The 144,179-nt window shown below is 46.0% G+C and overlaps 2 protein-coding genes across 3 annotated transcripts; both read left to right on the top strand.

Moving 5' to 3' along the window:
• Positions 1–2,954: 2,954 nt before the first annotated feature.
• On the top strand, positions 2,955–115,741 carry ets1 (v-ets avian erythroblastosis virus E26 oncogene homolog 1). Of its 2 annotated transcripts, XM_067971103.1 has the most exons (10): positions 2,955–3,137; positions 4,630–4,711; positions 8,196–8,337; positions 74,572–74,691; positions 77,264–77,464; positions 79,234–79,320; positions 80,642–80,884; positions 88,305–88,565; positions 108,844–108,962; positions 112,031–115,741. In XM_067971103.1, the coding sequence occupies exons 2-10, from the start codon at positions 4,643–4,645 to the stop codon at positions 112,244–112,246; spliced, it is 1,458 nt and encodes a 485-aa protein (XP_067827204.1). In that variant the 5' UTR covers positions 2,955–3,137; positions 4,630–4,642; the 3' UTR covers positions 112,247–115,741. The 2 variants fall into 2 exon arrangements, with proteins under 2 accessions (XP_067827204.1, XP_067827205.1); XM_067971104.1 differs by lacking the exons at positions 2,955–3,137; positions 4,630–4,711; positions 8,196–8,337 and adding an exon at positions 40,798–41,331.
• LOC137301355 (transcriptional activator protein Pur-alpha-like) lies at positions 94,525–95,249 on the top strand (the record flags this gene model as incomplete). Its single annotated transcript, XM_067970797.1, is given in 2 exon segments — positions 94,525–94,920; positions 94,923–95,249. Coding segments are annotated over 2 exon segments (723 nt in total), but the record flags the coding sequence as incomplete, so codon positions are not given.
• Positions 115,742–144,179: the final 28,438 nt, after the last annotated feature.

Genomic DNA, 144,179 nt, shown 5'->3' on the forward strand with positions numbered 1-144,179 from the left:
TGGACACTGTATCCCTGGTCACAGTAACCCTGGTCATTGTATCCCTGGATACTGTATCCCTGGACACTGTAACCCTGGTCATTGTATCCCTGGATACTGTATCCCTGGTCACAGTAACTCTGGTCATTGTAATCCTGGTCACTGTACCCCTGGACACTGTATCCCTGGTCACAGTAACCCTGGTCATTGTATTCCTGGACACAGTATTCCTGGTCACAGTAACCCTGGTTACTGTATCCCTGGTCACTGTACCCCTGGTCACAGTAACCCTGGTCATTGTATTCCTGGACACAGTATACCTGGTCACAGTAACCCTGGTCATTGTATCCCTGGATACTGTATCCCTGGACACTGTATCCCTGGTCACAGTAACTTTGGACACTGTATCCCTGGTCACTGTATCCCTGGGCACTGTATCCCTGGTTACAGTAACCCTGGTCACTGTATCCCTGGTCACAGCAACCCTGGTCATTGTATTCCTGGACACAGTATCCCTGGTCATAGTAACCCTGGTCATTGTAACCTTGGTTACTGTATCCCTGGACACTGTATCCCTGGTCTCTGTATCCCTGGACACTGCATCCCTGGTCACAGTAACCCTGGTCACTGTATCCCTGGACACAGTATCCCTGGACATTGTATCCCTGGTCACTGTATCCCTGGACACAGTATCCCTGGACATTGTATCCCTGGTCACTGTATCCCGGGTGTTTATATCACAGATGCTTCAGTCATGATCTTCCAAAACTCTCTTGATTCAGGAATTGTCCTCCTGGATTGGAAAATTGCCAACATCACTGCATTTGTTAAGAAGGGCGAGAGAGATAAATTCAGAAATTATAGGCCCATTAGTCTAACGTCTGTTGTGGGGAAGTTACTAGAATCTGTTATTAGGGACAGAGTGGCTGAGCACTTGGACAAATATGAACTGATCAGGGAGAGCCAGGATGGATTTTTAAAGGATAAGTCATGTCTATCGAACCTAGTTGAATTTTTGAAGGAGTGACTAATGTGGTAGATAAGGGAGTGTCTATGGATGTTATTTATATGGAGTTCCAGAAAACATTTGATAAGGTTCCACATAAGAGACTGTTAACCAAAATGAGAGCGCATAGAATTGGAAGCAACCTATTGACATGGGTAGGGAATTGATTAGGGGGTAGGAGGCAGAGAGTAGGGATAATGGATATGTACTTCAATTGGCAGGGTGTGACTAATGGTTTTTGTCAGGGATCTGTCCTGGGGCCTCAGCTTTTCACTCTATTTATAAATAACTTAAATGAAAGAATAGACTGTCATTTATCTAAGTTTGCTGAAGACACCAAGTTAGGTGGCACAGTAAATAGTGTAGATGGGAGCAGAAAGTTGCAAAGGGACATTGATAGATTATGTGCATGGGCAAAACTATGGCAAATGGAGTTTAATGAGGGAAAATGTAAGTTTATGTAAGAAAGATAGATCAGAGTATTTTGTAAATGGTGAGAATCTAAGAACTGTGGAGGAGCACAGAGAATTAAGAGTTCAAGTACAGAAATCACTAAAAGCTAGTGGACAGGTACAAAAAATAATTTATAAGACTAATGGAATGTTGGCCTTTATCTCAAGGGAGCTGGAATACAAGGGCTGGAAGTTATGTTACAGTTGTATTAAGCTCTGGCTAGACCCCATTTAGAGTACTGTGTCCAGTTCTGGGCACTGCACCTCAGGAAGGATATATTGGCCTTGGAGGGGGTGCAGCACAGATTCACCAGAATGAAGCCAGGGCTAATTGGGTTAAATTACGAGGACAGGTTGCAGAGACTAGGCCTGTGTTCCCTTGAGTAAAGAAGATTAAGGGGTGATCCAATTGAAGAGTTTAAGAAGATTAAAGGAATTGATAGCATAGATAGAAATTATTTCCTCTACTGGGGGAGTCCAAAACGTGGGGCCATAACCTTAAAATTAGAGCTAGGTTGTTCAGGGGTGATGTCAGGAAGCACTTCTTCACAGAAAGGGTAGTAGAAATCTGGAACTCTCTCCCCCAAAAAACTGTTGAGGCTGGGGGTCAATTGAAAATTTCAAAACTGAGATTGATAGATTTTTGTTAGATAAGCATATTAAGTTTTAAGGGACTAAGGTGGGTCGATGGACCAAAGGTACAGATCAGCCATGATCTAGTTGAATGGCAGAACAGGCTCAAGGGGCTGAATGGCATACACCTATTTTTAAGTATCCCTGGTCACCGCATCACTGGTGACTGTATCTCTGGTCAGCATATCCTTACTCACTGTATCACTGGTCACTGTAATCCTAGCCACTGTATCACTAGTCGTTGGATCACTGATCACTGTATCCCTGATCACTTTACCCAAGGTAACTGTATCATTGGTCAATGTATCAATGGTCGCTGTATCGCTGCTCACTGTATCCTTGGTCACTGTATCACTTGTCACTGTATCCATAGTCACCGTATTCCTGGCCACTGTATCCCTGGTCACTTTGTCAATGGTAACTGCATCACTGGTCATTGTATCAATGGTCACTGTATCCCTGCTCATTGAATACCTGGTCACTGTCTCGCTGGCCAGCAAATCCCTCCTCACTGCATACCTGCTCACTGTATCCCTGCTCATTTTATCCCTGGTCATTGTAACCCTGGTCACTGTATGCCTGGTCACTACACCCCTACCCTAAGTCGCAGTGACCCTGATGTACACAGGGCTGTTACTTGCCCTATCAGCCCAAACACCAAACTTCCCGACTGTCACAATGCGGGCTGATCGTTTTCCAGAGCAGTGATATTTTCAGTTGTGTGAGACTGAATCGCGATCCCCGATTTCACTGGAGCAATCCCGTGTCAGCATTCCCAATTCCTGTTTCAGGAAGGTCGGGATCCGGTAGGACGTGATGTAAATGACACCGGCTTGTTAAATAGGTGGAGTGCACACAGTGTGCCTGACACTCCAGCCCCGAGGAATTGAAGATTGGTGAGAAGTGAGGATAAGTGCCCGGTGTTAGTGAGTGATTGCTGGGCTGGGAGAGGGAGCCGGCTCCGGGAGCGCAGGGTATCCAGAGAGAAGTGGGGGGCACAGAGTCCTCTCCGAGCCCCTGAATCCAGCCGCTGAGGGATCCACTCACTCCTTGTACTGAGCCTCAAGGTACATCCTGTTTTCTTATTCTATTCAACATTTCTGGGGAGTTGTCGCAAATGTTGGGATAAAGTTGAAATTTCTCTCGTCCTAAAAGCCCTGGTGCTGTAGTTTGAAGGTTGCTGGGGGAATGGTCGCGGGTTTTTGTGCTGTCAATCAGTGAGAACTTGCCAATCTGAGCAAGGCATTTTCTGCCCCAGTTTCTATAAAGCAGCTTTGTTTTTTGGTGCAAAAATCAATTTTCCTCCCTGAGCCCACAGTCCAGAACAATCTGTACAACACGGGCAGCCAGGGCTGGTTTCAGGTGTAAAATGTGGGATTCCGAGGAAGCAAAAGTGCGCATTTTAGGATATATAATTCACCGTACACCAGTCACCGTGCACAGCAGTGTGTGTATCAGTCACTGGACAGCAATTTATATTGTTCAATGTGCACAACATTGTGTGCATCGATCATTGTGCACAAGTGCATCAGTTTCTGCACAATGATGTGTGCGTCAGTCACTGTACACAAGTATTTCAGTCACTGCCAACATTTCAGTCACTGAACAACGTGTGCATTAGTCACCGTGCACAAGTGCATACATTAGTTATTGTGCACAAGTGTATAAGTCACTGCAACAATGTGTGTAGCAATCACCGTGCACATCAATCACCGTGCACATCAATCACTGTGCACAAGAGTATCAAGTCATTGTGTGCAATTCTGTATATTAGTCACTGTGCACAGTATGTGTCAATCATTATGCACAACATGTGTACCAATGAATGTGCACAGCAGAATGCATGTGTACAGTAAAGTGTATTAATCACTGTGAACAGCAGTACTAATCTGTGCAAAATCATTGTGCACAACAAAGTATGTATCAATAATACTGTTTAACAATGTGTATCAATCAGTGTGAACAATGTGTATCATTTGAACACAAGAATGTGTATGGGTTATTGTGCATAGCAAAATGTATCAATTATTGTGCAAACATCAAATACTGGACAGTAGAATATATAAATCATTGTACACGACTGAGTGTGTTAATCACTGTGCACGACAGAGTGTATCAGCCATTGTGTGCAGCATTGTATATCAATCAGTATATCACAATGAAGTGTCCATCAGTAACTACGCACAACAGTGTATCACTGTGCTGTTTGCACCACTCTCCCTATTAACACCATTCATTTCACTTCGTATATCACGTGCCCACCTCATATAGACCCCTGAGTTTTATTACGGCAGTTATATTAATTACATATTAAACACAGGTTGTTAAACTGCATTTTGTATTATCATTAGTAAAGTGGGAAACCACTGCCAGAAAGCAAGTTGTAGATCACCTGTTGTCCTTTCAGTTTAATTTTAATATAAATGTATGCAAAAGATTGAAATACATTAAGAAAAAATAAAAATTGTGAAATGAGAGTAAATTAAGTTGATGCTTCCCTTCCCTGGGGACTGTCAGAGGATCTAATAGTAAAAAGGCTCTTGCTTCTTGTGGTTTCAGGCAGATCTTGAAGATGAATTATTACCCCGAGGCAATGGCTGGGAGCTGCAGTTCCTACCCTCCACCTTACATGGGCCCGTTGGTAAGTTGTACTGACAGCCAGGCACCCTGCTCCCTGAGCCTCGAGAGAGAGGCAGGAAATGGAAAAAACACACTGCCCAGGCAAAGGTGCAAGTAAAAGGAAACATTACTCCCCTGTCACAGCCCCAACATACTCCCTCTGTTAACTATCCTCGTAATAAGGAGGGGGGTTGAGGTGTAGGAGAGCTTACAATCTCCAAACTCAACAATCAGAATGTGCCGGCAGATCGCCAGGGTTGTGAAATAAACAGAAAAGAGACACGTTGAATGTTGAAACACAGTAGAGTAGGAAACTCAGTCTCCTTAGCTGTTATGATGTGGAGATGCCGGTGATGGACTGGGGTGGACAAATGTAAGGAGTCGCACAACACCAGGTTATAGTCCAACAGCTTTGTTTGAAATCACGAGCTTTCGGAGGCTTTCACTCACCTGACGAAGGAGTTAAGCTCCGAAAGCTTGTGATTTCAAATAAAGCTGTTGGACTATAACCTGGTGTTGTACGACTCCTTACATTTGTCCTTAGCTGTTAGGCTATGTTAAAGGACCAATCAAAATGTACCATAGTTGGCCGTGTCAGATATAGTCACTGAATTTGCATAACAAACATAGACCCAGCAACTGGATTGCACATCACCCATTTTACTGACCTAAAACGAGTGCATAAGCGTCCAATATGGTAGGCATTGTGCACGCGCTTATTTTGCACCAGAAGTGTACTACCTGCTATATTGGGAAAGGTGCCCCCATAAATGTCCAGGGTGCACGCCTGAATCAGGAGTTAGGACCTTTGTATATGTAAATAGGCGATCTAACGCCTATTTAAGGCCAGTTTATGAAATTTGTTTGCACATTACCATAGAATGCACCGTGCACGGTGCGGTCAGTTTCATCAGGAGCTTGGCAACCAAACCAGCCGTCCTTAAAGTGACCGCTAAAGCCTGCCACGGGAAAGGTAAACTTGAACTCTTTTAAATCCCCATGCCGTTGCCGGTCACCGGTCACCTCCCCTCCCCCAGTTGGCTACCCCCTCCTATGATCTTAGCCAGCGACTAAGCCGGCTATCGGTGAGTTGTATCTGGGGCCACGACTGGCGCCTGCAGCTCATAAGCAAATGAGGCCAGTGGACCAATTTGCCGTGCCTGCCGCTGGCCTCATTAGGAGCCACACATTAGGAGTAAGACCTTGATCTACTCCTCTGGCACCTCCTCCTCTTTTGAGCAACTTACCCTGTTACCTAGCTACAAGCATACGAACCTATCAAAATTGATGGCAGGAAAAGACTTAATTGTCCATCAGCCTGTCCCACACAGTGTTTCAGGATACAGACATTCCCACCCCAGCTGGAGCCTCTCCTGAGAGAGGCGAAAAGCCAGATGAAAACCCAGGCTAATTGGGGGGGGGGGGGGCGGACATCTGGAAAACTCCTCGCCAACCCCTTAGGTGACCAAATCTAGTCCAGGAGATCACCCAGGCCCTGATACCTACCTCATGTACGAGGTGATCTTCGTCCCAGCCAGAAACAGGTCCAGCTTTCACTTGAAGGAATCCAGCGAATCAGTGTTCACCGCACGAGCCGGCAGCCTGTTCCACAGGTCCACTATTCTCTGGGAAAGAAGAACAGACTCCTAATAACTGACCTAGTTCTGCCCTTGTAAGTGTGACCCCTGGTGCTTCCTAACCTGTCCAGTTGAAACAATTGGCCTATACAAACATAATCTAATCCTTTTATTATCTTATAGACCTCGTTTAAATCACCAATAAATCTGTGCTACCTTAAGGCATAGAGACCCAGCTCTTTGAGCCTATCTGGGATGCTTTAAACCAGGAATTAATCTTAATCTTGTGGTCCTACTCTGTACCCTGTCCAAAGCCTTAATATCACACATCACGTGAGACCAAAACTGGACACAGAATTCTAGCTGAGGCCTAACCAAGGTTCTGTACAAGGTCAAAATAGGACAGAATTGCACTCCAGCAATGGTTAGCCCTCCAGGGGATGAGGAGGGGGGAAGTAAAGGGGAGAGAAAGATTATAATTAAACATGATACCATTAAAGGAGATGTGGCGGCTGGGTATTTTCAGTGAGAGCTCATTAATGAAAAGGTCACGGTGGGTTTGCGTAATTGAGATGGTTTATTGATGTCGCTGGAGCAAAGATTTCTTCATTCATCTTCACTGTGGTTAGATCAGAGATTGGGCAATGCCAGAGGCAAATGGGAAAGATACAGCAGATCTCAGCCCCTCTGTCTGGCGATCAGCAATAAACTCTCTGCCTTGAGCCCTCACTCACTGCTCTTTGCATTGAGCAATTCAATACTGGCTTTCTGTCTTTTTCTGACATGGACTACTCTGAAGTTATTAGTACAAACTGAAGGAATAATAGGCTCCCTTTACTTGCTAACTGCAGATTGAGACAATGCAGTACATTGGTGTACTAATGTGCAGCACAGGGGGTCGTGACATGGTTGCAGCACAATTTCCACTCTGCTACTCCACATGACTGCAGGTTGTATCTCAGACACGTTGCTGCGGACAGGCATTGAGTGGAATATGTGCTTCCTGCTGGAATAGGCTGGTTGTTGGTCCAGTGCAGAGTTATCTGGATCTGAGTGGGAAGAACCTCAGTGCTAGTGACAGGTCTATCACTGCAGGATCCGTTTGTGAGCCCTGGAGCACTGTAGACCCAGTGGGATGGCTGTGTTGGTAAATGAAAAAAAAATGTCACACTAGCGCAATAGCTGTTCTAAGGTTGAGGTACAGAGTAGGAGTTTTAAATGGCACCTGACCTGTGCTGTACCTGTCCTGGGAGTGTTTGATGGGACAGTGTAGAGGGAGTTTTACTCTGTATCTAACCTGTGCTGTACCTGCCCTGGAGGTGTTTGATGGGACAGTGTAGAGGGAGTTTTACTCTGTATCTAACCTGTGCTGTACTTGCCCTGGGAGTGTTTGATGGGACAGTGTAGAGGGAGCTTTACTCTGTATCTAACCTGTGCTGTACTTGCCCTGGGAGTGTTTGATGGGACAGTGTAGAGGGAGCTTTACTCTGTATCTAACCTGTGCTGTACCTGCCCTGGGAGTGTTTGATGGGACAGTGTAGAGGGAGTTTTACTCTGTATCTAACCTGTGCTGTACTTGCCCTGGGAGTGTTTGATGGGACAGTGTAGAGGGAGTTTTACTCTGTATCTAACCTGTGCTGTACTTGCCCTGGGAGTGTTTGATGGGACAGTGTAGAGGGAGTTTTACTCTGTATCTAACCTGTGCTGTACCTGCCCTGGGAGTGTTTGATGGGACAGTGTAGAGGGGGTGGTACCCTGCATGTAATCTGTGCTGTACCTGATTCCCATCACTCCTTCCTGAGTGGGTCCATCAAACAAGACACTGGCTGGGATTGTGTCCCCTAATAAGAAGTTAGTAAGTAACAATGGGATAGGGTATGTATCTGAAGTGAGCCTCCATATAATGAAATGTTGCTTGCTGTGTTTCAGAGGCAGGACCCTGTTGACATGTGTGAGGACCCACCAATGGTTGGATTTCCTGATAACTGCTACCAACAAAGATTCTACTACCCACAGCAGGACGAGCTCGCAGCTCAGGAGGTACCCACTGGACTTGAGTATTTCAATCCAGGTAAGAGATATCAAGGGGCATGAGGCACCAATTGCCCCCCTCCCCCCATAAAAAAACTGTTCTTCGCAAATCCATTTCTGAATGTATCTGACTTTATTATGGAGGTGGCTTGGAGCAATGGGTTGGAAAACTAGCATTTCAACTTTCGAAATGGGTTCAAATCTAGACTGACCATAAGAAGGAGGGTTTCCTGCCTCTGCTGAAGGTCTTATCTTTGATGACACACGGATGAAGATTTTCTCTTTCAGATGCAGAACGTATATCTCCAGTGAGACTCTCCCTTTTTGATTAAGTTCTTCTGTCTTTGATGGTTATTTCCTCTCTCTGATCTCCTCTGTCTGATAATCTGCTCTCTCTGATGACGGCCTCCTTTCTGAGATGGAGGTCCCCTATCTTTTTGACAAAGGTTAGCTATCTGACCTCTAATGAGTATCTCCTCTCTCTGATGAAGGTCTCTTTCTAATGGCTATGAATAAAGTGAAAAGAAAAAGAACCTGAAATAATTCCAGAAAATGCTGGAAATACACAGCAATTCCATTGACATTTGAAAGAGAAAAAGCAGGTTGACACTTTGAATAGAAAACTTCATCAAAACTGCTGTGAATGACGTGAAGTTAGTTTGATCTCCTTTAATTCATTCATGGAGTGAAACCCACAAATGCTGCTTTAACTCTTATTCTTAGGGGTAGTTCAGAAAGGAATGAAAGGAACTGTAAATGTGCTGATGCTGCAGGAGTTTACCTTCTTGGGTTTAGCGATAGTTCAGTGGTAGGACCTGTCCATCAGTCTGACTGAACGGACTCACTCCTAACCATGCAGCGTTCACTGGATGGAAAGTGTGCCAGCATTTCCCACTCACCCCTTGGCTCTCCAGCCCAGATACCCACCCACTTCGCTCAGCACCACAGTAAACCAGGGTTTAAAGCACAGTCTCATGCTGCATTTCACATGTTGATTGAAAAACAAAATGCAGACTGAGGCCTGTAATCTGATCGTGACGTGAATGTTGGCAAGTGATGTGAGACAGTCTTGAGCAGGTAGTCTCACCTCACTTGGGCCTTGCAGTATAACCACATCCAATGCAAAAAAAAATCCATTTAAACTTTATTTGAATGTTTAAAAAGGCCCAGCAGATTTCTGATGTTAATAAAGTGCTAACAGTACAGTTGATTCCTTGTTTTACACTAAAAATGTCACTGGCATTCCTGACGCTGGTGAGGAGAGCGGTGCGGAGCAGATAGTATAACTCGGTGCTGCTGGTTGGCACCACTTAAAACAGCGGTGAGTGTCAAAGTGTTACTTTTAGCAAAAAAAAGTGGCAGAATTAATTCCAGAAAGAACAGTAGCGTACCACAAACCAACACAATAATAATGCCTTGTGATCAACCATGAACTACTAACAGGAAGGCTAGCTGTGCACCTGGTGCAGAGTTACCACATGTCTGATGTGACCCTTAACACAAACCACATTGAGTCATCAGCACTAAAACAGCAGATCTATCACAACCTTTCTTGTGACTCTCTATTTTAATTAAAATGGTTAGTGCTTCTTCCAAATTTCCTGTCTTGTTCCTTCTAAGTTCCAGGTAAGTCTTCCTCCACGCTCTTCTTTCTCCCTGTAATGAGACTTGAGTACATAATCTAGACTGACAATCCGGTGCAGTACTGAGGGAGCGCTGCGCAGTTGGAGGTGCCATCTTTCGGATGAAACTGAGGCCCTGTCTGCCCTCTCAGGTGTACGTAAAAGATGCCATGGCACTATTTGAAGAAGAGCAGGGGAATTCTCCCCAGTGCCCTGGCCAATATTATCCCTCAATCAACATCACTAAAACAGATTGTCTGGTCATTATCATATTGCTGTTCGTGGGACCTTTACGCATTTCCTACATTACAACAGTGACTACACTTCAAAAGCACTTCATTGTTTCCCCTGGCTGGAGAGTCGAGGACTAGGGGACATGGTCGCAGGATGAGGGGTCGGCTACTTAAGACTGAGATGAGGAGGAATTTCTTCACTCAGAGGGTTGTGAATCTTTGGAATTCTCTGCCCCAGAGGGCTTTGGACGCTCAGTCCTTGAATATATTCAAGGCTGAGATAGATAGATTTTTGGACTCTAGGGGAATCAAGGGATATGGGGATCGGGCAGGAAAGTGAAGTTGAGGTTGAAGATCAGCCATATGAACATACGAATTAAGAGCAGGAGTAGGCCATTCGGCCCCTCGAGCCTGCTCTGCCATTTGATATTTTAGAGTTGTGCCCTCTAGTTTATATTGCCTCTCCTCGTTCTTCCTACCGAAATGTATCACTTTGCATTTTTCTGGGTTAAATTTCATCTGACACTTGTCCACCCATGCCACCAGCCTGTCTATATCCTCTTGAACTCCATCACTATCCTCCTCACTGTTTACTACCCTTCCAAGTTTAGTGTCATCTGCAAATTTTGAAATTGTGCCCTGTACACCCAAATCCAAGTCATTAATATATATCAAGAAAAGCAGTGGTCCCAGCACTAAGCCCTGGGGAACACCACTGTATATCTTCCTCCAGCCCGAAAAACAATCATTCACCCCGACTCTCTGTTTCCTGTCCCTTAGCCGATTCTGTATCCATGTTGCTACTACCCCCTTTATTCCATGGGCTGCAATCTTGTTAATAAGCCTCCCATGCGGCATTTTATCAAACACCCTTTGAAAGTCCATATACACCACATCAACCACATTGCCCTCATCTACTCTCTCTGTTATCACATCAAAAAACTCTATCAGGTTAGTTAAACACAATTTGCCTTTAACAAATCCATGTTGGCTTTTCCTAACCAATCCATCCTCATCCAAGTGACTGTTAATTCTGTCCCGGATTATCGTTTCTAAAAGTTTCCTCACCACTGAGGTTAAACTGACGGGCCTGTAGTTGCTGGGTTTATCCTTACACCCTTTTTTTGAGCAAGGGTGTAACATTTGCAATTCTCCAGTCCTCTGGCACCACCCCCGTATCTACGGATATTTGGAAGATTATGGCCAGTATCTCCACAATTTCCACTCTTATTTCCCTCAGCAACCGAGGATGCATCCCATCCGGACCGGGTGACTTATCTACTGTAAGTATAGCTAGCCTTTCAAGTACCTCTTCTTTATCAATTTTTAGCCCATCCAGTATCTCAACTATATCTTCCTTTGCTGAGACCCTGGCAGCATCTTCTTCCTTGGTAAAGACAAATGCAAAGTACTCATTTAGTACCTCTGCCTCCATGAGTAGATCTCCTTTATGGTCCCTAATCGCCACCCCCCGCCCAACTCATACTCCCCATTTACTATTTATATGCCTGTCGAAGTCTTTTGGATTCCCTTTTATGTTGGCCACCAGTCTAGTCTCATACTCTCTCTTTGCTCCTCATTTCTTTTTTCACTTCCCCTCTCAACTTTCTATATTCTGCCTGGTTCTCTCTTGTGATGTCAACCTGACATCTGTCATTCGCCCCTTTTTTCTGTTTTATCTTACTCACTATCTCTATTTCTTATGTTCTTACGTTCTTATTGGCTGTAAAGCGACTTGGGACAGCCTGAGGTCATGCAAGGTGCTATATAAATGCAAGCTTTTCTTTTCTATATCTTTAATTTGACCATGTTGAAATGAAGACTCATCGTTCCGTGTCTTGCTCGAACTCATTCTTTCCCAGACTCTCGAAACTATGGAATTCATCATGACCGGCAGTCTTCCCTTTCTGGAAAATCCCCAATTTTGATGTCGCCTAATCACTATACTTGACTCACCTTTACTTTCCTCCTACTCATTTTCATCATAGGTGGTGTCCTGCAATCATAGAATCATAGAAAGTTACGGCACAGAAGGAGGCCATTTGGCCCATCGTGTCCATGCCGGCTGAAAAAGAGCTATCCAGCTTAATCCCACTTTCCAGCACTTGGTCCGTAGCACTGTAGGTTATGGCACTTCAAATGCACATCCAAGTACTTTTTAAATGAGTTGAGGGTTTCTGCCTCTACCACCCTTTCAGGCAGTGAGTTCCAGACCCCACCACCCTCTGGATGAAAAATTTCTCCTCAGCTCCCATCTAATCTTTAAATCTATGCCACCTGGTCACTGACCCCTCTGCTAAGGGAAATAGGTCCTCCTTATCCACCCTATCTAGTCCCATCATAATTTTATACACCTCAATTAAATCTCCTCTTAGCCTCCTTTGTTCCAAAGAAAACAACCCCAGCCTATCCAATCTTTTCTCACAGCTAAAATTCTCCAGCCCTGGCAACATCTCGTAAATCTCCTCTGCACCCTCTCTAGTGCAATTGCATCTTTCCTTTTATGGTGGTGACCAGAACTGTGCGCAGTACTCAAGCTGTGGCCTAACCAATGTTTTATACAGTTCTAGCATAACCTCCCTGCTCTTATATTCTATTCGTTGGCTGATAAAGGAAAGTATCCTGTTTGCGTTTTTAAGCACCTTATCTACCTGTCCTGCTACCTTCAGGGATCTGTGGACATGCACTCCAAGGTCCCTTTGTTACTCTACACCTCTCAGTATCCTCCCATTTATTGTGTATCCCATTGACTTGTTTGCCATCACAAAATGCATTACCTCACACTTTTCTGGATTGAATTTCAGTTTTTTTATTCGTTCATGGGATGTGGGCGTCGCTGGCGAGGCCGGCATTTATTGCCCATCCCTAATTGCCCTTGAGAAGGTGGTGGTGAGCCGCCATCTTGAACCGCTGCAGTCTGTGTGGTGAAGGTTCTCCTACGGTGCTGTTACGTGGGGAGTTCCAGGATTTTGATCCAGCGACGATGAAGGAACGGCGATATATTTCCAAGTCAGGATGGTGTGTGACTTGGACTGGAGCATGCAGGTGGTCTTGTTCCTATGTGCCTGCTGCCCTTGTCCTTCTAGGTGGTAGAGGTCGCGTGTTTGGGAGTTGCTGTCGAAGAAGCCTTAGCGAGTTGCTGCAGTGCATCCTGAGGGTGATACACACTGCAGCCATGGTTTGCCGGTGGTGAAGGGAGTGAATCTTTAGGGTGGTGAATGGGTTGCCAATCAAGCGGGCAGCTTTGTCCTGGATAGTGTCGAGCTTCTTGAGTGCTGTTGGAGCTGCACTCATCCAAGCAAGTGGAGAGTATTGCATCACATTCCTGACTTATGCCTTGTAGATGGTGGAAAGGCTTTGGGGAGTCAGGAGGTGAGTCACTCGCCACAGAATACCCAGCCTCTGACCTGCTCTTGTAGCCACAGTATTTATGTGGCTGGTCCAGTTAAGTTTCTGGTCAATGGTGACCCCAAGGATATTGATGGTGGGGGATTCGGCGATGGTAATGCGTTGAATGTCAAGAGGAGGTGGTTAGACTCTCTCTTGTTGGAGATGGTCATTGCCTGGCATTTGTGTGGCGCAAATATTACTTGCCACTTATCAGCCCAAGCCTGGATGTTGTCCAGGTCTTGCTGCATGCGGGCACGGACTGCTTCATTATCTGAGGGGTTGCGAATGGAACTGAATACTGTGCAATCATCAGCGAACAGCCCCACTTCTGACCTTATGATGGAGGGAAGGTCATTGATAAAGCAGCTGATGATGGTTGGGCCTAGGACACTGCCCTGAGGAACTCCTGCAGCAATGTCCTGGGGCTGAGATGATTGGCCTCCAACAACCACTACCATCTTCCATTGTGCTAGGTATGACTCCAGCCACTGGAGAGTTTTCCCTCTGATTCCCATTGACTTCAATTTTACTAGGGCTCCTTGGTGCCACACTCGGTCAAATGCTACTTTGATGCCAATGGCAGTCACTCTCACCTCACCTCTGGAATTCGGCTCTTTTGTTCTTGTTTGGACCAAGGCTGTAATGAGGACTGGAGCCGAGTGGTCCTGGCGGAACCCAAACTGAGCATCGGTGAGCAGGTTATTGGTGAGTAAGTGCCGCTTGATAGCACTGTCGACGCCACCTTCCATCACTTTGCTGATGATTGAGGGTAGACTGATTGTATTTGTCCTGCTTTTTGTGGACAGGACATACCTGGGCAGTTTTCCACATTGTCGGGTAGATGCCAGTGTTGTAGCTGTACTGGAACAGTTTGGCTACAGGCGCGGTTATTTCTGGAGCACAAGTCTTCAGCACTGCAGCCGGGATGTTGTCAGGGCCCATAACCTTTTTTGTATCCAGTCCACTCAACTGTTTCTTGATATCTCGTGGAGTGAGTCGAATTGGCTGAAGACTGGCTTCTGTGATGGTGGGGATATCGGGAGGAGGCCGAGATGGATCATCCACTCGGCACTTTTGGCTGAAGATGATTGCTAATGCTTCAGCCTTGTCTTTTGCACTCACGTGCTGGACTTTGCCATCATTGAGTATGGGGATGTTTACAGAGCCTCCTCCTCCTGTTAGTTGCTTAATTGTTCTCTTTTCTGCCCACCTGACCAGTCCATTGATATCTTCCTGCAGTCTACAGCTGTCCTTTGTCGCTTTGGCCCTTTACTTTGGCATCTCAGTAAGAAAAACTCCAAATTCCTGTAACACACAGCTAACGGAAAGTCCCTCCATCAGTAAGTTAAAGTAAACTGATGCATTTCCTTAATCAAACCTAAAGTAGCACAATATTCTTAGATTTTTTTTCAGCAAAAAAAGGTTTCTAAATGGATGTTGAATTCTTTAAGACCCCCGAACTCAATATCATGCGTTGCTTCCTGCCCCCCCATGACACCCCCTGATACTCCATGCCAGTTGTGCCACTTTTTGCCATCCCTAGCAAACCTCTTTTAATGCTACTTTGTCGCAAATATTGTGATGTACGTAGCAGAAGCCTTGTATGTCTCACCTATGGATTGTTTTGTTGTTCTGGGAAGCACCAGGCATTTGCTCTCTGGTTCCTCCAATGGCAAAGGGGGGGCTCAGGATCTCAGGCTATGGGGAAATGTGGTTATGTATTCAGCCCTACCATTCCATTGCACGGCCTGTCTCACCATTCTCGCTTTGAGAGCCACGGTGGTGCATGGCAGTATCACTGTCACCAACATTGGAGGCTAGAGTCAACTAATGAAATGATTCAGTAACCTACCTGGTGCTGCCACTTAATCTACCAACCAATCTCCATATTTTTTATTCATTGTTTGCCCAAGTGCTCAGTTCTGCTCCAATCCAATGTTTGAAACCTTGGATGATGTTCTTCAAGATTCCATGGACAGTTTTCTCTTCGGTCTCTTTCTTTACTCTTTTCCTCAAGGCACCAACCTTCATTTCCTTTTCTCATTTGCTTTATTTCTTTCTGCCTCTGACCCTCCACTTCGATTCTCCCTCTCTCTTTCTTCGACCTGAAACGTTAACTCTGTTTCTTTCTGCACAGATGCTGCCTGACTTGCTGAGTTGCTCCAGCATTTTCTGTTTTTATTTCAGGTTTCCAGCATCCGCAGTATTTTGCTTTTGATTAAGTACTTTTGAAGTGTAGTCACTGTTGTGATGTAGGCAAACTCATCAGCCAATTTGCACTCCTTCAGTGCTGCACTGAAGTTTCAGCCTCGGTTATGTGCTCAACTCTTGAGTGGGGCTTGAAGCCACAGCCTTCTCATTTAGAAGCAAAATGCTACTGATTGAGCCAAAGCTCACACCTAGGCTCAAATTATCTCCATATTACGCTGAAACAAGACTGAGATGGCTCCATGTTGCAATGACTGGAGTTGCTCTGTAATTACATGCCAACAGAGCAATGTGGTGACAAATTTTTAAAAATTGCTACAAGTTTTTGAAAATAGTTCAACGCATACACGGTCAGGCTCAAAATCAGCTCTTGGCGATAAAGCTTCCCAGGTCTCATTTACAAATATTCCATCCAAACCGGAATACACTCTGTTATACTTGGCATGTAAACCATTCCTTAACACTGTGGAAATACAGATCACAAGGTGACACCACCACACTTACCATGTAGCTGCCAATGTGCTTTCTGCCTCAATATTTGTATTTCTTCCTCTACCCTCCATTTACTCCATTGATCTGTATACTTAGACTTTTATGGGATGGGGACGTTCTCGTCTGTAATGAGGCATTGGTGTAGTGCCAATTTAAGATCTCAAATACCTCAGTAAGATCACCTCTAAGCCATTTGACCGGGAATTTCCTTGGAGCTGCTACCGCTACCGTAACTTTGCCAGAAGCTTGGCGGAAACCTCCTTTATGTGCGTAAATGAGGTTTCCGATGCACTTACGGCGAAGTTACTGAGGAAATTCTCGGCCTTAGTCCTTTCTCATACTCAGGTGCCAAGTGCCATCCATCAACTTAGTTTTGTTTCTTTTAACTTGGTTGCTCTTCTTTCTCATCCCCCCAAGGCTGAGATGCCCCCAACCAGAACACTACACAACACTCAAGATGGGGGATGGACCAGTGCTTCATGTAAACTAATGGTTGCTTCTCAGGACTTGTGCTCTCTCTCTCTTGACATAATCCTAAGATACTGTTTGCCATTTTCACCACCGTTGTGCATTGTGTTTGAGGGGGTTTCCACAAGTCTCGCCTGTAGACTGTCCTCATTTGCATGAAGCCAAGCCCTCTGTCAGTGCAGTTGATCTAAAAGGTCATGCACAAAGTACAGATTTGTTTTTTCAATTTATTGGAAGAAGGCAGTTTTGCAGAATAATATATTTTTTTGATTAACTGTGTTAGGCACACACTGATCTGGGATTACCAGTGAGGGTGAACACACAGTGCAGAACAGATCTAGTTCTGCACCACTTAGCAATCTCACTCAGAGAAACCACAGAATGGCTGGTATGGGAAATGGAAAAATGTCACGTTAGTGCAGTAAGGAGATAGCTTTCTGAGGCTAGAGCTGAACACATTGCTGAGACAAAGTAAAGGGAGCATTACTCTGCTTCTGAGTAAAGCCTGTATGTTGAGGATGGGTTGGATGGTTTGATCATATTCATTAATTTGGCAAAAGTTTCAATTTAAAGAGGAGTATTTGCCAATTCTGGTACTGCTCTCATGTCTTAGATCAAGGCTGATCTATGACTTCCTATTGCAACACTGCCACTTGTTGCTTTAGTGCTGCATATATTATTGCTAAACTCACGTTAGAAACTAAAAGAAAACTTTGTAAAATGTATTGTTGGCTGATACGAGACTCCAAGCTCTGAAAGATTCATACCTGTTGATTGCAACTTGGTCATGAAATATGCAAAACTGTGACTTTATAAAGAGTGTGCACATATTCATAACTGTGTTAGTTTGTTATCACTGGTTAGCAGCAAGAGTCGAATCGTTCATTTACTGAATCTGCATCATATCATGTGTGGTTAAATGCTGGGTCTGTTTTGTACTTCCCAAAAACACAGAACACAAATGAAATAGGCTCTCCTGTATCCTGGATATTGAGATACTGATTGGACTGGGTATTATTGGTGGACCTGATGTAAGCTCTACTTGGATAATGGTTTGCTTGGTATCAGTGACATTTCCAAATTCAGTTTAGCTCTTGCTTTGCATTCCTCTGTATTAGGTGTGTTATGGTACATTAATAAAGATCGTTAACAACATCTATTGAAATTGCTGATTTGATATTTATGGGATTTCTCGCTGATACCTGTAAATTCAATTCAATATATTGAATCTGGGTTTAAGTCTATCTACAGATAATAAACATTTAATTCCTTTGCAAAACCATGAGCAGATCCAGGTATGTTGCAGTCTAAAGGTAGGTGCTATATTAAATCACCAGCTGCTGTTTTGGGTCTAAACTTTCATATTTCATATTTTCATTGCCATCATATTAAGAGTTGTGGGATGTAGGACTACTTTCTTGTTAGTCTGTTGGTCCTGATACCTTTCATCAATATCACAGTCCTCCATCCCAGTGAGATGGCTGAATATTGTCATTTAAGATTGACTTTTGCAATGTCGTAGAGCTTGTTCATATTTCTTGATGTGTTACTTGCTTTCTCTGTAAATATTTGTAAATATCTGGTAAAGATTAAGGATTACAAGACAGTGATACTAAAAAGGGCTGACACTGGGATGCTTTCGTACTTTACAACCTCCATCAAATAGGGTGTAAAGGTGGATGTGACTTGAGCATTTTGTAAACTCTGGCATCATAAACCCTGGCATCATACACCCTGGCACCATACACCCTGGGATCATAAACCCTGGCACCATACACCCTGGCACCATACACCCTGGCACCATACACCCTGGCACCATACACCCTGGGATCATAAACCCTGGCACCATACACCCTGGGATCATAAACCCTGGCACCATACACCCTGGGATCATAAACCCTGGCACCATACACCCTGGCACCATACACCCTGGCACCATACACCCTGGCACCATAAACCCTGGCATCATAAACCCTGGCACCATACACCCTGGCATCATAAACCCTGGCATCATAAACCCTGGCACCATATACCCTGGCATCATAAACCCTGGCATCATTAAACCCTGGCATCACATACCCTGGCATCATTAAACCCTGGCACATACACCCTGGCATCATAAACCCTGGCATCATACACCCTGGCATCACATACCCTGGCATCATTAAACCCTGGCATCATACACCCTGGCATCATACACCCTGGCATCATACACCCTGGCATCATACACCCTGGCATCATACACCCTGGCATCAATTCCACTAGGTCATAAACCTCCTTGAAAAAAACCATCATAAGGTCTGTAACTGTGCTGTGTCAGACCGGGTAGTACTTGATGCCGACACTGAATGCCTGATATAGGAAATGTTCCATTCTCCAGTGTTAACATTTCCTACCTGAGCACAAAAAAGGGAAATAAGCACTTCTCATGCCATTTTCTTTTTTAAACATACATTGCCTTGCCCCTCAGGTCTGCTGGAATGGGCAGCTGGATCCAGGAGCTCTGCTAAAGCAAACCTGGCATCATCAGAACCCCATAATCATAAAAACAATCCCAACTTCCAGCAGTGAGGTGGTGTGACCCTGGATGAAAGCCCATTGGTCCCAGCTCAATTCTACACTATCTGTCGCACGAACCTGGCTCCATTGGGAGGCAGCTAAAAGAACAGGACACCATGTAATAAAATAAAATAAAATGTAACACAAACTCTTTCTTTAACCTGAACACATTTTTGATTATACGGGATTATATATTTGGCAGCTAGTCACACATCGGAACATGGTCATGTGATCAACATCAACTGTTTAATTCACACCTTATGTCATGCAACATCATTACCCAATCAAAACAAGGCATTGGTGTCACATGCCTTTCAAATACAGAATAACAGCCAGGTCATGTGATGTGATTGGTTAAGTGTCTGTTGTGTGTACTAATTACACCCTCAGAATTTGTAAGAACATTAGAAACCAACAGCGTCACAATCATTAGGGGGAAGGGGCTATCAGGGGTAGGAGAGAGAAGCGGACATGACCCATATAAAAACATTCGGGAGGGGGCATCCCCCTCATCTCCCCACCCCCATTGGTTGCACCTATAGAACACGTGAACATAGAGAGAATGCCATTCAATCCATCATGTGGGAAGCTGGAATTTGGATACATATGGCAAACCCAGAAGGTTCCAGGAGGCAAAGAGGGAGGCAGAAAGTGAAGTGATGTTAAAGAATAAAGAAAGAACCCACACTTATATAGCACCTTTCATGACCCCAGGATGTCCCAAAGTGAGATATATATATAACCGTGTTTGGAGCTTTGTTTGGAAGAAGTAGAAGAACCTTTTATCTGGTGCTCACACGTGTCTTCACAATATACAATCAGCCCTATCATAGACTGTACACCACCCATTTAAACTCCTGAGGAAAAGCTCTGCATAAATATTCCCTGATAGTTAAAAGAAATCAAGCAAAACTCCATAATATTTATCTATCTGTCCCATCTCCACTACTCAGTCATGGTCTGCTGCCCTCCACAGATAACATTCCCTATTTCACCCTGGCCTCACCCCTAGGGCACAGGAACCATTGTGGTCCATCCATAGTTAGAGCCTAAACCCAGCCCTAGAACTTCCCATTGTAATCTGAACCAGATGTATATTCAGGCCATTTTTGAAGGAGTTAATTAACGTGGAATCAACTGTTATTTTGCAGTTTGTACTGTATGTACAGCACTGGACCTTGCAGGAGAGAGTGTGTGATTGTTATCAGAGAACAGGAAGTTGCTCAGTTTTATCATTTTTATTCTACATACCTCCTCAAGGGAAAGACGGAAACGAATTAACCTGCATTTACATAGTACCCTATCACATCCTCAGAATGTTCACAGCCAATGAATTACTTTTGAAGTGCAGTCACTAATATGTAGACAAAAACAACAACCAATCAGCACACAGTAAGATTCTACTAAAAGCGATGGAATGATCGATCAGTTGGTGCCGTTGGTTTAGGGATGAATGTTGTCCAGGAAGTCGGGAAAATTGTTTGCTCCTCTTTGAATAGTGCCATGGGATCTTTGACATCAGCCTGAACAGGCAGATGAAGCCTTCTGAAAGGCAGCATCTCTGACAATGCTGCACTCTCTCAGTACAGCATCCTATCCCTGTTCCCCACTGCCCCCTCTCCTTTGGCCAGGACAATAGGTAAGCGGGACAGTGAGTATCTCCGGCCAGCTGATATTTCTGTGGCCACCATCAGCACCACCTTTGATTGGAGAGTTACAACACAGAACAGACCTCGACAATTTCCCATTGTTCTTTTAGTTTCCAATCCCCAATTCCACCAAAATGGTGCGAAACCTATCATCGACTGAGTGAACCGAGAGCAATTCATGCAGTTAATGCAAACAGGTTCATAGGGTATTGTCCTTGATAATAGATAGACCTTAGGTTACTTCTTCTGTTACCTCACTCTCATTCATACCCTACTCAATTTCCCACTATTTCCACAGTGCAAATGTAGTAATCACATTTGACCTCAACAGTTACCTTCAGAGGGATATGGGTTTTCAACTCCTCCAACTCCACCAGTCACCACCCTTAAACCTTCATTAATATTAATTTCACTGACGTGCTCTCCCAATAACAAGGTTCTACCATTTTGTGGCTGGGTCATACAGACCAGGATTGTTGCAGGCTTCAAGCCCAGGCCTGAGTTAGCTAATCTCTTCTGGGGTGATAGACTAGGTTTTATAGTTGGCCTCAAGTCAGGCCGGAGGAAATTATCTAATATTCCTGCCCCTTAATGCAGTCCTGTTGATGCTTGTGGTTGGTTGAGAACAGGATTGGATTAAGTCGTGATGCCCTCCATAGTTAATGCCCATGGACACTCAATGTCTGAGCTTAATGAATAATGGCCAATGGAGTGAGGTATCAGAGGGCAACTGGCATGCAGGCAAACGTAACCCACCAAAGAATCATGTCACCAAGAGGGGTGGGAGTGAAATGGAGAAAATTGTCAAGTAAGCAAAATATCACTAGTGTATTGATGAGGCACAGGAAATTGCTATTTCACTCCCTTCCCCCCACAACCCCACACACCCACTCATGCAATGATGATCAGGACACCAAGAATCCATCCGCACCCGTGAGGAGACAAAATGTGTCAAAACATACTGGGGGATTGGAGATAGAGGGATTGACACACTGGGGGATTAGAGATTGAGGGATAGACACACTGGGGGATTGGAGATAGAGGGATAGACACACTGGGGGATTGGAGATAGAGGGATAGACACACGGAGAGATTGGAGATAGAGGGATAGACACACTGGGGGATTGAAGATAGAAAGATAGACACACAGAGAGATTGGAGATAGAGGGATAAACACATTGGGAGATTGGAGAGTGAGGTTAGATGCACGGAGAATGAAGAGGGAGCGATAGATACACTGGAGAATTAGAGGTGGAATGAGATAGGCTGATGTAACTTTGAAGTTGGTGAGTTGCTTTTCTTTTACAGGTTCACCAGACCTGTAGGTAATTGCAGCTTGCATGGTGGATGAAAAGAATTTTTCAGCTCTGACTCAAGGCCAATTGCATTGCTGAAGGGACAGTGTTTGATTGTTTCTGTCTAAGGAATATTTTAAAATCCAGAGTGTCTGAAAATCAGTTGGAGCATTGGTGTCTGTAGTTTGTTTCTGGAATGATTATGCTGTTCATTGGCAGGGATGAGCTGGACTGTTTTAAGGGTGGAGGCTGCTTGTAATTAGACAGCGTTCACTGGGCGTCCTTACGGTAATGCGATCTTATAACATTCTTTGGAAACTGGGCATTTATTGAAACTTGAAATCCATCCCTAACAGTGCTAAGCTGTAACACTGTTAGTTTGCTTCAAAAACATAACTGTTCAGAAACCCACCCTCTCAGCCTTTTTGCAATGAACTCTTTCACATGGGGTGAATGAGAATGGAATATTCAGATGATTGTCACCTATGGGTGGGTATTACCTGTGTGCGGGCATTACCTGCAGGTTGGTGCCACCTAAGGGTGGTTGTCATCAGCTTGTGCTGTTACCTGTGCATGAATGGGTGTGACCCCATATATGGGTGTTACCAGTATGCAGGTATTGCCTGTGTGCAGGTGTTACCTGCAGCAGTTGTGTCCCCCTGTGACCAGGTGTTACCTGTGTGGGAGTAGGTATCACCTGTGCACGATGTGTAGCTACCTGTTGGTGGGAGTTACATAAGAACATAAGAGATAGGAGCAAGAGTAGGTCATTTGGCCTTAGAGCCTGCTCCGCCATTCAGTGAGATCATGGCCGATCTGATTTTTACCTCAACTCCACTTTCCCGCCCTTTCCCCATATTCTTTGACTCCCTCGCTGATCAAAAATTTGTCTAACTCAACCTTGAATATATTCAATGACTCAGCCTCCACTGCTCTTTGGGACAAAGAATTTCAAAGGTTCACAACCCTCTGAGAGAAGAAATTTCTTCTCATCTCCATCTTAAAAGGGCGACCCCTTATTCTGAGATTATGCCCCCTAGTTCTAGATTCCCCTATGAGGGGAAACGTGGTCTCAGCGTTAACCCTGTCAAGCCCCCTCAGAATCTTATATGTTTCAATAAGATCTCCTCTCATTCTTCTAAACTCCAGTGAGTATAGGCCCAACCTGCTCAATCTTTCCTCATAAGAAAACCCTTCCATACCCAGAATCAACCAAGTGAACCTTCTCTGAACCGCCTCCAATGCAAGAATATCCTTCCTTAAATAAGGGGACCAAAACTGTACACAGTACTCTAGGTGTGGTCTCAGGGTAGTCGGGTACGGTAGCATAGTGCTTATGTTACTGGACTAGTAATCCAGTAGGCCTAGACTAATAATCGGGACTTATATAAGTTCAAATCCTGCCACGACAGCTGGGGAATTTAAATTCAATTAATTAAATAAAATCTGGTCTAATAAAAAAAAAACTAGTAGTAGTAATGGTGGTCATGAAACTACCGGATTGTCGTAAAAACCCATCTGGTTCAATAATATCCTTTAAGGAAGGAAACCTGCCGTCCTTACCCGGTCTGGCCTATATGTGACTCCAGACCCACAGCAATGTGGTTGATTCTTAATTGCCCTCTGATATGGCCTAGCATAATCTCGCAATAAAAAGTCAAAAGAATCAAGGCAAACCAAGCCCAGTCGACCCTGCAAAGTCCTCCTCACTAACATCTGGGAAAGTGTGCCAAAATTGAGAGAGCTGTCCCACAGACTAGTCAAGCAACAGCCTCACATAGCCATACTCACGGAATCATACCTTTCAGCCAACGTCCCAGACTCTTCCATCACCATCCCTGACTATGTACTGACCTACCAGCAGGACAGACCCACCAGAGGTGGTGGTATAGTGATATACAGTCAGGAGGGAGTGGACCTGGGAGTCCTCAATACTGACTCTGGACCCCACGAAATCCCATGGCATCAGGTCAAACATGGGCAAAGAAACCTTCTGCTGATTACCACCTACTGTCCTCCCTCAGCTGATGAATCATTCGGGACTTGCAATGTCCATCACTAAGAGTGGCTCGTTAGCACCACTGCTGGCCGAGTCCTGCCAGACTGGGCCTGCGGCAGGTGGTGAGTGAACCAACATGAGGGAAAAACCTATTTAACCTAGTCCTCACCAATCCACCTGTCGCAGATGCCTCTGTCCATAACAGTATTGGTAGGAGTGACCACCGCACAGTCCTCGCGGAGACAAAGTCCCATCTTCACACGAAGGACACCATCCAAAGTGTTGTGTGGCACTACCACCGTGCTAAATGGGATAGATTCAAAACAGAACTAGCAGCCCGAAACTGGGCATTCATGAGGCGCAGTGGGCCATCAGCAGCAGCAGAAATGTATTCCTGCACAATCTGTAACCTCATGGCCTGGCATATTCCTCACTCTACCATTACCAACAAGCCAGGGGATCAACCCTGGTTCAATCAGGAGTGTAGAAGAGCAAGCCAGGAGCAGCACCAGGCGTACCTAAAAATGAGGTGCCAACCTGGTGAAGCTACAACACAGGACTACACGCATGCTAAACAGCAGAAGCAACATGCTATAGACAGAGCTAAGCGAATCCACAACCAACGAATCAGATCAAAGCTCTGCAGTCCTGCCACATCCAGTCGTGAATGGTGGTGGACAATTAAACAACTAACGGGAGGAGGAGGCTCTGTGAACATCTCATCCTCGATGATGACAGAGTCCAGCACGTGACTGCAAAAGACAAGGCTGAAGCGTTTGCAACCATCTTCAGCCAGACGTGCCGAGTGGATGATCCATCTTGGCCTCCTCCTGATATCCCCACCATCACAGAAGCCAGTCTTCAGCCAATTTGATTCACTCCATGTGATATCAAGAAACGGCTGAGTGCATTGGATACAACAAAGCCTATGGGCCCCGACAACATCCCAGCTGTAGTGCTAAAGACTTGTGCTCCACAACTATCTGCGCCTGTAGCCAAACTATTCCAATACAGCTACAATACTGGCATCTACCCGACAATGTGTAAAATTGCCCAAGTATGCCCTGTCCACAAAAAGCAGGACAAATCCAATCTGGCCAATTACCACCCCATCAGTCTACTCTCAATCATCAGCAAAGTGATGGAAGGTGTCATCGACAGTGCTATCAAGCGGCATTCACTCACCGATAACCTGCTCACTGATGCTCAGTTTGGGTTCTGCCAGGACCACTCGGCTCCAGACCTCATTACATTCTTAGTCCAAACATGGACAAAAGAGCTGAATTCCAGGGTGAGGTGAGAACAGTGGCAAATGGAATTTAACCCGGAAAAGTGCGAGGTGATGCACTTTGGAGGGACTAACAAGGCAAGGGAATACACAATGAATGGGAGGACCCTAGGCAAGACAGAGGGTCAGAGGGATCTTGGTGTGCAAGTTCACAGATCCCTGAAGGCGGCGGAACAGGTAGATAAGGTGGTAAAGAAGGCATATGGGATACTAGCCTTTATTAGCCGAGGCATAGAATATAAGAGCAAGGAGGTTATGATGGAGCTGTATAAAACACTGGTTAGGCCACAGCTGGAGTACTGTGTGCAGTTCTGGTCGCCACACTACAGGAAGGATGTGATCGCTTTGGAGAGGGTGCAGAGGAGATTCACCAGGATGTTACCAGGGCTGGAGCGCTTCAGCTATGAAGTGAGACTGGGAAGATTGGGTTTGTTTTCCTTGGAGCAGAGGAAGCTGAGGGGGGACATGATTGAGGTGTACAAAATTATGAGGGGCACAGATAGGATGGATACTAAGGAGCTTTTTCCCTTCGTTGAGGGTTCTATAACAAGGGGACATAGATTCAAGGTTAAAGGCGGGAGGTTTAGAGGGGATTTGAGAAAGAACTTTTTCACCCAGAGGGTGGTTGGAGTCTGGAACTCACTGCCTGAAAGGGTTGTGGAGGTAGGAACCCTCACAACATTCAAGAAGCATTTGGATGAGCACTTGAAATGCCATAGCATACAAGGCTACAGACCAAATGCTGGAATATGGGATTAGAGTAGACAGGGCTTGATGGCCGGCGCGGACACAATGGGCCGAAGGGCCTCTATCCGTGCTGTATAACTCTATGACTCTATGACTGAGAGTGACTGCCCTTGACATCAAGGCAGCATTTGACCGAGTGTGCCACCAAGGAGCCCTAGTAAAATTGAAGTCAATGGGAATCAGGGGGAAAACTTTCCAGTGGCTGGAGTCATACCTAGCACAAAGGAAGATGATAGTGGTTGTTGGAGGCCAATCATCTCAGCCCCAGGACATTGCTGCAGGAGTTCCTCAGGGCAGTGTCCTTGGCCCAACCATCTTCAGCTGCTTCATCAATGACCTTCCCTCCATCATACGGTCAGAAATGGGAATGTTCGCTGATGATTGCACCGTCTTCAGTTCCATTCACAACCCCTCAGATAATGAAGCAGTCCGTGCCTGCATATAGCAAGACCTGGACAACATCCAGGCTTGGGCTGATAAGTGCCAAGTAGCATTCGCGCCAGACAAGTGCCAGGCAATGACCACCTCCAACAAGAGAGAGTCTAACCACCTCCCCTTGACATTTAACGGCAATACCATCGCCAAAGCCCCCACCATCAACATCCTGGGGGTCACCATTGACCAGAAACTTAACTGGACCAGCCACATAAATACTGTGGCTACAAGAGCAGGTCAGAGGCTGGGTATTCTGCGGCAAGTGATTCACCTCCTGACTCCCCAAAGCCTTTCCACCATCGACAAGGCACAAGTCAGGAGTGTGATGGAGTAATGTCCACTTGCCTGGATGAGTGCAGCTCCAACAACACTCAGGAAGCTTAACACCATCCAGAACAAAGCAGCCTGCTTGATTGGCACCCCATCCACCACCCTAAACATTAACTCCCTTCACTACTGGCGCACCTTGGCTGCAGTGTGTACCATCTACAGGATGCACTGCAGCAACTCGCCAAGGCTTCTTCGACAGCACCTCCCAAACCCGCGACCTCTACCACCTAGAAGAACCAGGGCAGCAGGCACATGGGAACAACACCACCTGCACGTTCCTCTCCAAGTCACACACCATCCCGACTTGGAAATACATCGCTGTTCCTTCATCGTCGCTGGGTCAAAATCCTGGAACTCCCTACCTATTAGCACTGTGGGAGAACCTTCACCACACGGACTGCAGTGGTTGAAGAAGGCAGCTCACCACCACCTTCTCAAGGGCAATTAGGGATGGGCAATAAATGCTGGCCTTGCCAGCGACGCCCACATACTATTAACGAATAAAAAAAATATAGCACCCTGTACAGTTGTCACAAGACCTCCCTGCCTTTATATTCCATCATCCTTGAAATAAAGGTCAATATTCCATTTGCCTTCCCAATTACCTGCTGCAACTGTATACTAACTTTCTATGTTTCATGTATGGGGACACCCAGATCCCTCTGTACTGCAGCATTGTGTAGTCTTTCTCCATTTATGTAATATTTTGCTTTTTTATTCTTCCTACCAAAGTGGATGACTTCACATTTTCCCACATTGTACTCCATCTGCCAAATTTTTGCCCACTCACTTAACCTGTCTATATCCCTTTGGAGACACTTTGTGTCCTCCTCACAACTTACTTTTCCACCTATCTTTGTATCATCAGCAAATTTGGCCACAGAACTCTCGCTTCCTTCATCCAAGTCATTGATATATTTTTTGTAAATAGTTGAGGCCCCAGCACTGATCCCTGCGGCACCCCACTAGTTACAGATTGCCATCCTGAAAATGACCCTTTTATCCCGACTCTTTGTTTTCTGTTCGTTAGCCAATCCTCTATCCATGCTAATATATTACCCCCAACACCATGAGCTCTTACCTTATGCACTAACCTTTTATGTGGCACCTTATTGAATGCCTTTTGGAAATCCAAGTACACTACATCCACTGGATCCCCTTTATCTACCCTCCTCGTTACTTCCTCTAAGAATTCTAATAAATTTGTCAAACGCGATCCCTTTCATAAAACCACGTTGACTCTCCTTGATTTTATTTTGAGTCTGTAAATGTCCTGCTACTACTTCCTTAATAATCAATTCTAGCATTTTCCCAATGACAGATGTTAGGCTAATTGGCCTATAGTTACCTGCATACGTTGTTACCTGTGTGCAGGTGTTACCTGCGAAGAGGGTTATTAATATTTGCACAACAGATGGTGATTGGCATACTTGCCGATATTTATCCATTTCTTTTCCAATTTTCTCTCCTTTCAAGAAGATGGTGACTTATGCATGTGAGCCTAGATAGTTGTCAGATTATTCAACCATAGGCCGTGGAGGTTGAGCTAGATCCTGCACCCCACCCGATGCCCCCACTCATGCACTGTCCAGCAGGGGTTATTGGATATTCATTCGAATTTTTTCCCTCCCTAGCTCAGGGGTGCTGAGGCCAATTCTAGCATTCCCACTGCCATTCCAGCTGACATCGGCTCATTCAGCACAGGCTAGAGATTGAATTTTGAACATTACCGGTCTGCATGACTCAGCCATCGCAGCCAAGACAGCGAAGGCTTGTGTCCAAGAGGTGAAACACGTGGACTTAAACACACTCAAGCAGCCTGCTCGCTGGCCTCCCTCCACCAGTGTGAATTTTAATGATGGCAAATTGCTGTCAGGGTTGACAGCCCTAGGAAATGGAAATCCCACACTGGTGCAGTAGGGGCCACTCTTCTCAGGTTGTTGGGAATGTGTTCAAAGTGGAATGAGTGGAGGGAGCTTCACTCTACATTTAACTTATGCTCTTGGGATGTTTTTCCTAACATTAGGGAGGAAAAGTGGAGAAATATTCCACAGTCCAATGCTGACCACACTCACTTTGATGAGCATAATCCTGAGCAGCCTCTGTCCCCATTAAAAAAATACAGTGAAAAACACAGAAGGAGGCCATTCGGCCCATAATTCCTGTGCCAGCTCTTTGAAAGAGCTATCCAATTAGTCCCAATCCCCTAATATTTCCCCATAGCCCTGCAAATTTTGCCTTTGCAAGCAGGTTGAGAAAGCGGTTAATAAAGGGATTTCTTGGGCTTTATAAACAGAAGCATAGAGTACAAAAGCAAGGAAGTTATGTTGAATCTTTATAAAACACTGGGTTGGCCACAACTTGAGTATTGTGTCCAATTCTGGGCACTGCACTTTAGGAAGGATGTGAAGGCCTTAGAGAGGGTGCAGAAAAGAATGGTTTCAGGGATGAGGGACTTCAGTTACTTGGATAGACTGGAGAAGCTGGGGTCGTTCTCCTTAGAGCAGAGAAGGTTAAAAGGAGATTTGATAGCAGTGTTCAAAATCATGAAGCGTTTAGATAAAGGAAATAAAGAGAAACTGTTCCCATTGGTGGAGGGGTCGAGAATCAGAGGGCACAGATTTAAGGTGATTGGCAAAAGAACCAAAGGCGACGTGAGGAAAAACATTTTTACGCAGCGAATAATTATGATCTGGAATGTGCTGCCTGAAAGGGTGGTGGAAACACAGTCAGTCGTGGCTTTCAAAAAGGAATTGGATAAATACTTGAAGGGAAAAAATTTGCAGGGCTACGGGGAAAGAGCGGGGGAATGGGACTAACTGGCACAGGCTCGATGGTCTGAATGGCCTCCTTCTGTGCTGTAACCATTCTATGATTCTATCATTCTATTTATCCAATTCCCTTTTGAAAGATATTTTCGAATCTGCTTCCATTACCCTTTCAGGCAGTGCATTCCAGATTATAACAACTTGGTGCATAAAAAAAATTCTCCTCATCGCCCTTCTGGTTCTTTTGCCAATTACCTTAAATCTGTGTCCTCTGGTTACTGACCCTCCTGCCAGTGGAAACAGCTTCTCCCTATGTACTCTATCAAAACCCCTCAAAATTTTGAACATCCCTATTAAATCCCCCCTTAACCTTCTCTGCTGTAAGGAGAACAACCCCAGCTTCTGTCATGTCTCCACATAACTGAAGTCCCTCATCCCTGGTGCCATTCCAGTAAATCTCCTCTGCACCCTCTCCAAGGCTTTGACATCCTTCCTAAAGGGTGGTGCCCAGAATTGGACACAATACTCCAGCTGAGGTCTAATCTGTAATTTATAGAAGTTCAGCATAACTAGTTAGTAGACTTCCCACTTCTGATTGAGCAGGTTGAGTCCAGCCCCCCTCCAGGACTTCAATACATAATCGAGACAAACCCTCCCGTGCAGTACTGAGGGACTGCTGTGTTCTCAGGGCAGCTGTTGTTTGGATGACATTGGAGTCGATTTTCAACTAGCTGCCCGGGCATAAAACTGACCTTGCAGATCGGATCACCATTATTGAAACTTTCTGATTTTCATTTCCATTGAATCAATAGAAATGTAAATCGGGTGGTTTCTAAAATGGCAGCCCATCCACAACGCCAACTTTACCCTCAGGTGGCAAGCTGAAAATCTACCCTATTAATTTGTGGCCCTGTCTGCCCTCTCAGGTGGATGTAGAAGATCCCACTGCACTATTCAAAGAAGAGCAGGGATTTCTCCCGGTGTGCTAGCCAACATTCTTTCCTCAACCAACATCACCAAAAATGGATTCATCTCATTTGTGGTTGTGTGGCTTATTTGCCTACATAACAACAGTGACTGCACTTCAAAAGTTATTTATTGACTGTGAAGCGCCTTGGGATGTTCTGGGGATGAGAACAGATTGTATATATACCCAAGTTTCTTCTTTCTTTCTGATAAAGTAGAATAAAAATGATTAAAAATGAGCTACTCCTTATTCCTTGACAAAAATCATGTATTCTGTCTTTTCTTCTTAAATATTTTGAATTGTTTGCTTGAGATGCAGTTCCTGATGCACCGGAAGTGTCAGCTATTGAGTTCAGTGAATACACTTTCAAGCTCAGTACTTTCCCATGTTATTTACTGATTTTCTCCACTCTTTTCTTGAAGGGGTTCAGACTTCCTATTCTCTTAAGAATTCAGTATGCCAATTATTCACATTTAGGACAACTGATTTGCCATGTCAGTTGATTCCAAAAGTCACCGATGTATCCTGAGGCCAGGTTTTATTGGCAGATGCCAACTGTCAGCATGTCAAGTTGACAGTCACTGTATCACCATATGCTATCAAAAATCAGCAGGGACCAGGGTCCCTCACCTCTCAATCCCATTATTACACAAGCCCTGCTCTGATACACTGGGTCTGGGCCTTTCTCTCCTGAAGGTCTCTCCTGGTGTTAATAGAAGAGATTCTGGCCGCTGCATACTGTTGGTGAGACTTCCTATTCTCTTAAGAATTCAGTATGCAGGGGCCAGAATCACCTTCATTAGGAGTGATGTTGAGGAAAGAGCAGCCTAATCTGGTCAGTAGCAGCCAGATTCAGGAAGGATTAGGACTGGGGGGGGGGAGGGCAATGGAAGGCAAAGATGAAAAGAGGGAATGGGCAGAGATTGGGAGTGTCAACTTGGGTGGGGGAGTAATAACGGGAATGATTGGGAATGGGAGAAAGAGGACCACATGAACTGGGATGGAGGGGGAGAAGAGTGTCAAATTGAATTGAGGAAGGAGAAGATGAAGAGTGCCACTTTGAAATGGGAAGGTTGGAATTGGTTAGAGTTGAAAGGGTGAAGAGTTGGATAGGGTAGTGTGTCTCTGTGAATTGGGTTTGGAGGAGTAGAGTGTCTCTGTGAACAGGGGCATGGAAAAAGAAAGTTGGTTGTTGGAAAATGATTGCTGAGGTAATGTTTGGGTGAGTGACAGTCTGGTTGGTGGTTGAAATCCAAATATCACTTTGTTTTTCCTTTCAAAAATTAAAAAACCTATTAACTATAAAATGAACCAGAATGCATTATTTTAATATAACAATTCAAAATTATCCAAGAATCACTGGACGTGTATGACTAATTTTGTGCCATCAATATTTGGAATTCCCCTTCATGCCTTCATGTAGCTATGCCTTTTTGTCTCCAATAACAGTGATGGAATGTTGTATATAGCAGCAGTTTCAGTTACAAGGCCTGTGTCACGACTTGTTCTCACATGAAAGACTTATGATCAGGGACATTCTGGAGGTGTCACCATCTTGGGTGCTTTTTTGAAGCTATCGGTCAGCTTCTGCTAGCTTTGTGGTTTGCGCTGTATGTAGTGTTTCGATACTGCCCTCCTTCTGCGCTCTCCACATTGACTTTCTACCTTGTTGTTGTTCCATCTACCTGGTGAGGCCCTGTATGCTGAGAGTGCTAGCGTTGCACTCACTCCTTCTCCCCCAGACCCGCAGCATCATCGTTGCCACTTGTGCTTTTGAGATGCTATTATTCCCTTACACATCTTGAATTTCCCTTCTCGAGAGTATGGGTTGAATAGTTCCAATGACTCCACAGAAAGAAAGAACTTGCATTTATGGTGGCCATGAAACTACCGGATTGACATAAAAACCCATCTGGTTCACTAATATCCTTTAGGGAAGGAAACCTGCCGTCCTTACCCGGTCTGGCCTATATGTGACTCCAGACCCACAGCAATGTGGTTGATTCTTAATCGCCCTCTGAAATGGCCTAGCAAGCCACTCAGTTGTACAATCTCGCTACAAAAAGTCATAATAAGAATAAAACCGGATGGACCACCCGGCATCGGACCACTAGGCACCGGACACGACAAAGGCAAACCAAGCCCAGTCGAGTCTGCAAAGTCCTCCTCACTAACATCTGGGGACTTGTGCCAAAATTGGGAGAGCTGTCCCACAGACTAGTCAAGCAACAGCCTGACATAGCCATACTACAGAATCATACCTTTCAGCCAAAGTCCCAGACTTTTCCAACACCGTCCCTGGCTATGTCCTGTCCCCCCGGCAGGACAGACCGATCAGAGGTGGCGGTACAGTGATACACAGCCAGGAGGGAGTGGCCTGGGGAGTCCTCAACATTGACTCTGGACCCCATGAAATCTCATGGCATCAGGTCAAACATGGGCAAGGAAACCTCCTGCTGATTACCACCTACAGCCCTCCCTCAGCTGATGAATCAGTCCTCCTCCATGTTGAACACCACTTGGAGGAAGCACTGAGTGTAGCAAGGGCACAGAATGTTCTCTGGGTGGGGGACTTCAATGTCCATCACCAAGAGTAGCTCGGTAGCACCACTACGTACCAAGCTGGCCGAGTCCTGAAGGAAATAGCTGCCAGACTGGGCCTCCGGCAGGTGGTGAGCGAACCAACACGAGGGAAAAACTTACCTGACCTCGTCCTCACCAACCTACCTGTCGCAAATGCATCTGTCCACAACAGTATTGGTAGGAGTGACCACCGCATAGTCCTCATGGAGACGAAGTCCCGTCTTTGCACTGAGGACACCATCCAACGTGTTGTGTGGCACTATCACGGTGCTCAAAACTGGGCATCCATGAGGTGCTGTGGGCCATCAGCAACAGCAGAATTGTATTCCAGCACAATCTGTAACCTCATGGCCCGGCATATTCCTCACTCTACCATTACCAACAAGCCAGGGGATCAACCCTGGTTCAATGCAGCACCAGGCGTACCTAAAAATGAGGTGCCAACTTGGTGAAGCTACAACTCAGGTCTACATGCATGCTAAACAGCAGAAGCAACATGCTATAGACAGAGCTAAGCGATTCCACAACCAACGGATCAGATCAAAGCTCTGCAGTCCTGCCAAATCCAGTCGTGAATGGTGGTGGACAATTAAACAACTAACGGGAGGAGGAGGCTCTGTAAACATCCCCATCCTCAATGATGGCGGAGTCCAGCACATGAGTGCAAAAGACAAGGCTGAAGCGTTTGCAACCATCTTCAGCCAGAAGTGCCGAGTGGATGATCCATCTCGACCTCCTCCCGATATCCCCACCATCACAGAAGCCAGTCTTCAGCCAATTCGATTCACTCCACGTGATATCAAGAAACGGCTGAGTGCACTGGATACAACAAAGCCTATGGGCTCCGACAACTTCCCGGCTGTAGTGCTGAAGACTTATGCACCAGAGCTAGCTGTGCCCCCAGCCAAGCTGTTCCAGTACAGCTACAACACTGGCATCCACCCGACAATGTGGAAAATTGCCCAGGTATATCCTGTCCACAAAAAGCAGGACAAATTCAATCCGGCCAATTACCGTCCCATCAGTCTACTCTCAATCATCAGCAAAGTGATGGAAGGTGTCATCGACAGTGCTATCAAGCGGCACTTACTCACCGATAACCTGCTCACTGATGCTCAGTTTGGTTTCTGCCAGGACCCCTCGGCTCCAGACCTCATTACAGCCTTGATCCAAACATGGACAAAAGAGCCGAATTCCAGAGGTGAGGTGAGAGTGACTGCCCTTGACATCAAGGCAGTATTTGACCGAGTGTGGCACCAAGGAGCCCTCGTAAAACTGAAGTCAATGGGAATCAGGGGGAAAACTCTCCAGTGGCTGGAGTCATACCTTGCACAAAGGAAGATGGTAGTGGTTGTTGGAGGCCAATCATCTCAGCCCCAGGACATTGCTGCAGGAGTTTCTCAGGGCAGTGTCCTAGGCCCAACCATCTTCAGCTGCTTCATCAATGACCTTCCCTCCATCATAAGGTGAGAAATGGGGATGTTCGCTGATGATTGCACAGTGTTCATTTCCTTTTGCAACTCCTCAGATAATGAAGCAGTCCGTGCCCGCATGCAGCAAGACCTGGACAACATCCAGGCTTGGGCTGATAAGTGGCAAATAACATTCGCGCCAGACAAGTGCCAGGCAATGACCATCTCCAACAAGAGAGAGTCTAACCACCTCCCCTTGACATTCAATGGCATTACCATCGCCGAATCCCCCACCAACAACATCCTGGGGGTCACCATTGATCAGAAACTTAACTGGACCAGCCATATAAATACTGTGGCTACAAGAGCAGGTCAGAGGCTGGGTATTCTGCGGCGAGTGAATCATCTCCTGACTCCACAAAGCCTTTCCACCATCTACAAGGCACAAGTCAGGAGTGTGATGGAATACTCTCCACTTGCCTGGATGAGTGCAGCTCCAACAACACTTAAGAAGTTCGACACCATCCAGGACAAAGCAGCCTGCTTGACTGGCACGCCATCCACCACCCTAAACATTCACTCCCTTCACCACCGGCGCACTGTGGCTGCAGTGTGTACCATCCACAGGATGCACTGCAGCAACTCACAAAGGCTTCTTCGACAGCACCTCCCAAACCCGTGACCTCTACCACCGAGAAGGACAAGAGCAGCAGGCACATGGGAACAACACCACCTGCACGTTCCCCTCCAAGTCACACACCATCCCGACTTGGAAATATATCGCCGTTCCTTCATCGTCGCTGGATCAAAATCCTGAAATTCCCTTGCTAACAGCACTGTAGGAGAACCTTCACCACACGAACTGCAGTGGTTCAAGAAGGCAGCTCACCACCACCTTCTCAAAGGCAATTAGGGATGGGCAATAAACGCTGGCTTTGCCAGCGATGTCCAGATCTCATGAACGAATAAAAAAACAATTTATATAGCACCTTTCATGACATCCCAAAGCACTTAACAGACAACAAAGTACTTTTGAAATACAGTTGCTGTTGTAATGTAGGAAACACGGCAGCCAATTTTCACACAGCAAAATCCCACAAACAGCAATGTGATAAATGACCAGATAACCTGCTTTTTAGTGGTGTTGATTGAGGATAAAAATTGGGCAGTGCACCATGGAGAATTCCCCTGCTCTTCTTCAAATAGTTCCATGGGATATTTTACATCCACCTACGAGGTTGAACAGGGCCTCATCCAAAAGACGTGCCTCCAACAGGTCAGCCAAGGCTGACATCTAAACAATCTGATTTTGGATAAACAGCACAGGACAAGTAGTTTTGAACTTTATTAGCATAATTTCCCAATATAGTACTGTACAAACAGGATAAGGTATCATTAGCCCCGGTTATATACTGAATCATAGATTCATAGAATTATAGATGATGCAGCACAGAAGGAGGCCAGTCGGCCCATCATACCTATGCCAACTCTTTGAACGAGCTATCCGATTAGTCCCATCACCTTGCTCTTTCCCTACAGCCCTGCAAATTTTCCCTCTTCAGGTATTTATCCAATTCCCTTTTGAAGTTATTATTGAATCTGCTTCCACCGCCCTTTCAGGCAGTGCATTCCAGATCATAACAACTCGCTGCATTAAATAATTTCTCCTCATCTCACCTCCAGTTCTTTTGCCAGTTACCTTAAACCTGTGTCCTTTGATTACCATCGAGACTGGAAGTTTCCAGGTTTGAGTACAATACTCAGTACTGACCTGGACTGAATTAGCTGATCTCATTCCAGGCAGTAGCTAAGTCACCCCCGGGCTAAGGATGGGAAAATCACCCAAGGTCCCCTCTCCGGATTGTTGTCCAGTGACCTCTGCAGGTAAGTACTCGTGATTTGGGCCGATTTCCCGAGTACACATTCCCAGTGGGAGAGGCACCCCGCAGCGCACAAGTGGAAAATCTGCCCTAATAAGCTAAGGTCAGCTAACTCCATATCGACCAGGGATCAGACCTAGGACCTCCTGCTCTGCATCACACAGTCCCACAAGTAACATGCCCTTACCAACTGAGATACAACTATGACTAGCTTTTTTTTCCATTTTCTAAGTAATCCCAGGTGCTGTCTCCGCCAGTCAGTAGGTTAGACTGTTGGATAGACTCACACACTGTGGTTAGTTCACAAACAGCAACTGTAACGAGCATGTTCTTCATTAATCCAGGGCCTTAGATGGACTGGCGGTTGATGCTGGGTTGCAGACTTGTTAAGTTCCTGGCTCGGGCGGCAGACTGACGGGGCCTATATAGATGAGGCCTGAACCAATGAACAAATAACATCATAAGGAAAAGAGGAAGAAAGAAAGCCAGGCATTTCTTGAAGGGTTTTCAGAGCCTGATAACCTGGGGACAGGACTGATAAACAGCTGCCAATCTAGAGACAAACTAGGCTTAGCAACAAGATTGTAATTGACCTCAGAATGTGCCTGTATGCAGCAATTAGACTTTGTGGCCTTAAAGGGAAAAGGCTATTTAAACACAGATCCCTCTCAGCAGCAAACAGCTTTCCTCAAGGCAGTCCCTTTATGTCTATTAGCAAAGAGCTAGCAAGACATAAACACTCCCCTTATTAATATGTAATATCATGTGTGTTCCATTGTATTACACTCATGCCATTATAAAACAGTGTATTGTCTGACCTATCATGAGCTATGCCTTGGACAGTTCATTGGTTATGTGTAAAGGTCTTGCATCTAGTGCACGTTCACTGTATAAAGACGTCACACATCAAATGTCACACACCAGACATCATAGTCCAGCTCTTATTGTACATTACAAATAGAAAACAGGCTTTAAAATAAGAAACAACAACAATTTGCATTTATATAACACCTTTTATGTATGAAAATGTCCCAAGGCATGTCACAAGAGTGTTATCAGACTAAATTTGACACTGAACCAAAGAAGGAGACATTAGGACAGGTGACCAAAAGCTTGGTCAAAGAGATAGGTTCTAAGGACCATCTTCTTAAACCCCTATCCCCTGTCCCTTCCACCCTCACCTCCAACGAAAAGTGCGAGGAGCTCATGGACTTCTTTGTCACTAAGATTGAGACCATCCGTTCAGCTGCCTCTGCCACTTCCCTCCCTTCCTCAAGCCGAATTTCCTCTATGGTTCCTGCCCTAGTCCTCAACTTGCACCTTTCTCTAATTTCTCTCCTATCTCCCTTCATGCACTCTCCGAGCTCATCTTGACCATGAGACACATCTCCTGCTCCCTCGACCCTATTCCCACTAAACTGCTGACCACCCAACTTCCCTTCCTGGCCCCCATGTTAGCTGATATTGTTAACGGTTTCCTTTCCTCAGGTACTGTCCCCCTCCCCTTCAAATCTGCCGTCATCACACCCCTCCCCAAAAAAAACACCCTTGACCCCTCTGTCCTTGCAAGCTATCGCCACATCACCAACCTCCCTTTCCTCTCCAAAGTCCTTGAACGTATTGTTGTCTCCCAAATCGGTGCCCATCTTTCCTGCAACTCCATGTTTGAATCCCTCCAATCAGTTTCCGCCCCTGCCACAGTACTGAAATGGCCCTTATCAAAGTCAAAAATGACTGTGACCACGGTAAACTATCCCTCCTCATCCGTCTGCAGCCTTCGACATGGTTGACCACGCCTTCCTCCTCCAACTCCTCTCCTCTGTTGCCCAGCTGGGTGGGACTGCGCTCACCTGGTTCCATTCTTATCTATCCAGTCGTGGCCAGAGAATCACCAGCAATGGCTTCTCTTCCCGCTCCCGCAACGTTACCTCTGGAGTCCTCCAAGGATCTATCCTTGGCCTCGGCGACATCATCCGAAAACATGACGTTGGATTCCACATGTATGCTGACGACACCCAGCTCTACCTCACAACCACACCCCTCGACACTTCCACTGTCTCTGATGCAAAAGTGGGTGCTCCTCAGTGGTTGGTGTAAGGCCCATTGTTAAAGCTGAGTGTAGAGGGGGGGCTTCACTTTGCATCTGACCTTCCTGTACCTGACCTGGAAGTGTTTGGTGCTGACACTGGTGGGTGCCTGTAATTGGAACCTTCCCATCCCTAACACTGTCATCCCTCACTGTGAAGAGCACAACATTCACAAATAGAAAGTGAAAAATCACTTGTGATTTGCAGTGCTCCCAAGAAGGGAACCAAGAAAGCCCTTGAATACAGCGCCATCAAAGTGTGGCAAGAAGTGGAGAAAGTCAAGAAAGGAGAGTTACTCCATTTACATCTACAAAGTGATGAAGCGATGAAGCCCCTCCCTATCTCTGTAACCTCCTCCACCCCTACAACCCTCCGAGATCTCTGCGCTCCTCCAATTCTGGCCTCTTGTGCATCCCCGATTTTAATCGCTCCATCATTGGCAGCTGTGCCTTCAGCAGCCTAGGCTCTGGAATTCCCTCCCTAAACCTCTCCACCTCTCTCTCCTCCTATAAGACACTCCTTAAAACCTAACTCTTTGACCAAGCTTTTGGTCACCTGTCCCAATACCTCATGTGGCTTGGTATCAACTTTTGTTTGATATTGCTCCTGTGAAGTGCCTTGGGATGTTTTACTCCGTTAAAGGCGCTATATAAATGCAAGTTGTTGTTGTTTTTGTTGTTGTCTTACTTAAAGGAGGAGAGAGAGGTGATGAAGGTTTAGGGAGGGAATTCCAGAGCTTAGGGCCTAGGCAGCTGAAAGCACAGCCGCCAATTTTGGAGCGAATGAAGTCAGGGATGCACAAGAGGCCAGAGTTGGAGGAGGGCAGAGATATCGGAGTGTTGTAGGGCTGGAGTAGGTTACAGAGATAGGGAGGGGCGAGGCCATGGAGGGATTTGAACATGAGGATGAGAATTTTAAAATCGAGGCATTCGGGGACCGGAAGCCAATGTAGGTCAGCGAGCTCAGGGAAAGCCAGTCATTGACCTGGACCCTGAAATTTACTAGTAGTTACAACTGCCCCTTGACCTCAGCGGTCCATAAGCAGCTCCAATTACCTGGGTTTTCCTATTAAAGCAGTTGCCTTAACGACAGAGGCCAGATTAGAAACTGAACATCAGTACCATACTCCAGACATGAGACTACCCACGAGCAACGCACTGGAGGTAAATTAGTAGTTTAAAAATAGTGTTTCTAGCTCCCTTGATGACTCAGTTATTAAGTCAGTGTGTCAGAGCTGTCCTAGATCAGAAGGTCCCAGGTTCAAACCCTGGGCCATTGCTGAGCTAGCTGGCCTCAGTTGGGCACTATAATTGACCTCAGTGCCCTTAGGCCTGCGAGAGCAGAATGAGCCTGGGCTTCCATTCCTGATCGCAATCCGTTGACCCCTGTTGGAAAGTTCACGTGTGGGTGTTGAATGAAGACAGAATTAGGACTGGCTGTGATGCCTCCTCCAGTCAAATAGTGACACCCACTGTTTGGGTTCACATGGGAAGCACAGCCTTCTAGGCAAATTAAAGAAGGGCGCTCAATCTTCGTGGAACATAGTGAGGGGGTCAACACCTCCAAGAAGAAAGGAGGAGAAAGATTGGATGCTGGGAGGAGGGGTCACTTCAAGTAACAATACCATCTTCACCCAACTCCCTACACCCTTATATTCCCCTACTCCTGGACTGATGAGGAGATAAAGCTGGGAACTGATGTCAGATTCAGGGGAAAAAAAACTTTCAGCAACTCGAAGACTGGCAAAGTTGGGTTCTTGTTGAGAAAACAGAGTAGACAATAAAATAATCTTCAAGAAGTGTGAGAATCGTTAGATTTTCAAAATAGAAGTTGAAGCGGGAGTAGTGTGACTTTACAGGAGTGAATATATCTGTAGATGTGTGCTGTTTATAGGATGGTGATAGTGGGACGGTGAGCTTTCTGTTTAATTTTGTTCTCTCTCTGAGCTGCAGCCAGCCAGCTGTGGGCTTGCAGCTGGGGAGAGGTCCCAGATTGCAGGCATTTTTTAAAATATATTTCAGTGTAAACACATGAGCCGCAAGGTCTGGGAGGTTATGGGAAGAGAGGAAACAGCGATTGTAATCTGTTAAAACGCACACACTTCCCCAGAAGAGAGACACAGAGAGAAAAGAGACAGAAAAAAAAACTGAAATAAACCTGGCGTCACATCCGCCTGATCCAGTGCAGAAAGGGGGAGATTTAATTATCAGACTGGTGGGGAAAGGAGTCCTCACTGAGATTTTGACAGTAAAAAGCTGAGTGTTTGGGAGATCGAGCCCTGCTTTGAGTTGCTGGAGGAGCCTGTGAGCTGATCTGATCTGGAGTTCGATGCGTGTCAAACCCACCCAACTAACATACACACACACACACACACACCGAGAGACGCCCTGAATCAGTGAGCCTCGATCAGTGAGATCTCATCTACACACATAGATATTGGAGAGAGAGAGAGAGAGAGAAAGCAGAGCACCATCCAACTCCTAAACCAGCAACACTCTCAAAAAGTTTTTCTTCAATTTTGTTAAGTTTTGTTAATTCTCCACTCCTGGTCTGACCCGAGGACGATGAAGGCAGCTGTAGACCAGCCGACTCTGACTATCATTAAGACCGAGAAGCCTGATGGTGAGTTTCAATGCGGATTTATCCTCTCTCTCTCCCCCGTGTGTGTATTTGTGAATGGGACAGACTGTGAGCTGTCACTCGGTGCTGGGAATCTGTGATCGAGTCGTTGGCTGTAATGTCGGTTTGTGTTTGGTGTTTTAAGTTTGTGGTCGGGTACCCAGTGGGGCCGGGCTTGTCATTTCATTCTTGCATCGTGTTGCTTTTTCTGTTTGCAATTGTTCTTTTTTTACAAAAAAAAAGAAATTAGCTGATTCTGCTGCAACTTTTATAGGGCTAGATTTTTTTTGTGTGTTTGTTAAGTTGGTGCTGGGCTGGAGAACTGTCACTGCCCTCAGATCTTAACTCCTACCTGTTGGACCAGGAACCAGCAAGTCTTTCCTTTATTAAAGTGACAGTCTCCTCTCCCTTGAAGCTGAAAGGAGTGAGAGGACGCTTATACCCTGATCTGAATTCATATGTCTCTCCCGTTTCAAGCAGTTTCAATTAGCTTTATTCTAACCCCAGTGTGCGCTTTCACTGATCTCTGGCTTAGCTCCAAACTCTGCATTGCATGTTTATCGGACTGTAGCTCTTAAAGACACTGATCCAATGGATGCAGCTCTGGGCTACATTACACTTACAGCCTTCGCTTCACAGAGAGCTGTTATACATTCACCTCTCCCAGGCCCTCTCTGATTTAATCCTGTGTGTGGGGGGAGGGGGTTGGTTTATATTATAATGATTACTGGGAAGGGAGGGGGGGTCCCAATGTCCCTGATGTAGGTGTGTCTCATATTGGCAGCTGTTTGAGATGGGCAATGATGGGGTCAATCTTCAAGATTAAACCCTTGGGATTTGATGGTAAAATTGCAAGCTGCGATAAAGTGTACAAATCCACAAGGTGCAAGGGGCTACACTAACGGAACTGGCTTGTGCCAAAGTGTCAGTCTGGTCTTGGTTTGGGTGGGGATTGATTCTGCTAGTTCAAAGGTAGCATTACAGAGCAGAAATGATTCATGTTGGGTGATAATGGCTTTCTCAGTCAGGATTTAAATGGATGTCGGAAATAGTGAGGACTTGCATTTAGATATCGCCTAAAGCACACCATCAAAATGTCTCTCCAGGCTAGTCCTTTTTTGAGAGCAGTAACTGTTGTTACGGTGCAGGCTTCCGAAGAGAAATCCAGCCAACATTTCCCCAGCAGATAGAAGCACTGAAGTGCAGAGAGGAGTGAAATGCAGCGATGGAAGGGTTGTGGTTACTGTCTCAGGGCTCATTTTACTTTAGATTTATATCCAGATCGGCGCAGCTGTGGTTTATCACTTTTGAAATTCCTTTAAAAAAAGACCCTGTCCCTTTAACAAGATCTGCAGGAACCCCCCTCCCCACTCTTGCTCTGTTTTATAGTCTGCCCCACCACTGTGTGGGAGTTAACGTGCCTGGCCTATTGTTCGACAACATGCACAGAGTCTCCTTTATCTGACGTGTGCTGTTTTATAGAGCAACAGTCCCCAGTTCACAGAGTAATTAGATCGAGCGGCCCGATTCCAGTGTGTTTTCAGACTTTCTGGGGAGGATGCAGGGAGGCAGAGAGAGAGCGAGAAATTAATTTTGACTCCAATGACAGCTGCAGACTTGCTCAAAAATGAATAGCGAGTTAACTTAACATGCAGGGTTTTAGTACCTTTACGCATTGCAAAGTGCTATGTGTTAGTGTCTCTGTCCGCTGGGCTGAAGTGAGACAGCTGTGTCACCGAGCGGCTTCAGAGCTGAACAAGGCCACGGAATCTGACTTCTTAGTAACATTTCTGGCTGCCTTATTGCTGACATCACATCCGAGTGTTGGCTTTAATACTCAGCCCAAAATAGGCTCAAGCTCGGGCTCATTAGCATACAATAGCATTGGCTCCAGCGTCCCAAACTGACTGTACCCTCAGGGGAAAGCACAAAGGGGCGAATAACAGGCAAATAACTGCAGCCGGGATAACGGGTGTTTGTCCATCTGAACCACGCTGCTGCTTGCGGCAGTCCCAGGATAAATCTCACCGCACAGATATTTTTTTGTTTGGTGCTTGTAGCATGTTCACAATTTAGCAAACCTCAAATGCGAGGGTCTGGTCGATGAGGGGTGGGCAGACACGGGATCGGACTGTCCTGTTGGTGTGTTGGGCTGGCACCAGCTGGCTGGTCTGAGCAGTGTCATGTCACATGCCCGTGGGCATCTGGGTCTCGCTGTGTTAAGTGGGTGCAGGCACTGTAAAGCTGAGAGCTGGACTGGACTGCACCAGAGCAGCCGGGAACATCAGTGAAGAGGGTTATCGCACTTAAAACTCCACATGTTGACTCACAAATGGCTGTGTACTGAAAGTGAAGACGTACATTAGAGTCTCTTGCTTTTCCTTACCTATTGACACTGACTCTTGCTGGGAGCTGGGACACTGACCCACAGGAGCCAGCAGTTCACCACTACCCCAGATAAGTGGCCATTCTGCTTCAGCCCAGAAGGTGCGATTTAACCATGGGGGAACATCTTAGTTGAGCCTCACCCTGTCCTCATCTAACATTCACACACGCAGGATAGGGATCAAGGGTCACTGGATAAGAATCAGGTATGGGAACCCGGCTGAGTTCCCGGTTCCCCCTCCCTAGCGCATGGACACGGGGGGGGGGGGGCGGGGAGGGGCAATTGTGGCAGCCTTACAGCCATCGTAGCGAGGACCAGCTAACTTAGGACAGATCAGGGATCAATCTTGGGTCGTTCCTTGCCTTCCATTTATATAACGATCTTATTGAATGGTGGAGCAGGCTCGAGGGGCCATGAGGCCTACTCCTGCTCCTATTTCTTATATTCTTATGTTTTGATATAGCACTTCATCAAATCCCTCAGAAATTTCACAAACGCCTTCATATCAATCAACTGCTCTGATGTTCAGTGACTCTCGTGTAGGTTTGCACACAGCAAGATCCCAGAACTAGAAATGACTTGAATGACCAGTTTCTCACGATGTTGATTGCTGCACGGCTCAGTACCCCGCCGAGCAAACCCTCTGAGCTATTTGTGTGTTCCTGATTTCATGTGCATGTGAGTGTGTGAAATAAGGTTGGTGCCAGAACATATATTGTGGTGCATGGAGTGTGAAGTGTTTAATATATGAAACCCAATCACTTCCTCCCCCTCTCTTGTGTTTTAATTCCTTTCACAGTCTCCAGGGTCTCTGTACCTTTGCCTGTAATGGGTGAGGATGCAGACTCTTGCTTATCCCTCTGCCTCTGCCTGCAGCCAATCAGTTGGGCGGGAGGAGGGGTCATAGGTGCGACACTGAGACTCATTTTTCATCCTGATAACTGTTGCCTTTGGTCGGGGCAGCACCTGTAAACCAGCTGGAAACTCCTCACTCAAAATACCAATAAAACAACTAGAATGTACTCCCTGTTCCTGACCCAACCTCTAACCCCACCTCTTGCCCTCCCTCCGAACCCCAGCCCTCACCGTCCCTCTGACCCAACCCCTCACCCTCCACCTGACCCCACCCCTCAACACCCACTGACCCCTACCCCTCATCTTCCCTCTGACCTCACCTCCCCACCCTCCCTCTGAACCCACCCCTCCCCTTCCCTGTGACCCCACCTTCACCCTCACTCTGACCCCACCCCTCGCCCCTTCTGACCCCACCTCTCACCTACCCTCTGACCCCACCCCACACATCCATCTGAGACTCCCACTCACCCTCCCTCTGACCTCACCCCTCACCTTCCCTCTGACCTCACCCCTCACCCTCACTCTGACCCCGCCCAGTCACCCTCCCTCTGACCCTTTCCCCTCAGCTTCCCTCTGACCCCACCCACTCACCCTCCCTCTGACCCCACCCCTCATCCTTTCTCTGACCCAACACCTCACCCCCCCGTGACCTGACCCCTCATTCTCACTCTGACCTCACCCCTCACCCTTCGACTGACCTCACCCCTCACACTCCCTTTGACCCCATCTCTCACCCTCCCTCTGACCCCACCCCTCACTTCCTTCTGGTTCCACCTCTCACCTTCCCTCTGACCCCCCACTCACCCTTCCCGCTGACCTCACCCTCACCCTTCCCTCTGACCTCACCCGTCAGCCTCCCTCTGACCCCGCCCACTCACCCTCCCTCTGACTCCACCCCTCATCCTTTCTCTGACCCAACACCTCACCCCCCCGTGACCTGACCCCTCATTCTCACTCTGACCTCACCCCTCACCCTCCCTCTGACCCCCACCTCTCACCCTCCCTCTGACCCCATCTGTCACTCTCCCTCTGACCCCAGCCCTCATCCTCCCTCTGACCCTTCACCCTCACCCTCCCTCTGACCCTCAGCTCTCACTCTCCCTCTGCTCCCAAAATCTTTATTTTGTGGGTTTTTATCTTCATGAAAACCACCAATAAAACAACAAATTTGGAGCCAACGCACAATTGCTGAAAATAAGCAGTAATATTTTTTTGTGCATGGCAAAGTGAGGGATGATAATCCTGGCTTGGCTTCCACCTCATGACCACAGCATCCAGTCAACAGTTCTCCTGGATGCATCTGTATCTGATGCTGTCCAAATATGTACACTGTGAGCTGGACTTAGACTGAGCGAGCAAAGATTAATTAACCACAAACCTTTGAAACCTTAACAGAAATTTTTTAAAAATTCTTTGATATTTTGCCTTGGGTTAGATACAGAGTAAAGCTCTCTCTGCACTCCCCCATCAAACACTCCCAGGGCAGGTACAGCACTGGGTTAGATACAGAGTAAAGCTCCCTCTACACTGTCCCATTAAATGCTTCCAGGGCAGGTACAGCACTGGGTTAGATACAGAGTAAAGCTCCCTCTACACTGTCCCATCAAACACTCCCAGGGCAGGTACAGCAGAAGTTAGATACAGAGTAAAGCTCCAAGTTCTGGGGTTTGAGTTTCCTATCTGTTGCTCATAATACTCTGGCAGCAAAGCAATGGGACATAAGCTTTCCTCTGGTGTAAAATTGGCCTGCCAGAGCTCTTGAATCTCATGGTGTGATGGTGACTGTTTGGGTTAGACCCCATATTTTGATTTGGCTGGTCCCAGTTTTCTGGAGTTGATATTGAGTAAGTTGACATCGCTTGAGAGGTCAGTAAAAGCGTATATTGAGCAGTACCCAGTACTCCAGTACACCAGCACAAGTACACCAGCACCCAGTACACCAGTACACCAGCACCCAGTACACCAGTACACCAGCACCCAGTATACCAGTGCACCAGCACCCAGTACACCAGTACCCAGTACACCAGTTCCCAGTACACCAATACCCAGTACACCAGTACACCAGTACCCAATACCCAGTACACCAGTACCCAATACCCAGTACACCAGTTCCCAGTACACCAGTACTCAGTACACCAGTACCCAATACCCAGTACACCAGTTCCCAGTACACCAGTACTCAGTACTCATACACCAGTACCCAATACCCAGTGCACCAGTTCCCAGTACACCAGTACTCAGTACACCAGTACCGAATACCCAGTGCACCAGTTCCCAGTACACCAGTACACCAGTTCCCAGTACACCAGTACTCAGTACTCATACACCAGTACCCAATACCCAGTGCACCAGTTCCCAGTACCCAGTACACCAGTTCCCAGTACACTAGTCCTCAGTACTCATATACCAGTACTCAATACCCAGTGCACCAGTTCCCAGTACACCAGTATTCAGTACACCAGTAGACCAGCTCCCAGTACATCAGCATCCAGTGCACTCCGTACCCAGTACACCAGTACCCAGTGCATCAGTACCCAGTGCACCCCGTATCCAGTACACCAGTACCCAGTGCATCAGTACCCAGTGTACCCCATACCCAGTACACCAGTACTCAGTACTCCAGTACACCAGTATACCAGAACCCAGTGCTGGGAGGGGGAGGGAGATTATTTAGATGAATTTCCAGCTGATTGTTCCAGGTTCTTCTTTTGTCCTCAAAAATAATGGTGTAGTGTTTTATTGCAATGACATTACTTTCTAACTGTGATCTCTCAATTCATTGGCGTAAATTTAATAAAGTTCCACGTAGTGAATGAGACCCATGTGCTGCTGATTAATTGACATAATTCTGCTGGAATGTCACTGTCCATGCAGTCTGCCCAGGCAGATTCCATGAAACCACAATTGAGAAAAATAGAGCAGTTAGTCATTTCATTCTCCTGTTCATTAAAAGAAAAAAAAGTGAAATATTTGCATTCATTGTATGTGGGGGAGGTTTTCTGTGTTCACTGTAGGAGGGATTGAGGTCTGGAGTCTGGAATGTGCTTTTTAGTGAATGGAGAAGAGGGATGGGCTGTTCGCTGGGGGTTGAGGGGTCACCATCTTCATGAGGAAAAGTCGTGCAGATTTGGAGAGGAAGAGAAGAGGAATCGTGTATTATTTTCACATGAATGGTGTACTCAACTGATCACAAGTTTTTGCACTGAGGGAGTGCTGCACTGTCGGAGGTGCCGTCTTTCGAATAAGACATTAAGCCGAGGCCCCATCTGCTCTTTCAGGTGGATGTAAAAGATCTCTCTTTCTCCTTCACTCTCGTTCATGACCTGATATGTGCCTCCTCTAAAACTGCAGGCAGGGACTTACTACTTTTATAAGGAGACACAGTCCCAATCTCGAGGCTGATACTTTGTTTTCTCCTCTTCCTTCACCCCGCTCCAGGTTGGGGAGGAAGTCTGAGAGTAGTCACACCTTGATCACTCTTCAACCCCCGGCCTCTCAGACTCTGAAGGAGCCAGTGGGTTATGAGTGGGTCTAGTAGGACAGATGTAAATTCTTCAGTATTTCTATCCTATCTCACAGAGGTGCAGAAGGTTATTTCTTGTTGATTCCTGAGCCTGTTCTAAGGCCGCAGCGACCTCGAAAATTCAAAGGATGAAAATTTCTAAGTGAGTAGAAATTGTGCTGTAATCCCGAGTGGATAAAGTGGGGAAACTAGTCATTGATTTCATAGGAAACTAATGGATTTCAGGTAGCATGACAGTGAATGATGCGCTGTTTGTTATGGACAGGGGTGCCATACCATGTAATATACAATGTATTATTGTACTACCAAGGTGGAGAAATGTCCTTTTATGGCCACAATGTCTAATTGATGTTAACACAGTTTCATTTCAATCAATGTTTAATTGTTGTTTGGTGAGGGAACTGCTGATTGGAAAATGTAGTTTCAAGCTCCAGGTCAGAAGCATCCAGCATTAAATGACTGGTTTTCTTTACTTAAACAATATTTAAATATTGTTTTGCATCTGTAACAAAGTATGACATGTTGAGTGTGGTGAATAAAACATGGTCGACACAAAAGTCTTTACATACAGATCCGATCTGCCCATGTCCAATCCTCTTGTGGATTTTATGCCCAAGGTGAGCATGTTTGTCCTGCGGATTGGGAAACTTTTCTATTTCAAGCATCCAGTGTTAGCATCAAACACTCCCAGGGCAGGTACAGCACAGGTTAGATACAGAGTAAAGCTCCCTCTACACTGTCCCATCAAACACTCCCAGGGCAGGTACAGCACAGGTTAGATACAGAGTAAAGCTCCCTCTACACTGTCCCATCAAACACTCCCAGGGCAGGTACAGCACAGGTTAGATATAGAGTAAAGCTCCCTCCATACTGTCCCATCAAACACTCCCAGGGCAGGTACAACACGGGTTAGATACAAAGTAAAGCTCCTTCTACACTGTCCCATCAAACACTCCCAGGCCAGGTACAACACGGGTTAGATACAAAGTAAAGCTCCCTCTACACTGTCCCATCAAACACTCCCAGGCCAGGTACAACACGGGTTAGATACAGAGTAAAGCTCCCTCTACACTGTCCCATCAAACACTCCCAGGGCAGGTACAGTACGGGTTAGATACAGAGTAAAGCTCCATCTGCACTGTCCCATCAAACACTCCCAGGGCAGGTACAGCACGGGTTAGATACAGAGTAAAGCTCCCTCTACACTGTCCCATCAAACACTCCCAGGACAGGTACAGCACGGGTTAGATACAGAGTAAAGCTCCCTCCACACTGTCCCATCAAACACTCCCAGGGCAGGTACAACACAGGTTAGATACAAAGTAAAGCTCCCTCTACGCTGTCCCATTAAAAACTCCCAGGGCAGGTACAGCACGGGTTAGATACAGAGTAGAGTTCCCTCTACACTGGTCCCATCAAACACTCCCAGGGCAGGTACAACACGGGTTAGATACAGAGTAAAGCTCCCTCTACGCTGGTCCCACAGGGCAGATGCAACTTGTTCGATTCAAAGTAAAGCTCTCTGTACACAATGTCAAGAAAAACATGTCCAACTGCACCAGTGTGATATTTTCCATTTCGCAGACCAAGAATGCTCTGGCCTGTCGGAGTTGCAGAGATGGATGAGGTTGGGACTAAAGCTTATTGTCCAGTGTAAAGGGAGCTTTACTCTGAGCCTAACTAGCATATCTGACCAGGGATTGTTTGATGATGACAATGGGAGCTGAAAGTAAGAACATGTTCTATTTCTTATTGGCAATATCCCTCACCTTGCACACAAAACCCGCTGATTGTGGGGTGAAGGGTGGAACGTTTGCAAACTACAGCAGTGGCATTTAGCTGGTATCCATGGTGAAGTCCCCCAGTGTTAATACTTCAGGGGTGAGACTGCCTGTGATGTGTTTTCACAGTTTGTTATGTCGTATGAACTCTGCCAATCGATGGGAGCCTTGCAGTCACTCCCAGATATCCGTTAAACGGATTTGCTGCAGATCAGATTCTTCTCCTCACCTCACTGAACATATGTTGAAGGTGTAGGGCTTGGTTTCTGGAGTTGCACTGTGCTTTCTAACTGAAAGACTACACTACTGAGGCTTCTGGTGACCAGCAGGACCATGATAACCAGTCAGTGTGTCTCTGCGCAGAAGCTATTTCCATGGTTACAGACCATAGTACGTGGACAGAAAGGGCATCTTCGTTGTGATTCATTTTCTCTACCCCTCCCACCCTCCTTGCTCGGTGTGCAAACAGGAACATAGGTACAGGGGGAGGCCATTCAGCCCCTCGAGCCTGCTCCACCATTCAGTTAGATCATGGCTGATCTGCACCTCAACTCCATTTACCTGCCTTAGCTCCATGCCTCTTGATACACTTACCCAACAAAAACCTATCGATCAAATGCATCATCTGGTGAATTACCGGGCCATATAGGCCAGATAGCATCCATGTTTACTGTGGGGACTGTTCTGTGTTAATGGACCGTAGTTAGGGGGTTGCTGCTTTGGGCCTTTGCATCGGCCCTCATTCTTGCTTCCGATCGACCCCTGCTGGAAAGTGTATGTGGGTGCCGGGTGTGAACAGGATCAGACTTGGCTCCGCAGCCGCTGACAAATGATTGTACCATCGATGCTTATTGCCCAGGGTCCCGGGTGAAATTTGGCCACTTGGGGGGTGGGGGGAGAGTGGAGGCTTACTCCAGATTGAGGCATCATCCACAGGAGGGAAAGGATAAATTGGGAGGGTAAATGAGGAAAAAGAGATAGGTTGGGTACAAATGTGGAGTAGACATATCTAAAAAGAGAAGCTGCCGTGGGTTTAAAGAGGATACTGTGTGCAAAGTTTGAGGACTGCAGTGTTTCACACACGATGCAGTCTGTTAGCACAGTCTGCAGAAGGGTTTATAGGGATTGACGTAAAGTAAACAGTTTCTTGTGTGGGTGTGCGAGTGGGTCCCATTCCAAACGGTTCACAAGTTCATCAAAACTCAACATAATCAGTTCCAAATAAAGCAACAGAGTTGGGTTTCGTTCTGTAGCCAGTGAGAGACGAGGGTTTTCTGTAACCCTTTGCAATGCCTAATCTTTTTAGAGTTCAAGATTAACTTTTTTTAATTTGAGTTCAGTAACATTCTTTGACTGAATTTCTCCATCTGTTTATGTTGAAACACGAAACCAATTTTCAGTGCTGTGTCCAGAGATGTACGTCCCATTACACAAAGTCTGACAGCCACCCAGTCCTGAAACTCATTTTCACGTTGATTGTTGAACAGAAGTGAAGAAGCTCGTCGGGGCTGTGAAGTGTCTCAGTTTGCTGTTAGCTGATTCAAACCCGGCTGCATGATCACTCTGCTTTGAGCATCGGGTGCGAATGATTCAATTATTGGAGGTCGTTGATGCTACTACCTGGCGAGGGGTGTGGAACAGACTCCTGGGGGGTGATTTTAAACCCCAAGAATGGGTGGGTTGGGGGCGGGCGGGAGTTGAAAATTGTTGTTTTTTTGGGTGGCAACCACAAAATTTACGGACTTTTCATTCCCAGTGGGAAGCCTGTACTTTTCCGCGTCGACATTAAACCCGGAAATAAAGCCAGGTTGCGGTCGCGACCCAAAAAACAACAATTTTCAAATCCCACCCTCCCCCAACCCACCCGTTCTTGGGGTTTAAAATCACCCTCCTGGTTAGCATATCCTGGAAGTCTTCGTACAGAGTGCATTTAGAGGATGAGTTTCACGGACTTCTATATGATCATTAAAAAATCTTGTGCAGGGCATACACTTGCTGTCCCCAAACCTCACTTCATGTAGGCACAATTTTTTGTCACTATTTTCTGTCAACATTTACTGTTGTAAATTTCTGTGTCGATTTTTCCAAATCAGCTGTCCAGATGTAGTTATGGGCTCTGGCCAGTGGGTGGCTCCGTGGAGCAGGTTTCTCTCCCAACTCTACCACCATCTTGTACATATCAAAACTTCTACCCATCAACTGACTGCACACAACTCCACAGACAATTTAGTAACAGTATCCTGTCCTGTGGTGGACTTTGATGAGCAGATCAGCTGAAAAACAAAATGACTGATGGAATCTTGGACCCAGAGTGCAGTGGCTGGACAGTTAACCTCAGCGGTTTAAGCCGAGACAGATACAATAGCATTGTAGTCCCAAATGGACATACGAGAAAGATGTACTGGCCCATCCAGCCTGTTCCATACAGTTGTGATGCCTTGCGGAGCACAATACAGACACTCTCCACCCCACCTGGAGTCATGCGATCTCCTGGGAGAGGCAAAAAAACCCAAATAAAAACATAGGCCAATTAGGGGGGAAAATCTGGACAATTCCTCTCCGACTCCCTTAGGCAATCAAAATGAGTCCAGGATTGGCCCTGATTAACATTACAGGGTATCTACCTCTTGTATGAGGTAATCTGTGCCCCAGCCAGAAACAGGTCCAGCTCTCGCTTGAAGGAATTCAGCAAACGGGTGTCCACCGTACGAGCCGGCAGCCTGTTCCACTGGTTCACTATTCTCTGGGAAAAGAACCACGTCCTGACATTTAAACTAGTTCTCCCCTTACATAACTTGTAAGAGTGACCCCTGATTCTCCCTGGCCTATTCAGTTGAAACAATTGGTCTACACAAACACAATCCAGTTGCTTCATCATCTAATGCACCACGATCAAATCACCCCGAAGTCCACGCTGCCCTGAAATTTAGAGCCCCAAGCTCTTTGAGTTATCCAGGTAACTAAGATGCTTTAAATTATGATTCGGAGCTAAACGTACAGGGTGTGAGGCTCAGTTCTGGAGTTGCAGTGTACTTTTCAGTCAAAGGTTGATGGTAGAGAAGCCATTTTATGGAAGTGTGGTGTGCGTGCCAATTTATTGAGTGAGAAATTCAAGGTTGTAATAGGGCTGAATAAAACAGGGAAGCACTCCCTTTCCTGTAGAAAGAGATGGTCACATCCTGGCCCATCATGAGAGATTTCAGGTTCTATTTTCCTTTCCCTCCCCTGCCCCTCTCCGTGTACGATGACACGAGCAGTAAGGAAGTAAGTTGGAGCCTTATTGAGAATGATTGACAGCAGGTAAGAATACAAGAGAGGCTGAGGTGCGAATGACGTTCAGTTGCATTGCAGAGATGGGATTTGTGCAACTGTTTTCAGGTCAGGGAATTCACACTTGGGCCACATGAAAGCTTTGGTTAGCTGTAATGTCATGTTTATTCAGTGCTGCAGGAAGCCATGGTTTCAGAGAGCTGCCTTGTCTTTAACTGGGTTAAATGCTCACGGCACATTGTCATTTGTTCAGGGAGATCAAGGTCTGTGTAAAGAGTTGTACAATACAGGAAAGACCTCTGATTTTCTCCCCCCACGCACCCCCCCCATCCTCAGACTTTGTATCCCCCTCCTCCCCATCCTCAGACTTTGTATCCCCCTCCTCCCCATCCTCAGACTTTGTATCCCCCTCCTCCCCATCCTCAGACTTTGTATCTCCCTCCTCCCCATCCTCAGACTTTGTATCTCCTTCCTCCCCATCCTCAGATTTTGTATCCCCCTCCTCCCCATCCTCAGACTTTGTATCCCCCTCCTTCCCATCCTCAGACTTTGTATCCCCCTCCTCCCCATCCTCAGACTTTGTATCCCCCTCCTCCCCATCCTCAGACTTTGTATCCCCCTCCTCCCCATCCTCAGACTTTGTATCTCCCTCCTCCCCATCCTCAGACTTTGTATCTCCTTCCTCCCCATCCTCAGATTTTGTATCCCCCTCCTCCCCATCCTCAGACTTTGTATCCCCCTCCTTCCCATCCTCAGATTTTGTATCCCCCTCCTCCCCATCCTCAGACTTTGTATCCCCCTCCTCCCCATCCTCAGACTTTGTATCCCCCTCCTCCCCATCCTCAGACTTTGTATCTCCCTCCTCCCCATCCTCAGACTTTGTATCTCCTTCCTCCCCATCCTCAGACTTTGTATCCCCCTCCTCCCCATCCTCAGACTTTGTATCCCCCTCCTCCCCATCCTCCGATTTTGTATCCCCCTCCTCCCCATCCTCAGATTTTGTATCCCCCTCCTCCTCATCGTCAGATTCATAGAATAGAATCATAGAAGTTTACAACATGGAAACAGGCCCTTCGGCCCAACATGGTCCCAATTGCCTGCACTTGGCCCATATCCCTCTATACCCATCTTACCCATGTAACTGTCCAAATGCTTTTTAAAAGACAAAATTGTACCCGCCTCTACTACTGCCTCTGGCAGCTCATTCCAGACACTCACCACCCTTTGAGTGAAAAAATTGCCCCTCTGGACCCTTTTGTATCTCTCCCCTCTCACCTTGATGCAGATTAACACTTCATTTCCACTTCAGGTTCTGCTCCTGTTTAAATCATGGCCTTGTTTTCCTGGTTCTTTGCAGCTTTGAAAGATCCTCACTTCCCCTCCCCATAGGGAGCTGGTCTGTTGGTGGGGAGCTCTCTGTTGTTGCTGAGATGGTATGGAGTCTGATTGATTGACACTCTGCTGTGTGATGGAGCATCTCATTCAATTCATACTGACGAGGGTAATTCAGCCTATAATCAGAGCATTGTATCGTTAAATGCACTGAACCGCGTTTGGTGTTAAAGAACTCTGGGCGATTTGGCTCTTTTGCCTGGATTGATGATTTGGGGGTGGGGGTGGGGAGGGCCCTTGTGAATACTGTATGTTTCTGTGCGATGAGCAGAGACAGTTGGGGTCAGTTGCATACTGTAGATACTGCTGTTGAGCCTTAACGCTCACCGTGACATGTTGCTGATCGACCCTGGGAACTGTTATTCCTGGGATTTCAGTGAAGCTCAATGTTTGGTGTGTGAAGTTCTGATACTTTTTTCTCTTGAAATGTGAAAAACACCCTTCGAAATGTGAGTTGTGACTGTGGACAGTGTTTGAGCATTAGGTGGTTCAGGTCTATCACTGGTGGGTAGTGATGGGACCAATTTGTTTTATCTAGAATTACATAGAATCTCCATCACAGAAGCAGGCCATTCAGCCCAACTGGTCTATGCTGGTATTTATGCTCCACACACTCGAATTACCTCTTGCCAATCTACCCGCCCCCCCATCCCTTATTTCCCTCTCCCATTTAAGGTGTAAGGAATCTTACAACACCAGGTTACAGTCCAACAGTTTTATTTGAAAATCACACGCTTTCGGAGCTTACCTACCTTCGGAGGTAAGCTCCGAAAGCTTGTGATTTTCAAATAAAACTGTTGGACTGTAACCTGGTGTTGTAAGATTCCTTACATTTGTCCAACCCCAGTCTATCACCGGCATCTCCACATCATGACCATTTAAGGTGAAGATTTAAGGGTGTTAACTCAGAGACCAAAGCATTAACTTGTATTAGTTTCAGTCCAATTTTTGCTGCAATACCTTGGCACTGATACATTAAGTAATAACTCAGAGTGGTTTGTGAATTATAGGGTTAAATTTGGGGTGGAGGTAGATGCACTATATTTATCATCCGTGCTCTTGGGGAGGTTAGATAATCTGCCATGGGTCTGATGGTGATCCAGCATCTTGTACTGGACTCTACATATAAATGGGTTCGGCTATTATGCCTTATTGTGGTTGAACATCTTGCCGACATTCACTGTCCAGACTCGCAAAGCAAGAATGGCCACTGGGTTGGGTACTGGCCTGGGATTGTGGAACAACCACCCCAGGAAGAGTCAACACTATTAGAAGAGCAGAAAATTCTTTGAGGATAAAAATCTACATATTTCCATTGAGATGTGGCAATGTTCTATTGCCCAGTGATGTTCCGGCTGGAATTGTGCTGGGAACACCTGAGGACAGTGGCCCACCTTCCTGCTCCCATGAGTGGTCCTTCATTCCTTTTCTCCATTTTCCCTTCTCCATTCTTCTTCTGAAGGTACCGACTCTTGCTGGGATACAAGTTCCACAGACAGAACAGTCCTCAGGTATATCACCCCAGTGGTCAATCTTAATGTGTGAGTCTAGACAGTGAACGTTAGCAGGCTATTTGACTGCAGAAGGCATTGTAGTCCAGTCCTATCATATCCTTGCCCTACGTTTACTTTTCAGCAAGAGTCACTGGACAGTAAGCAGGAGCAAGGACCCTGGAAGATTGCCCTCCCCAGTGCAGGGACACTGAGGCCAGCTGTAGGGTAACTTGGCTCAGACCGGGAATCAAACCTCTTCCAAGCTCAGTGTCACACTGGGTAGGGGAATCTCTTAAATTAGAGTCTATGTTCCTCCCTCACTGCCATTTTGAGGGCAGTGTTTCATTAGATCTGTTGTTGAATTGGATCCCATCACTGGATTCCGTCAGCCTCTCCCTACAGCCCAATGCTGCTTCCCATGGTTTCTTATCAAGTGATTTCCAATATCCAGAGCTGCTCCACTGAGGAGATGATGATTCTGCCCGAGCGGGTTTGTGGTTGGAACACAGGATAGTCTCCGTTAATTACCGGCTGATATTCAGACTGGAGCCTACCCCTGAACATTCTTCGAGTGTCTGCTGAGGGTGAGCGAGATTATTACATCATCTTTGTTTTGATTTTTGAAGAATGTTTCTTGAATGTGCAAAATCACACTGCAGTAAGAGGGAAGCCAATCCGAAAACTGGAACACAGCAGATCTACCAATCTGGTTTGGGGAGGACATACTGCAATGGGGGGACCTTGAGCTCATTTACAGCACAGGGCAATAAAATCATGCACTGGTATTTGTATCAGCTAGTTTGGTGCACTGTCTCTTGGGGAAAGCACGACTTAGGATTGGTATTGGATTTGAGCAGGTCTCTGCACTGGAGGAAGAACCAGACACCTTTCAAGTCCCAGATTTTCTCAGTGTTGGCGCGAGGTTATTGCTGCTAACTATTCATCGAGAGACCTGGACCAACATCTTATTAAAACTCAGGATTTCTTTGTCCCGGCTGAAGCTACATGGTCCGATGGTCAAATAACCATTCTTCAATTCCTTGAAGGTCAAGTTGACCGCACTCGCTAAGCTCCTGTGACCAGCTGGATGACTGCTGGGTGCTGCCAGCTCTATCTACTCCTTCTGTGGGGGACTCTGGACTTTGACATCCAATACCATCCCACCCCCTCGTCCTCATGTTTCATTTTGATCTGCGCTCCAGGATATTGACTGTATCACAACCACAAAGCTCCAACGAATCACGCTGTGAGATGAGGCACACTTCAGAAAATAAACTGTATGGGTGTTTCCAAAAGTGTGAACTGTTTGTCCCAAATCCACTTACAGGTGGTTACAGTAACATTAAACTGTGACTCCTTCACTACTTGGGAAATGGGAGTTCGCAAGCTGGTATCCAATAAGAATTATCCCAGTTTGGATTTGATTTAGTTTCCTTTAGCCTCCTGGCCGCTGAGGTTACTGGACGAAGGTGGTGATCGTGAAATAGGGTGATGTATGTAACCTGGGATAACGAGAGTTAACTCTGACCCTTGGCCCGTGATCTGATGTATGTAACTCCCCCGCCCTGGTGCGGGTATAATTGTGTTCCCAAGCCTGTTCAGGAAACTACTAGTCTGTCTTTGTTAGGTAAACTGCAAGTCAGACCTGGGGAAAGAACACACTGTCCAAACATTCTCAGACCCGGGGAATGGACAGACTGTTGAAGATTCTCAGACCCGGGAAAAGGACATACTGTCCAAACATTCTCAGATCTGGGGAAAGAACATACTGTCCAAATATTCTCAGATCTGGGAAAGAACATACTGTCCAAACATTCTCAGACCTGGGGAAAGAACATACTGTCCAAACATTCTCAGACCCGGGGAATGGACAGACTGTTGAAGATTCTCAGACCCGGGAAAAGGACATACTGTCCAAACATTCTCAGATCTGGGGAAAGAACATACTGTCCAAATATTCTCAGATCTGGGAAAGAACATACTGTCCAAACATTCTCAGACCTGGGGAAAGAACATACTGACCAAAGATTCTCAGACCCGGGAAAGAACATACTGTCCAAACATTCTCAGATCTGGGGAAAGAACATACTGTCCAAACATTCTCAGACCTGGGGAAAGAACATACTGTCCAAATATTCTCAGATCTGGGAAAGAACATACTGTCCAAACATTCTCAGACCTGGGGAAAGAACATACTGTCCAAACATTCTCAGACCCGGGGAATGGACAGACTGTTGAAGATTCTCAGACCCGGGAAAAGGACATACTGTCCAAACATTCTCAGATCTGGGGAAAGAACATACTGTCCAAATATTCTCAGATCTGGGAAAGAACATACTGTCCAAACATTCTCAGACCTGGGGAAAGAACATACTGACCAAAGATTCTCAGACCCGGGAAAGAACATACTGTCCAAACATTCTCAGATCTGGGGAAAGAACATACTGTCCAAACATTCTCACACCCGGGAAAGAAAATACTGATGAAACATTCTCACACCCGGGGAAAGAACATACTGTCAAAACATTCTCAGACATGGGAAAGAACATACTGTCTGGACATTCTCAGACCTGGGGAAAGAACATACTGTCCATACATTCTCACACCCGGGAAAGAAAATACTGATGAAACATTCTCACACCCGGGGAAAGATCATACTGTCAAAACATTCTCCGACCCAGGGGAAGAACATACTGTCCAAACATTCTCAGACCTGGGGAAAGAATGTACTGTCCAAACATTCTCAGACCCGGGGAAAGAATGTACTGTCCAAACATTCTCAGACCCGGGGAAAGAACATACTGTCCAAACATTCTCAGACCCGGGGAAAGAATATCCTGTCCAAACATTCTCAGACCTGGGGAAAGAACATATTGTTCAAACATTCTCAGACCTGGTAAGAACATACTGTCCAAACATTCTCAGACCTGGGGAAGAACATACTGTCCAAACATTCTCAGTCTGGGGAAGAACATACTGTCCAAACATTCTCAGACCCGGGGAAAGGACATACTGTCCAAACATTCTCAGACCCGGGGAAAGGACATACTGTCCAAACATTCTCAGACCCGGGGAAAGGACATATCGTCGAAACATTCTCAGATCTGGAGAAAGAACATACTGTCCAAACATTCTCAGACCCGGGGAATGGACAGACTGTTCAGGAAACTACTAGTCTGTCTTTGTTAGATAAACTGCAAGTCAGACCTGGGGAAAGAACACACTGTCCAAACATTCTCAGACCTGGGGAAGAACATACTGTCCAAACATTCTCAGACCCGGGGAAAGGACATACTGTCCAAACATTCTCAGACCCGGGGAAAGGACATACTGTCCAAACATTCTCAGACCCGGGGAAAGGACATAATGTTGAAACATTCTCAGACCCGGGAAAAGACATATCGTTGAAACATTATCAGATCTGGAGAAAGAACATACTGTCCAAATATTCTCAGATCTGGGAAAGAACATACTGTCCAAACATTCTCAGACCTGGGGAAAGAACATACTGACCAAAGATTCTCAGACCCGAGAAAGAACATACTGTCCAAACATTCTCAGATCTGGGGAAAGAACATACTGTCCAGACATTCTCACACCCGGGAAAGAAAATACTGATGAAACATTCTCACACCCGGGGAAAGAACATACAGTCAAAACATTCTCAGACATGGGAAAGAACATACTGTCTGGACATTCTCAGACCTGGGAAAAGAACATCCTGTCCAAACATTCTCAGACACGGGAAAGAACATACTGTTCAGACTTTCTCAGACCTGGGTAAAGAACATATTGCCCAAACATTCTCAGACCCGGGGAAAGAACATTCTGTCCAAACATTCTCAGACCCGGGGAAAGAACATACTGTCCAAACATTCTCCGACCCAGGGGAAGAACATACTGTCCAAACATTCTCAGACCCGGGGAAAGAATGTACTGTCCAAACATTCTCAGACCCGGGGAAAGAATATACTGTCCAAACATTCTCAGACCTGGGGAAGAACATCCTGTCCAAACATTCTCAGACCTGGGGAAAGAACATATTGTTCAAACATTCTCAGACCTGGTAAGAACATACTGTCCAAACATTCTCAGACCTGGTAAGAACATATTGTCCAAACATTCTCAGACCTGGTCAGAACATACTGTCCAAACATTCTCAGACCTGGGGATGGAACATACTGTCCAAACATTCTCTGACCCGGGGAACGAATATACTGTCCAAACATTCTCAGATCTGGGGAAAGAACATACTGTCCAAAGAATCTCAGACCCGGGGAAAGAACATACTGTCCAAACATTCTCAGACCCGGGGAACGAACATACTGTCCAAATATTCTCAGACCTGGGGGAAGAACATACTGTCCAGACATTCTCAGATCTGGGGAAAGAACATACTGACCAAAGATTCTCAGACCCGGGGAAAGAATATACTGTCCAAACATTCTCAGACCCGGGGAAAGAATATACTGTCCAAACATTCTCAGACCCGGGGAAAGAACATACTGTCCAAACATTCTCAGACCCGGGGAAAGAACATACTGTCCAAACATTCTCAGACCTGGGGAAGAACATACTGTCCAAACATTCCCAGACCTGGGGAAAGAACATACTGTCCAAACATTCTCAGACCTGGGGTAAGAACATCCTGTCCAAACATTCTCAGACCTGGGGAAAGAACATACTGTCCAAACATTCTCAGACCTGGGGAAGAACATACTGTCCAAACATTCTCAGACCCGGGGAAAGAACATACTGTCCAAACATTCTCAGACCTGGTAAGAACATATTGTTCAAACATTCTCAGACCTGGGGAAGAACATACTGTCCAAACATTCTCAGACCTGGTAAGAACATATTGTTCAAACATTCTCAGACCTGGGGAAAGAACATACTGTCCAAACATTCTCAGACCTGGTAAGAACATATTGTTCAAACATTCTCAGACCTGGGGAAAGAACATACTGTCCAAACATTCTCAGACCTGGTAAGAACATATTGTTCAAACATTCTCAGACCTGGGGCTGGAACATACTGTCCAAACATTCTCTGACCCGGGGAACGAATATACTGTCCAAACATTCTCAGACCTGGGGCTGGAACATACTGTCCAATTATTGTCAGATCCGTGCAAAGAACATACAGACCATACATTCTCGGACCAGGAGAAAGAACATATTGTCCAAACATTCCCAGACGTGGGGAAAGAAAATAATGACCAATTATTGTCAGACCTGGGAAAGAACATACTGTCCAAACATTCTCAGTCTGGGGAAGAACATACTGTCCAAACATTCTCAGACTGGGGGAAAGAACTTACTGTCCAAACATTCTCCGAGCCTGGGGAAGAACATATTGTCCAAACATTCTCAGACCTGGGGATGGAATATAACGTCCAAACATTCTCAGACTGGGGAAAGAACATACTGTCCAGACATTCTCAGACCCAGGGAAATAACATACTGTCCAAACATTCCCAGACGTGGGCAAAGAACACACCGTTCAAACATTCCCAGATGTGGGGAAAGAACATACTGTCCAACCATTCTCAGACCTGGAGATGGAACATACTGTCCAAACATTCTCGGACCAGGAGAAAGAACATATTGTCAAAACATTCTCAGACCTGGGGAAAAGACATACTGTCCAGACATTCTTAGACCCGGGGAAAGAACATACTGTCCAAACATTCTCAGACCTGGGGAAAAGACATACTGTCCAGACATTCTTAGACCCGGGGAAAGAACATACTGTCCAAACATTCTCACACCCGGGAAAGAACATACTGTCCAGACATTCTCACACCCGGGAAAGAACATACTGTCCAAACATTCTCACACCCGGGGAGAGAACATACTGTCCAAACATTCTCACACCCGGGAAAGAACATACTGTCCAAACATTCTCACACCCGGGAAAGAACATACTGTCCAAACATTCTCACACCCGGGAAAGAACATACTGTCCAAACATTCTCACACCCGGGGAGAGAACATACTGTCCAAACATTCTCACACCCGGGAAAGAACATACTGTCCAAACATTCTCACACCCGGGGAGAGAACATACTGTCCAAACATTCTCACACCCGGGAAAGAACATACTGTCCAAACATTCTCACACCCGGGGAGAGAACATACTGTCCAAACATTCTCAGACCTGGGGAAGAATTTACTGACCAAACATTCTCATACCCGGGGAGAGAACATACTGTCCAAACATTCTCAGACCCGGGGAAAGAACATACTGTCCAAACATTCTCAGACCCGGGGAAAGAACATACTGTGAAATTATTGTCAGATCCGCGCAAAGAACATCCTGTCCAGACATTCTCGGACCAGGAGAAAGAACATATTATCCAAACATTCTCAGACCCGGGGAAAGGACATACTGTCCAAACATTCTCACACCCGGGAAAGAGCATACTGTCCAGACATTCCTAGACCCGGGGAAAGAACATACTGTCCAAACATTCTCAGACACAGGAAAAGAACATACTGTCCAAACATTCTCAGACACAGGAAAAGAACATACCGTCCAGACATTCTCAGACCTGGGGATGGAACATACTGTCCAAACATTCTCCGACCCTGGGGAAGAACATACTGTCCAAACTGTCTCAGACCTGGGGAAAGAACATACCGTTCAAACATTCCCAGATGTGGAGAAAGAACACACCGTTCAAACATTCCCAGATGTGGGGAAAGAACATACTGTCCAACCATTCTCAGACCCAGGGAAAGAACATACTGTCCAAACATTCTCAGACCTGGTAAGAACATACTGTCCAAACATTCTCAGACCTGGGGATGGAACATACTGTCCAAACATTCTCAGACCTGGGGATGGAATATACTGTCCAAACATTCTCAGACCCGGGGAAAGAACATACTGTCCAATTATTGTCAGATCCGCGCAAAGAACATACTGTCCGAACATTCCCAGACGTGGGGAGAGAACATTCTGTCCAAACATTGCCAGACGTGGGGAAAGAACATACTGTCCAAACAGTCTCAGACTGGGGAAAGAACATACTGTCCAAACATTCTCAGACCCGGAGAAAGAACATACTGTCCAGACATTCTCAGACCCGGAGAAAGAACATACTGTCCAGACATTCTCAGACCCGGGGAAAGAACATACTGTCCAAACATTCTCAGACCTGGGGAAAGAACATACTGTCCAGACATTCTCAGACCCGGGGAAAGAACATACTGTCCAAACATTCTCAGACCCGGGGAACGAACATACTGTCCAAACATTCTCAGACCCGGGGAAAGAACATACTGTCCAGACATTCTCAGACCCGGGGAAAGAACATACTGTCCAAACATTCTCAGACCCGGGGAACGAACATACTGTCCAGACATTCTCAGACCCGGGGAAAGAACATACTGTCCAAACATTCTCAGACCCGGGGAAAGAACATACTGTCCAGACATTCTCAGACCCGGGGAAAGAACATACTGTCCAAACATTCTCAGACCCGGGGAAAGAACATACTGTCCAGACATTCTCAGACCCGGAGAAAGAACATACTGTCCAAACATTCTCAGACCCGGGGAAAGAACATACTGTCCAGACATTCTCAGACCCGGGGAAAGAACATACTGTCCAAACATTCTCAGATCCGGGGAACGAACGTACTGTTCAAACATTCTCAGACCCGGGGAAAGAACATACTGTCCAAACATTCTCAGATCCGGGGAACGAACGTACTGTCCAAACATTCTCAGACCCGGGGAAAGAACATACTGTCCAGACATTCTCAGACCCGGGGAAAGAACATACTGTCCAAACATTCTCAGATCCGGGGAACGAACGTACTGTTCAAACATTCTCAGACCCGGGGAAAGAATATATTGTCCAAACATTCTGAGATCCGGGATTGAACATACTGTCCAAATATTCTAAAAAGTTAAAAACAGTGGATGTCCAAAGGGACCTCGGGGTTCAGGTACATAGATCATTGAAGTGTCATGAACAGGTGCAGCAAATAATCAAGAAGCCAAATGGAATGCTGGCCTTTACATCTGGAGGACGAGAGTACAAGGGGGCAGAAGTTATGCTGCAGCGATACAAATCCCTGGTTGGACTGCACCTGGAGTACTGTGAGCAGTTCTGGGCACCGCACCTTCGGAAGGACATATTCGGCTTCATTTTAGCACCCGCTATCGGGTGCGTTCCTGGCGGGGCGGGGGGGGGCTCTGAAAATCAGGGAAGTCCGGAGCCCGGCTCCAACCCGCCCAATTCCGGGTTCCCCACAGACGTGCCGGCGTGCGCGCGCAGCCCCTGCAGGTGGGAATCCTGCAGGCAATTAAAGCCAGCGGGGTGCCACTTGAGACTATTTACTTAGGTATTTCAGGTCATTAACAGACCTGATTAAGTGAATATGTTAGGAGGGGTGGGATTTTATAGACAACTGGGACTGTTTCCCATACTGGGGGAAACACTCCCAGTTAAATTGGACGTGTTGCAGCTGTCAGCCTGTGGCAGCTGCAAAGGTCCATTTGACAGGTGGTGGGGGGAGACCCTCACTCATTGCAGGAGGCCACTCTGTCATTTGGGACAAAGTTTGGCCTCCACCACCCTCCTCCTGACAAGAAAATTCACCAACTTGCACACTTACCCCGGGGTCCAGAGACATGTACCTACCTTGCGGACCCACTCAGATGTACATCTTCTGGATGGGGGCCGCCGTAGCTGCAGTCATGACCTCCTCGGAGGGCGAACAGCATCACCAGCCTCGCCGGCCACCTCTGACACGTGGAGCTCCACAACACAGTGCTGTGACACATCCACCTACCTGCACAGCAGGAGGGAGGGCTACCGCAGAGAGAGATGCATCGCAGAGGGCACTACCCTCGCCACAGGGTCCACAGACCGAGGCTCAGCTTCCTGTACCTCTCTGAGCAGCAGTGCACATGGAGGCTCAGAGTCACTCGACATGTAGTCGTGGACATCTGCAGCCTCCTTCATGCCGAGCTGCTCCCGGCTGGCCCGAGCACCACCTTCCTACCTGTCGCTGTCAAAGTCATCACTGCCCACAACAACTTCTCCTCCGCATCCTTCCAGGGTGCCACCGGGGACATCGCCGACGTCTCCACAAAAGAGCCCTGCAAATACACCTACACCACTCTGCAGTGACACAATGGGTGTCATCAGTTGTGGGTCTTAATTGTGATCCTCAGGAAAGGGCATTATTGCACAAACCAGACAAGATTCGCAAAGACGTGGCAGTGGTGGTGACAATATAACATGTAATGTGAGTTGGTCAGAAATTCAATATAAGTAAAAACCATGGCAAACCCTCAAACACCCTTGTGCATCCCCTTCATGCTCACGACACGTTTGCCTTACGCTGCCTACTGCACATATGTGATGCATGCCCTGTGGCTGCAGCACAGGTAGTGGCAGGTTGAGTGAGGCTGACTGTGAAAGAGATGCACGAGAGGGTGAGTATGAGATAGAGCCATGAGATTGTATGAGGATTGGGTTGAGTGGTAGTGGCGGGATGAGTACTGTCGAGGTGAGTAAGTGCAGGTAAGATGAGGATGAGGTTTGAGTGGGTATGAGGGGTGATGTGACAGAGTAGTGTTGGCAGTGCAGAAGGAGATGTGGGGTGGGGGCGGTGATGTGGCAGACGGGGTGTAGGGGATTGAGTAAGTGTACTCACTTTGGCTGACCTACTTAGGTCATTGCAGCGCCTCCTGCACTGTATGCAGGTGGGCGATACGTTGGTGGTGCAGGTGACCTCCTCTGCCACCTCGAGCCAGGCCTTCCTGGTGGCAGAGGCAGGCCGCTTCCTCCCGCCCGCCGGGGGGAAGATCTCTGTCCTCCCCCTCCTCACCCCATCTAATGATATCTGGAGTGAGGCATCATTAAACTGGGAGCAGCCTTCCCCCTGGGCTGCTCCATGCTGTAATTTTTGCTATTTGTTGCAGCATCTGTCAGTGGAGGACTGCCCCTTTAAATTGAGCTCCTCCAGCTGACAGATCTTACTGCGCATGCACAGCCCGCCCGACGTGCAGATCAGCAGTGGGGAACCCGGAAGACCAGGTAAGTGGATGCAATTAGGCTGCGATCGCGCGGGGGGCAGACTAATTTCACCGGGCACGTTACCCACACGCCCAATAGCCCCCCCCGCCGCGAACCCACAGCCCTGGTAACATCGAGCCCATTGCCCTTGGAGGGAGTGCACCGTAGGTTTACTGGAATGATACCCGGACTTCAAGGGTTAAGTTACGAGGAGAGATTACACAAATTGGGGTTGTATTCTCTGGAGTTTCGAAGGTTAAGGGGTGATCTGATCGAAGTTTATAAGATATTAAGGGGAACTGATAGGGTGGATAGAGAGAAACTATTTCCGCTGGTTGCGGATTTTAGGAGTAGGGGGCACAGTCTAAAAATTAGAGCCAGACCTTTCAGGAGTGAGATTAGAAAACATTTCTACACACAAAGGGTGGTAGAAGTTTGGAACTCTCTTCCGCAAACGGCAATTGATACTAGCTCAATTGGTAAATTTAAATCTGAGATAGATAGCTTTTTGGCAACCAAAGGTATTAAGGGATATGGGCCAAAGGCAGGTATATGGAGTTAGATCACAGATCAGCCATGATCTTATCAAATGGCGGAGCAGGTTCGAGGGGCTGAATGGCCTACTCCTGTTCCTGTGTTCCTACGTTCTGAGATCCGGGATTGAACATACTGTCCAGGTGTTCTCACTTTTAAATAGATCGCACCTCCCGCAGAGGTAAGTTTCAGAGGCTGATAGTGCAGGCAGAGAGGGAACTGGGTTTCCGATCTAGTGGCATTTGAGACTCCTGCAAAAATCACTAATATCCATCAACCATGCTTGTTACACCAACCGTTCTTTTTAAGCAGATTGATAATCTTTTTGAGCAGAACGAAAGCTGCAGACCTATCTTTAGGGAAGGGTCCCTCAGCACGGGGCTTCGTCTAAGTGACTGCCCTTCCTGTGTGAGGATGGACTTTGAGTATCAACAAGGCTATTCGACTGTCTGAAGCATCATGTCGGAGCCCATTCTTGTCTTCACTCGATACCCACACTCATGTACTTGTCAGTAGGGATCACTGGATAGAGATCAGGAACTGGAACCCTGGCTGACTTCCCCTCCCCTCGAACCACTCCCCTCCCCTCCTTAACCCAATGGTACCCAGGTCATTGTAACCACCCCACTGCTACCCTGGCTGAGTTTGGCTAACTCATCAGCGACAGGGGATTGTTGCTGGCACTTGTGCTCACTGGCTCTCCCAGCGAAGCCACCACACACTGTCCCTCAACCACACCCAGTGCAAGGAACTCACTGACGATTTTATCCTATTTTTATATGTTGCAATGTGAGTCACGATTATTTCATCGTTTGAATATCTGGATAATTCACATTCTTCAGATACGCGATAGTTTCTGTTTTTCCATATGGAATTATTTTGTTCTTCATCGGAAATTTTCTTTTAAAGCTCCTTTGCTCTGTTTGGGACAGATATCGTGAAATTATCCGACAGGATCGAATAGAAACTGAGACACCTTGAAATAAAAATGGTGATTGGGGGTGAGGTCTTTGAGGGCTTCTGTGGGGAGGGAGGGAGAGTGAGATAGAGAGAGAGCGAGAGGGAGATAGAGAAATAGAGAGAGAGAGGGGATAGGGAGAGACCGAGATAGAGAGATAGATAGAGGGAGAGAGGGGGGATAGAGAGAGAGGGAGAGAGAGAGAGAGGGAGATAGAGAGAGAGCAAGAGAGAGATAGAGAAATAGAGAGCAGGATAGAGAGAGAGAGAGAGAGAGAGAGACGGAGATAGAGAGAGAGCTGGAGGGAGAGGGAGAGAGGGGGGATAGAGAGAGAGGGGGGATAGAGAGAGAGGGGGGATAGAGAGAGAGGGAGAGAGGGAGAGAGGGAGATAGAGAGAGAGGGAGAAGGAGATAGACAGATAGACAGAGAGGGGGAGATAGAGAGATAGTGAGAGAGGGAGGGGGAGAGAGAGACAGGGGGAGTTAGAGAGGGAGTCAGAGAGTGAGAGAGGGAGATAAAGAGAGAGGGAGATAGAGAGAGATAGTGTGATAAAGAGGGGGAAAGAGAGGGAGCAAGATAGTGAGAAAGAGAGAGAGGAGGGGGAGATAGAGCGAGAGAGAGGGAGATAGAGAGAGAGGGAGAGAGAGAGAGGGAAATAGAGAGAGAGTGAGATAGAGAGAGGGGGGAGACAGAAGGAGATAGAGAGATAAAGAGGGAGAGGGTGATAGAGAGAGGAAGATAGAGAGAGAAAGAGGGGGAGACAGTAGGAGAGATAATCAGCAGCACAGTGATTGCAGTATTGTGCATTGAGATTCAGCCCCTTTCCAGCCTCGTGTCTCCTAGAGATTTTATGCAGCTCTTAGAGCTGACGTACAAGGAGCCCTTTGATCCCAATTCATTGAGGACAACCACTAGCTACTCACTGTCCAAGGGGGGTGCTGGAAACAGAGCCTGCAATGTACCAGAGCGTGACCTCCGGACCCTGTCCCTGGGTCAGTTACAAGGGGCAAGTCACCCTGGGTCAGGCACTGGCAGGGTTTTGCCCTCAATCACATCTTATTACATTGAAGCTACTGTTCTTTCTTTAGCTGAAGGTATGGTGTTATTTTGAGGAGAGTCAGAGTCCCTAGGGGCGGGGAAGTGCTCCGCACTCTGAAGCTGTACAATGGCCCTTTAAGCTGGTGACGGCTGTGTCTTGTTTTTAACCAGAAAACAAAAATCATTCTCTTCGAAAAGAATTGCCTGGGTGGGGGTGGGAGAGTCCCTCCCTCCATTGTGACAGAGCCCACTCCCTCCATCTCCGTTTAACTGTGCTGTTTCATGGTTGTCATGTGGCTAAGCTTCTTGTACTGAGCTTGGAGTTCTTGGGACTCGAAGGTCCGTGAATTACATTTGGGATATCGGGAATCATGGTGAATGTTTACTGGAAAGGAATCACGTTGCGATAATCTCTGCCCAACAGGACCTGAATCATCCAGTGATCCAGTGAACAGCGCACGGGAGGACAGATAGGGAAGGGAAGGGCGTGACTCATAACCCTTGCCGTGTAGTTTGGAGCGAGTGACCAGGGACAGAGCATGACTACAGCACTGTGAAAGGAAACAGTCAGAAGCTCTGTTCCTGTCAATTGGAGTCTTTGCAAAATATACTGTGAACTTCATTCAGTAACTTCCACTATACAGCAGGAAATCTGTGAGGGAGGTTATTTCAACCTTTGTTTTGTGATGAATTCTTTTCTCTGAACTGCTGGGAATATTCAGGAAACAGACCCTTTGGACAGTGTCGTAATCTAAAGTTAGCTCACCAAGCCCTAGTTAGTAAACATCTGCAGCCTTGACTCTGTCCACTCTGTAACAGCTGGAGTCCCAACCTTGTCCACTCCTGTTAATATCTGGAGACCGACCGTATCCACACCCATTAACATCTCAAGGGCAATTAGGGATGGGCAATAAATGCCGGCCTTGCCAGCGACGCCCACATTCCATGAACGAATAAATAAAACATCTGGAGCCCTGGCCCTGACCACTCCCATTAATGTCTGGAGACCAGCCCCATCCACACCCATTAATACCTGGATACTTGCCCTGTTCATGCCTGTTAACACCTGGAGATTGGCTCCATCCACACCCGTTAACATCTGGAGCCCCAGCCCTGTCCATTTCTGTCAACATCTGGAGCTCCGGCCTGTACACTCATATTTGCACTCTGGGGTAATTTCCGTCGTGTCTGCTTTCTCCAGAAAACAAGGATACAGATTCCTGACAACTTCAGAGTGAGAGAATATTATTCAATCGGCTCTGCTTTGAGCAGAGATTCTGGTTTGTGTCTGAGGTCTGAAGTCTCTGGCACAATCTGTCTGTGCACGGTAACCATCATTGCATCTCCTCCTCTCCCTCACTCACCCCTCATTAACCAATACCCACTGACATTTCTCTGGCTTTAACACCCATGTCTGTATCAGTCTTTCCCCATTTAACTTGCCAAATGATTTACTTGATGAGACTGTTGAACTCTGCTGTGAATTTGCCCCTTCTCAGTGACATCCCCCGGACATGCCAGAAACTGTTTCATGTCTAACCACATCACTGCCGTCTGCTACCTGTCCAACTCTGAGCAAACAAACAGATGGGCAGGAGAACGGGTTCTGTTGAAACAGATCATCCAAGTAGCCAATGTCTGTTAACAGTTTGGCATTGATGGATTAGATGGTTTCCTCTCCACCAAAGGGAACTAATCCTCTTCCACAGAATTTACAAGAATGGCTGGAGCTCCAGATGTTAACGGCAATAGACAAGGCTGGAGCTCCAGATGTTAATGGGAGTGGACAGGGCTGGTGCTCCAGATGCTAACGGGAGTGGACAGGGCCGGGGCTTCAGATGTTAACGGAAGTGGACAGGGCCGGGGCTACAGATGTTAACAGGAGTGGACAGGGCTGGGGCTCCAGATGTTAACAGGAATGGACAAGGCCAGGGCTCCTAATGTTAACGGGAATGGACAGGGCCAGGTTCCAGATGTTAAAGGGAGTGGGCAGTGTGTGAAATCTAACCAATGTCCAGTTTCCTATGTGTTGTGATTTTGCGACAGAGAAATGCATGAACCTATTAAGAGCTGTCGTGTTTTCCTAAATGATCGGACCAACTGTTCCGTATCCCAGCTGGGATGTTGAACTGCAGTAATGGGAGTATTGAGTAGGGGTCATCGGTGAAGGACCTCAACTTTCTGGCTGAGCCTGGATGGCTCCATTCCCAGGCAGAACAGCAGAGCGAATGATAGTCCATAATATCCACGTTCCTGATGTGTGATTGTGTCCATGTTTGGAGTTTATCTTGCTTTGAGGGTGAGTGGTGAATGACCAGCAGCTCAACAATCTCGAGCTGCAAGGTCGCCTGACTCACAACTGCCTGTTTTTTCTTTGAGCTGAGTTAGAAGATTCATCAGTGTAGGTTCTGCTCCGTTTGCTTAAACCCCAAATCTGCAGTGTTGCCACCGTCTGAAGGAGAGATGATGGGTTGGTGAGGGGCTGCTATGAGTCTCGGGTCCTCTAATAAAAAATAACTCCCATTACCCTTGAATTTATTGTTTAAACATTGGCCAGTTTCAGAGAAATGTCCTGTTTGAAGGAATTTAAAATAAAAAATGCTTGTTTGCTAAATATTCTCATATTCATATTCCCCTCCCCCCTCTCTCTCTCCCTCCCCCTCACTCTCCCTCCCCCTCACTCACCACTCTGTCTCTCTCCCCCCTCTCTCTCTCTCCCTCTCTCCCCCCCTCTCTCCCCTCCTCCGACACTACTATGGTCATTGCTTCCTAACCTTTCCTCTTTTCTTCCTCCTAATTTCAAAATTCGTGATCCCAAAAACTGAGGTAAAATTCAAGTTCAATGGGGCACAGAACAGGCATTGGTAGATCAGTCGCCTGTTATTCATGCTGCCCAATTTTCCTCTCCTCCTCTAACGTGTTCTGTCCCAGAACCTCGAGAGCGTGGACTGTCTCGGGCCCCTCGGTCTTCTCTCCTTACTGCAATCTACAGGCTTTAAAACCCAAGCTTGGTGTCACCTAACCACCTGCCTCTACATTGCCTGGTCCTGGTGTTGACCTGTGCTATGGTCCTTGGCCCTTCACTTAGCTTCTAAGTAATGTCTACAGACTGAAAAAAGAGAGGGAATATGTGTGTGTACAATGAGTGTTGTCCATTGATTCCTGGTCGGCCGGAGTGACAAGGGAGACAGAGTCAAGGTTAATTTCCTCTCAATGAGGGCATCAGGGAACTATTTGGAGTCATTTTATTTATGGCCAGCAACACAGATTTGAAGTCTGATGAAGACCTGGAGCTGTTTATTTTTCACAGACACTAAGAGAATTTACATTTTGTCATTTCTGGCCTGCTCTTCCTCCCTCTTCTGAGTTTGCGGGCTGCATTGTGTTTCACCTGCACTATCTTCAATCTTTCGCCCCCCTCCTGGAAGCAGCTCCTGGCCTTCTCTTCCACCCATTATCTCTCTCCTTCCTGCTCCTCCCCTCTCCATCCATGTCTGACCTCCTTCCCCCTCCTCGCCTATCCCTTTCTCCGCTCTCCTTGTCTATCTCCCTCCTCCAAGGCGGTAGCTAATTTGGTCTCTTTCAGAGCCCCTCCCTTTGGAACAATTTTAAGTCTCATTGTTTTTTGGTGTTAATTTAGAGCTATTAATGCTTGTTAGCAGGAGAGGGGCTCACTGTGGCCTGCAGTTGTCTGTATCTATAGCAACTCACTGAATGGCCCTGACCCAAACCAAACACAATCCTCACAAGCGTGATGGTGATGAACAGACTCAAGTATCAGTCAATGCCAGGATTTCAGTCTATTGAAGAGAAGAATCTGAAATGAGAATCCTAATTACCATCTAATTGTTTAGGAATAATTAAAATGTATAATTTAGTGTATTGGTGGGGTCCACCAATTAGATTGCTGCAGTCTGAAATACGCTTTTAGAAAGAAGTGGTATGTAAAGTGTCAGCTCGACCTAGACCAGCAGTGTGGAACTGAACTACTCGCCTTGTGCCTGTCCCCATGTTGGTAGCAATTCCCAGATTGGAAGCAAATTGAGAGCTGTGAATTTGACCATCACTGTTCATACCCTTTGAGCATTGTGAAACCGACAGTACAGCACATACTCTGTATCAAACCAGTACCTGAGAGAGTGTGTAAGCTCCACATTCAAAATAATTTATTAAAAAAAAGGCAGTGGTGAGTGTAGGTGACTGGATCACCTGAGATGCTTTGGAATGGCTCACTTCTGGGTTTCATTCTATTCTTGCTGCCCTGGTTTGAAGTTCCTGAGGCAGGAGTTGTGGGGTTGAGGAGATTGCCGATCGCTGCATTCGGATGTGACCTGGGATCGATTCTCTCTCTCCAAGTTACCATCTCATTCCATTCCTTTGTCTCCTATGTGACGTGATGCTGCTTCTCGCTCCTACATGTTTCTGCTCTGCCCCTGTTTTACCCTCTTCATCCATGTTGGAACGGCTTGATTGTGCATCTGGCCTTTGTTAATTGAGCTGACATCTACAATCACTGGTGTGGGGCATGTATTGGACACTTATGCGAAAGTGTGTGAATCATAGAATCATAGAAAGTTACGGCACAGAAGGAGGCCATTTGGCCCATCGTGTCCGTGCCGGCCGAAAAAGACCTATCCAGCTTAATCCCACTTTCCAGCACTTGGTCCGAGCCCAGTAGGTTACAGCATTTCAACTGCACATCAAAGTAGTTTTTAAATGAGTTGAGGGTTTCTGCCTCTCCCACCCTTCCAGGCAGTAAGTTCCAGACCCCCCACAACCCTCTGGGTGAAAAAGTTTCTCCTCAGCTCCCCTCTAATCTTTCTACCAATTACTTTAAATCTGTGCCCCCTGGTCACTGACCCTCTGCTAAGGGAAATAGGTCCTCCCTATCCACTCTATCTAGTCCCGTCATAATTTTATGCACCTCAATTATATCCCACCTCAGCCTCCTTTGTTCCAAAGAAAACAACCCCAGCCTATCCAATCTTTTCTCACAGCTAAAATTCTCCAGCCCAGGCAACATCCTCGTAAATCTCCTCTGTACTCTGTCTAGTGCAATCACATCTTTCCTGTAATGTGGTGACCAGAACTGTACACAGTACTCAAGCTGTGGCCTAACTAGTGTTTTATACAGTTCTAGCATAACCTCCCTGCTCTTACTGAATCGTATCGGCATTAGTAAGTCAGAGGCATGCCTGGCACAGTTTCCCACCATGAACAGAAAAATAATCACATGTAGTAGAGTGGCCATTTGGGTGAGGTATTGAAAGGCAATGGATGCCCACCAAATTCTACCCCAGCACCAAACTGTGCCTTCAGGAGAGGAGGGGAGAAAACTGGGTGGTTGCAAACCTAGCAAAATGATAATACGAAGAGAAAATCCTGGAAACACTGAGCAGGTCGGGCAGCATCTGTGGAGAGAGGAACAGAGTTAACGTTTCAGGTCGATGACCACTCATCAGAACGTTCGGTTGAAAGGCTATTGTTAACTCTGATTCTCTCTCCACAGATACTGCCTGATCTGCTGAGTGTTTCCAGCATTTTCTGTTGTGATATCATATTTCCAGCATCCGCAGTATTTTGCTTTTGTTGTAGTGCAAAATGATAGATGGCTCTGGGGTCTTCAGCCCAAACAGAAGTCCAAGCTGGCTGATGTCTCCATTATCCATTTACTTCTATTTAAAGGAGCCTCACAGACCACGCTTGTAAACTGGATGGAGGATGGGATGTGAGCAACCAATAACAAATAACAGTGATTCAGACATTTATTTCCAGTGGTTCCTTCGATTGAATCATCACATCCAAAATGGCTGTTGTCTGGCGTTGGATGCTGCAGTTACGTCCCATACTGAACTGACACGCCGCCCAGATAATGTCTTCATCCTTTTGCAGATCCAAACGTTTGTGTTGTGACTTCTGTGTGTTGAGTGACATTTGGTGTAAAATGCATCTTTTTTTTGCAAATTCCTTTCAGATTTGGAGTGTGGGGATATTCCATTGCTGACTCCCAGCAGCAACAAAATGATGTCTCAGGCCCTCAAGGCCACATTCAGCGAATTCACCAGGGAACAGCAGAGACTGGGAATCCCGAAAGGTAAACATTACAACTCATTGTGATGGGGGAGTTCCCCATATATTGGTTTCACCTTGGGTATCCTCCAATCAGATGCAGGTGTGACCAAGGCCAGTGCATTTTCTAAAGAGCTCTCACACTGTCAGGGAGTCTTTGTTACCTCTTTAGAAGCAGGAAGTGATGTAATTCACATTATTAATATGTCATTTATACTTGTGTTTGACATTACAACAAAAATGGCACCCAGCTCTTCCAAAATCAGACAACATGGGTGGGGGGGGGGGGGGGGCACCTCCCTTTATGTATTAATCATGGACATTTCTTAAATAATGTTCAGGCATTTCCAGGGTAGAGGTGGATGAAAATAATTTCGGGTAGGGGATAATTTATGGTTGCACCATCTCCCTCTTGTTTAAATTCATGCCTGTTTGAATCTGGCAGTGAAGCTTGTTAACTGCGAGTTTGGATCAAAATGGGGAGTTGATATTAGGAACTGTGTTTGGAATTAAGAAAGTTTGCTGGGGGGATGGGGTGAGGTGGAATGTGGGCTGAAGGTGGTAATGAAAGCAGTAAAGTCTGGTTTCGATTCTCTTACCATTTTGGCACTGCATTAACTTGCTGTGAAAGGGATCATTTTTTTATTCGTTCATGGGGTGTGGGCATCGCTGGCAAGGCCGGCATTTATTGCCCATCCCTAATTGCCCTTGAGAAGGTGGTGGTGAGCCGCCTTCTTGAACCGCTGCAGTCCGTGTGGTGACAGTTCTCCCACAGTGCTGTTAGGTAGGAAGTTCCAGGATTTTGACCCAGCGACGATGAAGAAATGGCGATATATTTCCAAGTCAGGATGGTGTATGACTTGGACTGGAACGTGCAGGTGGTGGTGTACCTATCCAACTGCTGCCCTTGTCCTTCTAGGTGGTAGAGATCGCGGGTTTGGGAGGTGCTGTCGAAGAAGCCTTGGCGAGTTGCTGCAGTGCATCTTGTGGATGGTACACACTGCAGCCATGGTGGAAGGAGTGAATGTTTAAGGTGGTGGATGGGGTGCCAATCAAGCGGGCTGCTTTGTCCTGGATGGTGTCGAGCTTCTTGAGTGTTGTTGGAGCTGCACTCATCCAGGCAAGTGGAGAGTATTCCATCACACTCCTGACTTGTGCCTTGTAGATGGTGGAAAGGTATTGGGGAGTCAGGAGGTGAGTCACTTGCCGCAGAATACCCAGCCTCTGACCTGCTCTTGTAGCCACAGTATTTATGTTAGAAATCTTTGTAACAATTTGATACAACTGAGTGGCTTGCGAGGGCAATTAAGAGTCAACCATATTGGTGTGGGACTGAAGTCACATATAGGCCAGGTTTCCGTCCTTAAAGGACATTAGTGAACCTGTTGGGATTTTACGACAATCCAACAGTTTCATGGTCACTTTTACTGGTACCAGCTATTTATTTCCAGGTTTTCTTTTAAACTGAATTCAAATTCTCAAACAGCCATGGTGGGATTTGAACTCATGTTCTCTGGATTATTAATCCAGGCCTCTGGATTACTAGTCCAGTAATGTAACCAGCCACTACGCTACTGTACCCTAATATGGCTGGTATCTGCTTGTTGGCACTTCATTAAATCTTCTGGCCCTTTTTTTGACAGCGGGGCTAGACATTGCCATCTTTTGCCTCAAACAAAACCTGACAGAGAGGGGAGATTGGGGGTGGGGGTGGGTTTGGAAGGGGGTGGGGGGGGGGGATAGGCTCGGGGAAGGGCTGGAATCCTGGCATGAGTTCTGAGTTTTGCTTTGCTGTTGCTGAAAATTAACGTCTCCAGGTCAAAGGACATGAGTGGAGAAATTAACTTGTGTTTTGAAACATTAAACTGTTGAACCTGGGCTTTTGGTCTCATCTTAATGCTGGTGATGACCCATTTATAATAAATTTAAAATAAATGGGCTACCTCCAATGTTAAAAGAACAACCAGTTGAAAAACCCAAGTGTACGCTTTGAACATTAGAGATTACTAGCCATCTCCATTCCAAACACGGGCTCTTTGGTCTAAAGTTGAATGAGTGCCAACCCTAGTTTGGACGACTGTTAGCTAGTCATGTCCAAACTATCGCTGCACACTTTCACTGGCGGGATCAATTGATCTGCGATTGCCGTGAGTGACCGGCTCAGCTCACTTCAGTGTCAGTGGTGAACTCCTGCAACGCAGACCAGCCCAGAGTTGGACGCATTCCTGGAGGCTTCATCTCATGGCCTCCCCCTCTAACTGCCCCGCCCGCTCAAACAAACTTTTTACCCATCTCCAATATTTTTAGAACTAATAAACTAAAAGAAAGTAAAAGAAACACGCAAATTTTTAATTCCCCAGTGATTTTTCTCCCGGGTGTTGCTCGCAGCAGTGTCCTGGAGATTAATCTTTAATTCCTGGAGACTCCAGGACAATCCTGGAGGGTTGGCAACTCTACCCAGAGCGGAACCATCCGAGAAACTCTCTGGTGTTGTGGGACAGAGATAGCGCTGCGCCCCAGCCCCGTCTATACTTGGAGAATAATAATAATTGCTGTCGGATACAGAAATGCCACGTGTTTGTTGTGACTCCCTGCAGACCCGCGACAGTGGATGGAGGAGCACGTGACTCACTGGTTAGTGTGGGCCGTCAATGAATTCAGTTTGAAGAATCTGGACTTCCATCAGTTCCGAATGAGTGGAGCCAGTCTGTGTGCTCTGGGCAGGGACAGCTTTCTGGAGCTGGCCCCGGACTTTGTGGGTGACATCCTGTGGGAACATCTTGAGCAGCTTCAGAAAGGTAAGCCTCAGGCTCGTAGCTTTAATCTTAGTGAACTAAATGTTGGATCTTTCCTGTGGGATTCGTGATGATTCTCTGACTCAGTGCAAAGTAGGAAAACACTCGGAATTTGTGCTGTTATCGATTGGACATTTACCTGCTGCAATACAGCCTCTCCCCCAGGGTGTCCTGCCGCATCCCACTGAGCTGTTTACATTCTAGGCACAACGTCCCAGTGCTGCAGGCCTTTGTCCACTGGCCAGAAAGGGCAGGTTACCGAACTTTGTGTGGCCACTGATCAAAAAAAGTGCAAACCTTTGACACTAGTCTGTACTGGTGCAGGTGAGGAGTGCACAATTCCTGCACGATTATTTGTCCCAGACCCTATCTGACTGGTGTCTGTATTCAAAGATAAATCTGGTTCTACTTCATTGACTGAAATTACTGACATTAAACTGTATACACAGCCCGAGTACAGTGGGGCTCTCGTGTGTTTAGAATTTGTTGAGTGCTTTTTCAAACACTAATTATTATCCCTGTTGTTAACTGACTGCTGCACTTGCCGTGTCGTTATAGGAGTGTGTCCTACCCTGGTAGGAACTTCCTCCAAACACCATGTTCACACTGTCTGGCCCTTGGTGATGTCCAGCAGGACAGTATATGTGAAACTGGTCTTGTTTAGGCAGCAGAAAATAAGATTTGACCCATCGAATACACAGTCAAGTTGAGCTGTTAATTCAGGCACACGCGTGTGAGTGCACATGTGTACATACACACAGGCATACACATATATAGACAAATACACACCCACGCTTACCCACATGTCTGTACACATGCATACACACCAATATACACATACATCTGTTCTTGCCAGTACTGAAACGAGTGTGATGCATAAGTCAGATTATCAGTGAGCCGAACGACTCTGTTCTGATGCGATGTGTTTAATGGTGTAGGTTCCAGGCTGTGTCATGTTTTGGTGCAGTGTTGCTACATGGGGCCGCAGTACATGGCAGTATTGGGTTGCTGGGCCGCAGTGTAGCCAGGGCCTGGTTGCAATGTGGTTGCATGGTTTTATCACATCTTCAGTCTGCAGCGTTGTGAAAGGTCCTACCTGGAGCAGGTTTGGGCAATCTGAACTCAGCTCCGAGCAAACCTCGGGCCCAGAGTGCACAGCTGCCCCTAATTCAGCCCTAATGTATCAACAACTTCGAATTATATGGCACCTTTAATATAAAGAACATCACAAAGTGCTTCACAGATAGACAGAGGGAAAATTGGCAGTTAATTTAAATTGGCGATCCCACTCAAAGGGCACAAACTGGCTGATATGTGAACTAACTGGGTGACACCAATACAATGAATGGTTTGCACTTGAGGTTAGCAGATTGTTGGGCCAGTGTAGAAGGAGCGTTACTCTGTATCTAACCCGTGCTGTACCTATCTTGGGAGTGTTTGATGAGACAATGTAGAGGGAGTTTTACTCTGTATCTAATCCGTGCTGTACCTGTCTTGGGAGTGTTTGATGAGACAATGTAGAGGGAGTTTTATTTTGTATCTAACCCGTGCTGTACCTGCCCTGGGAATGTATGATGGGACAGTGTAGAGGGAGTTTTATTCTACGTTAACCTACCTTGTACCTGACTGGGATTGTATGATGCTGGCACTGGATGCCTAAAATGCAATGTGCTCCATTATCCAGCGAGAACATCTCTCACCATGATGAGTAGATAAAAAGTGTTTTTTAAGAAAGTGTTGGTTGCTGACTGTCTGACTTTCACTTCCGCCAGAGTGCCAAGAAGACATCAAGCCCTTTTTGGTGAATGGGGTGGTTTCCAGTTACTCCGAGAACAGCTTCTTCTCTGCCTACCCCATGGGTAAGTCACAGGTGAACATCCAGAGGACTCAGTCCAGGGCCACCAGCCTCTGAGATGGGTGGACTGCCCAGGGGGTATCAGGCTCCCTCCAGATGTGGGCATCAGACCCTCTCTCACATGTGGTCATTGGGCTCCCTCCAACATGTAGGAAGCAGGTTCGGGCCCAGATGTTTGCGTCGGGCTCCCTCCCATATGTGGGTGTTGGGCTCAGGCCTAGATGTGGGCACAGAGCTCTGGCCCAGATGTGGCTGTCGGGCTCCAGCTCAGATGTGGGCAGAGGGCTCTGGCCCAGATGTGGCTGTCGGGCTCCAGACCAGATGTGGGCATCAGGCTCTGGCCCAGATGTGAGCAAAGAGCTCTGGCCCGGATGAGGGCATAGGATATGGGCATCGGGCTCTGGCCTAGATGCGGGTGGAAGGCTCTGACCCAGACGTGGGCGTCGGGCTCTGGCCCAGATGTGAACGTCAGGCTGTGGCCCAGATGAGGGTGTAGGGCTCCAGTTCAGTTGTGGGCATCAGGTTCCGGCCCAGATGTGGGCATCGGGCTCCAGCCCAGATGTGGGTAGAAGGCTCTGGCCCAGATGTGGTTGGAAGGCTCTGGCCCAGATGTGGGTGGGAGGCTCTGGCCCAGATGTGGGTGGAAGGCTCTGGCCCAGATGTGGGCGTCGGGCTCTGGCCCAGATGCGGGTGGAAGGCTCCTTGCAGCAGCTGGTAGGTGAAGGCAATTACGCACTGTCCAACCCAGCCATGCAGGGCAATGGTTGGCTCAGTTTCCCTGGGTTAGGGAGAGGAAATATCAGTCAGGGTGTCCCTGCTCAAGATCACGAATCAGCGACCCCCTGCTGGGAAGTGCGTGCATCTGGAGCTTGGTGAGGACAGGATCAGTGCCGGGTGTGTTGCTCCCAGCGGTGGAATAGCCTGCCAACACACTCCGTCCAGGTTCATTCATGACGGAGGGGCACTTGGATAGGGTGCCTGCTAGGCCCCAGCACAAGGCAGCACTTTCCGGAGAGTAAAACTGAGGACAAGTTGGGGGTGAATTGGTCTACACCAAGTAGCATGAAACGGGCTCCTGGCGAATCAGCAGCCTCAGTTCAGACGGTGGTGCCTAAACTGTGCTCGATTTTCTTTCCCATTGATTTCAATTGGTCGCAGTTTATAACAAGCTGCTGATTCACTCTGAGCCCATTTTGCGCTACTGCTGTGCACCAGTTTCTACCCCCATTATATCTCGATATCCTCGGTCAGACCGAGGGTCTGATTCTGCTACACTTAGATTGTTTCTTTCCGCTGTGCGTTGACTTCAGCCTCTCCCCTCACAGGCTACGGCATTGAGCACGCACAGTGCGTCCCTCCCTCTGAGTACTCCGACCCCGGATTCATTACAGAGTCCTACCAGACTCTGCACCCCATCAGCTCGGAGGACCTGCTGTCCCTAAAGTACGAGGCGGATTATCCAGCTGTGATCACCCGCGACGCTCCTGTGGACCCACTACAGACCGAGTATTACATCAAGCAGGAAGTGGTGTCTCCTGACAACATGTGCGTGGGTCGCATCAGCCGAGGTAGGTTTGGGCCGTTGGGGCAGGGTGGTGTGGTGACAGGTGGCCAGGAGCCAAATGGAATTCCTGCCGGGAATATAGAGCACTCCGTGGAAGGTGCAGAGCCCGGGAGGTGTGACTAGGACTTGGTTAGGGGTTCCCAACCCTCCAGGATTATCCTGGAGTCTCCAGGAATTGAAGATTAATCTCCAGGATACTGTTGCGGGCAAACCCAGGAGAAAAATCATAGCGGCATTAAAAAAAATGGTGTTCTTTCCCTTTTCTTTGAACACTTTAATTTATTAGTTGTAACAATATTAGGGATGGAGATGGGGAGATATTGGGTGGAGATGGTTTCACTAACGATCAAAATTAATCCAATCGAATAACAAAGAGTCTGTTCTCTTTCCAATTGGCTGGGAAGGCAGTGCTCCTGGAGGATGGACCAATGGCGGGATTGTGGGATCGGGGCGGTTCGAGGTGGGAGGTCATGTGATGAACCCTCCAGGAATACACCCAGCCAGAGTTGGCAACCTTAGACTTGGCTGTTGAACAGGGTGGGTGGGGGAGGGGCGCGGGCGGTGTGGAGGCTTGTCGCTAAAATTCAGTAACTCCTGGGAGTGGCTTCTTGTCTTGAAGAGAAATCTGGACCGATGGGTCCTGTAAAATACTGAGAGGCTAAGACGGACCAGCAGCAGAGAGGGTTGACTACAGCTGGAGCCTGGTTGTGGTAACTAATACTTGTTGCCTAACACTTGTGGGTGGGGCTGTGTTCCGTGAACGATTCTCGTTTGCATCAAGAACTATTCCTGTCATACCAGAGATTGATGTCAATCTTCAGAGGCTTGCGGTGGGCTGGATTTTGCACTTCTGCTAATCAGCATTTTTTCTTTGCCTCCTCTGATTGTATATTTTTTAAGATAAAAGTCTGCGATGACAATCAGGAAACAATTGTAGCATCATACAACCGATAGAGAGCTGTGACAGCAGCAGACATAAGCCTCAAAAGTCTCCTGCACTGAGCGAGAGAAGGTGCTTGCTTCAAACCGGATACTTTCATATCACTACCAGAGGCTGAGGGGGAAGGGTCAACTGACTGTCGTTTACAAACTGAGATATGGAGCCTAAAGATTAGAGAGATGAGTAATTACTGCAACGATAGCTTAAACAGGGGCAGGAATGGCAGCTCAACATTCCTGATTACAGGGTTTTCAGATGAGATAGAGAGGGAGATAAAAAAGGATGGAGTATTGGTTAAAGAAACAATTATAACTGTGAGGAGGGATGATATGTTAGAGGGATCATCAAATGAGGCCATATGGGTTGAGCTAAAGAACAAAAAAGGGGCAGTCACACTACTGGGAGTGTACTATCGACCCCCAAACAATCAGAGGGAGATAGAGGGGCAAATATGTAGGCAAATTTCTGAGAAGTGCAAAAACAATAGGGCAGTAATAGTAGGGGATTTTAATTACCGTAATATTAACTGGCATTCAAACAGTGTGAAGGGTATAGAGGGCACAAAATTCTTAAATTGCATTCAGGAGCACTTTTTTAGCCAGTACGTAGCAAGCCCAACAAGAGAAGGAGCAGTTCTGGATTTGGTTTCAGGGAATGAAGCTGGGCAGGTGGAAGGAGTATCAGTGGGAGAGTATTTTGGTGGTAGTGATCATAATTCAGTTAGATTTAGCATAGTTCTGCAAAAGGACAAAGATAGAACAGGAGCAAAAGTTCTCATTTGGGGAAAGGCAAATTTTGCTAAGCTGAGAAGTAATTAAGCAAAAGTGGACTGGAAACAGCTACTTGAAGGTAAATCAGTATCAGAGCAGTGGGAGGCATTCAAGGGGGAGATTCAAGGGGTTCAGAGTAAACATGTTCCCACAAAGAAAAAGGGAGGGACTGCCAAATCTAGAGCCCACTGGATGACAAGGAGCATACAGGGTAAGATAAGGCAGAAAAAGGGAAGCTTATATCAGACACCGAGAGCTCAATACTGCAGAAAGCCTCGAGGAGTTTAGAAAGTGCAGGGGTGAAATTAAAAAGGAAATTAGGAAAGCAAAGAGAGGGCATGAAAAAATACTGGCAAGTAAAATTAAAGAAAACCAAAAATGTTTTATAAATACATAAAGAGCAAGTGGATAACTAAGGAAAGAGTAGGGCCTATTAGAGACCAAAAAGGTAACCTATGCGTGGAGGCGGAAGATGTGGGTATGGTTCTTAATGAATACTTTGCATCTGTCTTCACAAAAGAGGGGGATGATGCAGGGATTGAAGTTAAGGAGGAGGAGTGTGAAATATTGGATGGGACAAACAGAGTGAGAGAGGAAGTATTAAGGGGTTTAGCATCTTTGAAAGTAGATAAATCGCCAGGCCCGGATGAAATGTATCCCAGGCTGTTAAGAGAAGCAAGGGTGGAAATAGTGGAGTCTCTGACCATCATTTTCCAATCCTCCCTGGCTACAGGTGTGGTGCCGGAGGATTGGAGAACGGCTAATGTTGTAACGTTTTTAAAAAGGGAGAAAGGGATAGACCGAGTAATTATAGGCCAGTCAGTCTAACCTCGGTGGTGGGCAAATTAATGGAGTCAATTCTGAGGAACAGCACAAATCGTCATTTAGAAAGGCATGGGTTAATCAAGGACAGTCAGCACGGATTTGTTAAGGGAAGTTCGTGTCTGATTAACTTGATTGAATTTTTTGAGGAGGTAACAAGGAGGGTCATGAGGGTAGCATGTTTGGTGTAGTTTACATGGATTTTAGCAAGGCTTTTGACAAGGATCCACACGGCAGACTGGTCAAAAAAGTAAAAGCCCATGGGATCCAAGGGAATGTGTCTAGTTGGATCCAAAATTGGCTCAGTGCCCGGAAGCAAAGGGTAATGGTTGACGGGTGTTTTTGCCACTGGAAGGCTGTTTCCAGTGGGGTCCCGCAAGGCTCAGCACTGGGTCATTTGCTTTTTGTGGTATATATTAATGATCTGGACATGAATGTGGGCGGTTTGATCAAGAAATTTGCAGATGATACAAAAATTGGCCATGTGGTTGATAGTGAGAAGGAAAGCTGTAGACTGCAGGAAGGAAGATATCAATGGACTGATCAGGTGGGCAGAAAAGTGGCAAATGGAATTCAATCCAGAGAAGTGTGAGGTAATGCATTTGCGGAAGGACAACAAGGCAAGGGAGTACATAATAAATGGGAGGATACTGAGAGGTGTAGAGGAACAAAGGGACCTTGGAGTGCATGTCCACAGGTCCCTGAAGGTAGCAGGACAGGTAGATAAGGTGGTTAAAAAGGTATACGGGATATTTTCCTTTATTAGCCGAGGCATAGAATATAAGAGCAGGGAGGTTATGCTAGAACTGTATAAAACATTGGTTAGACCACAGACTGAGTACTGAGTACAGTTCTGGTCACCACATTACAGGAAAGATGTGATTGCATTAGAGGGGATACAGAGGAGATTTACGAGGATGTTGCCAGGGCTGGAGAATTTTAGCTATGAGAAAAGATTGGATAGGCTGGTATTGTTTTCTTTGTAACAAAGGAGGCTGAGGGGAGATTTAATTGAGGTGTATAAAATTGTGATGGGACTAGATAGAGTGGATAGAGAGGACCTATTTCCCTTAGCAGAGAGGTCAATAACCAGGGGGCATAGATTTAAAGTAATTGGTAGAAGGATTAGAGGGGAACTGAAGAGAATGTTTTTCATCCAGAGGGTGGTGGGGGTCTGGAACTCACTGCCTGAAAGGGTGGTAGAGGCAGAAACCCTCAACTCATTTAAAAAGTACTTGGATATGCACTTGAAGTACCGTAACCTACTGGGCTACGGACAAAGTGCTGGAAAGTGGGATTAAACTGGATAGCTCTTTCTCGGCCGGCACGGACACAGTGGGCCGAATGGCCTCCTTCCGTGCTGTAACTTTCTATGATTCTATGATTCTATGATTAGTACTGCCCTTCTGGTAGGCCTAGTCAGTTGGAATGATTGGCCTCACTAAGCGCTGTCAAAAAATATCAGTGCCTTTAAGGATGTGTTGTAAAGACAGTGTCTGGATTCTCCTGTGTCCTGATGAATGCTCCACTGTGTTTTACATAGGAACAGAAGTAGGCCATTCAGCCCCTAATGCCTGTTCCTCTATTCAATGAGATCATGGCTGATATGTATTTTAACTCCAATTACCCACCTTGGTTCATATCTCTTAATACCCTTGCCTAACAAAATTCTATTAATCTCAGTTGTGAAATTTTCAATTGACCTCCCCCCACCATCTCAACAGATTTTTCAGGGAAAGTATTCAATCCCCTTTGTGTGAAGAAGCGCTTCCTGACATCACCCCTGAACTAGCTCTAACTTTAACGTTCTGCCCCCTTGTTTTGGACTTCCCCACTATCAAATCCTTTAATCATCTTAAACACCTCAACTCGATCACCCCTTACTCTTCTTTACACAAGGGAATACAAGCCTAGTCAATGCAACGTGGCCTCATAACTTAACCCTTTTAGCCCCGGCATCATCCTGGTGAATCTGCGCTGCACCCCCTCCAAGGCCAGTATATCCTTCCTGAGGTGCGGTGCCCAGAACTGAACACAGTGCCCCAGATGGGGTCTACACAGAGCTTTACACAACTGTAGCATAACATCCACTCCTTTGTATTATTCTGGAATCGGGATCCCCTCCTGCTCATGGAAGCTCCCGGCCCCATTGTGATTAAATTCTCCTGTTCAGGAATAAAAGATGCAGTGTTGTTAGAAGTGGCAGTGTATGGGGCAGTTTTGAATCCATTCTTTGAATGGGGTGGGGTACGAGCTGATTGTCTTTCTTACGAACATACGAAAATGGAGGGCAGGAAAAGACCAGCTGGTCTATCAAGCCTGCCCCACACTTATGATGCCTTGGGCATCATCACTAGACACTTACTATCCCCTCTTCCTCCACCCCGCCTCGTAGCCATGTAGTCTCCTGGAAGAGTCAAAAAAGCCCAGGGCCAATAAGGGAAAAATAACTCTGGAAAATTCCTCTCCAACACCCCCCACCCCCAGGCGATCAAAAGTAGTCGAGGAGATCACATTGGCCATGCGCACAGTAACTGTTAATCCACTTACCTTCTTTATGATGAGATCTCTGCTGCAGCCAAGCACCGGTCTAGATGCCTCATGAAGGCATTCAGAGAGTTAGCACACACCGCACAAGGAGGCTCACTCTCTCTTGGAAGAGATGAGCTGCCTAACATCTAGCCTATTCCTACCTTTGCATAGTTTAAATGCATGGTCCCTGGTCCTCCGCATCTTGTGAATTTAGGAAATAAAAACAAACTTGCATTTTTATATCACCTTATTGCACCTTTGCAAACATCCCAAAAGCTTTACATACATTGAGTTACTATTGCAGTCACTGTCGTTATGTAGATGAACATGGCTGCCATGCTGTGTACAGAAAGATCCCACAAACAGCAATGAGATGAATGGTGGTATTGATTGAGGGAGGAATGTTGGCCAGGACCTTAGGAAAACTCCCTGCTCTTCTTTGAATAATATGGGATCTTTAACATTCATCTGAACTGACAGATGAGACCTTGGTTTAATGTCTCATCTAGAGGACGGCACCTCCGACAGTGCAGCACTCCTCTACGTGGATCTGAAACGTTGGCCTAGATAATAGTTGGCCTCCATACTTAAGAAAAGACATACTTGCTCTCGAGGCAGTACAAAGAAGGTTCACTCGGTTAATCCCGGGGATGAGGGGGCGGACATATGAGGAGAGGTTGAGTAGATTGGGACTCTACTCATTGGAGTTCAGAAGAATGAGAGGCGATCTTATTGAAACATATAAGATTGTGAAGGGGCTTGATCGGGTGGATGCGGTAAGGATGTTCCCAAGGATGGGTGAAACTAGAACTAGGGGGCATAATCTTAGAATAAAGGGCTGCTCTTTCAAAACTGAGATGAGGAGAAACTTCTTCACTCAGAGGGTAGTGGGTCTGTGGAATTTGCTGCCCCAGGAAGCTGTGGAAGCTACATCATTAAATAAATTTAAAACAGAAATAGACAGTTTCCTAGAAGTAAAAGGAATTAGGGGTTACGGGGAGCGGGCAGGAAATTGGACATGAATTTAGATTTGAGGTTAGGATCAGATCAACCATGATCTTATTGAATGGCGGAGCAGGCTCGAGGGGCCGATTGGCCTACTCCTGCTCCTATTTCTTATGTTCTTATGTTCTTATAATGTGCTCAAGTTCTGCAGTTGGACTTGACTCAGAGATGGGTGTGAATCATGGGATCTTACATTTGGCCAATTTTACATGTTCCAGCTCTCTGAAGGCTACCTTATGGTCTCATTCCCCTGCCCTTGCTCCATATTTTTTCTTTTAAAAATATTTTTCCACTTTCCTTTCAAGAGGTGTACTTGATTATGTTCCCACCACTGTTTCTGGTTGGCATTCCATGTCCTAACAACACTCTGTGTAAACATCTTTTTACCTAAACTCTCTGTTTGTTCTTTTGGTAATGATCTTAAATTGATGTCCTGACCAGTGGAAATAGTTTTTCCTGATTAACCTTGTCAAAACCCCCTAATAATTTTGAACACCTTGATTAGATCTTCTCTTAACGTTCTTTGTTCTAATGAAGAGCGCTCCAGATTCTCTAGTCTCGTAACAACAACTTGCATTTATATAGCGCCTTTAACATAGTAAAAAGTCCCAAGGCGCTTCACAGGAGCGATTATCAGACAGACATTTACACCGAGTCAAAGAAGGAGACATTAGGGCAGGGCTTGGTCAACGAGGTAGGTTGTAAGCAGCGTCTCAAAGGAAGAGAGAGAGAGGTAGAGAGACGGAAAGATTTAAGGAGGGAATTGCAGAGCTTAGGGACTTGCCGGCTGAAGGCATGGCCGTCAATGGTGGATCGAGGGAAGTGAGGGATGCACAAGGGGCCAGATTTGGAGAAAGGCAGAGTTCTCGGCGGGCTGGAGGAAGTTACAGAGATAGGGAGGGGCGCAGCCATGGAGAAATTTGCACACAAAGATGAGAATTTTAAAATCGGGGCGTTGCTGGACCAGGAGTCAGTATAGGTCAGTAAGCACAGGGGTTATGGGTGAATAACTAGAGCCTTTCATACCTAACATCATCTCAATGAATCTCTTCTGTACCCTTTCCATGGCCTTGACATCTTTCGAAAGTAAGGTGCTTGAAACTGCGGCCAACTAAACCAAGTTGAGACTTGGTATATAGACTTTCAGGACGTGTTGCCAATTGAATCGAGACCTGCCAGTGTGGTGTGTCTCCCAGACTGAGATGTCTAACTCCAAACAGATACATTTAAAAAGCTAACTTTATGGGAGAGTTCCCTTCTTTTCCAAATCTTTTTGAGAGAGAGGAGAGGGAGGTTTGCATCCTGCAGACACTCAAACTGTCTGGTGACCCTTTGACCTCTTGCTGCTCTTTCAGGTAAGCTCGGCGGTCAGGATTCCTTTGAAAGCGTCGACAGTTTTGACAGTTGTGACCGCTTGGCGCAGTCCTGGAGCAGCCAATCGTCTTTCAGCAGCCTCCAGCGAGTGCCCTCCTACGACAGCTTTGACTCGGAGGATTATTCCAGCAACCTGCCCAATCACAAGCCCAAAGGGACGTTCAAGGACTACGTGCGAGAACGCGCCGACCTAAACAAGGACAAGCCGGTCATCCCTGCCGCTGCTCTGGCTGGATATACAGGTAAGGCCAACCCCCTCGCCTCAGGTTTGTGGATATGACCTGTCTACTGGACTGTACAACAACTGGAGTAACAGCTGGAGAGATTATAATGTCTGGTTAAGGTACACAAATCTGGATAGCGTGATAGAGTTATGAGATTCTGATTTGGGGTGATTTTGGATGAGGCCGTAGACCCGGTTTATTTGGATGCTGAAACCTACTTTTCACAAACCTGTTTTTTGAGAAAGAAAGACTTGTATTTATACAGAGCCTTTCATGAGCTCAGGACGTCCCAAAATGTTTCACAGCCAATGAAGCACTTTTGAATTGTAGTCACTGTTGTAATGTAGGAAATACAGCAGCCAATTTGCACACAGCAAGGTCCCACAAACAGCAATGTGATAATGATCAGATAATCTGTTTTAGTGATGTTGGTTAAGAGATAAATTTTGGCCAGGACATCAGGGAGAATTCCCCTACTCTTCTTCAAAATAATGCTATGGGATCTTTTTTATCCACCTGAGAGGGCAGACGGTGCCTCGGTTTAATGTCTCATCTGAAAGACGGCACCTCTGACAGTGCAGCACTCCCTCAGTACTGCACGGGACTGTCAGCCTAGATATGGTGCTCAAATCTCTGGCATGGTATTTGAACCCACAACCTTCTGACTCAGAGGTGAGAGTGCTCCCACTGAGCCACGGCTAACCTTGATGGGGTTGAGCTGGTCAGGGAACAGGGACAGAAAAAGTTACTGCGTCGAGTGCTGCAGGAAATTGGAGAAACAGCATCAGAGAATCCACACACATGACTGACCGGAGATCTTTTTGCCTCTCGCCCTTGGGTCAGGCCAGGCCAGCTGGAAAGTGAAGTTATTCAGCCCTGTGAGCAGCTCTTCGGGTTGTCCTTATAGTGTGAACAGTGAGTCCCTCTTGAAGAAACCTGCAATTGGCCGAGTACTCAGTTCCGACTGCCGGAAAAAGAGGCAGCAGCATTATTATCCGAGGTGCCGGGGAGTCATTACCTTAGATGGGTCTCCATGTCTGTCTCATTTACATTACAGCTAAACCCTGGGCTGTCATTGGTAGCAACATTTTCTTTTAATTCACTCTCCGGATGTGGGCATCATTGGCAAGGCCAGCATTTATTGCCCATCCCTAGGTGCTCTGAGAAGGTGGTGGTGGGCTGCCTTCTTGAACCATTGGCAGTAGGCTTGATACAACTGAGTGGCTTTCTAGGCCACTTCAGAGTGAACCATGTTTGTGTGGGACCAGAGTCACGCATCGGCCATGCTGGGTAAGGATGGCAGGTTTCCTGCTTTAAAGGATATCAGTGAACCAGTTGGGTTTTTATGACAATCTGACAGCTTCATATTCACTTTTACTGATACCAGCTTTTTACTTACTGATTGTTTTTTAAACCAAATTCAAATTCTCAAACTGCTATGGTAGGATTTGAACTTGCGTTCCCAGGATTACTCGACTAGGCCTCAGGATTGCTAGTTTAGTAACATAACCACTATGCTAATGACATAAAGGAGCTTTAAAATAACATAAAAATGAACAAAAACCCATCCGTTTAGAATCAGTGATGTATCAATTACTCCCTAGTTTTCAATCAATCCCTAGTTTACAATTAATCCCTAGTTTACGATCAGTTAATCCCAAATCTACAAAGGCTCTTGAGGTGACCAGTTTGAACAGTGAAAGGTGGCTTCTTCATGGACCCTCCTGATCCTCTCTTTCATTTTTAACCTAGACGTTGAAACGTACTTTGTGATTCTTTTGATGGTTTGAAGCTGGCTCTGAACAAACGTTGAAGAGTTAACGTACATGTCGGCAGTTGGTAATGCGTGCTTGTTATTGATTCTCTGTGGTTAGCACCACGATGACAAGAGATTAGAGAGAAGAGCCCTAGTCGGGGCCCAATGTGGCTCCAAACACCAGAGACTCGGTTGCCGTTTCACTTGGAATTTCCCAGTCCAGATTAGCCCATCACCAATTTTAATATTTTAGCAGAAGTACTTGCAAAGAGATACTTTTTTTTAAACAATACAGTTTTTTTTCTCGCCTTTTTTGGTTGTCATGGAAACCTCAACCCCTTTAGTAGAAGTAGGTCAGGTTGTGGAGACAGATAAAATCACACATACTTTTTTATAAGAAGGTGAAAGACGCAGAATTGAACTTCTGCTTTGAAAGTTGCCCCTCCCTGACTCGACTCTGAGTGAAATGTTCACTGACATGTTTAATGGTACATTTACCTACTCTTCACCTCCTCAACCTGCAGGTTCTTCTCCTGTTTAAATTCGGAGCACCAGATCACACTCACCGATTTAGAATGAACACAGTTAATGTCCAGGGGCAGATGCGGGATCAATTCTCAGTATGTTCCTAATGCAGGCAGGCTGCAGTGAGGGGCCCCCTACAGTTAGCGCTGGCTGTAGGGGGGCCTAATTGAAATGTGTTTGGGGCATCCTCAACTTAGCCCCTCATCCACATGTGTTCCTAAGCACAGAACTGCCCGCAATTCTGTTCCCTAAATGGCGCTAAAATAGCAGTCACACTCAAAAGAGATCTAAAGATGGCCGATGTGGGACAAGGAGGTGTTACACTGGTGCTGTCGAGCTGTAGTTAAGTTCACATTATTGGAATCTAAGTGTGCGTCGATACTGCTGTGCTTGATCTGGAAATGACATCGGTTAAAAAAGTAGAATCAGCTCCAGCCCCAACACTGATCCCCTTTCTTAAAAAAGCCACTGGTTCACCCCACCGAGAAAAAGGTTCTGGATCGGCCGATCGGCGGGGAACCTTTGACTTGTCGCCATGACTGAGTGCGCGTCAAGCACTGAGATACTCTCGCAATGACACCTCAGATGATTGCATGTTTCACTGTCTGAGTAACAGTCACCCAGATCTTACCTGTCATAAAATGGAACCCAGTATTGTTACAGCTGAGTCAGACACCAGCAGCCCTGGGTTCGAGGGTTTATCGCTTGTGGTAATGTGAAGGCAGCAGACATACTTTACTTTTGGAAGCCTCCCTGTGATTTTTGACTGATCCTCTTTTCCGTGGTCTTAAATACGATGACTGGCCACTCCTAGATTTGAGGCTCAAAGAGCTTTCTCAGTTCATTTGGTGGCTTGTTTGGTGAATGCAGCACAGGATGTGGAATAGAGTCCTCATCCCCGGCCTGACCTCCGTAGTAGTGAGAACTGCAACTGGCTTTTGGCTCGAGGGGGGAAAAATAGCCGGGGTTCTCGCTCCTAAGACAGAGTAGATGGAGAGAAACTGTTCCCATTGGGGGAAGGGTCAAGAACGAGAGGACATAGACTTAAGGTGATTGTCAAAACCAAAGGCGACATAAGAAAAAATATTTTTACACAGCGAGTGGTTATGATCTGGAATGCACTGCCGGGGTGGGTGGTGGAGGCAGATTCAATCATGGCTTTCAAAAGGGAACTGGACAAGAACTTGAAGGGAAAAAATTTGCAGAGCTACAGGGAAAAGGGTGGGGGAGCGGGACTAGCTGGATTGCTCTTGCAGAGAGCTGGCACAGGCTTGATGGGCCAAATGGCCTTCTTCTGTGCTGCAACCATTCTATGATTCCAATCGCTGTCCAGTCAGTGCGGCACGTGGATGTGGCACCAGGACAAAATTGAGCTCACCAGTAATGGCCTCTGAGGTTGAATATCCTGTTGATATTAAATATATAACACATTTAATAAGGGCACTTGGGTTAGGGCAGCAAGATCAGTGCCTTCAAAAGGGGAGAGGAAAGAACTAGTGGAGGGAAAGCTGCTCCCTTCAGTCCTTTCTGTCCTCTCGGGTTTTGCTGACTGCCGGATGGAGGGTAAAGAGGGTTATCCTGAGCTCAATAGGACTGAGGAGGGGGAGGTGGGAATAAAGGGGATTACTCTGAGCTCAATAGGACTGGGGAGGAGTGGGGGGGGATAAAGGTGATGCGCTATATTCCTCACTGTAATACAATTTTGTGATACCGAAATATATTTTAAAAATGAGACAACATTTGGGTTGGTTGTTTTGGGCACATTGGGTGTGGGGCAGACTGGGTGTGGGGCAGACTGGGTGTGGGGCAGACTGGGTGTGGGACACACTGGGTGTGGGGCAGACTGGGTGTGGGGCAGACTGGGTGTGGGACACACTGGGGGAGCTGGAACTCTGTGGTGCTGTGATTTTCTGGGACTGGTCTAAAGGATAATTGTTGAGAAGGTCCACGTAGGGTGAAGACTTGATGAAGGCAGGCTGACTACAGCCGGACTTCTGGATTGACGTGTAGGCTACAGTGTAATACATGAAAGGGATATACTGTGGCTAATTTTAGCTCTAACAAATTGATTTCTGAAACTATCTGCAACCAAGCAGTTAGCTGAACAGAAATGGAAGCGTCCCTCCCATCAAAACATTCCCTATCCAAAATGGCGGCTGACTTCCCCTTAGTGCGCCTCCCCCACCACTAGCAGGTCGCACAACACTCGAACCGACAGGGCTGGATGTGCATTACTTCCGGTCATGTGACATGAGAGTGGCTCTGTGACCTGCCTCTCCTTCCTGCTAGGTCCCTGTGGTGTTGCCAACATTAGTTGAATGTATTCCTGAAGGTTTCATTACGTGACCTCCCACAGTCCCACCATTGGTCGCCCGACATGTCCATTCTCGCAGTGAACTGCCTTCCTACGGCCAATTGGAAAGCGAAAAGACTCTTCATTACCCAATTGGATGATTCTTGACTGTCAGTCAAACAGCCTTTTTCTCCCTGTGTCTTGGCCAACATTTATCCCTTAACCAACATCACTAAAACAGATTATCTGGTCATTATCATATTGCTGTTTGTGGGATCTTGCTGTGCGCAAATTGGCTGCTGTGTTTCCTACATTACAACACTGACTACACTTCTAAAATACTTCATTGGCTGTAAAGCGCTTTGGGATGTCCTAAGGTCTTTAAAGGCCCCTCATTCCTTAGTTTGTGAGGGGCACTGAGTAGATATCTGTGACTCCACGTTTAACAGCCATTGTCCACCACTATTAGTTCTTTTGATCAGATTGTATAGACGTTTTTCTGTTTTTCGTTTATGCTCATCAGTTTGAGCGATGCCAGTAGTGGAGCTGCCACAAGTTCCTTCTTAGTGTGTTGACCTCAAACAGTCCCAGTTCAGGTACAATGCAGGTTAGACGAGGAGCAAAACCTCCACAATGCACCTAATTTCAGAGCAAACCTTCCTGCTCCAGTGTTGTTATGATCAGGCCAGGCTTCCGTGTGCCCTCTCTGAGTAGCATTGCCAATTTTAGTAGAAGTTTGTGCTGAGTTAGGGGCACTATTGTGCCATGTGCAGTGGGAACTGAATCGAGACTGACCCAAACTTATTTTGAGTAGCATTCCTCCAGTCAGCAGAGACATACAGGACTGTCATTCCATCACGATGGGTTAAATTCAAACCCAGGACGAGAGATGAAAAGATAAGGGTATATTTTCCAACAGGTGCTCTTTTTTCAAGCTGGCACCGGCCATCTTTACCTGGCAAACAAACTTGTGCACGTTCATTCAAACTGAGTTAAATATGAACATTTGTTGCCTGTGGTTTTGGCATTAGTTTCTGGTTTAATGCTGTGCGTGGGTGTGCATGTGAATGTGCATGTACATGTATGTGTGTTATTGTGCATATACATGTGCATGTGTGGACGTGTGTGTGCGTACGCATATGCTTACATGTGTGTTTTCTTACATGTGTATGCATATGTGTGCATTTGCGCATATGTGTGCACTTGTGTGTGTGTTTGCATGTGTGTGTGCATGTGCGTGCATGTACGTGCATGTGTACATGTGTGTGCATGCATGTGCATGTGTGTGTGTGCACGTGCATGTTAAAGTGCGGATAGTATACATCCTGCTCAGCAGGCAGAGTGATCCATATTTACACTTCTTTCACTCTTGCAAACAAGATAAGATAAGATAAGATAGTAAGATGGCCGACCTCCAGCAGCAGCAGCAGGAGACCCAGGAGCTGGCCTCCAAGCGGGTGGACATCCAGAACAAGCGCTTCTACCTGGACGTGAAGCAGAACGCCAAGGGCCGCTTCATCAAGATCGCCGAGGTGGGTGCGGGCGGCAACAAGAGCCGGCTGACCCTCTCCATGGCGGTGGCGGCCGAGTTCCGCGACTACCTCGGGGATTTCATCGAGCACTACGCGCAGCTGGGCCTCTCGGACTCGGACGCCGGCCTGAGCTCCGACGAGCCCCGCCGTGTGCTGAAGAGCGAGTTCCTGGTACGGGAGAACCGCAAGTACAACATGGACCTGAAGGAGAACCAGCGAGGTCGCTTCCTGCGCATCCGCCAGACCTTAAATCGAGGCCCCGGCTTGGGGGGTCGCAAGGCCAGACCATCGCCCTGCCGGCCCAAGGGCTCATCGAGTTCAGGGACGCGCTGGCGAAGCTGATCGACGACTACGGCGTGGACGACGAGCCGTGCGGCCAGTCTGAGTTGCCCGAGGGCACGTCCATCACCGTGGACAGAAAGCGCTTCTTCTTCGACGTGGGCTCCAACAAGTACGGCGTGTTCATGCGAGTGAGTGAGGTGAAGCCCTCTTACAGGAACTCCATCACCATCCCCTATAAAGCCTGGTCCAAGTTCGGCAGCACCTTCAGCAAGTACGCAGAGGAGATGAAGGAGATCCAGGACAAACATCGGGACAAGAAGGAAAAAGCAGGAACTAAGTGTCACAAAACATATTTGAAAGTTCTTTATCTGAATGCACGTAGCATTCATAACAAAATGGACGAGTTAACGGCACAAATAATTACGTATGGGTATAATCTTGTGGCCGTTACAGAAACATGGCTGCAGGGTGACAACGACTGGGAATTAAATATGCCAGGGTATTTAACAATCAGGAAGGACAGGCAGGAGGGAAGGGGAGGTGGGGTGGCTATATTAATAAGGGAAGGAATCACTGTAATACAGAGAAATGATATTGGGCAAAGGATCAGGATAATGAAACAGTTTGGGTGGAGATAAGGAATAATAAGGGGAAAAAAACACTCGTGGGCGTAGTATATAGGCCTCCTAATAGTTGCAACTCTGCTGGAAGAAGTATTAATCAGGAAATAGTCGGGGCATGTAATACGGGAACAGCTATAATTATGGGGGATTTTAACTATCATATTAACTGGACAAATCAAATTGGGCAGGGCAGCCTTGAGGAAGAGTTTATTGAGTGTATTAGGGATGGATTTCTTGAGCAGTATGTAACTGATCCTACAAGGGGGCAAGCAACCTTGGACCTGGTCCTGTGTAATGAGCCAGGATTAATTAATTATGTCCTAGTTAAGGATCCCCTTGGAATGAGTGACCATAACATGGTTACATTCCATATCCAATTAGAGGGTGAGAAGGTTGGTTCTCAAACAAGCGTACTGAGCTTGAATAAAGGAGACTGTGATGGTATGAGGGCGGAATTGATTAAAGTGGACTGGGAAAATAGATTAAGGGGTAAGACGGTACATGAGCAGTGGTGTTCATTTAAGGAGTTATTTTACAACTTTCAAAACAAATATATTCCACTGAGTAAAAAAGGGTGTAAAAGAAATGACAGCCATCCGTGGCTAAGTAAAGAAATTAAGGATAGTATCCGACTAAAAACAAGGACATATAAGGTAGCCAAACTTAGTGGGAGGATAGATGATTGGGAAGTCTTCAAAAGACAGCAAAAAGTAACTAAAGGATTGATTAAGAAAGGGAAGATAGATTATAAAAATAAATTAGCAAAAAATATAAAAACAGATAGCAAGAGTTTCTACAGTTATATAAAAAGAAAAAGAGTGGCTAAGGCAAATGTAGGTCCCTTAGAGGATGAGACCGGGAAATTAATAGTGGGAAACATGGAGATGGCAAAAATGCTGAACAAATATTTTGTTTCAGTCTTTACGGTAGAGGACACTAAGAATATCCCAACATCGGACATATAGGGGGCTCTAGGGGGGGAGGAGCTAAATACGATTAAAATCACTAAGGAATTGGTACTTAGTAAATTAATGGGACTCAAGGCGGATAAATCCCCTGGACCTGATGGCTTACATCCTAGGGTCTTGAGGGACGTGGCAGTGGGGATTGCGGATGCTTTGGTAATAATTTTCCAAAATTCTCTGGACTCGGCAAAGGTCCCGGCAGATTGGAAAACTGCTAATGTAACACCCTTATTTAAAAATGGTAGTAGACAGAAGGCTGGAAATTATAGACCAGTTAGCCTAACATCTGTGGTGGGTAAAATTTTGGAGTCTATTATTATGGAGACAGTAGCAGAACATTTGGACAAACATAATTTAATAGGACAAAGTCAGCATGGCTTTACGAAGGGGAAGTCATGTCTGACAAATTTGCTTGAGTTCTTTGAGGACATAACGTACAGGGTGGATAAAGGGGAACCAGTGGACGTAGTGTATTTAGACTTCCAGAAGGCATTCGACAAGGTGCCACATAAAAGATTATTGCTCAAGATAAAGAATCACTGGATTGGGGGTAATATTCTGGCATGGTGGAGGATTGGTTATCTAACAGGAAGCAGAGAGTTGGGATAAATGGTACATTCTCGGACTGGCAACCAGTAGCCAGTGGTGTTCCGCAGGGGTCGGTGCTGGGTCCCCAACTCTTTACGATCTATATTAACGATTTGGAGGAGGGGACCGAGTGCAACATATCAAAGTTTGCAGATGATACAAAGATGGGAGGGAAAGTAGAGAGTGAGGAGGACATAAAAAACCTGCAGGGGGATATAGACAGGCTGGGTGAGTGGGCGGAGATTTGGCAGATGCAATACAATATTGGAAAATGTGAGGTTTTGCACTTTGGCAGGAAAAACCAGAGAGCAAGTTATTTTCTTGATGGCAAGAGACTGGAAAGTACTGCAGTACAAAGGGATCTGGGGGTCCTAGTGCAAGAAAATCAAAAAGTCAGTATGCAGGTGCAGCAGGTGATCAAGAAGGCCAACGGAATATTGGCGTTTATCGCTAGGGGGATAGAATATAAAAACAGAGAGGTATTGCTGCAGTTATATAAGGTATTGGTGAGACCGCACCTGGAATACTGCATACAGTTTTGGTCTCCATACTTAAGAAAAGACATACTTGCTCTCGAGGCAGTACAAAGGAGGTTCACTCGGTTAATCCCGGGGATGAGGGGGCGGACATATGAGGAGAGGTTGAGTAGATTGGGACTCTACTCATTGGAGTTCAGAAGAATGAGAGGCGATCTTATTGAAACTTATAAGATTGTGAAGGGGCTTGATCGGGTGGATGCGGTGAGGATGTTCCCAAGGTTGGGTGAAACTAGAACTAGGGGGCATAATCTTAGAATAAGGGGCTGCTCCTTCAAAACTGAGATGAGGGGAAACTTCTTCACTCATCGGGTGGTAGGTCTGTGGAATTTGCTGCCCCAGGAAGCTGTGGAAGCTACATCATTGAATAAATTCATAACAGAAATAGACAATTTCCTAGAAGTGAAGGGAATTAGAGGTTACGGGGAGCGGGCAGGAAATTGGACATGAATTTAGGTTTGAGGTTAGGATCAGATCAGCCATGATCTTATTAAATGGCGGAGCAGGCTCGAGGGGCCGATTGGCCTACTCCTGCTCCTATTTCTTATGTAACATTCAACTTAACTGTACATGGGTCCCAGTGATGTGTCACAAAGAATCCTGGCTGATGGAGAGACTTTCTATTTCCAGAGCTGTAACTGCACAGGCCCCTCTCCAGTAGTCCTCGAGTATGAGAGTGCAGACTGAACCTCAGTTTGCAAGCTCAGTCACTTTGAGAGGTTTAACCCAATTTCAATTTACTGAACTGCACTGGGGCTGTGACCAAGGCTGCGTTTATTGTGCTTATTGATGTGTAAATAGGCCACTCGCAAGAGCTTCATGCAAACATCTTTAAAGACTGTTTGGCCTCGCAATTGGTGCACGCCCACACAGTCATGTGTGTGGCACAACTGCACACCAGGGCTCAGATGTGGTGCTGCCCTTGTTCTAGCGAGGTCTGTGCTAGGGCTCCGAGTGCTGTATTTTGACACGTGCCTAACCACACGATCAGCATGGAACGCGGTGTCAGCGGCTGCACTGCTTTGCTCCATTTTGCGCCATTTAAATGTGAAACCATTTCACAATGGTGATATCGTAAGCTGCACAGTTTTTGGTTCACATTTCCTACACTCTTTGATTCCACCTGTGCATTGTACAGGAGGAGATCAGCACTGTGCTCCCTCGTACGATGTACTGTTCAGTGTAACAATGTGAAAGGCTGCTTTCTACTTCGGAACCTGTACTATGGTGCTGGCTATACTGTACCGTGAGCACTCTAATATAGGGCTATACTTTATAGTGAGTGCTCAAATATAGGGCTATACTGTACAGTGAGCACTCTAATATAGGGCTGTACTGTATAGTGAGTGCTCGAATATAGGGCTATACTGTACGGTGAGTGCTCTAATATAGGGCTGTACTGTACAGTGAGCACTCTAATATAGGGCTGTACTGTACAGTGAGTGCTCTAATATAGGGCTATACTGTACAGTGAGTGCTCTAATATAGGGCTATACTGTACAGTGAGTGCTCTAATATAGGGCTATACTGTACAGTGAGTGCTCTAATATGGGGCTATACTGTACAGTGAGTGCTCGAATATAGGGCTATACTGTACAGTGAGTGCTCGAATATAGGGTTATAATGTACAGTAATGTTTTAATATAGGACTGTACTGTACAGTGGGTGTTTTAATATAGGGCTTTGCTGTACAATGAGTTCAGTAATATAGGGCAATACTGTACAGTTAGTGCTCTAATATAGAGCCAAAGTGTACTGTAAGTTCTCTAATATAGAGTTATACTGTATAGTGAGTGTTTTAATATAGGGCTATACAGATATAGGGCTATACAGTACAATGAATGCTCTAATATAGAGCTATACTGTAAAGTTGGTGCTCTCATATAGGGTTATATTGTACCGTGAATGCCCTCATATAAGACTAAACTGTACAATGAGTGCTGTACTATAGGGCTGTACTGTACAGTCAGTGCTCAAATATAGGGCTAGGATGTAAAGTGAGTGCTCCTAATAGGGCTATAGTGTACAATCAGTGCTGTAATATAGGGCGACACTGTACAAAGAGTGCACAATTATAGAGTTGTACAGTTCAGACTACTTTAATATAGAGCTATTCAGTACAGTGGGTGTTCTAATATAGAGCTCTACTGTACCGTGAGTGCTCTAATACAGGTCTATACTTTCCACTGAGTGTTCCAACAAAGAACTATACTGTACACTGAGTCTTCTACAATAAAACTATATTGTACAGTTAATGCTCCAATATGGGGCTTTAGTCTGCATTGAGAGTTCCGATATAGGGCTATATTGTGTAGTTAGTGCTCAAATATAGGGCTATGATGTAAAGTGAGTGGTCTAATATAGGGCTATACTTTACAGTGACTGGTCTAATATAGGCTTGTACTGTACAATGATGCTGTAATATAGGGCTATACTGTGCAGTGAATGCTCGAATATAGGGCTATAGAGCACATTGAGTGTTTGAATATAGAACTATAATATACATTATGTTTTCAAATATAGGGCTGTACTGTACAGTGATCACTCTAATATAGGGCTGTACTGTATAGTGAATGCTCTAATATTGAGCTATACTGTACAGTGAGTGCTCTAATTTAGGCCTATCCTTTACAGTGACTGGTCTAATATAGGACTATACTCTATGATTTTGTGCTGTAACATAGGGCTGTACTGTATAGTGAGTGCTCTAATATACGGCTATACTGTGCTCTAATTTAGGATATATTATACAGTAAATGCTGTAATATAGGGCTACACTGTACGATGAGTGCTTTAATGTGGGGCTACACTGTACTGCACAGTAGTCTCTCACTGTAAACACATGATGTGGAGATGCCGGTGATGGACTGGGGTTGACAATTGTAAACAATTTTACAACACCAAGTTATAGTCCAGCAATTTTATTTTAAATTCACAAGCTTTCGGAGGCTTCCTCCTTCGTCAGGTGAACGATGTCAAAATCGTTCACCTGACGAAGGAGGAAGCCTCCGAAAGCTTGTGAATTTAAAATAAAATTGCTGGACTATAACTTGGTGTTGTAAAATTGTTTACAATTGTAAACAAATGGACAGTGTATGGGTAGGGGTCTCTCAATGTAAACAGATGGACCCTGACAGTATATGGGAAGGGGGCAATCACCGTAAGTGGGATGATGCTTATCATCCTTTGCTGTCTCCAAAAAGACCAATCTCTCCACTTCTGACATGGTGAGAATTATAAGAACATAAGAAATTGGAGGAGAAGTAGGCCATACGGTCCCTCGAGCCTGCTCCGCCATTCAATAAGATCATGGCTGATCTTCGACCTCAACTCCACTTTCCCGCCCGATCCCCATAACTCTTGATTCCCTTAGTGCCCAAAATTCTATCGATCTCAGTCTTGAATATACTCAATGACTGAGCATCCACAGCCCTCTGGGGTAGAGAATTCCAAAGATTCACAACCCTCTGAGTGAAGAAATTTTTCCTCATCTCGGTCCTAAATGGCTGACCCCTTTATCTTGTGACTATGGCCCCTAGTTCTAGACTCTCCAGCCAGGGGAAAGAGCCTCTCAGCATTTACCCTGTCAATCCCTCTAAGAATTTTATATGTTTCAATGAGATCACGTCTCATTCTTCTAAACTCTAGAGAGTATCGGCCCATTCTACTCAATCTCTCCTCATAGGACAACCCTCTCAACCCTGGAATCAATCTCGTGAACCTTCATTGCATCCCCTCTAAGGCAAGTATATCTTTCCTTAGGTAAGGAGACCAAAACTATATGCAGTACTCCAGGTGTGGTCTCAGCAGAGCCCTGTGCAATTACAGCAAGACTTCCTTACTCTTATACTCCAACCCCCTTGCAAAAAAGGCTAACATACCATTTGCCTTTCTAATTGCAATCTGTACCTGCATGTTAACTTTCTACGATTCATGTACAAGGACACCCAAATCCCTCTGAATACCAACATTTCTTAGTCTCTCACCTTTTAAAAAATATTCTGTTTTTCTATTCTTCCTACCAAAGTGGATAATTTCACATTTCCCCACATTATACTCCATCTGCTGCCTTCTCTCCCACTCACTTAACCTGTCTATATTCCGAAATCAGAAACAAAATCTTCTAATGATGTGACAATAATCTACAAAAGTCTCATTTTTCTTTCAGAATTTTTGCTCATTCCTGCTTCCCTGAGTTCTCACTGGTTGCTGTCAGTGGTTGGGATTTTATGTAAATGCGCTGTTTGACATCATTGCAATTTTTGTTTAAATTGTCGAGAAAGATTTGAAACTCAGTTTAGAGACATTAATGATCCTTCCCTCCCATCTAATCACCTCTTTCATTCTATGTTGAGAGAGATTGAGTGTTACCCACTCACTAATCGAGTGCCTGCTATCTGGGCTACACTGAGAGTCACATACACACGTCCTGTCCCATGGAGCCTACCCCTTCATTTATTTGTTCTAAACCCTAGTTTTAGTGCCAGCTAATTGCCTGTGCTATTCTCCGCGGAGGCAGCTACTAGTAGATTGGCCCACTGCATCTTTCCTATAGGAAGCACCTCACCTATCAGGACAATTCAACCAAGAGTCTTGTGAGGAGCTCCAGGCATGAGTCCTTTATCCTCCCACTCCCATTACAGCTTGAAATGCCCACCTCAACATGCAAACAGGCCCTTAGTTTAATGCCTCATCCGAAGGATGACATTGTCACCTTTTTGGGTCTTTCTTGCCCTTTCTATATATTTTTGCCTTCATATTTTAAACTACTCTTATAGGTGAGCCTTAGCTTCAGATCATTCAGCCTTGAGTGTTTCTTCACTGGCTCTGATAGCAAGGTAATTTTTTGATAACATGCCCCAGATATTGAACAGCACACTTTTCTTTTGATTATTTTGCTCTTGTATCTATCCTAAAATGGCGGAATCCCGGTGTGGGTTCGGAGCCCGGCTCCAACCCGCTGACTTCCGGGTTCCCCAGTGACGCGTTCGGGTGTGCGCGCAGCTCCCGAATGCGGGACTCCCACCGGCAATTAAAGCCGGCGGGATGCTGCTTTAGATAGTTAATTAGATACTTGAGGTACTTGACAGACCTCATTGAGTGGAGATTTTGGCAGGGGTGCAATTTTGAAGGATCCTCAGCCTGTTTCCCGTGCTGTGGGAAACACTTCCTGTTGGAGCAGACGTGTTTCAGCCAGCAGCCAGTGGGAGATGCAAAGGATTATTTTACAGGTGGGGGGATAACCTCATTTATTGCAGCAGGGCACTCTGTCACTTCAGACAAAGTTTTGACTGTAACACCTTTGCCTTTCCACTCAAAATGCTTAATTTATAACCTAAAATCTGCTGTGCAAACACATTTACCTTCATTGTGAACCCCCTCAAACTCACACCGTCATAGCTGCATTCATCACTTCATCCGAGGACGAGCAATATCACCAGCCTCGCCAGGCACGCCGTCCACCTCCGCCACATAGAGCTCCACAACACAGTGCTGCACCACAGGCACCTGCACAAAATAGTCATGCAACTACACATACACCCACTGTAGGGTGACCCAATGGGTGGCATCAAGTGTGGGTGTTCATGGTGAACCTCATGAAAGGGACTTATTACACAAGCCAGTCAAGAATGGACAAGATGTGGCAGTAGTGGTGACAATAATAATATTTAATGTGCCATTAACAAAAATCAAATCTAAATAAAAAACATGACAAACCGTCAAACACCCTTGTTCATCCCCTTTGTGCTCACAAAACCTTCGCCTTGCGCTTACAAGTACTCCGACGTAGTGCTTCCCCTGTGGCTGCAGCAGAGGTAGTGGCAGGTTGCTCTTATTCATGCCCTGACCGATTAGATGCTTTGGGCCTACACCCTCTGGGTTTTGGAGCCCGTGAGGGCCCCTCCAAAGACTGCTCCACCTGCACCTGTGCAGGGTCAGACTCGACCACCTGGAGAGGAGGCAGCATTGTGGTTACTGGTTGAGGGGGGCAATGGGTGAGAATAGGGGGCACTTTGAATGGCGTCCCCACTTCCATGTCCCCTTTCGCCATCATCCCTCTCCTGGGCCATGCTCACATCACTCCTACCACCCTGCTGGATGATAGTTTGGAGGACATGTGTGAAGCCTTGTAAGGCCAGTGCCAGAGTATCTGCCTGCCTGTTTAAGGCAGCAGAAAGTTGCTCACCCTGAGTCTGAAGGGCCATTGTCAGGGCCTCAATGGACTCATTGGTGAGCGGTGCTTGAAGCTCCATGGAGGCTAGCCTTCCCTCCATCGCAGACATTCCCGCACTTACCCTCGATACATTCTCAGAGATTCCCTCACGTCCCTGTGACAGTATCTCAGAGATTCCCCTCCTGTACCTGTGCCACCATTCCACTCATGCAGGAGTTGGACTCCTCCATCCTCTGCGCGATTGTGGAGAGTGCGCGTGGCACTTGTTCCAGCACCTCGCAAATTCGCAGCTGCCCCTCAATCATTCTCCTTTTCGTGGATGGCCCCCAGGGTTCAGCATCTGTGTCCAGCTGAGCAAAGCCTGGAGAAGAGAGCCCCCACCGATGCGGACTCTCCACAGCTGCTCCTGCCACCAGTGTCTGCTCGTGCTCCCTTGTGTGGTGACTCACCATGTGCAACCCCAACTAAGTGAGGACGGGGACCCACCGAGGTATGCATATCTGCGCTGGTGGATGGCTCGCTCAGATGTGACTGTGCCCCCTCAGAGGTTGGCTGGTCCTCTGAGGAATCGTCCTCCACCATCACGGCGGTCGCTGTAGGCCCAGAGAACAGAAAGCAATATTAAGCATGATGACAGATGTTGAGGTGCTGAAGATGGCAAGGCATGTTAACATCATTTGCTATTGTGAGTGCTGAATGTTAATGTTCTGTCACCAGACGTTCGTCGGGTGCCAGTCTCGGCATCTCCGACGGACAGGCACTCGAGGGTGCGGCTTATTTCCAGCGCCTCTTGCTCCACATCCGTGAGGACGACCTGATATTGCGACCCACCCTCCGATCTACGCCCTCTCCCGTGCATTCTGGGCTCTCTTCTATAAGGGGAGAAAGTAGAGAGGCGTGAGTGAGGGATGGTGACATGGCCAACCGCTGAATGCATTGGTTTGGGTGAGGCTGACCGTGAAAGAGATGCATCAGAGGGTGAGTGTGAGAGAGAGCCATGACATTGTATGAGGATTGGGTTGAGTGGTAGTGGTGGGATGAGTAATGGGGAGGTGAGTAAGTGCAGGTAAGTTAAGGATGAGCTTTGAGTGGGTGTGAGGAGTGATGTGATAGAGTAGTGTTGGCAGTGCAGAAGGAGATGTGGGGTGGGGGCGGTGATGTGGAAGACGGAGTATCGGAGAATGAGTAAATGTACTCACTTTGGCTGACCTAGTTAGGTCATTGAAGCGCTTCCTGCACTGGATCCAGGTGCGGGAGATGTTGCTGCTGCTGGTGACCTCCTCTGCCACCTCGAGCCAGGCCTTCTTGGTGGCAGAGGCAGGCCACTTCCTCCCATCTGCCGGGTAGAAAATATCCCTCCGCCTCCTCACCCCATCCAGTAGGACCTGGAGTGAGGCATCAGTAAATTTGGGAGCAGCCTTTCTCCTGGGCTGCTCCATTCTATAATTTTGGTTCTTTGCTGCAGGAGCAGCATTGGAGGACTGCCCCTTTAAATAGGGCTCCTCCAGCTGACAGCCTGTGATGCGGGTAAGTGCCTTCAATTTACCCACGATCGCGTGGGGAACGGACGGATTTTACTGGGCAGGTTACCCACGCGCCCAGTCGCGCCCCCGCTGCCATCCCTCCTCCCTGGTAATATCGAGGCTCAGGTCTCCAAATTAACTCTTACCCTGTTGAATAAATGAAATGTTACACTGCTGAATAAACAAGAATGCCATTCTGATACACAGGAAGACTGCAGTTGCTTAGCACAGTCATAGTCCTTGTCATGCTGGGTTGATGCAGTCACCTAATTAATGTAATAAAATTCACATTCACATGGGTTAGGGAGGGGAAAAACCAGCCCAGTTTCTCAATCCTCATTACATCTGGTGACCATTGCTGGAATATGTGTGTGTGTGTGTGTGTGTGGTGTGTGTGTGTGTGTGTGTGTGTCTGTGTATGAGAGTGTGTTTGTGTGTCGGTGAATGTGTGTCTGTCTGTGTGAGTGTGAATGTGTCTGTGTGTGATTGAGTCTGTGTGTGTGTGAGTGTGTGTCTTTGCATGTGTGTGTGTGTGTGTCTTTGATTGTCACAGCCTCAAATGCCAGCATCATCTTCCCTAAATGTGGAAGCTGACACTTGCCTTTGAGTGAGGCTGGAGGGCATGGAAGACTCAGCACCTTCAGGAATAGAAGGGAAAAAGTTGGAGGGATGATGAGAAAATGTCATCCCTGCCCTACCCATAGATATGACCAATGGGTTAATACAATAGAAGTTACAACATGGAAACAGGCCACTCGGCCCAACCAGTCCATTGGAGGTGTTTATCCTCCACACAAGCAGCATCCTAATCCCATGTGCCCACCCTGATCCCATTTCCCATTATTCCCTTTCCTTTAACCACCTATCTAACCTATTCTTAAGTGTTGATCTGGTCTCTCTTCAAACATTAACTCAGGTTGTGCATTCCACAGCCTCACAACCCACCGTGTAAAAAGGTTGCTCTTGCTTTTTGTCCCTAAATCTCTTATATTTATCTCCCCTTGTTCTAGACCCCCTCAATCACTGGAAACTGTTTGTTTCTATCTACCCTGTCCCAATCCTTCATCAGTTGAAACAGCTCTATCAAATCACGGATTAATCCCCTTCTGTTCCAATGAAAACAGCACCTACAGCTGGTGCTGTCAGGGTTAGGAAAGAATGGAGCGATAAGGAACTATCAACTTTCAGGCCTGAGAATGAGTGGAGTTGAAGAGTCTGTTGGTTGGAGTTGCAGCTTGTGATTTAAGGCTGTCAATGACTGTTTCATGACTGAGTATTTTGGTGCAACTTGCCTCGAGCTACCCTCGCTGCCTGCTCACATTCTTGTACAGTTGGATCATCGCTGCCATAAATGGGTTTGTTAGTGAAATCAACAGAAAAATAGAGAGACCTAAAGAGTCCAGCACTGTCACCTCATCTCAGATGGAAACACTGACTGAGTGTCTGTGTGTGATTATCTGTACAGCATTTCACAGTCCTATCAATGCGCTGCCTTGTTCCCAATTGGGAGCGGAGAGACACTGATAGTCAGTTTCCACATTCTAATAAACTGATGCCATCGTACATCTGGGAGTTCTGGTGAAATTTTTCTGCATGAACTTTTTATTTTTGGGTGAGGAGGGATTTTGCTCAGCAGACACTATGTTCATTGTAGGGAATTGTTAGCATGTGACCCCTGGTGTACGCTCTATTCTTAGCCTGCTTGCTGGAAAGGGCAGGGTTAATGCAGTGTGAAGCCTGAGCACCTCCTGTGAGGCTTCCCCATGTTTAGCTGACTGTTGGAGGTGAATGATTGATTGATTGGGTGGGTGAAATCAAATCCCTTGCTGAGGTGTCAACTTTGGTTCAGTGGGTAGCGCTCTTGCCTCTTGCATCAGAAGATTGTGGGTTCAAGTCCCAATCCAGAGACTTGAGCACATAATCTAGGCTGACACTCAGAGGGAGTGCTGCACTGTCAGAGGTACCGCCTTTTAGTTGAAGACGTTAAACCGAGGTCCTGTCTGCCCTCTAAGGTAGACGTAAAAGATCCCATGGTACTATTTTAAAGAAGACTAGGGGAGTTCTCCCCGTTGTCCTGGCCAATATTTATCCCTCAACCAGTAGATTATGTGGACATTATCTCATTGCTGTTTGTGGGACCTTGCTGTGTACCAATTGGCTACCGTGTTTTGACTGTACTACAAGTTCTCTTCCACCACCACCCCCCCCCCACCAAAATAAACCAAACCTCTGAAAACCTGCCCAATAGTCATCTAAAGGAAAGTGTGTTTTCTGTGGATTGTGTTTAGAAAGTTCAGATTGTGTGGAATTTCCCCCCCTCTCCCTAGTGTAATGTGGTCAGAAGCCAGAATTGGGTTGTGATGGAGAGATTAACATTTGTGCTGAAGATTGTTGGCATCGCTCCGACAAGTTGCTAAACTGAGAGGGGAAACCCCTTCAGGACTCTTCGTTCCTCTTGCAAATTTCAGCCTGCGTGCGGTCCAGGTTTGTAGGTTGTTTGTCGAGGGATGAGTGATTACAGCAATCACCTGTCGGGCCACAGTTACAGCTGCATTCAGGTGTTAAGTTTCTGCTGACCCTCTGCACGAGCTGGCTATCATCCCATATCCAAGACCGTGGGCAGAGCCTCTGTCAGTTGTATGAGTGCATGAGGAGTCAGGCTGCCAGTCTCGGGCTGCTGATGTTCTACATGCTTCACTCTCCACTCTGCCTCTTGGTCCCAATGTAATGTAATTCCAGCGGGTCTTGATGGATTTTCTCAGAGGATCTTTTGCAATCATTCACACTTTTTAAATAGTTATTTTCCTTTTCATAATCCAGATTGACACAATCAATCCTGCTGCATTTCCTGAAAAATGATGCATTAATTGGAATCTGTAATGTTTGTCAATCTCTTCTACATGTGAGATTACCTGGCAGCTTTTCCCGATCTCCCCTTCCTTTCTATCTTCCCTCGCCCTCTTCTCCATGCCCTCTTTCTCACCTATTCCCTTCCCCTGATTACTGATATGCTAGTTTAGGATAACAGTGGTAATTAAAGGGTCTTGTATTAAATTGCTAATAAACCAACAAATTAGCCATTAAAAGCCCAATTCAACATTTAGTAGTATTATCGTATTATCTTCCTCCACCTTCCTCCCCTCTTTACCCATTCCCCTCTTTTCTCCCTCCCATCTTTTTCCCCTCAGCTCCCCTCTTGCAACATTCCTCCTCTCCCCACCTTGCAACTTTTCAATTAAAATGCTGACTTTGTAATGTCATCTTGATACAGGAGTGCAGGGTAGTGAATGGTATGTGAGCAATCTCTCAGATTTTCTTTTTCTTCAAGAACAAATCAGTGGGATTATCAAGAGACTGGGTTTTTGCACCCAGATAGTTAGCAAGGGTTTGTGTGCATGTACATTCCTGTCAGCAGCAGTGGCCGTTGAGATACAGTCGAAGTTTTGTGATCTCTCTGGGATCTGTATATTGACCTCCTCTTCTCTCTCTCTCTGACAGGGAGTGGACCCATCCAGTTATGGCAGTTTCTGTTGGAGCTCTTGACAGACAAATCTTGCCAGTCATTTATCAGTTGGACGGGTGATGGCTGGGAGTTCAAACTGGCGGATCCTGATGAGGTAACGATGCAGTGACATTGAGTGTGCCATGAATGTTGACCAATTGCCAGCATGTTATGGTTTTCACATTAAGCATTTAGAGAGTTGTGTTCAAATTCCTCCGCTGACTGCAGATTCATAGCACAGAGCCCAGGGACAGAGATCTGGCTGCCAGATCCCCAGTCACTGGGGACTGTGCAACAGTCAATCTTTCTCTGCAGTTTCTGCATTAACCCTCTGTTGCCCTTAAACAGTTGTAAACAATTTTACAACACCAAGTTATAGTCCAGCAATTTTATTTTAAATTCACAAGCTTTCGGAGGCTACCTCCTTCCTCAGGTGAACGATGTGGAACGATGTGGATTTCCACATCGTTCACCTGAGGAAGGAGGTAGCCTCCGAAAGCTTGTGAATTTAAAATAAAATTGCTGGACTATAACTTGGTGTTGTAAAATTGTTTACAATTGTCAACCCCAGTCCATCACCGGCATCTCCACATCATGCCCTTAAACAGGGCTTTATTTTGAAACTTTTGAAGCCCAGTCATAATCTATTAATTTGTTGGCCAAGGATTTAATTATTTCCTTTTTGGCGTATCATTCCAGTTCTGAACAGTATTAAACATTGTATTTCACAAGAGTAAATCCATGGTTGAGCCAGTTAAGCTTGTGTTCGTGAATGTGTTCTGCACCCCCAACAGCTATGCGCTTGCCTTGTTGTCCCTTAATGTCCCCTTATTATGGATGTATTCCCTTTACATAAATGCCCAGGCCAATTTGAGGTAAGGGCACTTGAAGAGATTGGGTCGAGTTCCTTTACATCTCGTACTTGGAACTTCAAATCCAGGGAAGCCCCATGCTGTCCAGAGAGCTGTAGGGACCTCCTAGCCTTTGTATTAGTCCAAATGGTGGATTTTTTAGGCTTTGACTGGAAATCTGAAAAGACCTGCTTTGAGTTCAGAGTCACCACATTCTAATTAGACAATCAATGTATATCCTTTTTGTGTCATACAGTTACTAGAAAGGGGGGGATCAGCATGAGTCCCAGCGAATGTTTTGCTGGCCTGTAGGCGCAGTACCATTCACTTTTTCTTAAGCAAAAAAGCAGCAATATGCTTGAGCAAGATTCCATTAGATAGCAGCACCCTCAGTATCTTGGCCAACTCACCTGTGAGATGTGACCCTGATCCATAAATATTGGTCTGTGATGGGGCATTAAAGCCTCACCCAATGTGCATTCCTGAGGAGTTGCTGGAGTGAGAGCACTGGCTTTCCCCCCCCTGCCTTGCTCCACTCTAACCCAGATACAGTGAGGCCAATGAGAATGCTTCCAAGAACAACAAACTCAACACAGACCAGCTACTGGACCTGGGACACCCCCCCCCCCCCCCCCCACACCACCCGCCTTTGGTCTGAAAGCCTTAGCCACACTGGGAAGTGCACTTATCAACTGAGCTAGATTTACCAAAGTGATACCGTGGCTTAAAGGGTTAAATTATAAGGACAGGTTGCACAAACTTGGCTTGTATTCCCTTGAGTTTAAAAGGTTGAGGGGTTATCTAATCGAAGTGTTTAAAATTATAAAAGGATTCAACAGGATAGATACAGAGAAGAAATTTCCTCTGGTGGGGAATCCAGAACAAGGGGGCACAATGATAAAATTGGAGCTAGGCTGTTCAGGAGTGCAATCAGGAAACACTTTTTTACACAAAGGGTAGTGGAAATCTGGAATTCTCCCCCTGCCCCCTCACCGCAAAAAGCTGGATCAGTTGACATTTTCAAGACTGAGATCAGTAGGATTTTTATTAAGCAAGGTTATCCAGGAATATGGAACAAACATGAGTAAATGGAGTTGAGGTACAGATCAGCCATGATCTAATTGAATGGCGGAACAGACTCAAGCGGCTGAATGGCCTCCTCCTGTTCCTATGTTCTGCTTACATACTGGGGGTGCTGCCATCCTTTTCATCAGCCTCACAACATATAGCACCAGTCAGCTGTGTGTACTTTCCAGTCACATAGAATCATAGAATTATACAGCACAGAAGAAGGCCATTTGGCCCACCATGCCTACGCCAGTTCTTTGAAAGAGCTATCCAATTAGTCCCACTCCCCTGCTCTTTCCCCATAGCCCTGCAAATTTTTCTTTTTCAAGTATTTGTCCAATTCCCTTTTGAAAGTTATTATTGAATCTGTTTCCACTGCCCTTTCAGGCAGTGCGTTCCAGATCATTACAACTCGCTCTGCAAGCCTTGAAGTACAGAAATTGAATTATTTTGCATATGTGATGCAGTCAGCCCTGCAAATGGTTATTTTCTAAAAATAATTATTGTCTGGCAGCGTTCTCTTGATGGCTATGGGTCCATGATATGTAATAGGAAGAGAAATTAGGAGCGAACTTGCTTGGCATATTGTTGGTCCGCTGAACCCTATGCAGGAAGAGAACTGTTTCTTGACATTAAAAGGATACTTTCTCAGAATGTTAGACTTATATTGTACCTTGTTTAGACCACACTTAGTGTACTGTGGTTATTTCTGGTCTCCATATTACAAAAAGGATATAGAGGCACAGGAAAAGGTGCAAAAAAGATTTACAAGGATGATACCAGAACTGAGAGGTTATAACTATCAGGAAAAACTGAACAGGCTGGAGCTCTTTTCTCTAGAAAAGAGAAGACCGAGGGGTGACCTGATAGAGGGCCTTAAGATTATGAAAGGGTTTGATAGGGTAGACATAGAGAAGATGTTTCCACTTGCGGGGGAGACCAGAACTAGGGGCCATAAATATGGTAGTCACCAATAAATGCAACAGGCAATTTAGGAGGAACTTCTTTACCCAGAGAGTGGTTAGAATGTGGAGCTTGCTACCACAAGGAGTGGTTGAGGTGAATGGTATAGATGCATTTAAGGGGAAGCTAAATAAGTACAAGAGGGAGAAAGGAATAGAAGGATATGCTGATAGAGTTACATGAAGTAGGGAGGGAGGAGGCTCGTGTGGAGCATAATCACGGCATGGACCTGTTGGGCCGAATGGCCTGTTTCTGTGCTGTACATTTGATGTAATTCTATGAATGCCTCTTTTCTTTTCAGGTTGCCAGACGATGGGGAAAGAGGAAGAACAAGCCAAAGATGAACTACGAGAAGTTGAGCCGAGGCCTGCGTTATTACTATGACAAGAACATCATTCACAAAACAGCGGGCAAACGTTATGTGTACCGGTTTGTTTGTGACCTCCAGAGCCTGCTGGGGTACACGCCAGAGGAGCTGCACGCGATGCTCGATGTTAAACCAGACTCCGATGAATAATGAGCACCCGCTTGTGGGACTGGATTCTAAGCTGTGCTCACGTACAGAACTTGTATATGGTTTGTTTGCTTAAGCTTCGTAGAGAAAGCCAAGAATCATCGCTTTGAAGACAGACATTTAAAAAAATGCACAGCTCTACAAGGCAAACAAAACCAGTTTTTTCTTATAAAAAAATCATTTTTATTTGTGTTTTTGGTTTTGTAAACTCTCGTTTTTCCTGCCTTACTAGCGCAACAGATGGACTGTGCAAGGATTGTGATGATGTAAAGCATTGTGGGATTCTGGAACAGGCGCGCTGCCCGTAAGGAAAACCATTACCACCAATGGGCAGCTGCATTATTGTCACTGTCCACTTGTCCAGTGACAGCCTTGGTCATATTGGTGGACTGAAACTAGTGTATTTGATAGTTTACTGTGTTCCTTATTTGCCAGTACTTTTGTCTTAGGCTCATATCTAAGTTGGTCTCAGTATTTGCAGTATTGTGTAGGAACCTTACCAGCTATGATCTGACCGAGCGTTGAAGGTGAGCAGGCCATGTCAAGATGACTCATTAAGAACCTGAAAGGGGTGAAGTATGGAAAAACGTCGTGTTACATCAAGCCTGTTGAAATCTATGTCTTGTTCTTTGTCCAGTGTGACAATCAATGTGGTTCCTTGCATCATTTTATTTTTTTAAATAGAGAATAGTCAGCTACAGAGATACAGGAGATGAGATGCTCTGAAGCACTATGATTGTATCCTGAGACTGTCTGACACAACTGCTTATATATAGAATATCTATTGTAATATGTTCTGTGCAACCAGATCACTTCTGGGAAGGTGTTTTTAAAAAGCTACATAGAAAAGTAAATTGAATACTGGCCTTAGTGTTATACCAGGGAGGTCCAAAGAGGTGAGGGAACAATGGGATAGGCATGAATCTAGATTAGATCTCCCAGTTCAAGTCTAATCGAACAAAATAAGATGAAGGGCAGAGATATACCTAGGTCCACCCGAGATCTCACAGCTCTGAAGCGTGGCAGATGAATTGAGTTGAGGCAGTCTCTCTCTAATCTGCAGGCACGGAGAGTTTAAAGGACAGGTGTATCCTGGAATAATTAGACATTTTGAACTTTCAAAGAGTCTGGAATGCAAGAGTTAGACTGGAAATCTCTCTGATTGGAGAATTGCCTGAAGTTGAGGAGAAATTCCATTGTTAAGGCATAGCAAGAAAAGGCTTCCTGGTGACTTTGTGTCACTACTGAACTAGGGAAGCTTTAAGTATGGTCACTGGATACAAAATGGAGATGGTTGTTCTTTGCCTTCTTCAATGAGCCAAAGGCTGTTGTGTGACTTTATTTTAAAATTTTTGACCAGGGTGTCTAGACATTGTCTGGAATGCACTGTGTAATTCACTTCATGTCTCTAATCTCTTTTCCTGGTCACATTGCTAGAGAGGTGTTTCTACCAACTGTCAGTAAGTGACGTTATACCGTATGTGAGACATCCGTCTCATCCAGTTTGCTTACAAAACCCATTTAGCTCAGTTTGACTGTACTAAGTGTCTGTCAGTAAAGAACTGAGGCGTTGCACTGTAAAGTATCAGCTGGTTGATTCATGGTTACTTGGCCCACAGGACATGTTATCTTTCCAATGAGCGCGTCCAGCTCTATCAAAGAATGATGAAAAAAGGAGGCAATGAGCAAATGAGTTTTGTCAGGATGACAAGGGCATGTGTGAATTTCACATTCAAATGCCAATGAGATTTGTAGTTGTGCAGTGTTACCAACCTTTTCTCAAGGGCACCAATCCCAGCCAATATGTTAAACAAGTGCCACTGCCAGTAATGTTGGGAAACACAGCACAATGGAGTGATACAACATAAAGGAAGAAAGACTTGTATTTCTACAGCGCCTTTCATAACCTCAGGATGTCCCAAAGCGCTTTACAGCCAATGTACTTTTGAAGTGTAGTCACCGTAGGAAAAACGGTAACCAATTTGTGCACAGCAAGGTCCCACAAACAGCAAAGTGATAATGACCAGATAATCTGTTTTTGGGTGTTGGTTGAGGGATAAATATTGGCCAGGACATGGGTCTGCATCTGTGATTTCCCCCACACAGTGATCTCTAACTTTCAAACCTTCCACTAAGGGCAATTGCTAAGTGGAAGCCCAGTCACTTCGCAAGAGGAAGAGGGGAGAAACTACAGGGCCAATAGTTCAATCTAAGAGGGCTCTTCACTTGCTGTATGGAAGCTGAGATAGACAGGCTTCCTACCTTTGTTTTGCTGGAGAGCAAGAAAGGGAGAGAGAACAGCACCGATTCCCAGCGTGGTCAACATCACACAAGTGGGTTAAGGCTGTGAATGGAGCCCAGAAGCACATGGTGTATAAAATCTCCTGATGGTGAAGGAGGGTAGGCTACAAATGGCCCCAAGGATGTATGATAAGTATTACTGCACTAGGGGAAAGGTAGTCTGCAGCTTGTCCGTTTTCTGTAGCTGTTTCAAGGGTGATATCTGAATTCTTGATTAAGAAATGTTTGGGATTATGTAAGGGTGAATATGAGACTTTGAGCTGGAAACCAACTCTCAAAAAGTGTTTACGAAGATATACTGCAATCAAGAATTGCACATGTGGCTGAAGCCTCCTTTCTATTAAGTACAGTCCAGTTCATCATGCAATTGGTCAATAACTAAGGAAAAAGTTGCTTCTAAACAGATTTGTGTGTTTCACTGATGGTGTAAGCATGACATTGGAATGTGGTAATATGTTGCAAGTATGTGGAATGTGCTTTGGAGGACATAGGACTGTTATTGTATGTGTGAATCCAAAAGCACATATCACTGCTTGCCGTGATCAGTATTAACCAACAGTGCAGTCCATTGGCTCTTGGATCTTTTTTTTTAAATCCAGAATTATTGCCTCAACAGAATAAACAGTTTCTTACTGCAGGTTTAAGTCTAAAATAGTAGATATAAAAAAATATGTTTTATGTATTTTGTTCAAGACTTATTTTTTAGCTTTTTTTTAAGAATAATTTATATTTTTTAAATGGACAAAAAAACAAAAAGAAAGCTGGTGCTTTGTAAACTGAGGTAGCTTAGAGATGTAGCGATCTCATTGGAGCAGAATGAAGATTCCTGTAAATTTAGTTGCTGATGCTGGCACATCATGTTGCTGGAGATATTTTATATAAACTGTACTCTTATTTCATACTGTAGTATCAACATAAATGTTACAAATTGTGGAAATCCTTCATAAAAAGAAATGAGCTGTGAAACTTGGATTTTTTTTACTCCAATGTCATACCAGTGCCAATGTTTTTCGAAGATTTTTACATCAAAGTTGTTCGAATCTACCTCCTGTAGCTCCAGTCCAAACGCCGCCTTCTGCGGCCTAAATGGAAGGCTGCTAGTGCCTCCATATCCATTTGAGATGGAACTCAAGACTGTGTTTTTATGAAGTTTATTAAGAGTTATTTCAATAAAAAAGTGCTTATTCTTTACAGTTCTGTCCGGTCTTTCTGCCTTCCATTTTTTTTCAATGTTGAATATGTCACTGCAGTTTGCCCAGGCTGTTCTCTGCTCCCTGCTCCCTGCATTTAATTGGATTTGTATCCCTGAATTTTTATCCACTGATTCTTGCCAGAGTACAGTTCTGGAGACAGGAGCAGCTCTTAAGTAACTCATTCAGATTGACCCTTCCACACGTGTGAACCTAGTCAGTGAGCGTCAGGGCTAACAGACTGTGGAGGGAGAAGGAGTCTGATCATGTGTTCATCAAATGTCCGTGCATGCTCGCTCCTCCCCCTCTCCAACAAGGGCCAATGTATTACGCTAAGGAGAGGGAATCTTGGCAAGTTTTCCATTTTTTAACCCAGGGGTGCTGAACCTTTATAAATCACTAATTAGGTCTCAGCTAGAGTATTGTGTCCACCACACTTTAGGAAGGATTTCAGAGCCTTGGAGAGGTTTCCAGAGGAGATTAATTAGAATGGTACCAGGGATGTGGGTCTTCAGTTATGTGGAGAGACTAGAGAAGCTGGAATTGTTCTCCTTAGAGCAGAGAAGGTTAAGGGGAGATTTAATAGAGGTGTTCAAAATTATGAAGTGTTTTGATAGAGTAATTAAGGAGAAACAGTTTCCACTGGCAGGGGGTTGATAACCAGAAGACACAGATTTAAGATAATTGGCAAAAGAACCAGAGGGGAGATGAGGAGAATTTTTTTAATGCAGCAAGTTGTTATGATCTGGAATGCACTGCCTGGTAGCGTACTGGAAGCAGATTCAATAATAACTTTCAAAAGGGAATTGGATAAATACTTGGAAAGGAAAAATTTGCTGTGCTATGGGGAAAGAGCAAAGGAGTGGGATTAATTGGATAGCTCTTTCAAAAAGCTGGCACAGGTACGATGGGCCAAATGGCCTCTTGTGCTGTACGATTGTATGACTTGCAGCGGGGAGGTGTCATTGGATAGCTGTGCCATGCTATTCAGGGGTGTATGAAACATGCATTAGAAATATTAGAACACTTTTGTAAAGGGTTCTGACATTTTTCTCTCCTTAAACCCATGAATGGAAAAAATGTCTAGCAGATGGACTAAATGATCCTGCGCTGCGATTGGGTTAGACACGCTGGGGGTGAACGCCCCTCCCCCACCTCACAGCCTGGAAAGGAAATCACCAGAGGTAGTACTTTGAAAAGTGTGATAACTTTGATTTCAGCCAATCAGAATGGACCAATAACAATACTAAATTTCTATCGAGGCACTGAATGAGTCAAACTCTCCACATCATCGTTAGTGCCGTCCCACATGGCACAATGTTTGCACAGAGTCACACAGCTAAAAGGGTAAGAATTCCAATGTGCCCACAAGGCCCTACATGCACTCAGACCCGGTGTAGAAGTAAATTTGCAACTGGTGTTGACCTGTCTTCCTGGCAGTGAGCCCACTCCTGTTAAAGCTGCACCCAGGGGTGCCGACAGGAATCACCTCTTCTGTGATGCACCCCACCTATGCTGGCAGCTGTACAGGGACAACTAGATTCTTAGTTTGCAGCAATTACTGACAATATAATAGTCGGTCCATGTAGCTTTCTTTATCTCTGAGCTAGGTGCAACTCTGTATGGGTTGGCATGGATTTTTGGTAATGGTGAATGAACGTTCTGGTGTTGGGTGTAAGGACCATTGTTCTTGTGGTCAATGGTATTTGCGGAAAGAAGAAGCAGAGGCCGCCTTAGGTTTTATAAATTCAACCCTAGCGATTGCTCTGGACATACAATGTGAAGGTTTAAGAGAACAAGGTGAAAAGACATACAACAACTACTTGTGTTTTTTTTAATTCATTCTCGGGATGTGGGTGCCGCTGGATGGGCTGGTATTTATTGTCTATCCCTATTTACCCTGCAAAGGTGGTGGTAACTGAGTGGGTTGTTGGAGAGCAGTTAAAAGTCAAACACGTTGGTGTGGGACTGGAGTCACATATAGGCCCACCCGGGTAAGGACGGCAGGTTTCCTTCCCTAAAGGGCATTAGTGAACCAGTTGGGTTTTTATGACAATCCGACAGCTTTGTGGTCAATTTAACACATACCCAGCTTTTTATATCAAGATTCTTTAAACTGAATTCAAATTCTCAAACGGCAATGATGTTCAATTATTAGCCCAGGCCTCTGGATTACTAATGCAATAACCTGACCACTACACTACCTTTCCCCTTTGTAGCACCTGCAACATAGAAAAACATCTAAAGACTGCATTAAGGGGCTAGGTGTAGCCACCCGTGAGTCAAGTTTCTGTTAAAGCCGGGATGTCAATGCAGTATTCCACAATAAGGTCATGGATGGCCTTGTTTGTGAGGGAAAGAACATTCTGTATAAATGATAGTTCATATTTAAGTCTTTCGGTTTTAGGGTCAAGTCCAATAAAGCACAGTGCTGGTGTGACGCACACAGTCATTTTGCCTGTTCAGCACTGGGATTGCTTCATTCTCTCCAAATGGGAGCTGCATCAACGTAAAGCACAGCGTCAATCTGCGTCATGTAAGGGCAAAGTTCCATGGGTCGAAACTGCTAATGATGTAGTGAATGATGCACGTGAACTGTTTTCTACATTAAATTTTAAGAGTGTTTATTATTTACAGTATTGCAGTCAAGTTTTCTGGTTACAAGGGTTGTCTTTGACCCAAAAGGATGATCTTTTTTGACCTAAATTCAGCAAAAATAAAATGTAAAAATCAGACAAAAATGCATGTTCATTATATGCGATGTCCTAACCCGATTATCTCTAAATTCACAAAACCAAGGCATTCTTACTCATTTCTGTACAAGCGATTGCTCTGTGTCATAACCAAGTCTGTTTAATATCACAAACATAACCAGCTAAAGTGTTTTAGCTGACCACAGACCCTCAAACCTTTTCACACCTCGCCTAACTGTCAATTATCCAAACTAAACCACATTAACGATCAGCAAATGCGTGTCCACGATTCGTGACATCACTCCCCTCCCCTCCCCCCCCACACACACATCAGCAAGAACAACATGCTTTTATATAATGTCATTATTGTAGATAAATGTCCCAAGCTGCCTCACAGGAGTGTAATCAAACCAAAATCGATGCCAAGCCAAAGAAGGAGATGTTAGGATGGGTGACCAAAAGCTTGGTCAAAGAGGTGGGTTTTCAAGAGGGTCTTAAAGGGGGAAAGGAAGGTGGAGGGGCAGAGAGGTTTAGGGAGGGAATTCCAGAATGTCGGGTCTGGCAAGTACGCCAATGATGGGCCAGAGTCTGAGGAATGCAGGGCTCTCAGAAGGTTGTAGGGCTGGAGAAGGTTACAGAGATAGGGAGGGGCGAGGCCATGACGAGATTTAAACATGACCTGAACTAGTAATCCAGAGGCCTGGACTGATAACGCAGATAATACAAATACAAATCCCACCATGGCAGTTTGAAAACTTGAATTCAGTTTAAAAATTCTGAAAATTAAAACACTGGTTTCGGTAAAAGTGATCATGAAGGCATCAAGGCAGCATTTGAACGAGCGTGGCACCAAGGAGCCCTCATAAAATTGAAGTCAATGGGAATCGGGGGGAAAGCTCTCCAGTGGCTGGAGTCATACCTCGCACAAAGAAAGATCGTAGTGGTTGTTGGAGGCCAATCATCTCAGCCCCAGAACATTGAGTTCCTCAGGACGGTGTCCTAGGCCTAACCATCTTCAGCTGCTTCTTCAATGACCTTCCCTCCATCATAAGGTCAGAAATGGGGATGTTCGCTGATGATTGCACAGTGTTCAGTTCCATTCGCAACCCCTCAGATAATGAAGCAGTCCGTGCTCGCATACAGCAAGACCTGGACAACATCCAGGCTTGGGCTGATGAATGGCAAGTAACATTTGGGCCAGACAAGTGCCAGGCAATGACCATCTCCAACAAGAGAGAGTCCAACCATCTCCCCTTGACATTCAACAGCATTACCATCGCTGAATCCCCCACCATCAACATCCTGGGGGTCACCATTGACCGGAAACTTAACTGGACCAGCCTTATAAATACTGTGGCTACAAGAGCAGGTCAGAGGCTGGGTATTCTGCGGCGAGTGACTCACCTCCTGACTCCCCAAAGCCTTTCCACCATCTACAAGGCACAAGTCAGGAGTGTGATGGAATACTCTCCACTTGCCTGGATGAGTGCAGCTCCAACAACATTCAAGAAGCTCGACACCATCCAGGACAAAGCAGCCCGTTTGATTGGCACCCCATCCACCACCCTAAACATTCACTCCCTTCACCACCGGCGCACTGTGGCTGCAGTGTGTACCATCCACAGGATGCACTGCGGCAACTCGTCAAGGCTTCTTCGACAGCACCTCCCAAACCCGCGACCTCTACCACCTAGAAGGACAAGAGCAGCAGGCACATGGCAACAACACCACCTGCATGTTCCCCTCCAAGTCACACACCATCCCGACTTGGAAATATATCGCCGTTCCTTCATGGTCGCTGGGTCAAAATCCTGGAACTCCCTTCCTAACAGCACTGTGGGAGAACCTTCACTACACGGACTGCAGCGGTTCAAGAAGGCGGCTCACCACCACCTTCTCAAGGGCAATTAGGGATGGGCAATAAATGCCGGCCTCGCCAGTGACGCCCACATCCCATGAACGAATAAAAAAAAAATGAAGCTGTCAGTTTGTCGTAAAACCCAACTGGTTCACTAATGTCCTTTGGTCTGTAAGGTGTTCCGTTCCCTTCTGCCTTACATCGGTTCTTGGACCTCGGAATTACAAGAACAAAATTGCACGCGACAAACAGGCTTTGGCTCAACCCAAACTTTTAGTTTATTAGACCAACAAAACCCCAGTACAAACCCTTCTATGATTTGACTGAAACTCACAATCACCCATGTGGCTAATCGTTACCGATGCTGATCGAACCCCTTAGTGATTGGCCTGGAACTTACAATCACCCATGTGGCTGGTCATTAGCGATGTTGATGGTAGACCTGGATCTGGAGCTGACTGGTCTCCGTCTGTCCTCACCTGACTGCAGCCTCCACGTGCTGCTGTTGTACCTTCTTAAGATGTTCCAGTCATGCAAACCCCCACATGGGCCTCATCTATGGTTTCAGCTATCAATCTGTTGGATTGCTTGACATTCACACCTCTTCATCTGGGCATCTCGGTGATTCAAAACTCCTTAGTTGTGCAGAGCTGTGAGGCCGAGAGACAATTCCTTATCTCCTCCCCACTACCTGCACAGTATCAGGACAATGTGGTATTCCTCACTGTGATGGGCCCTTGGCTCACAGCATTGTTTAGGTGGGAAAGGCCTTCCGTTGTTGTCCAAGACTGAGCATGGCTCAGAGGCTCAGTTTGATTCGACATTGTCTCGATGTTAATTTGTCTTCACCAGGGGATCATTGTTTGATGTAAATGAGTCTCCGAAACTGATCATGGGCTGGAGTCTTTTTGACTGGCACCTGGGGTTAACTGTTTTGTATCTCGCAGCCTGTTTCATGTCTTGCAGTTTTACTGTGTTTTTACAATATTTTCCATATTTGAAGTCTTACAGTCCTTACCCGGTCTGGCCTATATGTGATTCCAGTCACACACCAATATAGTTAACTCATAACTACCCTGTCAAGTGATCTAGCAAGAAACTCAGTTGCATTCAACCCCAACCTGCGGTTCAAGATGAAGGTCCCCCACCTTCTCAGGCCAACTAGAGATAAGTGATAAATGCCAGCCAGCGTCCACTTCCTGAAAATGAATTTTAAAAAATTCTTCCCAAACTTCTCCACCATCTATTCCTCCTTTTACGACTCTCGTAAAAACCCACCTCCTAATACCTCCTCCTTTAGCTTAGCATTCATTTGTTTCCTTATGTCACTATGAATATACCTTAGGATGTTTCTTCTATATAAATGTCAGTGGTTTTTGTTCTTGAATTGAGAACTGAACAGCACTGGGGAATTGCAGCCTCATCCTCCTGCTCCAAAGTTAGTGCCCCATTATTCAGGATGACTGTGCTGGCCACTATTTTTCTTCTCTTCATACTGTTCCCTTACCTCAGTCTGTTTCTCCTGTCTTTAGGCGCTAACAATTCCCTTTTCCTTGCTCCAATCAACTAAGGACGTTTTATAAACATTAGCATTCAAGATACTAAATTGGGGATATTGGGAGAATTGTAGGGGTTGGGGAAAATCTGCACTTGTTCTTTGTCTTCAAAATCCAACTTTGGGCTCAAAACTATATCTCAGATAATAAAGTATTGCTTAATAAAAATGGAAGAAACTAGGAAAGCGGGAAGGCCAATCAGCTCACCCAGGTGACTCTATCACCCAGGACCTGACCTGACCAATTTTCACTGAGTATTTGGAGAGAGATCCATAGATCTGGTTTAACTTTATAGGACCCTGATTAGCATTGATATGAGGCTTCTGCCTGAGTCTTTCTGGCATCTGATCCTCTGCTAAAATCAGCGGCGTAAAATCAGAGATCAGTGGCAATGGAGAGGTAAATGGAGCCGTTCCATTTTAACTGCTCATCTGATCCGTTCCTGTCGAGTGAGGAAAGTTAATAGACCCCCAGCCAAAAAAGCCAAAATTCACAACATGCTGGGATTGGCTACTGCACAGAGATTGGGGTTGTGGATTTAACATTTTGAACCTCCAATGGCTTTTTCTGAAGTTTGCCTCTCACACATCAATCCCAACCCCACACAATGCCCTCTCAATCCCAACCCCACACAATGCCCTCTCAATCCCAATCCCACACAATGCCCTCTCAATCCCAATCCCACACAATGCCCTCTCAATCCCAATCCCACACAATGCCCTCTCAATCCCAACCTCTCACAATGCCCTCTCAATCCCAACCTCTCACAATGCCCTCTCAATCCCAACCCCACACAATGCCCTCTCAATCCCAACCTCTCACAATGCCCTCTCAATCCCAACCTCTCGCAATGCCCTCTCAATCCCAACCTCTCACAATGCCCTTTTGATCCCAACCCCACACAATGCCCTCTCGATCCAAATCTCACACAATGCGCTCTCAATCCAAATCTCACACAATGCGCTCTCAATCCCAACCTCTCACAATGCCCTCTCAATCCCAACCTCTCGCAATGCCCTCTCAATCCCAACCTCTCGCAATGCCCTCTCAATCCAAATCTCACACAATGCGCTCTCAATCCCAACCTCTCACAATGCCCTTTTGATCCCAACCCCACACAATGCCCTCTCAATCCCAACCCCACACAATGCCCTCTCAATCCCAATCCCACACAATGCCCTCTCAATCCCAATCCCACACAATGCCCTCTCAATCCCAATCCCACACAATGCCCTCTCAATCCCAACCTCTCACAATGCCCTCTCAATCCCAACCTCTCGCAATGCCCTCTCAATCCCAATCCCACACAATGCCCTCTCAATCCCAACCTCTCACAATGCCCTCTCAATCCCAACCTCTCGCAATGCCCTCTCAATCCCAACCTCTCACAATGCCCTTTTGATCCCAACCCCACACAATGCCCTCTCGATCCAAATCTCACACAATGCCCTCTCAATCCCAACCTCTCACAAATCAATCCCTTATTAGCATATTCAAGGGGCTTAATGCCCATTTTAAGCGGCTGCCAGGGACACCTCTACAGTGCCTGAACCAATATGGCGTCAGATTTGGGATCTTGGCTTCTAAAATTTAACCTCTTTGCACCAATGTTCTGCTCAGAAAACAGGCGCCACAAGGTCCAATTTCACCCCCTATATTTAGAGAGTGTCTACTTTCTTTAGATTAAAGGCTGTTGCTAATTCGTTTTTTTTGTATTTCCTGGCCTTTCACAACGTTTCTTGAATGTCTCTACTCTATCAATACCGCAATACTGAACTCTACTCTCTTGTACCTTTCAAGCTCCAAATTTGCCACTCTACATACTCTTCCTGTTCCTCCTGCCACCATCCTAACTGAACTAAAATCAAGATCCATCATACCATCTAACTCATTTTTTTCTACAACCTCAACCATACAGTCTCACAACTGCTCAGTCTTCCCTCTTTCCTCTGAACTGCAGACTCTTAAAAACTAAACATGGCGTTATAAAATGTCCAGTTCTAAATTTATCTCTTTTATTCTTGGTGATTTTTTCCACATTTGGCCTTGGTCATTCACTTTGGTTCCTTAATAGGAAAATCTCTAGCATTGAACCAACCAGTTTGTTGGAGTGTGACTCAGGATGAGATAGTGTTGGCCATGGTTCAGTGGTAGTGCTCTCTTGTCTCTGAGTCAGAAGGTTATAGGTTCAAGTCCAACTCCAGGGACTTGAGCACAAATTCTAGACTGACACGCCAGTACAGTACTGAAGGAGTGCTGCATTGTCGGAAAGTGCTGTCTTTCAGATGAGATGTTAAGCCATGGCCCTCTCAGGTGGACATAAAAGATCCCTTGGCACTATTTCGAAGAAGTGCAGGGGAGTTCTCCCTGGTGCCCTGGCCAATATTTATCCCTCAACCAAAACCATAAAAAACAGATTTCTGGTCATTATCACATTGCTGTTTGAGGGCTCTTGCTGTGCACAAATTGGCCACCACGTTTCCTACATTACAACAGTGACTACACTTCTAAAATACTTCATTGACTGTAAAGTGCTTTGGGACATCCTGAGGTCATGAAAGAATGCTATATAAATGCAAGTCTTTCTTTCTTAACTCTCCACTACTTGGGCTGGAGACGCTTGATGTCACCAAGGGTTACACACAGTATAAAATGAACCATTCCTGGTACTGTCATCCCATAATATGTGCTGTTGCACAGACATAAACTCTGAACAGTCCACACTGTTCTATTCTTTAGTGTTGTATCCTTACTGGGTAATATGAGGAATGAAAAATTCAACTCAACTAACAAAAGCAAATCGAATTTTAATTGAGAAACCCCGAGAAGGGCCAATGTTCCCAAGCGCAGAGCACCAACAAGATTATAATAAATTATTATAAACAATCATAAAATAATGTTCAGGGGGCACTAACCTTGGGTTTCAAAATCTGGAGGTTGCAGGAAAAAGGGAAGACTGAGGGTGATGAGCAGCAACCCAGTGTGGAGATCATTACTATTCAGGGAGTATTGGCTCAGATTATGGCCAGTGTCCTGATCTTGCTTGGGAGAATAAATAAAGAAATTCAAAAATGGGTTTTCAATGACATTACTGAACTTGGCATTCTCCTCCTGAATTAGATAAAGGACCCATTTGTATGGTGCCTTTCATGTCTCCTAGATTTCCCCAAAATGCTTCTGAGCCAATGGGCTACTTTTGTCACTCTTATAATGTAGATGACCTTTGTGCATATTACCAGTTTGCATTCCACCATGTTTAGTTCCATTCTGGCAATACTTGAGGAACATCTCCAGAATTCTCACCAAAATAAAACCAACTCAGATTACAGCGAGGATGTTATGTGATGACTCATAAGGATTTTACTGCCCTTGATCTGTGAATGGGAATTCCAGTGACCTGACGTAAATCATGGTTAAGTGGTGATTCATCCATTGCCACTAACTCCAGTGAATAAAATGTCACAGTTCCTTGAAGTTTACAAAAGCAGTCCTGTTTCTCTTGGGAATAAATTCATTAAGTTTTTATTGTTTCATCGCAACGAACAAATTTTTGAATTTAACTCTTCCCACACTACGCACAGTTGCCTTATCTGCATTAGAGGTTCCAGGCTTATAGCTTAAACTTAAATTTAAACTAGATTTGAAAGGGGGAGGCAATGTTTCAGGGAATATAGATGAGCAAAGATTAGTAGCTGGAGCGAAAAATGTTATCAAGGCAAAGAAAGAAATGTAAGAGCATTCAATAAGAAAAGGGTACATCAGATTAAATGCTTTATAATGAAACAGTTAACAAGTAGCATTTGAAATAAACATTTGGAATTCAAGGTATTTATACAGCTGATGAAAATATTAACCTTACTGGCATCAAAGAGACACGATTGTGAGCAGAAAGTGGAACAAAGGGCTAAAGAATTTCTTGCATATACCCAATAACCTGGAGTGGGATTATTGGTAGGGGATGCTGTAATCGGTCAAAAGAGTGGATAGGACTGTAGAAGCAATACGGGTAGTGATAAGAGAAACAAAACAATGATTGGCAATTACTGTTGAGGACCAACTCAAGGTGAAGGAGTAGATGTGTTAAGAGTCCAGGTTAGACATGCAGCATTTGCAATCATGTTCTCCGATCCAGGACCTTGGAGTTTCTGTGTCAGTTTTGACACGATCAGTAATCGCAGCCCAGGCAGCCTGGCATCCGACTTAACGAGTGGCTGCCCGATGGGCATAAAAAGGCCATTGTAATTTTCATTGTGCCCATCAACAAAAATGGTCAAGCCTCAGTCAGAAAAGCAGGGTTTACAAATTGTGTCCACAATCATAGCTCTGATTTTCTCCCTGCACAGGTGTGTATAAGGTCCATAAGGTAGCTTGACAAGTGTGAGATGAATAATTATCAAATTGTGAGGTACAAGTACAACCAGAGGAGACTTAAAATGCATCTGCAACTTTGACAGAAACTGCTCATGACCTGAAAGGCATTAAATTTAATACTAAATAAGAAAATATTTAATGTGTGTTTTGTTTACTGTGTAATACTTCATAGTCTTTCTCCAAAAAGGTCTGTGTACTGTCATTGTTTGTAAATATTACTTAACTGCACTTGAACTGTGCCTAGCTGGCATCTGCAGTAGATTTTCTCCACTTCCTCTATGTGTTTACTTTCAAGTCATAAAGTGAATAATGTCCTGATTGTCTCCACAGGTGACTGGTTTTAGGAACATGAGAATGTACAGGACTACTGTGATCCATTTGGCCAGCCACAGTGCCTCCTTGTGCAGTCGTGAGGCACAGGATGAAAAATCCCCTGCTGGGGAGGAGTCCTCACACTTCCATCCAGCAAGTACTCCGAGTGTTGCCAAGTAACAGGCTGGGTTGTCAGCTGTTGCCTGATTCTTCACAGGTCCTTCTCTGAGATACAGCAACAGACAAGGGGACAAGCCAACCACACAAAGCAGATGCAAGCCCTTTGCTGTTATGCCAGGCTTTCAAAGCTGGCGATTTGCCTGTTTAAAGAGATATCGAGAATATCCAGTGCCTCAGAACACTAGGTACACTTTAACATGGCCACTGCATTATATTATATAATTGGGTTGGACACAGTTGGTGATTCTCTACACACCCTGCCCACCACACTGGTGTGACACCCACAACCACTGCTCTGGCACGCTGCCATTTCAAGTCCTATAAAAACCTAAAGAGATCTGGGGACAGTGTTTGTTTTTCCTGTGACTGAGATGGTGATAAATTCAGTGTACCAGTCGATGCAACACCCTTTGACTGACAGATCTCGCCAGGTCTGACAGCCAGACATTTCTGATCTGCAAATTGAAACTGATAACCATTTTTAGTGTTGAGGTCATATAATCCTGTCATAAACATTGATGCGATGATATTACAGTTTATCAGCACTGTTTATATTTTGCAGACATTGTGGAGAGAACTTTTAATAAAAAAACTTGCATTTACATAACCTCATGACATCCTAAAGCACTTTACAGCCAATGAAGTACTTTTGAAGTGTAGTCACTGTTGTAACGTAGGAAACGCGGCAGTGAATTTGCGCACAGCAAGATCCCAGAAACAGCAATGTGATAACGACCAGATCATCTGTTTTAGAAATGTTGATTGAGGGATAAATATTGGCCAGGGCACCGGGGAGAACTCATCTACTGTCCTTCGAAATAGTGCCATGGGATCTTTTACATCCACCTGAGAGGGCAGATGGGGGCCTCGGTTTAACATCTCATCCAAAAGATGGCACCTCTGACAGTGCAGCACTCCCTCAGTACTGCACTGGAGTGTCAGCCTAGATTTTACATTCAAGTCTCTAGAGTGGGACTTGAACCTACAACCTTCTACTTCAGAGACTAAGAGTTTTACACCCTGAGCCATGGTTGACACATTGGGTGATTAATAATTGGAATGTTCTCCAGATGGGGTAGGGTAGGGGAAGGAAAGGGAGGGGAGGGACAAGCTCTGGAGTCATTCCAGAGGCAGTAGATGCTGTGATGGGGAGATTGTAGGTTTGGCAACCTCTACTGTATTTATCTTGTGCCCTCCTGTGGGACTCCTTACCTCGCTCTACCTTCCTATCCTCCTACAATCTACTGGCTTTTAAGGAACAAATGCAACAGGGTAGATTTTTAACAATGCCTGGGTGGTAATCTGATGGAATGAATCACCCGCCCAATAGAGAACCCATCTGATTTTCACTCCGTTGATCTCAATGCAACTAAAATCAGGCGGGTTCTATAATGGGCGATCCATTCTGCCAGATTACCATCTACCCCAGCGCCACCTAGCCACTACCTCTTAATTTACCCCATCTTCTCTCTGATTCTTTTCAACCTTGGTGCTGTCCCCCACTGTGGGCCTTTGCTCTTCATCTAAGCTTCTTCATAAAAACAAATCAAGTTTATTCAGAATAATCTAATTCAATGTACAAAGGATGTGGTGTGTTTACTGATATGTGCGTCAATATGTACCAGTGCAAGTGGCAGCTGCATACATCAGAATAATATCCACATCCTTTTGATTGAAGTATTCTGAAAAATAATTGATTTCCATCCTACTAGATTACTGATCATTTTAATTTACTGGTCTAAATGATTTAGCATCATGAAGCATTATATCTATCTTGGAAAGTGTATTATTATGGCCTAAAATTGGTTTAATATCTCAACTGTTATTTTCAATTATAATTGCTACGACTGGGTTGTTATTTAGTCTGGTGCTAGCCGGGGCTAATGGCCCCATTCTCAAAAAGCAGAGAAATACGAGAAGGTTTTAACCAGATTTCAAACATAAGTTAGAAAAAGAAAATGGAATACTGTTTGTTTAATCATTTTAAGTATTTAAAAGCCAAATGAATAATTGATCTCAGCTTGCAGGTGCTGAATAAAGATTCATATCAAGGTTAAATCATTATTAATCAGGTCAAGTCAGCTCCTGTTTGCTGAAGCATCTTGACATCGGCTGTAGATAATTATCTGTCAGATGATCTATCCTTATGATGGATCTTGCAGAGATACAGTATGTCTCGAACAGGATTACTTATGGAATCTATTGGCTAAAAAGGGTTGAAAACAAGCTAAGCCCCAGGGATCTTTATCTCAGGGTACTAAGAGAAGCATGGGATGAGATGTGTGAGGTGCTGGTGGTCACCCTGAAGGAGTCAATGAACACTGGAGGAGCCTCACTACAGTGGAAACAAGCTAACTACATTCCAAAGAGGTGATGGAACAGACCAAGGCATTTACAAAGAAAAAGCGAAACACTTCCAATGCTGGGAATCTGAAACAAAAAGAGTTGAAAACAGCCGACAGATAAGTTAACATCAGTGGAGAGAACAGGCCATTGAACATTTCAAGGGGATGCCCTACTTCTCCAAGCAACGACAGCCCATTAGTGTCACATCAATGACGAGATTTCAATTTGCGGACAAACGTCATCTGCTGGGTGGAATATTCTCTCCTCTTGCGTTTCCAGGACATACCACTTTCACTACAGCTGTAGGGGAGATGTGGTCAGCAGTAAACCCGACCTGGTTGAATAGAGTCAAGTGCAGCTGACGCATCAGTGCCCAGTTAGGCACGGTGCAGGAATTGAAATGAGATCAAAAATATGAAAGAATTGTAATTGTGTCACTCAAAATAGATCTTAAAAATAATCAAAAGGAAGTGTCAAAAGAAGATAAACGCATTATTGCGATTGTAGTGCAATGCCCCTTTAACTCAGTGAAGAATGAGGGTCTTTAAGAAACCCAGATTAAGTAATTGCCGTTACCCCAATGGCCATACATACTGGGAGGCCATGTGGTTCGGGGGTACTTTCTCAGAACGTTTTAAGTATGTAACTTTAGTTATTGGTCACTTTTTCCATGATGTCATTTAATAAAAGAAGTGCTTCTCAAAATTTGAAAATGTTTCTATTTTGTAAGGTTTAGGAAATCCCCCGTAAATTACATCATGGGCGAAATTGGGCCTTGTAGCGCCCGTTTCGCAGGCGCTACACAGGCACCTAAGCCCCGAAAATGGCGTCTGAGATGCGGGCGCACACTTCGGACGTGAATGTGCAGGACGTCATCTTGGTAAAGGGGTTCGCGCTCACGCACCTAACGAACGCCGGCAGCATGTAGAGTGGGGGATTTTGACGAGAATCAGTGGGCGACGCTGATTTGAAGCAGCCGGCGACATTTTCGAATTGTCATAATGCACAGCTGAACAGGACTTAAACGGCATGAAGGACCCCTCCCCACCCAACCAGCTCTATTTAAAGGGATCATGCAGGTTTTACTGGTTAGTTGCTGGATTATTTCTTCTGGCTCTCGTGCAATTATGTGTGTTTTTGGAAATTTCCTTTACTTGGCTAAAGTTTCAATATTCTATAGAGAATGGTCTGGCTGGTCTTGCAGTACTGTTAGCTGCATTCAAGATACTGTGCTGGAAAAAGTTGCTTTCAGACATGGATGGCCTGCTGTGGCGTCCTCTGGGAATTGAACATGACTGGGAGCATGAAGAGAGGCCACACAGAGCAAGAGAAGCAGCTGTAAGAGGGAGGAGGAGGAGGAGGAGCAGGGCACTCAGCAGGAGGCCATATCCAACAAGAGCCTTCAGAGACAAATTCTCTTACCTCAACTTCAGTGATGACCAGTGCATCAGATGTCTTCGGTTCACTAAAGAGGTTGTTGAAATTTGCCAACTGCTGCAGTCACAACTGCAGCCTCACAGCAGGGCAAGGACAGCACTGTCTGTGGCTGTCAAGGTGACCGTGGCACTTAATTTTTATGCCTCTGGCTCCTTTGAGGCTGCTGCTGGCCATATAAGCAACACCTCGGAGTTTGCAGTGGACTGCAGTATAAGGGAGGTCACTGAAGCTCTGAACACACTCAGGAACAGATTCGTCTCATTGCTTCTTGCCAGAGACAAGCAGCAGGAATGAACACAAGGATTTGTTCACATTGCAGGCTTCTCCATGGTGCAGGGAGCGATTGACTGTACAAGTATTGCCTTGCATGCTCCACATCTAAACTCGGCCATTTTCATGAACAGAAAGGGATTCCACTCCCTCAACGTGCAGCTGGTGTGTGATCACACACAGTGTATCATTCAGATCAATGCCCGCTAACCTGGCAGCAGTCACGACTCCTTCATTCTGCGGTAGTCCAACATGCCACCTGTACTTCAAATCAGCACGGCAAGTCAAAGGCTGGCTCCTGGGCGACAAGGTGGGGAGGAGGGTGCTGATCAATCTTTCAGCTTTATCAGACAAAACAAGGTTCATAAACAGCAAAAGATAATTGACTTTAAACTGTTCTTAAATAGCATTTAATCGGAAAGCCTTGCACGTCCATTGTAGGCATTGATCTTAGGACTTAACCTGCAATAGTTTGAATTATAAAAGGGAATGCTGTAGCATCTTAAGTGTCAGGAACATAGTTTTTGGTTGGAGAAGAGTGGGGATACAGGAGTACTGAAGTGTTTTAATGGAAAAAAAATCTGAAAGAGTAAGAATGCCTCTGGCCTGAAGCCACACAGTCGACCAAAGGCCATGTCCTTGCTAACAGCTCATGAAATGGCTCACGACTCCGATCCGGAGCGCACACACACGTGCACAGCAGGCCTACAACGAGCCACACGGAACATCATCGGGCACACCATAGGCATTCCTCAAGCAACGTTTCCGCTGCCTGGACCACTCTGGAGGAGCCCTGCGGTACTCAGCTGAGCGGGTATTGAGATTTGTCATTGTATGCTGAATGCTGCACAACCTGGTCATTATGAGGGAACAGCCCTTGCCACCGCCTATCCGGTGAGAACCTGAGCAACAGGCAGAGGAAGAGGAGGAAGAGGCAGAGGGGGAGGAAGAGAAGGAAGTGGAGGAGGAGGAGGAGGAGGAAGTGCAGATAGAAGTGGAGGAAGAGACAGGGAGGCTACAACATAGACAGGCCCTGTCTGCCAGGGCTCTGCATGATCAGATTATTAATGAGCGATGCCAGTAACCTCATCGACACCTCCCCATTCACCAACAGCCCCACACTCCTTACCTCTCCTCTCCCACATGACCATCAAATCGTCCTCCTTATGATTACACATTGCTTCCTCCCTCAGCTCATCGCAGAAGTAAAAACCACCACCAAATGCAAATTCAAATCCACATTTATAGATTTACACATGAAATGATGCAAACAAAATGCGACTATTCACCCTTGTACATGCACCTTGACGTTATGCCTGTTGTTCTTGTGTCTTTACCTTTCCTAGTGCTCCTACGAGGTGCATCCCCAGTGACTGGAGCATGAGTGGTGGGAGGTGACTGACCTTTGATTGAGGAGCGTGCAGATGGTCTTGGAGGATGAGCTCGAAAAACTCTGGGCCGAGAGGGCCCGGCTTCAGACTGCACCATCTCGGACTGGGCTGCAGTAGTCTGGCCTGGCTGGCTGACAGGCAACAGCAAGGGCATTGGTGGAGTGGCAGGGGTAGGAGCAGGAATGCTGTCGTCCTGAGAGAGGACAGCAAGTCCGACTGCCATGACGCCACTGCAACTCTCCTGGGGCGGTGCCTCAGCAATCCTGGTGGTCGGCTGAAGAACGGATTGCTGGAGTGCTGGGATGCCCTGGAAGGCCCGTTCCACAGTGGTCCTCAGACCCACGATAGCAGCAGTCTGAGCTTCCTAGGCAGCAGTCTGAGCTTCCTAGGCAGCAGTCTGAGCTGCAAATGCAGCAGTCAGACCTTGGATGGCAGATGTTTGTGCTGCACTGGATGCTGTGACATCAGTCATCAGACGCTGCATCATGGTGGGTTCCACAGGTGCACTGATGGAGGTGACCACCCGTTCCATGTGGGAAAGGATGGGCTCCAAGCTCTGCGCAAAGCCCTGCGCCAAGTTGGAGCTGGACTCCTCCATGCCCCTTCTCATTGTGCGCAGGCTTACTGGCAGGCTTTCCAGTGCCCTGAGCATTTATTGGTGTACACCCATCAGCCGTCTTCTGTAGCCTGGCCCATCGAAGTCCTCATCTGACTCCTCGGCAGCAGAACTAGTGAGCGACCTTGCCCTCCAGCGAGCTGGCACCTGTGGTATCCGTTCCCTCCGCCCCGGCTCCTGTGCACTTGTGCTCATTGTCTCACCAAGTGCAGATCCCTCCTCTAACCTAGGCTCTAAAGTACGCGCATTATCAGTCTCTGAGCTGGTGGCTGCGAGTATAAGATCGAACGACGGTGTGTCTTCATCATCACTGTCATCTTCCGCTGCCTCCTCTGACTGGGCAGGTTCCAGTTTTTGGGTATCTGAAATGACGAAGAGACACGGGTTGAGTTGTAGAGCGGGGAGAGGAGAAAGTAAGACATGCGTGCTGACACCATCTGCAGCACGTGAGTCAGAAAAGATTGTGGGCCGAGGGAGAAGTGGGACGCAAGAAGGAAGATTAGGTATGCAGAGACTTTCATCATCGATACCTCCAGCACTGCCATTGGCCACGGCCACAGTGACGGCCCTTCCAATGATGGACAGCACCGTTTCCTCCATGGGAGTTAGGATGTGGAGGTGTGCCTGTCCTCCCCCAGTTCTTTCTTGCTGCTTACTGTTATGTCCCACGTTCTCCTGCAAAAAAAAGGGAAGATGTTTGGGGGATGTGGCTGCCATGGTTGAATAGCTGCCAGTGTGTGCGACCTGTGAGTTGTGGGTGTGCGGGCTGCAAAAGTAGTAATGTGTGAGTGTGAGAGGAAGCATCTGATTGGAAGAGTTGATTACTGATTGAAAGAGTTTGTTGGTCGGTGGGTGATGTGGGGTGTAGTGAGTGGAGCAGTGGATGCGGCGAGTGGTGCAGTTGGTAGGAGATGCCATTTGACCTCACTCATCTTGACCGCTCGTGTCAAATCACTGAACTTCTTCCTGCACTGCATCCATGCCATTGGCGCATGCTCCTGGCATTGACCTCATCCCCTATTGCCACTCACTGCTTCTTGAGCAAATGTCTGGAGGCCCTCCTTCCTCCCCAGGGATATCGGATTCCCTTCCTTCCATTCAACTCTCGCAACAAGGCTATAAGATTCTCAAAATTCACAGATCCCCCAAAACTCGGAAAAAAACCCTACAGAAAAGGACTTTGGACTCTGTTCCAACCATTTCAGGGTGATGAAATATTGGGCCAACTCACACACGCGCCACACCAGGAAGCATCAACCAGGGAAAAGTACTTTTCGAGGAATCCACGTGTTTTAAGGAACTCGCTTCCTCGTAGGGGCGACTGGGAATTCACCTTTTCCCAGAGTATGGAAAAACTTGGGCAATTGACTAAAATCCTAAGATGGTGGTCAACACTCAGCACTAATTCGAAAGGCAGTCGGCCATTGAAAGAGGCAACTGCTCCAGAAAAGGTGGGGCCAAGTCTTTGTTTTAAAGCAAAACCGATCAACACCGAGGACGTTGGATACAAAAGGAAGCCTTGTGTGACAAGCTCTACAAATCGGAATTAAAACAATGACCCATCGTGAGAAGCAATTGCAACATGATGAGGGACCATCAGAAGTCATCACAGATTTTTAAGGACATTGTAAGAACTGTCCCAGAATTAAATACACTCACTGTCCCAGAATTAAATACACTCACTGTCCCAGAATTAAATACACTCACTGTCCCAGAATTAAATACACTCACTGTCCCAGAATTAAATACACTCACTGTCCCAGAATTAAATACACTCACTGTCCCAGAGTTAAATACACTCACTGTCCCAGAATTAAATACACTCACTGACCCAGAGTTAAATACACTCACAGTCCCAGAATTAAATGCACTCACAGTCCCAGAATTAAATACACTCACTGTCCCAGAATTAAATACACTCACTGTCCCAGAATTAAATACACTCACTGTCCCAGAGTTAAATACACTCACAGTCCCAGAATTAAATACACTCACAGTCCCAGAGTTAAATACACTCACAGTCCCAGAAATAAATACACTCATTGTCCCAGAATTAGTTACACTCTCTGTCCCAGAATTAAATACACTCACTGTCCCAGAATTAAATACAATCACTGTCCCAGAATTAAATACACTCACTGTCTCAGAATTAAATACACTCACTGTCCCAGAATTAAATACACTCACTGTCCCAGATTTAAATACACTCACTGTCCCAGAATTAAATACACTCACTGTCCCAGAATTAAATACACTCACTGTCCCAGATTTAAATACACTCACTGTCCCAGAATTAAATACACTCACAGTCCCAGAATTAAATACACTCACTGTCCCAGAATTAAATACACTCACTGTCCCAGAATTAAATACACTCACAGTCCCAGAATTAAATACACTCACTGTCCCAGAATTAAATACACTCACTGTCCCAGATTTAAATACACTCACTGTCCCAGAATTAAATACACTCTCTGTCCCAGAATTAAATACACTCACTGTCCCAGAATTAAATACACTCACTGTCCCAGAATTAAATACATTCTCTGTCCCAGAATTAAATACACTCACTGTCCCAGAATTAAATACATTCTCTGTCCCAGAATTAAATCCACTCACTGTCCCAGAATTAAATACACTCACTGTCCCAGAATTAAATACATTCTCTGTCCCAGAATTAAATACACTCACTGTCCCAGAATTAAATACATTCTCTGTCCCAGAATTAAATACACTCACTGTCCCAGAATTAAATACATTCTCTGTCCCAGAATTAAATCCACTCACTGTCCCAGAATTAAATACACTCACTGTCCCAGAATTAAATACATTCTCTGTCCCAGAATTAAATACACTCACTGTCCCAGAATTAAATACATTCTCTGTCCCAGAATTAAATCCACTCTCTGTCCCAGAATTAAATACACTCACTGTCCCAGAATTAAATACACCCACTGTCCCAGAGTTAAATACACTCACTGTCCCAGAATTAAATACACTCACTGTCCCAGAATTAAATACACTCACAGTCCCAGAATTAAATACACTCACTGTCCCAGAATTAAATACAATCACTGTCCCAGAATTAAATACACTCACAGTCCCAGAATTAAATACACTCACTGTCCCAGAATTAAATACACTCACAGTCCCAGAATTAAATACACTCACTATCCCAGAGTTAAATACACTCACAGTCCCAGAATTAAATACACTCACTATCCCAGAGTTAAATACACTCACAGTCCCAGAATTAAATACACTCACAGTCCCAGAGTTAAATACACTCACAGTCCCAGAATTAAATGCACTCATTGTCCCAGAGTTAAATACACTCACTGTCCCAGAATTAGTTACACTCTCTGTCCCAGAATTAAATACACTCACTGTCCCAGAATTAAATACAATCACTGTCCCAGAATTAAATACACTCACTGTCTCAGAATTAAATACACTCACTGTGCCAGAATTAAATGCACTCACTGTCCCAGAATTAAATACAGTCACTGTCCCAGAATTAAATACAATCACTGTCCCAGAATTAAATACACTCACTGTCTCAGAATTAAATACACTCACTGTCCCAGAATTAAATACACTCACTGTCCCAGAATTAAATACATTCTCTGTCCCAGAATTAAATACATTCTCTGTCCCAGAATTAAATACACTCACTGTCCCAGAATTAAATACATTCTCTGTCCCAGAATTAAATACACTCACTGTCCCAGAATTAAATACATTCTCTGTCCCAGAATTAAATACACTCTCTGTCCCAGAATTAAATACATTCTCTGTCCCAGAATTAAATACACTCACTGTCCTAGAATTAAATACACTCACAGTCCCAGAATTAAATACACTCACTGTCCCAGAATTAAATACACTCACTGTCCCAGAGTTAAATACACTCACAGTCCCAGAATTAAATACACTCACTGTCCCAGAGTTAAATACACTCACAGTCCCAGAATTAAATACACTCACAGTCCCAGAGTTAAATACACTCACAGTCCCAGAATTAAATACACTCATTGTCCCAGAGTTAAATACACTCACAGTCCCAGAATTAAATACACTCATTGTCCCAGAGTTAAATACACTCACTGTCCCAGAATTAGTTACACTCTCTGTCCCAGAATTAAATACACTCACTGTCCCAGAATTAAATACAATCACTGTCCCAGAATTAAATACACTCACTGTCTCAGAATTTAATACACTCACTGTCCCAGAATTAAATACACTCACTGTCCCAGAATTAAATACACTCACTGTCCCAGAATTAAATTCACTCACTGTCCCAGTATTATATACAATCACTGCCCCAGAATTAAATGCACTCACTGTCCCAGAATTAAATACACTCTCTGTCCCAGAATTAAATACACTCACTGTCCCAGAATTAAATACACTCACTGTCCCAGAATTAAATACACTCACTGTTCCAGATTTAAATACACTCACTGTCCCAGAATTAAATACACTCTCTGTCCCAGAATTAAATACACTCACTGTCCCAGAATTAAATACACTCACTGTCCCAGATTTAAATACACTCACTGTCCCAGAATTAAATACACTCACTGTTCCAGAATTAAATAAACACAATGTCGCAGAATTAAATACACTCATTGTCCGCAAATTAAGTACTCACACTGTCTCAGAACTAAATAGAATCATTGGGCATGTTTGTAACATGGCAGCAGGATCTCAGCGATGCGGGGAGGGGATGTCATTAATCAGATGGGAAACACGGTGGAGAAATTGTATGTTTTCACAAGCGTTCTCAATTAAATTGAAGCCACTTCACTGAACTTTTGGGTGTCCTCAATCTGTGCAGCGGGCAGACTGCGCACCTGCATGATGCGTTTAAAGGCCACGATTTAAAGGGCCACTGCAACAATGCAGTTTGAAGGAGATAGGAGGCTGCAATGACCATGCAATGTTCCAGAGCCAAGGCAGCACCCAGGTTCTCCGACACCGCCCTGGAAACATTGCTGGGTGCAGTGAGAAGCAGGAGAGAGATGCTTTATCCACCAGACGGGAGTAAGAAACCTGGGTCTATCACAAAGAAGGTGTGGCTGGAGGTGGCAGACCAGGTCAACAGCAGGAGCACAGTGCCTCGGTCCTGGCTGCAATGCAGGAAGAGATTTAATGACCGAACCAGGTCAGGAAAAGTGAGTACAGTTACTGATTGACCTGCATTTTGTGGTGAACTTTACCCCCGCCTCACACTGCCCTGCGAAGTCTACTCCATCACATCACTCCTCACTGACACTTAAGGCTCAGTGTCGAGTTACCTTCACTTTCTGTGCTTTCTGTGTTCCCATTTGTGAACCCACCTCTCCCATTCACCGCCATCCTGGTGCAATGTGATCAATCTGTCTGATCGTTAGCTTCTGATGCATCTCTTTCACGGTCATCCTCACCCAAAGCAATTCATCCATCGGGTGAAAATGTCACCCTCACTCACTCACACGTCTGTATTTTCTCTCCTTGTAGGAGAAGAAAGCAAAAAATGCAAGGGAGAGGGCGAGGACTAGAGGGGGGCCTCCAGAAATCGTGGTCCTCACAGAGGCGGAGGAGGATTACCACCTACCGTCCTCCCTCAGCTGATGAATCAGTCCTTCTCCATGTTGAGCACCACTTGCAAGGCACAGAATGTCCTCTGGGTTGGGGGACTTCAATGTCCATCACCAAGAGTGGCTCGGTAGCACCACTACTGAACGAGCTGGCCGAGTCCTGAAGGACATAGCTGCCAGACTGGGCCTGCGGCAGATGGTGAGCGAACCAACATGAGGGAAAAACCTACTTGACCTCGTCCTCACCAATCTACCTGTCGCAGATGCATCTTGTAAGATTCTCATAATTCACAGATCCCCCAAAACTTGGAGGAAAACCCTAAAGAAAAGGACTTTGGACGCTGTTCTAACCATTTCAGGGTGATGAAATATTGGGCCGACTCACACATGCACTGCACCAGGAAGCATCAACCAGGGAAAAGTACTTTTTGAGGAATCCACATGTTTTAAGGAACTCGCTTCCTCGTAGGGGCGACTGTAAGAATTCTGGGAATTCACCTTTTCCCTGAGTATGGAAAAACTTTGGCCATTGACTAAAATCCTAAGATGGAAGGATAGGTGAGAGATCACCAGATGAATCAGCAACACACACAGTGGAATGTGGGAGAATTACTGCTTCAGACATGTCTGTTTTAATGCAAAACCTACAGCAGGTGGTCAACACTCAGCACTAATTTGAAAGGCAGTAGGCCATTGAAAGAGGCAACTGATCCAGACAAGGTGGGGCCATGTCTTTGTTTTAAAGCAAAACCGATCAACACCTAGGACGTTGGATACAAAAGGAAGCCTGTATACCAGGTGATCAGCAAATCGGAATTAAAACAATGACCCATCAGGAGAAGCAATTGCAACATGATGAGGGACCATCAAAAGCCATCAAAGATTCTTAAGGACTTTGTAAGAACTGTTTAAACAGACATGAAGTGCTTTGTTTTAAGTGACGAAGACCATTGTAAGAGAGGGATATAGAAGTGGAAACTCGAAACCTCGCTCTCTCGCTCTCTGGCTCTTGCTGGCTCTGGTGTTCTGCTTCTCTTGTTCTTTCTGTCTCTGGAAGGAGAGCAGCTTCCAGCGAAACCCACGAACCCCACGTGAGGGAACCGGTCAGCCAGACCTGCAAGTGCAAAGCAGTTCAGTTCAGCCAGGAGTTCGACAGCTCGGGAGACGACAGTTCAACAAGGTGAGGGGGCAACAGGAAAGCAGATCAACAGAGAAGGTCAGCAGCTCTAGAAGCAGGCCGACACACAAGAAACCAGAGCAACAGCCCCAGTGACCATCAGACACCTCGTGGCAACAAGGGCCTTACGAAACAACCAACCGAATATTACCACCAACCAACCGGGTAATATTGGGCCACCGCGACCAAAGAAAACCAACTCGGGAGAAAACCGAAGATCCGCAAAGTTTCCACTCTACAATCTATTTCTGACTTACCTCTGGGTGAATTACTGTCAAGGATTCGTTTGGTGAGCATTATCTCTGGCCCTTTAGAGTCCAACTTAGCTCGTAAAGTGGGATTGGGAGGGGTGAGGTATCTTTTTACTGTCATTTCCCTCGTGTGTACCGAAGTGTTCCCCATTTTATTAGTGTGTTAAGATTGTTGTGTTGTATTTTCTCTCTTGAATAAAGACCAAAGTTTCTTGCACCAAAACCAGTTGTCTGCTGCACTTTGTCACAACCCCCAAATAAGTCCAAGGTCTAGAACCAAGGGAGTGGGAGCGATTCGGACCGCTCAGAAGTCAGAGGTGAAGCTGACACACACCACCACCCCCTACAATCTGTCCATGAAGTATTGATAGGAGTGACCACCGCACAGACCTCGTGGAGATGAAGTACCCTCTTCGCACTGAGGACACCATCCAACGTGTTGTGTGGCACTACCACCGTGCTAAATGGGATAGATTCAGAACTGATCTAGCAGCTCAAAACTGGGCATCCATGAGGCTCTGTGGGCCATCATCAGCAGCAGAATTGTATTCCAGCACAATCTGTAACCTCATGGCCCAGCATATTCCTCACTCTACCATTACCAACAAGCAAGGGATCAACCCAGGGGTTCAATGAGGAGTGTAGAAGAGCATGCCAGGAGCAGCACCAGGCGTAACTAAAAATGAGGTGCTGACCTGGTGAAGCTACAACTCAGGACTACATGCATGCTAAACAGCGGAAGCAACATGCTGTAGACAGAGCTAAGCGAATCCACAACCAACGGATCAGATCAAAGCTCTGCAGTCCTGCCACATCCAGTCGTGAATGGTGGTGGACAATAAAACAACTAACGGGAGGAGGAGGCTCTGTAAACATCCCCATCCTCAATGATGGCAGAGTCCAGCACGTGAGTGCAAAAGACAAGGCTGAAGCATTTGCAACCATCTTCAGCCAGAAGTGCCGAGTGGGTGATCCATCTCAGCCTCCTCCCGCTATCTCCACCATCACAGAAGCCAGTCTTCAGCCAATTCGATTCACTCCGCGTGATATCAAGAAACGGCTGAGTGCACTGGATACAGAAAAGGCTATGGGCCCCGACAACATCCCGGCTGTAGTGCTGAAGTCTTGTGCTCCAGAACTAGCCGCGCCTCTAGCCAAACTGTTCCAGTTCAGCTACAACACTGGCATCTACCCTACAATGTGGAAAATTGCCCAGGTATATCCTGTCCACAAAGAGCAGGACAAATCCAATCCGGCCAATTACCGCCCCATAAGTCTACTCTCAATCATCATCAAAGTGATGGAAGGTGTCGTCGACAGTGCTATCAAGCGGCACTTACTCACCAATAACCTGCTCACCAATGCTCAGTTTGGGTTCCGCCAGGACCACTCGGCTCCAGACCTCATTACAGCCTTGGTCCAAACTTGGACAAAGGAGCTGAATTCCAGAGGTGAGGTGAGAGTGACTGCCCTTGACATCAAGGCAGCATTTGACCGAGTGTGGCACCAAGGAGCCCTAGTAAAATTGAAGTCAATGGGAATAAGGGGGAAAACTCTTCAGTGGCTGGAGTCATACCTAGCACAAAGGAAGATGTAAGGAATCTTACAACACCAGGTTATAGTCCAACAGTTTTATTTGAAAATCACAAGCTTTCGGAGGCTTTCTCCTTCGTCAGGTGAGTGACGAAGGAGAAAGCCTCTGAAAGCTTGTGATTTTCAAATAAAACTGTTGGACTATAACCTGGTGTTGTAAGATTCCTTACATTTGTCCACCCCAGTCCATCAACGGCATCTCCACATCACAATGGAAGATGGTGGTGGTTGTTGGAGGCCAATCATCTCAGCCCCAGGACATTGCTGCAGGAGTTCCTCAGGGCAGTGTCCTAGGCCCAACCATCTTCAGCTGCTTCATCAATGACCTTCCCTCCATCATAAGGTCAGAAATGGGAATGTTCACTGATGACTGCACAGTGTTCAGTTCCATTCGCAACCCCTCAGATAACAAAGCAGTCCGTGCCTGCATGTAGCAAGACCTGGACAACATCCAGGCTTGAGCTGATAAGAGGCAAGTAACATTCATGCCAGACAAGTGCCAGGCAATGACATCTCGAAGAAGAGAGAGTCTAACCACCTCCCCATGACATTCAATGGCATTACCATCACCGAATCCCCCACAATCAACATCCTGGGGGTCACCATTGACCAGAAACTTAACTGGACCAGCCACATAAATAATGTGGCTATGAGAGCAGGTCAGAGGCTGGGTATTCTGCGGTCAGTGACTCACCTCCTGACTCCCCAAAGCCTTTCCACCATCTACAAGGCACAAGTCAGGAGTGTGATGGAATACTCTCCACTTGCCTGGATGAGTGCAGCTCCAACAACACTCAAGAAGCTCGACACCATCCAGGACAAAGCAGCCTGTTTGATTGGCACCCCATCTGCCACCCTAAACATTCATTCCCTTTACCACCGGCGCACAGTGGCTGCAGTGTGTACCATCCACAGGATGCACTGCAGCAACTCGCCAAGGCTTCTTCGACAGCATCTCCCAAACCAGTGACCTCTACCATCTCGAAGGACAAGGGCAGCAGGCACATGGGAACAACACCACCTGCACGTTCCCCTCCAAGTCACACACCATCCCGACTTGGAAATATATCGCCGTTCCTTAATCGTCGCTGGGTCAAAATCCTTGAAATCCCTACCTAACAGCACTGTGGGAGAACCTTCACCACACGGACTGCAGCGGTTCAAGAAGGCGGCTCACCACCACCTTCTCAAGGGCAATTAGGGATGGGCAATAAATGCTGGCCTCGCCAGCGATGCCCACATCCCTTGAACGAATAAAAAAAAAGGAGGCATTGGACATACGCCAGATGGTGGAGTGCTTGGCGGTAGGAGGTGCCGAGACTGGTATCCCGCAAACATTTGGTGACACAGCTTTAACATCTCTCACACACAACATGGATTGGTCTTATCGATGCATGATCAGTTGCACACCTCAGTATGTTCATCGCAACATTACTGCTGCGATGATTATTAATATTGCTGTATGTTCTCTTCCAGGGACGTCATGGACCGAAGATGTGGTCGAGGGCGATTCCTCAGAGGAGCTCCTGGCCTCTGAGGGCGCACCGTCACATCCTAGCGAGTCACCCACCAGCGCTGATACTCACACCTTGATGGGTCCTTTTAGAGAGGTAGTTGGGTTGTCACCTGGTGAGTCATCGCACACAAGTGAGCACGAGCAGACACTGGTGGCAGGGCCAGCGGTGGAGAGTCCGTGTCGGTGGGCGCACTCCTCTCCAAGCTCTGCTCTGCTTGGCACAGATGCTGAACCCCGGGGGCCATCCTTGAGAAGGAGAATGATAGAGGTACAGGAACAACTATGAAAACGTATCATGCTCACTCTCCACAATAGCGGAGAGGTCGGAGGAGTCCAATTCCATCTCTAGTAGAGTTGTGGTGCAGGTAAGTGTGGGAATGTCTGCGATGGAGAAAATCGCAGCCTCCATTGAGCTTCAAGTACACCTCACAAATGAGTCCATTCAGGCTCTCACAACGGCCAAGTGGACTCAGGGCGAACTACATTCTGCTGCCTTAGACAGACGGACAGATATATTAGCATTGGCCTTACAAGGCATCAACATATCCTCCAAACTGTTGTCCAGCAGATGTGGCCCTGGCCCAGGGGAGGGATGATGGCAAAAGGTGATGTGGAATTGTGGACGCCACTCAAAGTGCTCCCACGTCTCACCTGTTGCTCCCCCCTCAACCAGTACCCGCAATGCTGCCTCCTCTCCAGATGGCCGAGTCTGACCCTGCATAGGTGCAGGTGGTGGAGTCATGGAAGGGGCCCTCACGGGGTCCAAGACCCAGAGGTCGTATGGCAAAAGCATCTAAGCAGCCCACAGAAGCAGTAGGAAGAAGCTGTGGAAGGTTTTGTGATCACCAAGGGCATCTGACAGACTGTCATGTTTTTCATTTATATTTGGTTTATGTTAAATTCACATTAAATGTTATGATTCTCATCACCACTGCCACGCCTTGCTCGTTCTTGAATCCCTTTAGTGAAAGTGCCCTTACATATGGTTGCTCAGGAAAAACGAGACTTGATGCCACCCATTGGGTGCGTTTACAATGGGTGTATGTTTTGTTGTCGGACTGTTTTTGTGCAATCTGGATTAGGGGGGGCAGAGGGTTGTGGTTGTGGTGGTTCTTACAGGCGGTCTGAGTACCTGGCTGCAGTCACTTTGCAGATCCCCCGATCAGAATCTATCAAATATGAGTGACTCCCTGGCATGACGAGCAGCCATGTCAGACGCTGCTACACCGATGGTTTGCTCATCATCGTCTTCCTCCTCCTCGTCTTCTTCTTCAATGTTGATGTAGGTGTGGC

This window comes from Heptranchias perlo, chromosome 33, assembly GCF_035084215.1.
Source record: "Heptranchias perlo isolate sHepPer1 chromosome 33, sHepPer1.hap1, whole genome shotgun sequence".
In the NCBI taxonomy this organism is placed as follows: domain Eukaryota; kingdom Metazoa; phylum Chordata; class Chondrichthyes; order Hexanchiformes; family Hexanchidae; genus Heptranchias; species Heptranchias perlo.

Excerpts from the sequence above, each read along its gene's own strand:
- ets1 (XM_067971103.1), top strand. The coding sequence starts at position 4,643 with ATGAATTATTACCCCGAGGCAATGGCTGGGAGCTGCAGTTCCTACCCT. Across the intron at positions 80,885-88,304 it reads CGTGGGTCGCATCAGCCGAG|GTAAGCTCGGCGGTCAGGAT; the intron begins GTAGGTTTGGGC and ends CTGCTCTTTCAG. Across the intron at positions 88,566-108,843 it reads TGCTCTGGCTGGATATACAG|GGAGTGGACCCATCCAGTTA; the intron begins GTAAGGCCAACC and ends TCTCTCTGACAG.